The sequence below is a fragment of the Phalangium opilio genome, unplaced genomic scaffold (genome assembly GCF_054372755.1).
Source record: "Phalangium opilio isolate 3A_F unplaced genomic scaffold, DU_Popi_V2 ptg000061l_1, whole genome shotgun sequence".
Taxonomy (NCBI): domain Eukaryota; kingdom Metazoa; phylum Arthropoda; class Arachnida; order Opiliones; family Phalangiidae; genus Phalangium; species Phalangium opilio.
Window position 1 is genome coordinate 3,307,054 of NW_028324178.1, and position 144,179 is coordinate 3,451,232.

Sequence of the window (144,179 nt, forward strand, 5' to 3'; positions counted from 1 at the left end):
AGCGGTCTAAGGCGCCAGAGTCAAGGGGCTTAGCTTCCTTCGTTCACGATGTGAATCTGTGTATTCTGGTCTTCGTATGAGGGCGTGGGTTCGAATCCCACTTCAAACACGATATGTTTTATGAAAATAACTGGATGAGATGTAATTTTAAAACGTCCAAATTACACAAAACCACGTCAGGATGGCCGAGCGGTCTAATGCGCCAGAGTCAAGGGGATTAGCTTCCTTCGTTCACGATGTGATACTGTGTATTGTGGTCTTCGTATGAGGGCGTGGGTTCGAATCACACTTCTGACACGATATGTTTTATGAAAAAAACTGGATGAGATGTAATTTTAAAACGTCCAAATTACACAAAACCACGGCAGGATGGCCGAGCGGTCTAAGGCGCCAGACTCAAGGGGCTTAGCTTCCTTCGATCACGATGTGAATCTGTGTATTCTGGTCCTCGTACTAGGGCGTGGGTTCGAATCCCACTTCTGACACGATATGTTTTATGAAAATAAATAGATGAGATGTAATTTTAAAACGTCCAAATTACACAAAACCACGTCAGGATGGCCGAGCGGTCTAATGCGCCAGAGTCAAGGGGATTAGCTTCCTTCGTTCACGATGTGATACTGTGTATTGTGGTCTTCGTATGAGGGCGTGGGTTCGGATCCCACTTCAAACACGATATGTTTTATGAAAATAACTGGATGAGATGTAATTTTAAAACGTTCAAATTACACAAAACCACGTCAGGATGGCCGAGCGGTCTAATGCGCCAGAGTCAAGGGGATTAGCTTCCTTCGTTCACGATGTGATACTGTGTATTGTGGTCTTCGTATGAGGGCGTGGGTTCGGATCCCACTTCTGACACGATATGTTTTATGAAATTAACTGGATTAGATGTAAATTTAACCGTCAATATTACACAAAACCACGTCAGGATGGCCGAGCGAACTAAGGCTCCAGACTCAAGGGGCTTAGCTTCCTTCGTTCACGATTAGAATCTGTGTATTCTGGTCCTCGTATGAGGACGTGGGTTCGAATCCCACTTCGAACGCGATATGTTTTATGAAAATAACTGGATGAGATGTAATTTTAAAACGTTCAAACTACACAAAACCACGTCAGGACGGCCGTGCGGTCTAAGGTGCCAGACTAAAGGAGCTTAGCTTCCCTCGTTCACGATGTGAATCTGTGTATTTTGGTCCTCGTACTAGGGCGTGGGTTCGAATCCCACTTCTGACACGATATGTTTTGTGAAAATAAATAGATGAGATGTAATTTTAAAACGTCCAAGTTACACAAAACCACGGCAGGATGGCCGAGCGGTCTAAGGCGCCAGACTCAAGGGGCTTAGCTTCCTTCGATCACGATGTGAATCAGTGTATTCTGATCCACGTTTGAGGGAGTGGGTTCGAATCCTCTTTCGGACACGATATGTTTTATGAAAATAACTGGATGAGATGTAATTTTAAAACGTCCAAATTACACAAAACCACGTCAGGATGGCCGAGCGGTCTAAGGCTCCAGACTCAAGGGGCTTAGCTTCCTTCGTTCACGATTAGAATCTGTGTATTCTGGTCCTCGTATGAGGACGTGGGTTTGAATCCCACTTCGAACGCGATATGTTTTATGAAAATAACTGGATGAGATGAAATTTTAAAACGTTCAAATTACACAAAACCACGTCAGGATGGCCGTGCGGTCTAAGGTGCCAGACTAAAGGGGCTTAGCTTCCCTCGTTCACGATGTGAATCTGTGTATTCTGTTCCTCGTATGAGGGCGTGGGTTCGAATCACACTTCTGACACGATTTGTTTTATGAAAAAAACTGGATGAGATGTAATTTTAAAACGTCCAAATTACGCAAAACCACGGCAGGATGGCCGAGCGGTCTAAGGTGCCAGACTCAAGGGGCTTAGTTTCCTTCGATCACGATGTGAATCTGTGTAATCTGGTCCTCGTACTAGGGCGTGGGTTCGAATCCCACTTCTGGCACGATACGTTTTATGAAAATAACTAGATGAGATGTAATTTTAAAACGTCCAAATTACACAAAACAACTTCAGGATGGCCGTGCGGTCTAAGGCGCCAGACTCAAGGGGCTAAGCTTCCTTCGTTCACGATGTGAATCTGTGTATTCTGGTCCTCGTATGAGGGCGTGGGTTCGAATCCCACTTCTGACACGATATGTTTTATGAAAATAACTGGATGAGATGTAATTTGAAATCGTCCAAATTACACAAAACCACGTCAGGATGGCCGAGCGGTCTAAGGCACCAGACTCAAGGGTTCATAGTTTCATTGGTTCACGATGTGAATCTGTGTATTCTGGTGCACGTTTGAGGGAGTGGGTTCGAATCCTCTTTCGAGCACGATATGTTTTATGAAAATAACTGGATGAGATGTAATTTTAAAACGTCCAAATTACACAAAACCACGTCAGGATGGCCGAGCGGTCTAAGGCGGCAGACTCAAGGGTTCATAGTTTCATTGGTTCACGATTAGAATCTGTGTATTCTGGTCCTCGTATGAGGACGTGGGTTCGAATCCCACTTCGAACGCGATATGTTTTATGAAAAGAACTGGATGAGATGTAATTTTAAAACGTTCAAATTACACAAAACCACGTTAGGATGGCCGTGCGGTCTAAGGTGCTAGACTAAAGGGGCTTAGCTTCCCTCGTTCCCGATGTGAATCTGTGTATTCTGGTCCTCGTATGAGGGCGTGGGTTCGAATCACACTTCTGACACAATATGTTTTATGAAAATAACTGGATGAGATGTAATTTTAAAAGGTCCAAATTACACAAAACCACGTCAGGATGGCCGAGCGGTCTAAGGCGCCAGACTCAAGGGTTCATAGTTTCATTGGTTCACGATGTGAATCTTTGTATTCTGGTCCACGTTTGAGGGAGTTGGTTCGAATCCTCTTTCGAACGCGATATGTTTTATGAAAATAACTGGATGAGATGTTATTTTAAAACGTTCAAATTACACAAAACCACGTCAGGATGGCCGTGCGGTCTAAGGCGCCAGAGTCAAGGGGCTTAGCTTCCTTCGTTCAAGATGTGAATCTGTGTATTCTGGTCTTCGTATGAGGGCGTGGGTTCAAATCCCACTTCTGACACGATATGTTTTCTGAAAATAACTTGATGAGATGTAATTTTAAAACGTCCAAATTACACAAAACCACGTCAGGACGGCCGAGCGGTCTAAGGCGGCAGACTCAAGGGGCTTAGCTTCCTTCGTTCAAGATGTGAATCTGTGTATTCTGGTCTTCGTATGAGGGCGTGTGTTCGAATCCCACTTCGAACGCGATATGTTTTATGAAAATAACTGGATGAGATGTAATTTTAAAACGTTCAAATTACACAAAACCACGTTAGGATGGCCGTGTGGTCTAAGGTGCCAGACTAAAGGGGCTTAGCTTCCCTCGTTCCCGATGTGAATCTGTGTATTCTGGTCCTCGTATGAGGGCGTGGGTTCGAATCACACTTCTGACACGATATGTTTTATGAAAAAAACTGGATGAGATGTAATTTTAAAAGGTCCAAATTACACAAAACCACGGCAGGATGGCCGATCGGTCTAAGGCGCCAGACTCAAGGGGCTTAGCTTCCTTCGATCACGATGTGAATCTGTGTATTCTGGTCCTCGTACTAGGGCGTGGGTTCGATTCCCACTTCTGACACGATATGCTTTATGAAAATAACTGGATGAGATGTAATTTTAAAACGTCCAAATTACACAAAACCACGTCAGGATGGCCGAGCGGTCTAAGGCGCCAGACTCAAGGGTTCATAGTTTCATTGGTTCACGATGTGAATCTGTGTATTCTGGTCCACGTTTGAGGGAGTGGGTTCGAATCCTCTTTTGAACACGATATGATTTATGAAAATAACTGGATGAGATGTAATTTTAAAACGTCCAAATTACACAAAACCTCGTCAGGATGGCCGAGCGGTCTAAGGCGCCAGACTCAAGGGTTCATAGTTTCATTGGTTCATGATGTGAATCTGTGTATTCTGGTCTACGTTTGAGGGAGTGGGTTCGAATCCTCTTTTGAACACGATATTTTTTATGAAAATAACTGGATGAGATGTAATTTTAAAACGTCCAAATTACACAAAACCACGTCAGGATGGCCGAGCGGTCTAAGGCGACAGACTCAAGGGGCTTAGCTTCCTTCGTTCAAGATGTGAATCTGTGTATTCTGGTCTTCGTATAAGGGCGTGGGTTCGAATCCCACTTCGAACGCGATATATTTTATGAAAATAACTGGATGAGATGTAATTTTAAAACGTCCAAATTACACAAAACCACGTCAGGATGGCCGAGCGGTCTAAGGCGCCAGAGTCAAGGGGCTTAGCTTCCTTCGTTCACGATGTGAATCTGTGTATTCTGGTCTTCGTATGAGGGCGTGGGTTCGAATCCCACTTCAAACACGATATGTTTTATGAAAATAACTGGATGAGATGTAATTTTAAAACGTCCAAATTACACAAAACCACGTCAGGATGGCCGAGCGGTCTAATGCGCCAGAGTCAAGGGGATTAGCTTCCTTCGTTCACGATGTGATACTGTGTATTGTGGTCTTCGTATGAGGGCGTGGGTTCGAATCACACTTCTGACACGATATGTTTTATGAAAAAAACTGGATGAGATGTAATTTTAAAACGTCCAAATTACACAAAACCACGGCAGGATGGCCGAGCGGTCTAAGGCGCCAGACTCAAGGGGCTTAGCTTCCTTCGATCACGATGTGAATCTGTGTATTCTGGTCCTCGTACTAGGGCGTGGGTTCGAATCCCACTTCTGACACGATATGTTTTATGAAAATAAATAGATGAGATGTAATTTTAAAACGTCCAAATTACACAAAACCACGTCAGGATGGCCGAGCGGTCTAATGCGCCAGAGTCAAGGGGATTAGCTTCCTTCGTTCACGATGTGATACTGTGTATTGTGGTCTTCGTATGAGGGCGTGGGTTCGGATCCCACTTCAAACACGATATGTTTTATGAAAATAACTGGATGAGATGTAATTTTAAAACGTTCAAATTACACAAAACCACGTCAGGATGGCCGAGCGGTCTAATGCGCCAGAGTCAAGGGGATTAGCTTCCTTCGTTCACGATGTGATACTGTGTATTGTGGTCTTCGTATGAGGGCGTGGGTTCGGATCCCACTTCTGACACGATATGTTTTATGAAATTAACTGGATTAGATGTAAATTTAACCGTCAATATTACACAAAACCACGTCAGGATGGCCGAGCGAACTAAGGCTCCAGACTCAAGGGGCTTAGCTTCCTTCGTTCACGATTAGAATCTGTGTATTCTGGTCCTCGTATGAGGACGTGGGTTCGAATCCCACTTCGAACGCGATATGTTTTATGAAAATAACTGGATGAGATGTAATTTTAAAACGTTCAAACTACACAAAACCACGTCAGGACGGCCGTGCGGTCTAAGGTGCCAGACTAAAGGAGCTTAGCTTCCCTCGTTCACGATGTGAATCTGTGTATTCTGGTCCTCGTACTAGGGCGTGGGTTCGAATCCCACTTCTGACACGATATGTTTTGTGAAAATAAATAGATGAGATGTAATTTTAAAACGTCCAAGTTACACAAAACCACGGCAGGATGGCCGAGCGGTCTAAGGCGCCAGACTCAAGGGGCTTAGCTTCCTTCGATCACGATGTGAATCTGTGTATTCTGATCCACGTTTGAGGGAGTGGGTTCGAATCCTCTTTCGGACACGATATGTTTTATGAAAATAACTGGATGAGATGTAATTTTAAAACGTCCAAATTACACAAAACCACGTCAGGATGGCCGAGCGGTCTAAGGCTCCAGACTCAAGGGGCTTAGCTTCCTTCGTTCACGATTAGAATCTGTGTATTCTGGTCCTCGTATGAGGACGTGGGTTTGAATCCCACTTCGAACGCGATATGTTTTATGAAAATAACTGGATGAGATGAAATTTTAAAACGTTCAAATTACACAAAACCACGTCAGGATGGCCGTGCGGTCTAAGGTGCCAGACTAAAGGGGCTTAGCTTCCCTCGTTCACGATGTGAATCTGTGTATTCTGTTCCTCGTATGAGGGCGTGGGTTCGAATCACACTTCTGACACGATTTGTTTTATGAAAAAAACTGGATGAGATGTAATTTTAAAACGTCCAAATTACGCAAAACCACGGCAGGATGGCCGAGCGGTCTAAGGTGCCAGACTCAAGGGGCTTAGTTTCCTTCGATCACGATGTGAATCTGTGTATTCTGGTCCTCGTACTAGGGCGTGGGTTCGAATCCCACTTCTGGCACGATATGTTTTATGAAAATAACTAGATGAGATGTAATTTTAAAACGTCCAAATTACACAAAACAACTTCAGGATGGCCGTGCGGTCTAAGGCGCCAGACTCAAGGGGCTAAGCTTCCTTCGTTCACGATGTGAATCTGTGTATTCTGGTCCTCGTATGAGGGCGTGGGTTCGAATCCCACTTCTGACACGATATGTTTTATGAAAATAACTGGATGAGATGTAATTTGAAATCGTCCAAATTACACAAAACCACGTCAGGATGGCCGAGCGGTCTAAGGCACCAGACTCAAGGGTTCATAGTTTCATTGGTTCACGATGTGAATCTGTGTATTCTGGTGCACGTTTGAGGGAGTGGGTTCGAATCCTCTTTCGAGCACGATATGTTTTATGAAAATAACTGGATGAGATGTAATTTTAAAACGTCCAAATTACACAAAACCACGTCAGGATGGCCGAGCGGTCTAAGGCGGCAGATTCAAGGGGCTTAGCTTCCTTCGTTCAAGATGTGAATCTTTGTATTCTGGTCTTCGTATGAGGGCGTGGGTTCGAATCCCATTTCGAACGCGATATGTGTTATGAAAATAACTGGAGGAGATGTAAATTTAACCGACAATATTACACAAAACCACGTCAGGATGGCCGAGCGAGCTAAGGCTCCAGACTCAAGGGGCTTAGCTTCCTTCGTTCACGATTAGAATCTGTGTATTCTGGTCCTCGTATGAGGGCGTGGGTTCGAATCCCACTTCGAACACGATGTGTTTTATGAAAATTACTGGATGAGATGTAATTTTAAAACGTCTAAATTACACAAAACCGCGTCAGGATGGCCGAGCGGTCTAAGGCGCCAGGCTCAAGGGGCTTGGCTTCCTTCGTTCACGATGTGAATCTGTGTATTCTGGTCCTCGCATGAGGGCGTGGGTTCGAATCACACTTCTGACACGATATGTTTTATGAAAATAACTGGATGAGATGTAATTTTAAAACGTCCAAATTACACAAAACCACGTCAGGATGGCCGAGCGGTCTAAGGCGCCAGACTCAAGGGTTCATAGTTTCATTGGTTCACGATGTGAATCTGTGTATTCTGGTCCTCGTATGAGGGCGTGGGTTCGAATCCCACTTCTGACACGATATGTTTTATGAAAATAACTGGATGAGATGTAATTTTAAAACGTCCAAATTACACAAAACCACGTCAGGATGGCCGAGCGGTCTAAGGCGCCAGACTCAAGGGTTCATAGTTTCATTGGTTCACGATGTGAATCTGTGTATTCTGGTCCTCGTATGAGGGCGTGGGTTCGAATCACACTTCTGACACGATATGTTTTATGAAAAAAACTGGATGAGATGTAATTTTAAAACGTCCAAATTACACAAAACCACGGCAGGATGGCCGAGCGGTCTAAGGCGCCAGACTCAAGGGTTCATAGTTTCATTGGTTCACGATGTGAATCTTTGTATTCTGGTCCACGTTTGAGGGAGTTGGTTCGAATCCTCTTTCGAACGCGATATGTTTTATGAAAATAACTGGATGAGATGTTATTTTAAAACGTTCAAATTACACAAAACCACGTCAGGATGGCCGTGCGGTCTAAGGCGCCAGAGTCAAGGGGCTTAGCTTCCTTCGTTCAAGATGTGAATCTGTGTATTCTGGTCTTCGTATGAGGGCGTGGGTTCAAATCCCACTTCTGACACGATATGTTTTCTGAAAATAACTAGATGAGATGTAATTTTAAAACGTCCAAATTACACAAAACCACGTCAGGACGGCCGAGCGGTCTAAGGCGGCAGACTCAAGGGGCTTAGCTTCCTTCGTTCAAGATGTGAATCTGTGTATTCTGGTCTTCGTATGAGCGCGTGGGTTCGAATCCCACTTCGAACGCGATATGTTTTATGAAAATAACTGGATGAGATGTAATTTTAAAACGTTCAAATTACACAAAACCACGTTAGGATGGCCGTGCGGTCTAAGGTGCCAGACTAAAGGGGCTTAGCTTCCCTCGTTCCCGATGTGAATCTGTGTATTCTGGTCCTCGTATGAGGGCGTGGGTTCGAATCACACTTCTGACACGATATGTTTTATGAAAAAAACTGGATGAGATGTAATTTTAAAAGGTCCAAATTACACAAAACCACGGCAGGATGGCCGATCGGTCTAAGGCGCCAGACTCAAGGGGCTTAGCTTCCTTCGATCACGATGTGAATCTGTGTATTCTGGTCCTCGTACTAGGGCGTGGGTTCGATTCCCACTTCTGACACGATATGCTTTATGAAAATAACTGGATGAGATGTAATTTTAAAACGTCCAAATTACACAAAACCACGTCAGGATGGCCGAGCGGTCTAAGGCGCCAGACTCAAGGGTTCATAGTTTCATTGGTTCACGATGTGAATCTGTGTATTCTGGTCCACGTTTGAGGGAGTGGGTTCGAATCCTCTTTTGAACACGATATGATTTATGAAAATAACTGGATGAGATGTAATTTTAAAACGTCCAAATTACACAAAACCTCGTCAGGATGGCCGAGCGGTCTAAGGCGCCAGACTCAAGGGTTCATAGTTTCATTGGTTCACGATGTGAATCTGTGTATTCTGGTCTACGTTTGAGGGAGTGGGTTCGAATCCTCTTTTGAACACGATATTTTTTATGAAAATAACTGGATGAGATGTAATTTTAAAACGTCCAAATTACACAAAACCACGTCAGGATGGCCGAGCGGTCTAAGGCGACAGACTCAAGGGTTCATAGTTTCATTGGTTCACGATGTGAATCTGTGTATTCTGGTCCTCGTATGAGGGCGTGGGTTCGAATCCCACTTCTGACACGATATGTTTTATGAAAATAACTGGATGAGATGTAATTTTAAAACGTCCAAATTACACAAAACCACGTCAGGATGGCCGAGCGGTCTAAGGCGCCAGACTCAAGGGTTCATAGTTTCATTGGTTCACGATGTGAATCTGTGTATTCTGGTCCTCGTATGAGGGCGTGGGTTCGAATCACACTTCTGACACGATATGTTTTATGAAAAAAACTGGATGAGATGTAATTTTAAAACGTCCAAATTACACAAAACCACGGCAGGATGGCCGAGCGGTCTAAGGCGCCAGACTCAAGGGTTCATAGTTTCATTGGTTCACGATGTGAATCTTTGTATTCTGGTCCACGTTTGAGGGAGTTGGTTCGAATCCTCTTTCGAACGCGATATGTTTTATGAAAATAACTGGATGAGATGTTATTTTAAAACGTTCAAATTACACAAAACCACGTCAGGATGGCCGTGCGGTCTAAGGCGCCAGAGTCAAGGGGCTTAGCTTCCTTCGTTCAAGATGTGAATCTGTGTATTCTGGTCTTCGTATGAGGGCGTGGGTTCAAATCCCACTTCTGACACGATATGTTTTCTGAAAATAACTAGATGAGATGTAATTTTAAAACGTCCAAATTACACAAAACCACGTCAGGACGGCCGAGCGGTCTAAGGCGGCAGACTCAAGGGGCTTAGCTTCCTTCGTTCAAGATGTGAATCTGTGTATTCTGGTCTTCGTATGAGGGCGTGGGTTCGAATCCCACTTCGAACGCGATATGTTTTATGAAAATAACTGGATGAGATGTAATTTTAAAACGTTCAAATTACACAAAACCACGTTAGGATGGCCGTGCGGTCTAAGGTGCCAGACTAAAGGGGCTTAGCTTCCCTCGTTCCCGATGTGAATCTGTGTATTCTGGTCCTCGTATGAGGGCGTGGGTTCGAATCACACTTCTGACACGATATGTTTTATGAAAAAAACTGAATGAGATGTAATTTTAAAAGGTCCAAATTACACAAAACCACGGCAGGATGGCCGATCGGTCTAAGGCGCCAGACTCAAGGGGCTTAGCTTCCTTCGATCACGATGTGAATCTGTGTATTCTGGTCCTCGTACTAGGGCGTGGGTTCGATTCCCACTTCTGACACGATATGCTTTATGAAAATAACTGGATGAGATGTAATTTTAAAACGTCCAAATTACACAAAACCACGTCAGGATGGCCGAGCGGTCTAAGGCGCCAGACTCAAGGGTTCATAGTTTCATTGGTTCACGATGTGAATCTGTGTATTCTGGTCCACGTTTGAGGGAGTGGGTTCGAATCCTCTTTTGAACACGATATGATTTATGAAAATAACTGGATGAGATGTAATTTTAAAACGTCCAAATTACACAAAACCTCGTCAGGATGGCCGAGCGGTCTAAGGCGCCAGACTCAAGGGTTCATAGTTTCATTGGTTCACGATGTGAATCTGTGTATTCTGGTCTACGTTTGAGGGAGTGGGTTCGAATCCTCTTTTGAACACGATATTTTTTATGAAAATAACTGGATGAGATGTAATTTTAAAACGTCCAAATTACACAAAACCACGTCAGGATGGCCGAGCGGTCTAAGGCGACAGACTCAAGGGGCTTAGCTTCCTTCGTTCAAGATGTGAATCTGTGTATTCTGGTCTTCGTATAAGGGCGTGGGTTCGAATCCCACTTCGAACGCGATATATTTTATGAAAATAACTGGATGAGATGTAATTTTAAAACGTCCAAATTACACAAAACCACGTCAGGATGGCCGAGCGGTCTAAGGCGCCAGAGTCAAGGGGCTTAGCTTCCTTCGTTCACGATGTGAATCTGTGTATTCTGGTCTTCGTATGAGGGCGTGGGTTCGAATCCCACTTCAAACACGATATGTTTTATGAAAATAACTGGATGAGATGTAATTTTAAAACGTCCAAATTACACAAAACCACGTCAGGATGGCCGAGCGGTCTAATGCGCCAGAGTCAAGGGGATTAGCTTCCTTCGTTCACGATGTGATACTGTGTATTGTGGTCTTCGTATGAGGGCGTGGGTCGGATCCCACTTCTGACACGATATGTTTTATGAAATTAACTGGATTAGATGTAAATTTAACCGTCAATATTACACAAAACCACGTCAGGATGGCCGAGCGAACTAAGGCTCCAGACTCAAGGGGCTTAGCTTCCTTCGTTCACGATTAGAATCTGTGTATTCTGGTCCTCGTATGAGGACGTGGGTTCGAATCCCACTTCGAACGCGATATGTTTTATGAAAATAACTGGATGAGATGAAATTTTAAAACGTTCAAATTACACAAAACCACGTCAGGATGGCCGTGCGGTCTAAGGTGCCAGACTAAAGGGGCTTAGCTTCCCTCGTTCACGATGTGAATCTGTGTATTCTGTTCCTCGTATGAGGGCGTGGGTTCGAATCACTCTTCTGACACGAGTTGTTTTATGAAAAAAACTGGATGAGATGTAATTTTAAAACGTCCAAGTTACACAAAACCACGGCAGGATGGCCGAGCGGTCTAAGGCGCCGGACTCAAGGGGCTTAGCTTCCTTCGATCACGATGTGAATCTGTCTATTCTGGTCCTCGTACTAGGGCGTGGGTTCGAATCCCACTTCTGACACGATATGTTTTATGAAAATAAATAGATGAGATGTAATTTTAAAACGTCCAAATTACACAAAACTACGTCAGGATGGCCGAGCGGTCTAAGGCGCCAGACTCAAGGGTTCATAGTTTCATTGGTTCACGATGTGAATCTGTGTATTCTGGTCCACGTTTGAGGGAGTGGGTTCGAATCCTCTTTCGGACACGATATGTTTTATGAAAATAACTGGATGAGATGTAATTTTAAAACGTCCAAATTACACAAAACCACGTCAGGATGGCCGAGCGGTCTAAGGCTCCAGACTCAAGGGGCTTAGCTTCCTTCGTTCACGATTAGAATCTGTGTATTCTGGTCCTCGTATGAGGACGTGGGTTCGAATCCCACTTCGAACGCGATATGTTTTATGAAAATAACTGGATGAGATGAAATTTTAAAACGTTCAAATTACACAAAACCACGTCAGGATGGCCGTGCGGTCTAAGGTGCCAGACTAAAGGGGCTTAGCTTCCCTCGTTCACGATGTGAATCTGTGTATTCTGTTCCTCGTATGAGGGCGTGGGTTCGAATCACTCTTCTGACACGAGTTGTTTTATGAAAAAAACTGGATGAGATGTAATTTTAAAACGTCCAAGTTACACAAAACCACGGCAGGATGGCCGAGCGGTCTAAGGCGCCGGACTCAAGGGGCTTAGCTTCCTTCGAGCACGATGTGAATCTGTCTATTCTGGTCCTCGTACTAGGGCGTGGGTTCGAATCCCACTTCTGACACGATATGTTTTATGAAAATAAATAGATGAGATGTAATTTTAAAACGTCCAAATTACACAAAACTACGTCAGGATGGCCGAGCGGTCTAAGGCGCCAGACTCAAGGGTTCATAGTTTCATTGGTTCACGATGTGAATCTGTGTATTCTGGTCCACGTTTGAGGGAGTGGGTTCGAATCCTCTTTCGGACACGATATGTTTTATGAAAATAACTGGATGAGATGTAATTTTAAAACGTCCAAATTACACAAAACCACGTCAGGATGGCCGAGCGGTCTAAGGCTCCAGACTCAAGGGGCTTAGCTTCCTTCGTTCACAATTAGAATCTGTGTATTCTGGTCCTCGTATGAGGACGTGGGTTCGAATCCCACTTCGAACGCGATATGTTTTATGAAAATAACTGGATGAGATGAAATTTTAAAACGTTCAAATTACACAAAACCACGTCAGGATGGCCGTGCGGCAGGGTTGGCAAGTTTTAAACAAATTGTTTTAAACTTTGATTTAAAACTTGTTTTAAACAGCCATGAAAAAAAAAACATTAATTTGTTTAAAACGTTTAAAACAAACAGTTTAAAACGTGTTTTTTATGGAGAGGAATTTCGAATATTTTTAACTCGTTTTATTTGAAAATGAGCGAAAATATTAAATAATAGAATTAATAAGCTTCAGTCAAAACCTTGCAATAATTTGACTGTTTCATATGAGTGTTTAATTGTTTGGAAACCCTACCAGTTGATTTATCCGTTACCAATCTGTATTGAAGACTGATATTCAATAATTTGATTAAGAATAACTTATTTTGTCGTCAACCTAAGGTAAAGGAACAACGTTTTTCTACACTGTTGGTACATTTTACTGTTCTAAAGTGATTAAGCGTAATATTGAAGTCAGGCCCTTGACAGTGCTAAAATTAACACGCTTAATCCGTAAACGGAAAACATGAAGCGCCTACAAAGTAGAAAGGGGTGGTGAAGTTTCAAATGTATGAGTTCTGACCAAGAAACTCTGCAGTATGGAAGCGAAAATTCCTTAATAGTGGCCACAAAAGAAATCAAGCATTTGGACATTTGGGGTTAAATGAACAATTTTACCCATCACCCTCATTTTGCATGCGCTATTAAAAAATTACATTTTCGTTTTGAAAAGATCTCTTGCTCTTTTTAAACAGTCAGTAGAACCTTTCAAATATTCAAATTTGATCCCTCAACACGTTCTCCCTTTTAAATAATTAATTTCATGATAAAATGTTGTCGGAAAATCTAATTTTAAATCGTGTTTTAAACAATAAAAACACAACTTTTTTTTACTACATTTATGCCAACTCTGGTAAGGACCCTTTCTTACACCTTCAAATTCTAAATTTAAGGAGCTCTTGATTTCGTATTTTCGTGTTTTTCTTCTCAATACGTTTTCGTGGTCCGTTGGTCAAGCTGTATGATACTCGCTTTGGGTTCAAGTGGTCCCTGGTTCTAATTCCACACGGACAATTTCTTACACCTTGAAATTCTAAATTTAAGGAGCTCTTGCTCTTTTTAAACAGTCAGTAGAATATTTCACATATTCTGTATTGATCGCTTAACACGCACTCCCTTCAAAATAATTAATATCATAAAATAATTTCGGAAAATCTAATTTGTTCTTGAAAAAGCTCAAATATGTTATTTTTCAATTAATTTGGAGGGAATAAATCGATTAACAATTAAATAAATTGATTGAATTAAATTGTGATTAAGGAATAAATTAATATAAATAAAGAAAAATTGAAATATCGGATCTTCAGTCAATTGATAAACGTCACTCTCATCGTTTGTTTTCTCTGTCTTGGTCCAAACCAAGACCATTTTGTTTAATCAAGCAGGCTGTGAAAATAAGCGGGAGTAGTGGCTTAAATGGAGAGCCGCGATGTATAATATATAGGCTATTAGTTCTGCAAGATTGATTTTAAACATGTTTAAAACTAGGTTTTTTTGTGTTTTTAACTGTTTTTTTCTACTTGTTTAAAAAACAGTTTAAAACAACAAATCGTGTTTTAAACAATAAAAAACACAACTTTTGTTTTTTTTTTAAAAAAAAACTCAATTTTTGCCAACCCTGCCGTGCGGTCTAAGGTGCCAGACTAAAGGGGCTTAGCTTCCCTCGTTCACGATGTGAATCTGTGTATTCTGTTCCTCGTATGAGGGCGTGGGTTCGAATCACACTTCTGACACGATTTGTTTTATGAAAAAAACTGGATGAGATGTAATTTTAAAACGTCCAAGTTACACAAAACCACGGCAGGATGGCCGAGCGGTCTAAGGCGCCGGACTCAAGGGGCTTAGCTTCCTTCGATCACGATGTGAATCTGTCTATTCTGGTCCTCGTACTAGGGCGTGGGTTCGAATCCCACTTCTGACACGATATGTTTTATGAAAATAAATAGATGAGATGTAATTTTAAAACGTCCAAATTACACAAAACCACGTCAGGATGGCCGAGCGGTCTAAGGCGCCAGACTCAAGGGTTCATAGTTTCATTGGTTCACGATGTGAATCTGTGTATTCTGGTCCACGTTTGAGGGAGTGGGTTCGAATCCTCTTTCGGACACGATATGTTTTATGAAAATAACTGGATGAGATGTAATTTTAAAACGTCCAAATTACACAAAACCACGTCAGGATGGCCGCGCGGTCTAAGGCTCCAGACTCAAGGGGCTTAGCTTCCTTCGTTCACGATTAGAATCTGTGTATTCTGGTCCTCGTATGAGGGCGTGGGTTCGAATCACACTTCTGACACGATATGTTTTATGAAAAAAACTGGATGAGATGTAATTTTAAAACGTCCAAATTACACAAAACCACGGCAGGATGGCCGAGCGGTCTAAGGCGCCAGACTCAAGGGGCTTAGCTTCCTTCGATCACGATGTGAATCTGTGTATTCTGGTCCTCGTACTAGGGCGTGGGTTCGAATCCCACTTCTGACACGATATGTTTTATGAAAATAAATAGATGAGATGTAATTTTAAAACGTCCAAATTACACAAAACCACGTCAGGATGGCCGAGCGGTCTAATGCGCCAGAGTCAAGGGGATTAGCTTCCTTCGTTCACGATGTGATACTGTGTATTGTGGTCTTCGTATGAGGGCGTGGGTTCGGATCCCACTTCAAACACGATATGTTTTATGAAAATAACTGGATGAGATGTAATTTTAAAACGTCCAAATTACACAAAACCACGTCAGGATGGCCGAGCGGTCTAATGCGCCAGAGTCAAGGGGATTAGCTTCCTTCGTTCACGATGTGATACTGTGTATTGTGGTCTTCGTATGAGGGCGTGGGTTCGGATCCCACTTCTGACACGATATGTTTTATGAAATTAACTGGATTAGATGTAAATTTAACCGTCAATATTACACAAAACCACGTCAGGATGGCCGAGCGAACTAAGGCTCCAGACTCAAGGGGCTTAGCTTCCTTCGTTCACGATTAGAATCTGTGTATTCTGGTCCTCGTATGAGGACGTGGGTTCGAATCCCACTTCGAACGCGATATGTTTTATGAAAATAACTGGATGAGATGTAATTTTAAAACGTTCAAACTACACAAAACCACGTCAGGACGGCCGTGCGGTCTAAGGTGCCAGACTAAAGGAGCTTAGCTTCCCTCGTTCACGATGTGAATCTGTGTATCCTGGTCCTCGTACTAGGGCGTGGGTTCGAATCCCACTTCTGACACGATATGTTTTGTGAAAATAAATAGATGAGATGTAATTTTAAAACGTCCAAGTTACACAAAACCACGGCAGGATGGCCGAGCGGTCTAAGGCGCCAGACTCAAGGGGCTTAGCTTCCTTCGATCACGATGTGAATCTGTGTATTCTGATCCACGTTTGAGGGAGTGGGTTCGAATCCTCTTTCGGACACGATATGTTTTATGAAAATAACTGGATGAGATGTAATTTTAAAACGTCCAAATTACACAAAACCACGTCAGGATGGCCGAGCGGTCTAAGGCTCCAGACTCAAGGGGCTTAGCTTCCTTCGTTCACGATTAGAATCTGTGTATTCTGATCCTCGTATGAGGACGTGGGTTCGAATGCCACTTCGTACGCGATATGTTTTATGAAAATAACTGGATGAGATGAAATTTTAAAACGTTCAAATTACACAAAACCACGTCAGGATGGCCGTGCGGTCTAAGGTGCCAGACTAAAGGGGCTTAGCTTCCCTCGTTCACGATGTGAATCTGTGTATTCTGTTCCTCGTATGAGGGCGTGGGTTCGAATCACACTTCTGACACGATTTGTTTTATGAAAAAAACTGGATGAGATGTAATTTTAAAACGTCCAAGTTACACAAAACCACGGCAGGATGGCCGAGCGGTCTAAGGCGCCGGACTCAAGGGGCTTAGCTTCCTTCGATCACGATGTGAATCTGTCTATTCTGGTCCTCGTACTAGGGCGTGGGTTCGAATCCCACTTCTGACACGATATGTTTTATGAAAATAAATAGATGAGATGTAATTTTAAAACGTCCAAATTACACAAAACCACGTCAGGATGGCCGAGCGGTCTAAGGCGCCAGACTCAAGGGTTCATAGTTTCATTGGTTCACGATGTGAATCTGTGTATTCTGGTCCACGTTTGAGGGAGTGGGTTCGAATCCTCTTTCGGACACGATATGTTTTATGAAAATAACTGGATGAGATGTAATTTTAAAACGTCCAAATTACACAAAACCACGTCAGGATGGCCGCGCGGTCTAAGGCTCCAGACTCAAGGGGCTTAGCTTCCTTCGTTCACGATTAGAATCTGTGTATTCTGGTCCTCGTATGAGGACGTGGGTTCGAATCCCACTTCGAACGCGATATGTTTTATGAAAATAACTGGATGAGATGAAATTTTAAAACGTTCAAATTACACAAAACCACGTCAGGATGGCCGTGCGGTCTAAGGTGCCAGACTAAAGGGGCTTAGCTTCCCTCGTTCACGATGTGAATCTGTGTATTCTGGTCCTCGTATGAGGGCGTGGGTTCGAATCACACTTCTGACACGATATGTTTTATGAAAAAAACTGGATGAGATGTAATTTTAAAACGTCCAAATTACACAAAACCACGGCAGGATGGCCGAGCGGTCTAAGGCGCCAGACTCAAGGGGCTTAGCTTCCTTCGATCACGATGTGAATCTGTGTATTCTGGTCCTCGTACTAGGGCGTGGGTTCGAATCCCACTTCTGACACGATATGTTTTATGAAAATAAATAGATGAGATGTAATTTTAAAACGTCCAAATTACACAAAACCACGTCAGGATGGCCGAGCGGTCTAATGCGCCAGAGTCAAGGGGATTAGCTTCCTTCGTTCACGATGTGATACTGTGTATTGTGGTCTTCGTATGAGGGCGTGGGTTCGGATCCCACTTCAAACACGATATGTTTTATGAAAATAACTGGATGAGATGTAATTTTAAAACGTCCAAATTACACAAAACCACGTCAGGATGGCCGAGCGGTCTAATGCGCCAGAGTCAAGGGGATTAGCTTCCTTCGTTCACGATGTGATACTGTGTATTGTGGTCTTCGTATGAGGGCGTGGGTTCGGATCCCACTTCTGACACGATATGTTTTATGAAATTAACTGGATTAGATGTAAATTTAACCGTCAATATTACACAAAACCACGTCAGGATGGCCGAGCGAACTAAGGCTCCAGACTCAAGGGGCTTAGCTTCCTTCGTTCACGATTAGAATCTGTGTATTCTGGTCCTCGTATGAGGACGTGGGTTCGAATCCCACTTCGAACGCGATATGTTTTATGAAAATAACTGGATGAGATGTAATTTTAAAACGTTCAAACTACACAAAACCACGTCAGGACGGCCGTGCGGTCTAAGGTGCCAGACTAAAGGAGCTTAGCTTCCCTCGTTCACGATGTGAATCTGTGTATCCTGGTCCTCGTACTAGGGCGTGGGTTCGAATCCCACTTCTGACACGATATGTTTTGTGAAAATAAATAGATGAGATGTAATTTTAAAACGTCCAAGTTACACAAAACCACGGCAGGATGGCCGAGCGGTCTAAGGCGCCAGACTCAAGGGGCTTAGCTTCCTTCGATCACGATGTGAATCTGTGTATTCTGATCCACGTTTGAGGGAGTGGGTTCGAATCCTCTTTCGGACACGATATGTTTTATGAAAATAACTGGATGAGATGTAATTTTAAAACGTCCAAATTACACAAAACCACGTCAGGATGGCCGAGCGGTCTAAGGCTCCAGACTCAAGGGGCTTAGCTTCCTTCGTTCACGATTAGAATCTGTGTATTCTGATCCTCGTATGAGGACGTGGGTTCGAATGCCACTTCGTACGCGATATGTTTTATGAAAATAACTGGATGAGATGAAATTTTAAAACGTTCAAATTACACAAAACCACGTCAGGATGGCCGTGCGGTCTAAGGTGCCAGACTAAAGGGGCTTAGCTTCCCTCGTTCACGATGTGAATCTGTGTATTCTGTTCCTCGTATGAGGGCGTGGGTTCGAATCACACTTCTGACACGATATGTTTTATGAAAAAAACTGGATGAGATGTAATTTTAAAACGTCCAAATTACACAAAACCACGGCAGGATGGCCGAGCGGTCTAAGGCGCCAGACTCAAGGGGCTTAGCTTCCTTCGATCACGATGTGAGTCTGTGTATTCTGGTCCTCGTACTAGGGCGTGGGTTCGAATCCCACTTCTGACACGATATGTTTTATGAAAATAAATAGATGAGATGTAATTTTAAAACGTCCAAATTACACAAAACCACGTCAGGATGGCCGAGCGGTCTAATGCGCCAGAGTCAAGGGGATTAGCTTCCTTCGTTCACGATGTGATACTGTGTATTGTGGTCTTCGTATGAGGGCGTGGGTTCGGATCCCACTTCAAACACGATATGTTTTATGAAAATAACTGGATGAGATGTAATTTTAAAACGTCCAAATTACACAAAACCACGTCAGGATGGCCGAGCGGTCTAATGCGCCAGAGTCAAGGGGATTAGCTTCCTTCGTTCACGATGTGATACTGTGTATTGTGGTCTTCGTATGAGGGCATGGGTTCGGATCCCACTTCTGACACGATATGTTTTATGAAATTAACTGGATTAGATGTAAATTTAACCGTCAATATTACACAAAACCACGTCAGGATGGCCGAGCGAACTATGGCTGCAGACTCAAGGGGCTTAGCTTCCTTCGTTCACGATTAGAATCTGTGTATTCTGGTCCTCGTATGAGGACGTGGGTTCGAATCCCACTTCGAACGCGATATGTTTTATGAAAATAACTGGATGAGATGTAATTTTAAAACGTTCAAACTACACAAAACCACGTCAGGACGGCCGTGCGGTCTAAGGTGCCAGACTAAAGGAGCTTAGCTTCCCTCGTTCACGATGTGAATCTGTGTATCCTGGTCCTCGTACTAGGGCGTGGGTTCGAATCCCACTTCTGACACGATATGTTTTGTGAAAATAAATAGATGAGATGTAATTTTAAAACGTCCAAGTTACACAAAACCACGGCAGGATGGCCGAGCGGTCTAAGGCGCCAGACTCAAGGGGCTTAGCTTCCTTCGATCACGATGTGAATCTGTGTATTCTGATCCACGTTTGAGGGAGTGGGTTCGAATCCTCTTTCGGACACGATATGTTTTATGAAAATAACTGGATGAGATGTAATTTTAAAACGTCCAAATTACACAAAACCACGTCAGGATGGCCGAGCGGTCTAAGGCTCCAGACTCAAGGGGCTTAGCTTCCTTCGTTCACGATTAGAATCTGTGTATTCTGGTCCTCGTATGAGGACGTGGGTTCGAATCCCACTTCGAACGCGATATGTTTTATGAAAATAACTGGATGAGATGAAATTTTAATACGTTCAAATTACACAAAACCACGTCAGGATGGCCGTGCGGTCTAAGGTGCCAGACTAAAGGGGCTTAGCTTCCCTCGTTCACGATGTGAATCTGTGTATTCTGTTCCTCGTATGAGGGCGTGGGTTCGAATCACACTTCTGACACGATTTGTTTTATGAAAAAAACTGGATGAGATTTAATTTTAAAACGTCCAAATTACGCAAAACCACGGCAGGATGGCCGAGCGGTCTAAGGTGCCAGACTCAAGGGGCTTAGCTTCCTTCGATCACGATGTGAATCTGTGTATTCTGGTCCTCGTACGAGGGCGTGGGTTCGAATCCCACTTCTGGCACGATATGTTTTATGAAAATAACTAGATGAGATGTAATTTTAAAACGTCCAAATTACACAAAACAACTTCAGGATGGCCGTGCGGTCTAAGGCGCCAGACTCAAGGGGCTTAGCTTCCTTCGTTCACGATGTGAATCTGTGTATTCTGGTCCTCGTATGAGGGCGTGGGTTCGAATCCCACTTCTGACACGATATGTTTTATGAAAATAACTGGATGAGATGTAATTTTAAATCGTCCAAATTACACAAAACCACGTCAGGATGGCCGAGCGGTCTAAGGCACCAGACTCAAGGGTTCATAGTTTCATTGGTTCACGATGTGAATCTGTGTATTTTGGTGCACGTTTGAGGGAGTGGGTTCGAATCCTCTTTCGAGCACGATATGGTTTATGAAAATAACTGGATGAGATGTAATTTTAAAACGTTCAAACTACACAAAACCACGTCAGGACGGCCGTGCGGTCTAAGGTGCCAGACTAAAGGAGCTTAGCTTCCCTCGTTCACGATGTGAATCTGTGTATCCTGGTCCTCGTACTAGGGCGTGGGTTCGAATCCCACTTCTGACACGATATGTTTTGTGAAAATAAATAGATGAGATGTAATTTTAAAACGTCCAAGTTACACAAAACCACGGCAGGATGGCCGAGCGGTCTAAGGCGCCAGACTCAAGGGGCTTAGCTTCCTTCGATCACGATGTGAATCTGTGTATTCTGATCCACGTTTGAGGGAGTGGGTTCGAATCCTCTTTCGGACACGATATGTTTTATGAAAATAACTGGATGAGATGTAATTTTAAAACGTCCAAATTACACAAAACCACGTAAGGATGGCCGAGCGGTCTAAGGCGCCAGGCTCAAGGGGCTTGGCTTCCTTCGTTCACGATGTGAATCTGTGTATTCTGGTCCTCGTATGAGGGCGTGGGTTCGATTCCCACTTCGAACACGATATGTTTTATGAAAATAACTAGATGAGATGTAATTTTAAAACGTCCAAATTACACAAAACAACTTCAGGATGGCCGTTGCGGTCTAGTGCGCCAGAATCAAGGGCTCATAGATTCATAGGTTCACGATGTGAATCTGTGTATTCTGGTCCTCGTATGAGGGCGTGGGTTCGAATCACACTTCTGACACGATATGTTTTATGAAAAAAACTGGATGAGATGTAATTTTAAAACGTCCAAATTACACAAAACCACGTCAGGATGGCCGAGCGGTCTAAGGCGCCAGACTCAAGGGTTCATAATTTCATTGGTTCACGATGTGAATCTGTGTATTCTGGTCCACGTTTGAGGGAGTGGGTTCGAATCCCACTTCGAACGCGATATGTTTTATGAAAATAACTGGATGAGATGTAATTTTAAAACGTTCAAACTACACAAAACCACGTCAGGACGGCCGTGCGGTCTAAGGTGCCAGACTAAAGGAGCTTAGCTTCCCTCGTTCACGATGTGAATCTGTGTATCCTGGTCCTCGTACTAGGGCGTGGGTTCGAATCCCACTTCTGACACGATATGTTTTGTGAAAATAAATAGATGAGATGTAATTTTAAAACGTCCAAGTTACACAAAACCACGGCAGGATGGCCGAGCGGTCTAAGGCGCCAGACTCAAGGGGCTTAGCTTCCTTCGATCACGATGTGAATCTGTGTATTCTGATCCACGTTTGAGGGAGTGGGTTCGAATCCTCTTTCGGACACGATATGTTTTATGAAAATAACTGGATGAGATGTAATTTTAAAACGTCCAAATTACACAAAACCACGTCAGGATGGCCGAGCGGTCTAAGGCTCCAGACTCAAGGGGCTTAGCTTCCTTCGTTCACGATTAGAATCTGTGTATTCTGGTCCTCGTATGAGGACGTGGGTTCGAATCCCACTTCGAACGCGATATGTTTTATGAAAATAACTGGATGAGATGAAATTTTAAAACGTTCAAATTACACAAAACCACGTCAGGATGGCCGTGCGGTCTAAGGCTCCAGAATCAAGGGGCTTAGCTTCCTTCGTTCACGATTAGAATCTGTGTATTCTGGTCCTCGTATGAGGACGTGGGTTCGAATCCCACTTCGAACGCGATATGTTTTATGAAAATAACTGGATGAGATGTAATTTTAAAACGTCCAAATTACGCAAAACCACGGCAGGATGGCCGAGCGGTCTAAGGTGCCAGACTCAAGGGGCTTAGCTTCCTTCGATCACGATGTGAATCTGTGTATTCTGGTCCTCGTACTAGGGCGTGGGTTCGAATCCCACTTCTGGCACGATATGTTTTATGAAAATAACTAGATGAGATGTAATTTTAAAACGTCCAAATTACACAAAACAACTTCAGGATGGCCGTGCGGTCTAAGGCGCCAGACTCAAGGGGCTTAGCTTCCTTCGTTCACGATGTGAATCTGTGTATTCTGGTCCTCGTATGAGGGCGTGGGTTCGAATCCCACTTCTGACACGATATGTTTTATGAAAATAACTGGATGAGATGTAATTTTAAATCGTCCAAATTACACAAAACCACGTCAGGATGGCCGAGCGGTCTAAGGCACCAGACTCAAGGGTTCATAGTTTCATTGGTTCACGATGTGAATCTGTGTATTTTGGTGCACGTTTGAGGGAGTGGGTTCGAATCCTCTTTCGAGCACGATATGTTTTATGAAAATAACTGGATGAGATGTAATTTTAAAACGTCCAAATTACACAAAACCACGTCAGGATGGCCGAGCGGTCTAAGGCGGCAGATTCAAGGGGCTTAGCTTCCTTCGTTCAAGATGTGAATCTTTGTATTCTGGTCTTCGTATGAGGGCGTGGGTTCGAATCCCATTTCGAACGCGATATGTGTTATGAAAATAACTGGAGGAGATGTAAATTTAACCGACAATATTACACAAAACCACGTCAGGATGGCCGAGCGAGCTAAGGCTCCAGACTCAAGGGGCTTAGCTTCCTTCGTTCTTGATTAAAATCTGTGTATTCTGGTCCTCGTATAAGGGCGTGGGTTCGAATCCCACTTCGAACACGATGTGTTTTATGAAAATTACTGGATGAGATGTAATTTTAAAACGTCCAAATTACACAAAACCGCGTCAGGATGGCCGAGCGGTCTAAGGCGCCAGGCTCAAGGGGCTTGGCTTCCTTCGTTCACGATGTGAATCTGTGTATTCTGGTCCTCGTATGAGGGCGTGGGTTCGATTCCCACTTCGAACACGATATGTTTTATGAAAATAACTAGATGAGATGTAATTTTAAAACGTCCAAATTACACAAAACAACTTCAGGATGGCCGTTGCGGTCTAGTGCGCCAGAATCAAGGGCTCATAGATTCATAGGTTCACGATGTGAATCTGTGTATTCTGGTCCTCGTATGAGGGCGTGGGTTCGAATCACACTTCTGACACGATATGTTTTATGAAAAAAACTGGATGAGATGTAATTTTAAAACGTCCAAATTACACAAAACCACGTCAGGATGGCCGAGCGGTCTAAGGCGCCAGACTCAAGGGTTCATAATTTCATTGGTTCACGATGTGAATCTGTGTATTCTGGTCCACGTTTGAGGGAGTGGGTTCGAATCCTCTTTTGAACACGATATGTTTTATGAAAATAACTGGATGAGATGAAATTTTAAAACGTCCAAATTACACAAAACCACGTCAGGATGGCCGAGCGGTCAAGGCGCCAGACTCAAGGGTTCATAGTTTCATTGGTTCACGATGTGAATCTGTGTATTCTGGTCTACGTTTGAGGGAGTGGGTTCGAATCCTCTTTTGAACACGATATGATTTATGAAAATAACTGGATGAGATGTAATTTTAAAACGTCCAAATTACACAAAACCACGTCAGGATGGCCGAGCGGTCTAAGGCGACAGACTCAAGGGGCTTAGCTTCCTTCGTTCAAGATGTGAATCTGTGTATTCTGGTCTTCGTATGAGGGCGTGGGTTCGAATCCCACTTCGAACGCGATATGTTTTATGAAAATAACTAGATGAGATGTAATTTTAAAACGTCCAAATTACACAAAACAACTCCAGGATGGCCGAGCGGTCTAAGGCGCCAGACTCAAGGGGCTTAGCTTCCTTCGTTCACGATGTGAATCTGTGTATTCTGGTCCTCGTATGAGGGCGTGGGTTCGAATCCCACTTCTGACACGATATGTTTTATGAAAATAACTGGATGAGATGTAATTTTAAAACGTCCAAATTACACAAAACCACGTCAGGATGGCCGAGCGGTCTAAGGCCCTAGACTCAAGGGTTCATAGTTTCATTGGTTCACGATGTGAATCTGTGTATTCTGGTCCACGTTTGAGGGAGTGGGTTCGAATCCTCTTTTGAACACGATATGTTTTATGAAAATAACTGGATGAGATGTAATTTTAAAACGTCCAAATTACACAAAACCACGTCAGGATGGCCGAGCGGTCTAAGGCGCCAGACTCAAGGGTTCATAGTTTCATTGGTTCACGATGTGAATCTATGTATTCTGGTCTACGTTTGAGGGAGTGGGTTCGAATCCTCTTTTGAACACGATATGATTTATGAAAATAACTGGATGAGATGTAATTTTAAAACGTCCAAATTACACAAAACCACGGCAGGATGGCCGAGCGGTCTAAGGCGCCAGACTCAAGGGGCTTAGCTTCCCTCGTTCACGATGTGAATCTGTGTATTCTGTTCCTCGTATGAGGGCGTGGGTTCGAATCACACTTCTGACACGATTTGTTTTATGAAAAAAACTGGATGAGATGTAATTTTAAAACGTCCAAATTACGCAAAACCACGGCAGGATGGCCGAGCGGTCTAAGGTGCCAGACTCAAGGGGCTTAGCTTCCTTCGATCACGATGTGAATCTGTGTATTCTGGTCCTCGTACTAGGGCGTGGGTTCGAATCCCACTTCTGGCACGATATGTTTTATGAAAATAACTAGATGAGATGTAATTTTAAAACGTCCAAATTACACAAAACAACTTCAGGATGGCCGTGCGGTCTAAGGCGCCAGACTCAAGGGGCTTAGCTTCCTTCGTTCACGATGTGAATCTGTGTATTCTGGTCCTCGTATGAGGGCGTGGATTCGAATCCCACTTCTGACACGATATGTTTTATGAAAATAACTGGATGAGATGTAATTTTAAAACGTTCAAATTACACAAAACCACGTCAGGATGGCCGAGCGGTCTAAGGCGCCAGACTCAAGGGGCTTAGCTTCCTTCGTTAACGATGTGAATCTGTGTATTCTGGTCTTCGTATGAGGGCGTGGATTCGAATCCCACTTCTGACACGATATGTTTTATGAAAATAACTGGATGAGATGTAATTTTAAAACGTCCAAATTACACAAAACCACGTCAGGATGGCCGAGCGGTCTAAGGCGCCAGACTCAAGGGTTCATAGTTTCATTGGTTCACGAAGTGAAACTGTGTATTCTGGTCCACGTTTGAGGGAGTGGGTTCGAATCCTCTTTCAAACACGATATGTTTTATGAAGATAACTGGATGAGATGTAATTTTGAAACGTCCAAATTACACAAAACCACGTCAGGATGGCCGAGCGGTCTAAGGCGGCAGACTCAAGGGGCTTAGCTTCCTTCGTTCAAGATGTGAATCTGTGTATTCTGGTCTTCGTATGAGGGCGTGGGTTCGAATCCCACTTCGAACGCGTTATGTGTTATGAAAATAACTGGAAGAGATGTAAATTTAACCGACAATATTACACAAAACCACGTCAGGATGGCCGAGCGAGCTAAGGCTCCAGACTCAAGGGGCTTAGCTTCCTTCGTTCACGATTAGAATCTATGTATTCTGGTCCTCGTATGAGGGCGTGGGTTCGATTCCCACTTCGGACACGATATGTTTTATGAAAATAACTAGATGAGATGTAATTTTAAAACGTCCAAATTACACAAAACAACTTCAGGATGGCCGTTGCGGTCTAGGGCGCCAGAATCAAGGGCTCATAGATTCATAGGTTCACGATGTGAATCTGTGTATTCTGGTCCTCGTATGAGGGCGTGGGTTCGAATCACACTTCGAACACGATGTGTTTTATGAAAATTACTGGATGAGATGTAATTTTAAAACGTCCAAATTACACAAAACCGCGTCAGGATGGCCGAGCGGTCTAAGGCGCCAGGCTCAAGGGGCTTGGCTTCCTTCGTTCACGATGTGAATCTGTGTATTCTGGTCCTCGTATGAGGGCGTGGGTTCGAATCCCACTTCGAACACGATATGTTTTATGAAAATTACTGGATGAGATGTAATTTTAAAACGTCCAAATTACACAAAACAACGTCAGGATGGCCGAGCGGTCTAAAACGCCTGGCTCAAGGGGCTTGGCTTCCTTCGTTCACGATGTGAATCTGTGTATTCTGGTCTTCGTATGAGAGCGTGGGTTCGAATCACACTTCGAACGCGATATGTGTTATGAAAATAACTGGAGGAGATGTAAATTTAACCGTCAATATTGCACAAACCACGTCAGGATGGCCGAGCGGTCTAAGACGCCAGACTCAAGGGGCTTAGCTTCCTTCGCTCACGATGTGAATCTGTGTATTCTGGTCCTCGTATGAGGGCGTGGATTCGAATCCCACTTCTGACACGATATGTTTTATGAAAATAACTGGATGAGATGTAATTTTAAAACGTTCAAATTACACAAAACCACGTCAGGATGGCCGAGCGGTCTAAGGCGCCAGACTCAAGGGGCTTAGCTTCCTTCGTTAACGATGTGAATCTGTGTATTCTGGTCCTCGTATGAGGGCGTGGATTCGAATCCCACTTCTGACACGATATGTTTATGAAAATAACTGGATGAGATGTAATTTTAAAACGTCCAAATTACACAAAACCACGTCAGGATGGCCGAGCGGTCTAAGGCGCCAGACTCAAGGGTTCATAGTTTCATTGGTTCACGAAGTGAAACTGTGTATTCTGGTCCACGTTTGAGGGAGTGGGTTCGAATCCTCTTTCAAACACGAAATGTTTTATGAAGATAACTGGATGAGATGTAATTTTAAAACGTCCAAATTACACAAAACCACGTCAGGATGGCCGAGCGGTCTAAGGCGGCAGACTCAAGGGGCTTAGCTTCCTTCGTTCAAGATGTGAATCTGTGTATTCTGGTCTTCGTATGAGGGCGTGGGTTCGAATCCCACTTCGAACGCGTTATGTGTTATGAAAATAACTGGAAGAGATGTAAATTTAACCGACAATATTACACAAAACCACGTCAGGATGGCCGAGCGAGCTAAGGCTCCAGACTCAAGGGGCTTAGCTTCCTTCGTTCACGATTAGAATCTATGTATTCTGGTCCTCGTATGAGGGCGTGGGTTCGATTCCCACTTCGGACACGATATGTTTTATGAAAATAACTAGATGAGATGTAATTTTAAAACGTCCAAATTACACAAAACAACTTCAGGATGGCCGTTGCGGTCTAGGGCGCCAGAATCAAGGGCTCATAGATTCATAGGTTCACGATGTGAATCTGTGTATTCTGGTCCTCGTATGAGGGCGTGGGTTCGAATCACACTTCTGACACGATATGTTTTATGAAAAAAACTGGATGAGATGTAATTTTAAAACGTCCAAATTACACAAAACAACTTCAGGATGGCCGAGCGGTCTAAGGCGCCAGACTCAAGGGGCTTAGCTTCCTTCGTTCACGATGTGAATCTGTGTATTCTGGTCCTCGTATGAGGGCGTGGGTTCGAATCCCACTTCTGACACGATATGTTTTATGAAAATAACTGGATGAGATGTAATTTTAAAACGTCCAAATTACACAAAACCACGTCAGGATGGCCGAGCGGTCTAAGGCGCCAGACTCAAAGGTTCGTAGTTTCATTGGTTCACGATGTGAATCTGTGTATTCTGGTCCACGTTTGAGGGAGTGGGTTCGAATCCTCTTTTGAACACGATATGTTTTATGAAAATAACTGGATGAGATGTAATTTTAAAACGTCCAAATTACACAAAACCACGTCAGGATGGCCGAGCGGTCTAAGGCGCCAGACTCAAGGGTTCATAGTTTCATTGGTTCACAATGTGAATCTGTGTATTCTGGTCTACGTTTGAGGGAGTGGGTTCGAATCCTCTTTTGAACACGATATGATTTATGAAAATAACTGGATGAGATGTAATTTTAAAACGTCCAAATTACACAAAACCACGTCAGGATGGCCGAGCGGTCTAAGGCGACAGACTCAAGGGGCTTAGCTTCCTTCTTTCAAGATGTGAATCTGTGTATTCTGGTCTTCGTATGAGGGCGTGGGTTCGAATCACACTTCTGACACGATATGTTTTATGAAAAAAACTGGATGAGATGTAATTTTAAAACGTCCAAATTACGCAAAACCACGTCAGGATGGCCGAGCGGTCTAAGGCGCCAGACTCAAGGGGCTTAGCTTCCTTCGTTCACGATGTGAATCTGTGTATTCTGGTCCACGTTTGAGGGAGTGGGTTCGAATCCTCTTTTGAACACGATATGTTTTATGAAAATAACTGGATGAGATGTAATTTTAAAACGTCCAAATTACACAAAACCACGGCAGGATGGCCGAGCGGTCTAAGGCGCCAGACTCAAGGGTTCATAGTTTCATTGGTTCACGATGTGAATCTGTGTATTCTGGTCCACGTTTGAGGGAGTGAGTTCGAATCCCCTTTTGAACACGATATGTTTTATGAAAATAACTGGATGAGATGTAATTTTAAAACGTCCAAATTACACAAAACCACGTCAGGATGGCCGAGCGGTCTAAGGCGCCAGACTCAAGGGTTCATAGTTTCATTGGTTCACGATGTGAATCTGTGTATTCTGGTCTACGTTTGAGGGAGTGGGTTCGAATCCTCTTTTGAACACGATATGATTTATGAAAATAACTGGATGAGATGTAATTTTAAAACGTCCAAATTACACAAAACCACGTCAGGATGGCCGAGCGGTCTAAGGCGACAGACTCAAGGGGCTTAGCTTCCTTCGTTCAAGATGTGAATCTGTGTATTCTGGTCTTCGTATGAGGGCGTGGGTTCGAATCCCACTTCGAACGCGATATGTTTTATGAAAATAACTAGATGAGATGTAATTTTAAAACGTCCAAATTACACAAAACAACTTCAGGATGGCCGTTGCGGTCTAGGGAGCCAGAATCAAGGGCTCATAGATTCATAGGTTCACGATGTGAATCTGTGTATTCTGGTCCTCGTATGAGGGCGTGGGTTCGAATCACACTTCTGACACGATATGTTTTATGAAAAAAAGTGGATGAGATGTAATTTTAAAACGTCCAAATTACACAAAACAACTTCAGGATGGCCGTTACGGTCTAGGGAGCCAGAATCAAGGGCTCATAGATTCATAGGTTCACGATGTGAATCTGTGTATTCTGGTCCTCGTATGAGGGCGTGGGTTCGAATCACACTTTTGACACGATATGTTTTATGAAAAAAACTGGATGAGATGTAATTTTAAAACGTCCAAATTACACAAAACCACGTCAGGATGGCCGAGCGGTCTAAGGCGCCAGACTCAAGGGGCTTAGCTTCCTTCGTTCACGATGTGATTCTGTGTATTCTGGTCCTCGTATGAGGGCGTGGGTTCGAATCCCACTTCTGACACGATATGTTTTATGAAAATAACTGGATGAGATGTAATTTTAAAACGTCCAAATTACACAAAACCACGTCAGGATGGCCGAGCGGTCTAAGGCGCCAGACTCAAAGGTTCATAGTTTCATTGGTTCACGATGTGAATCTGTGTATTCTGGTCCACGTTTGAGGGAGTGGGTTCGAATCCTCTTTTGAACACGATATGTTTTATGAAAATAACTGGATGAGATGTAATTTTAAAACGTCCAAATTACACAAAACCACGTCAGGATGGCCGAGCGGTCTATGGCGCCAGACTCAAGGGTTCATAGTTTCATTGGTTCACGATGTGAATCTGTGTATTCTGGTCTACGTTTGAGGGAGTGGGTTCGAATCCTCTTTTGAACACGATATGATTTATGAAAATAACTGGATGAGATGTAATTTTAAAACGTCCAAATTACACAAAACCACGTCAGGATGGCCGAGCGGTCTAAGGCGACAGACTCAAGGGGCTTAGCTTCCTTCGTTCAAGATGTGAATCTGTGTATTCTGGTCTTCGTATGAGGGCGTGGGTTCGAATCCCACTTCGAACGCGATATGTTTTATGAAAATAACTAGATGAGATGTAATTTTAAAACGTCCAAATTACACAAAACCGCGTCAGGATGACCGAGCGGTCTAAGGCGCCAGGCTCAAGGGGCTTGGCTTCCTTCGTTCACGATGTGAATCTGTGTATTCTGGTCCTCGTATGAGGGCGTGGGTTCGAATCCCACTTCGAACACGATATGTTTTATGAAAATTACTGGATGAGATGTAATTTTAAAACGTCCAAATTACACAAAACAACGTCAGGATGGCCGAGCGGTCTAAAACGCCAGGCTCAAGGGGTTTGGCTTCCTTCGTTCACGATGTGAATCTGTGTATTCTGGTCTTCGTATGAGAGCGTGGGTTCGAATCACACTTCGAACGCGATATGTGTTATGAAAATAACTGGAGGAGATGTAAATTTAACCGTCAATATTGCACAAAACCACGTCAGGATGGCCGAGCGGTCTAAGACGCCAGACTCAAGGGGCTTAGCTTCCTTCGCTCACGATGTGAATCTGTGTATTCTGGTCCTCGTATGAGGGCGTGGATTCGAATCCCACTTCTGACACGATATGTTTTATGAAAATAACTGGATGAGATGTAATTTTAAAACGTTCAAATTACACAAAACCACGTCAGGATGGCCGAGCGGTCTAAGGCGCCAGACTCAAGGGTTCATAGTTTCATTGGTTCACGAAGTGAAACTGTGTATTCTGGTCCACGTTTGAGGGAGTGGGTTCGAATCCTCTTTCGAACACGATATGTTTTATGAAGATAACTGGATGAGATGTAATTTTAAAACGTCCAAATTACACAAAACCACGTCAGGATGGCCGAGCGGTCTAAGGCGGCAGACTCAAGGGGCTTAGCTTCCTTCGTTCAAGATGTGAATCTGTGTATTCTGGTCTTCGTATGAGGGCGTGGGTTCGAATCCCACTTCGAACGCGTAATGTGTTATGAAAATAACTGGAGGAGATGTAAATTTAACCGACAATATTACACAAAACCACGTCAGGATGGCCGAGCGAGCTAAGGCTCCAGACTCAAGGGGCTTAGCTTCCTTCGTTCACGATTAGAATCTGTGTATTCTGGTCCTCGTATGAGGGCGTGGATTCGATTCCCACTTCGAACACGATATGTTTTATGAAAATAACTAGATGAGATGTAATTTTAAAACGTCCAAATTACACAAAACAACTTCAGGATGGCCGTTGCGGTCTAGGGCGCCAGAATCAAGGGCTCATAGATTCATAGGTTCACGATGTGAATCTGTGTATTCTGGTCCTCGTATGAGGGCGTGGGTTCGAATCACACTTCTGACACGATATGTTTTATGAAAAAAACTGGATGAGATGTAATTTTAAAACGTCCAAATTACACAAAACCACGTCAGGATGGCCGAGCGGTCTAAGGCGCCAGACTCAAGGGGCTTAGCTTCCTTCGTTCACGATGTGAATCTGTGTATTCTGGTCCTCGTATGAGGGCGTGGGTTCGAATCCCACTTCTGACACGATATGTTTTATGAAAATAACTGGATGAGATGTAATTTTAAAACGTCCAAATTACACAAAACCACGTCAGGATGGCCGAGCGGTCTAAGGCGCCAGACTCAAAGGTTCATAGTTTCATTGGTTCACGATGTGAATCTGTGTATTCTGGTCCACGATTGAGGGAGTGGGTTCGGATCCTCTTTTGAACACGATATGTATTATGAAAATAACTGGATGAGATGTAATTTTAAAACGTCCAAATTACACAAAACCACGTCAGGATGGCCGAGCGGTCTAAGGCGCCAGACTCAAGGGTTCATAGTTTCATTGGTTCACGATGTGAATCTGTGTATTCTGGTCTACGTTTGAGGGAGTGGGTTCGAATCCTCTTTTGAACACGATATTTTTTATGCAAATAACTGGATGAGATGTAATTTTAAAACGTCCAAATTACACAAAACCACGTCAGGATGGCCGAGCGGTCTAAGGCGACAGACTCAAGGGTTCATAGTTTCATTGGTTCACGATGTGAATCTGTGTATTCTGGTCCTCGTATGAGGGCGTGGGTTCGAATCCCACTTCTGACACGATATGTTTTATGAAAATAACTGGATGAGATGTAATTTTAAAACGTCCAAATTACACAAAACCACGTCAGGATGGCCGAGCGGTCTAAGGCGCCAGACTCAAGGGTTCATAGTTTCATTGGTTCACGATGTGAATCTGTGTATTCTGGTCCTCGTATGAGGGCGTGGGTTCGAATCACACTTCTGACACGATATGTTTTATGAAAAAAACTGGATGAGATGTAATTTTAAAACGTCCAAATTACACAAAACCACGGCAGGATGGCCGAGCGGTCTAAGGCGCCAGACTCAAGGGTTCATAGTTTCATTGGTTCACGATGTGAATCTTTGTATTCTGGTCCACGTTTGAGGGAGTTGGTTCGAATCCTCTTTCGAACGCGATATGTTTTATGAAAATAACTGGATGAGATGTTATTTTAAAACGTTCAAATTACACAAAACCACGTCAGGATGGCCGTGCGGTCTAAGGCGCCAGAGTCAAGGGGCTTAGCTTCCTTCGTTCAAGATGTGAATCTGTGTATTCTGGTCTTCGTATGAGGGCGTGGGTTCAAATCCCACTTCTGACACGATATGTTTTCTGAAAATAACTAGATGAGATGTAATTTTAAAACGTCCAAATTACACAAAACCACGTCAGGACGGCCGAGCGGTCTAAGGCGGCAGACTCAAGGGGCTTAGCTTCCTTCGTTCAAGATGTGAATCTGTGTATTCTGGTCTTCGTATGAGGGCGTGGGTTCGAATCCCACTTCGAACGCGATATGTTTTATGAAAATAACTGGATGAGATGTAATTTTAAAACGTTCAAATTACACAAAACCACGTTAGGATGGCCGTGCGGTCTAAGGTGCCAGACTAAAGGGGCTTAGCTTCCCTCGTTCCCGATGTGAATCTGTGTATTCTGGTCCTCGTATGAGGGCGTGGGTTCGAATCACACTTCTGACACGATATGTTTTATGAAAAAAACTGGATGAGATGTAATTTTAAAAGGTCCAAATTACACAAAACCACGGCAGGATGGCCGATCGGTCTAAGGCGCCAGACTCAAGGGGCTTAGCTTCCTTCGATCACGATGTGAATCTGTGTATTCTGGTCCTCGTACTAGGGCGTGGGTTCGATTCCCACTTCTGACACGATATGCTTTATGAAAATAACTGGATGAGATGTAATTTTAAAACGTCCAAATTACACAAAACAACTTCAGGATGGCCGTTGCGGTCTAGGGCGCCAGAATCAAGGGCTCATAGATTCATAGGTTCACGATGTGAATCTGTGTATTCTGGTCCTCGTATGAGGGCGTGGGTTCGAATCACACTTCTGACACGATATGTTTTATGAAAAAAACTGGATGAGATGTAATTTTAAAACGTCCAAATTACACAAAACAACTTCAGGATGGCCGAGCGGTCTAAGGCGCCAGACTCAAGGGGCTTAGCTTCCTTCGTTCACGATGTGAATCTGTGTATTCTGGTCCTCGTATGAGGGCGTGGGTTCGAATCCCACTTCTGACACGATATGTTTTATGAAAATAACTGGATGAGATGTAATTTTAAAACGTCCAAATTACACAAAACCACGTCAGGATGGCCGAGCGGTCTAAGGCGCCAGACTCAAAGGTTCGTAGTTTCATTGGTTCACGATGTGAATCTGTGTATTCTGGTCCACGTTTGAGGGAGTGGGTTCGAATCCTCTTTTGAACACGATATGTTTTATGAAAATAACTGGATGAGATGTAATTTTAAAACGTCCAAATTACACAAAACCACGTCAGGATGGCCGAGCGGTCTAAGGCGCCAGACTCAAGGGTTCATAGTTTCATTGGTTCACAATGTGAATCTGTGTATTCTGGTCTACGTTTGAGGGAGTGGGTTCGAATCCTCTTTTGAACACGATATGATTTATGAAAATAACTGGATGAGATGTAATTTTAAAACGTCCAAATTACACAAAACCACGTCAGGATGGCCGAGCGGTCTAAGGCGCCAGACTCAAGGGTTCATAGTTTCATTGGTTCACAATGTGAATCTGTGTATTCTGGTCTACGTTTGAGGGAGTGGGTTCGAATCCTCTTTTGAACACGATATGATTTATGAAAATAACTGGATGAGATGTAATTTTAAAACGTCCAAATTACACAAAACCACGTCAGGATGGCCGAGCGGTCTAAGGCGACAGACTCAAGGGGCTTAGCTTCCTTCTTTCAAGATGTGAATCTGTGTATTCTGGTCTTCGTATGAGGGCGTGGGTTCGAATCACACTTCTGACACGATATGTTTTATGAAAAAAACTGGATGAGATGTAATTTTAAAACGTCCAAATTACGCAAAACCACGTCAGGATGGCCGAGCGGTCTAAGGCGCCAGACTCAAGGGGCTTAGCTTCCTTCGTTCACGATGTGAATCTGTGTATTCTGGTCCACGTTTGAGGGAGTGGGTTCGAATCCTCTTTTGAACACGATATGTTTTATGAAAATAACTGGATGAGATGTAATTTTAAAACGTCCAAATTACACAAAACCACGGCAGGATGGCCGAGCGGTCTAAGGCGACAGACTCAAGGGGCTTAGCTTCCTTCGTTCAAGATGTGAATCTGTGTATTCTGGTCTTCGTATGAGGGCGTGGGTTCGAATCCCACTTCGAACGCGATATGTTTTATGAAAATAACTAGATGAGATGTAATTTTAAAACGTCCAAATTACACAAAACAACTTCAGGATGGCCGTTGCGGTCTAGGGAGCCAGAATCAAGGGCTCATAGATTCATAGGTTCACGATGTGAATCTGTGTATTCTGGTCCTCGTATGAGGGCGTGGGTTCGAATCACACTTCTGACACGATATGTTTTATGAAAAAAAGTGGATGAGATGTAATTTTAAAACGTCCAAATTACACAAAACAACTTCAGGATGGCCGTTACGGTCTAGGGAGCCAGAATCAAGGGCTCATAGATTCATAGGTTCACGATGTGAATCTGTGTATTCTGGTCCTCGTATGAGGGCGTGGGTTCGAATCACACTTTTGACACGATATGTTTTATGAAAAAAACTGGATGAGATGTAATTTTAAAACGTCCAAATTACACAAAACCACGTCAGGATGGCCGAGCGGTCTAAGGCGCCAGACTCAAGGGGCTTAGCTTCCTTCGTTCACGATGTGATTCTGTGTATTCTGGTCCTCGTATGAGGGCGTGGGTTCGAATCCCACTTCTGACACGATATGTTTTATGAAAATAACTGGATGAGATGTAATTTTAAAACGTCCAAATTACACAAAACCACGTCAGGATGGCCGAGCGGTCTAAGGCGCCAGACTCAAAGGTTCATAGTTTCATTGGTTCACGATGTGAATCTGTGTATTCTGGTCCACGTTTGAGGGAGTGGGTTCGAATCCTCTTTTGAACACGATATGTTTTATGAAAATAACTGGATGAGATGTAATTTTAAAACGTCCAAATTACACAAAACCACGTCAGGATGGCCGAGCGGTCTATGGCGCCAGACTCAAGGGTTCATAGTTTCATTGGTTCACGATGTGAATCTGTGTATTCTGGTCTACGTTTGAGGGAGTGGGTTCGAATCCTCTTTTGAACACGATATGATTTATGAAAATAACTGGATGAGATGTAATTTTAAAACGTCCAAATTACACAAAACCACGTCAGGATGGCCGAGCGGTCTAAGGCGACAGACTCAAGGGGCTTAGCTTCCTTCGTTCAAGATGTGAATCTGTGTATTCTGGTCTTCGTATGAGGGCGTGGGTTCGAATCCCACTTCGAACGCGATATGTTTTATGAAAATAACTAGATGAGATGTAATTTTAAAACGTCCAAATTACACAAAACCGCGTCAGGATGACCGAGCGGTCTAAGGCGCCAGGCTCAAGGGGCTTGGCTTCCTTCGTTCACGATGTGAATCTGTGTATTCTGGTCCTCGTATGAGGGCGTGGGTTCGAATCCCACTTCGAACACGATATGTTTTATGAAAATTACTGGATGAGATGTAATTTTAAAACGTCCAAATTACACAAAACAACGTCAGGATGGCCGAGCGGTCTAAAACGCCAGGCTCAAGGGGTTTGGCTTCCTTCGTTCACGATGTGAATCTGTGTATTCTGGTCTTCGTATGAGAGCGTGGGTTCGAATCACACTTCGAACGCGATATGTGTTATGAAAATAACTGGAGGAGATGTAAATTTAACCGTCAATATTGCACAAAACCACGTCAGGATGGCCGAGCGGTCTAAGACGCCAGACTCAAGGGGCTTAGCTTCCTTCGCTCACGATGTGAATCTGTGTATTCTGGTCCTCGTATGAGGGCGTGGATTCGAATCCCACTTCTGACACGATATGTTTTATGAAAATAACTGGATGAGATGTAATTTTAAAACGTTCAAATTACACAAAACCACGTCAGGATGGCCGAGCGGTCTAAGGCGCCAGACTCAAGGGTTCATAGTTTCATTGGTTCACGAAGTGAAACTGTGTATTCTGGTCCACGTTTGAGGGAGTGGGTTCGAATCCTCTTTCGAACACGATATGTTTTATGAAGATAACTGGATGAGATGTAATTTTAAAACGTCCAAATTACACAAAACCACGTCAGGATGGCCGAGCGGTCTAAGGCGGCAGACTCAAGGGGCTTAGCTTCCTTCGTTCAAGATGTGAATCTGTGTATTCTGGTCTTCGTATGAGGGCGTGGGTTCGAATCCCACTTCGAACGCGTAATGTGTTATGAAAATAACTGGAGGAGATGTAAATTTAACCGACAATATTACACAAAACCACGTCAGGATGGCCGAGCGAGCTAAGGCTCCAGACTCAAGGGGCTTAGCTTCCTTCGTTCACGATTAGAATCTGTGTATTCTGGTCCTCGTATGAGGGCGTGGATTCGATTCCCACTTCGAACACGATATGTTTTATGAAAATAACTAGATGAGATGTAATTTTAAAACGTCCAAATTACACAAAACAACTTCAGGATGGCCGTTGCGGTCTAGGGCGCCAGAATCAAGGGCTCATAGATTCATAGGTTCACGATGTGAATCTGTGTATTCTGGTCCTCGTATGAGGGCGTGGGTTCGAATCACACTTCTGACACGATATGTTTTATGAAAAAAACTGGATGAGATGTAATTTTAAAACGTCCAAATTACACAAAACCACGTCAGGATGGCCGAGCGGTCTAAGGCGCCAGACTCAAGGGGCTTAGCTTCCTTCGTTCACGATGTGAATCTGTGTATTCTGGTCCTCGTATGAGGGCGTGGGTTCGAATCCCACTTCTGACACGATATGTTTTATGAAAATAACTGGATGAGATGTAATTTTAAAACGTCCAAATTACACAAAACCACGTCAGGATGGCCGAGCGGTCTAAGGCGCCAGACTCAAAGGTTCATAGTTTCATTGGTTCACGATGTGAATCTGTGTATTCTGGTCCACGATTGAGGGAGTGGGTTCGAATCCTCTTTTGAACACGATATGTTTTATGAAAATAACTGGATGAGATGTAATTTTAAAACGTCCAAATTACACAAAACCACGTCAGGATGGCCGAGCGGTCTAAGGCGCCAGACTCAAGGGTTCATAGTTTCATTGGTTCACGATGTGAATCTGTGTATTCTGGTCTACGTTTGAGGGAGTGGGTTCGAATCCTCTTTTGAACACGATATTTTTTATGAAAATAACTGGATGAGATGTAATTTTAAAACGTCCAAATTACACAAAACCACGTCAGGATGGCCGAGCGGTCTAAGGCGACAGACTCAAGGGTTCATAGTTTCATTGGTTCACGATGTGAATCTGTGTATTCTGGTCCTCGTATGAGGGCGTGGGTTCGAATCCCACTTCTGACACGATATGTTTTATGAAAATAACTGGATGAGATGTAATTTTAAAACGTCCAAATTACACAAAACCACGTCAGGATGGCCGAGCGGTCTAAGGCGCCAGACTCAAGGGTTCATAGTTTCATTGGTTCACGATGTGAATCTGTGTATTCTGGTCCTCGTATGAGGGCGTGGGTTCGAATCACACTTCTGACACGATATGTTTTATGAAAAAAACTGGATGAGATGTAATTTTAAAACGTCCAAATTACACAAAACCACGGCAGGATGGCCGAGCGGTCTAAGGCGCCAGACTCAAGGGTTCATAGTTTCATTGGTTCACGATGTGAATCTTTGTATTCTGGTCCACGTTTGAGGGAGTTGGTTCGAATCCTCTTTCGAACGCGATATGTTTTATGAAAATAACTGGATGAGATGTTATTTTAAAACGTTCAAATTACACAAAACCACGTCAGGATGGCCGTGCGGTCTAAGGCGCCAGAGTCAAGGGGCTTAGCTTCCTTCGTTCAAGATGTGAATCTGTGTATTCTGGTCTTCGTATGAGGGCGTGGGTTCAAATCCCACTTCTGACACGATATGTTTTCTGAAAATAACTAGATGAGATGTAATTTTAAAACGTCCAAATTACACAAAACCACGTCAGGACGGCCGAGCGGTCTAAGGCGGCAGACTCAAGGGGCTTAGCTTCCTTCGTTCAAGATGTGAATCTGTGTATTCTGGTCTTCGTATGAGGGCGTGGGTTCGAATCCCACTTCGAACGCGATATGTTTTATGAAAATAACTGGATGAGATGTAATTTTAAAACGTTCAAATTACACAAAACCACGTTAGGATGGCCGTGCGGTCTAAGGTGCGAGACTAAAGGGGCTTAGCTTCCCTCGTTCCCGATGTGAATCTGTGTATTCTGGTCCTCGTATGAGGGCGTGGGTTCGAATCACACTTCTGACACGATATGTTTTATGAAAAAAACTGGATGAGATGTAATTTTAAAAGGTCCAAATTACACAAAACCACGGCAGGATGGCCGATCGGTCTAAGGCGCCAGACTCAAGGGGCTTAGCTTCCTTCGATCACGATGTGAATCTGTGTATTCTGGTCCTCGTACTAGGGCGTGGGTTCGATTCCCACTTCTGACACGATATGCTTTATGAAAATAACTGGATGAGATGTAATTTTAAAACGTCCAAATTACACAAAACCACGTCAGGATGGCCGAGCGGTCTAAGGCGCCAGACTCAAGGGTTCATAGTTTCATTGGTTCACGATGTGAATCTGTGTATTCTGGTCCACGTTTGAGGGAGTGGGTTCGAATCCTCTTTTGAACACGATATGATTTATGAAAATAACTGGATGATTTGTAATTTTAAAACGTCCAAATTACACAAAACCTCGTCAGGATGGCCGAGCGGTCTAAGGCGCCAGACTCAAGGGTTCATAGTTTCATTGGTTCACGATGTGAATCTGTGTATTCTGGTCTACGTTTGAGGGAGTGGGTTCGAATCCTCTTTTGAACACGATATTTTTTATGAAAATAACTGGATGAGATGTAATTTTAAAACGTCCAAATTACACAAAACCACGTCAGGATGGCCGAGCGGTCTAAGGCGACAGACTCAAGGGGCTTAGCTTCCTTCGTTCAAGATGTGAATCTGTGTATTCTGGTCTTCGTATAAGGGCGTGGGTTCGAATCCCACTTCGAACGCGATATATTTTATGAAAATAACTGGATGAGATGTAATTTTAAAACGTCCAAATTACACAAAACCACGTCAGGATGGCCGAGCGGTCTAAGGCGCCAGAGTCAAGGGGCTTAGCTTCCTTCGTTCACGATGTGAATCTGTGTATTCTGGTCTTCGTATGAGGGCGTGGGTTCGAATCCCACTTCAAACACGATATGTTTTATGAAAATAACTGGATGAGATGTAATTTTAAAACGTCCAAATTACACAAAACCACGTCAGGATGGCCGAGCGGTCTAATGCGCCAGAGTCAAGGGGATTAGCTTCCTTCGTTCACGATGTGATACTGTGTATTGTGGTCTTCGTATGAGGGCGTGGGTCGGATCCCACTTCTGACACGATATGTTTTATGAAATTAACTGGATTAGATGTAAATTTAACCGTCAATATTACACAAAACCACGTCAGGATGGCCGAGCGAACTAAGGCTCCAGACTCAAGGGGCTTAGCTTCCTTCGTTCACGATTAGAATCTGTGTATTCTGGTCCTCGTATGAGGACGTGGGTTCGAATCCCACTTCGAACGCGATATGTTTTATGAAAATAACTGGATGAGATGTAATTTTAAAACGTTCAAACTACACAAAACCACGTCAGGATGGCCGTGCGGTCTAAGGTGCCAGACTAAAGGAGCTTAGCTTCCCTCGTTCACGATGTGAATCTGTGTATTCTGGTCCTCGTACTAGGGCGTGGGTTCGAATCCCACTTCTGACACGATATGTTTTGTGAAAATAAATAGATGAGATGTAATTTTAAAAGGTCCAAGTTACACAAAACCACGGCAGGATGGCCGAGCGGTCTAAGGCGCCAGACTCAAGGGGCTTAGCTTCCTTCGATCACGATGTGAATCTGTGTATTCTGATCCACGTTTGAGGGAGTGGGTTCGAATCCTCTTTCGGACACGATATGTTTTATGAAAATAACTGGATGAGATGTAATTTTAAAACGTCCAAATTACACAAAACCACGTCAGGATGGCCGAGCGGTCTAAGGCGCCAGAGTCAAGGGGCTTAGCTTCCTTCGTTCACGATGTGAATCTGTGTATTCTGGTCTTCGTATGAGGGCGTGGGTTCGAATCCCACTTCAAACACGATATGTTTTATGAAAATAACTGGATGAGATGTAATTTTAAAACGTCCAAATTACACAAAACCACGTCAGGATGGCCGAGCGGTCTAATGCGCCAGAGTCAAGGGGATTAGCTTCCTTCGTTCACGATGTGATACTGTGTATTGTGGTCTTCGTATGAGGGCGTGGGTCGGATCCCACTTCTGACACGATATGTTTTATGAAATTAACTGGATTAGATGTAAATTTAACCGTCAATATTACACAAAACCACGTCAGGATGGCCGAGCGAACTAAGGCTCCAGACTCAAGGGGCTTAGCTTCCTTCGTTCACGATTAGAATCTGTGTATTCTGGTCCTCGTATGAGGACGTGGGTTCGAATCCCACTTCGAACGCGATATGTTTTATGAAAATAACTGGATGAGATGTAATTTTAAAACGTTCAAACTACACAAAACCACGTCAGGATGGCCGTGCGGTCTAAGGTGCCAGACTAAAGGAGCTTAGCTTCCCTCGTTCACGATGTGAATCTGTGTATTCTGGTCCTCGTACTAGGGCGTGGGTTCGAATCCCACTTCTGACACGATATGTTTTGTGAAAATAAATAGATGAGATGTAATTTTAAAAGGTCCAAGTTACACAAAACCACGGCAGGATGGCCGAGCGGTCTAAGGCGCCAGACTCAAGGGGCTTAGCTTCCTTCGATCACGATGTGAATCTGTGTATTCTGATCCACGTTTGAGGGAGTGGGTTCGAATCCTCTTTCGGACACGATATGTTTTATGAAAATAACTGGATGAGATGTAATTTTAAAACGTCCAAATTACACAAAACCACGTCAGGATGGCCGAGCGGTCTAAGGCTCCAGACTCAAGGGGCTTAGCTTCCTTCGTTCACGATTAGAATCTGTGTATTCTGGTCCTCGTATGAGGACGTGGGTTCGAATCCCACTTCGAACGCGATATGTTTTATGAAAATAACTGGATGAGATGAAATTTTAAAACGTTCAAATTACACAAAACCACGTCAGGATGGCCGTGCGGTCTAAGGTGCCAGACTAAAGGGGCTTAGCTTCCCTCGTTCACGATGTGAATCTGTGTATTCTGTTCCTCGTATGAGGGCGTGGGTTCGAATCACTCTTCTGACACGAGTTGTTTTATGAAAAAAACTGGATGAGATGTAATTTTAAAACGTCCAAGTTACACAAAACCACGGCAGGATGGCCGAGCGGTCTAAGGCGCCGGACTCAAGGGGCTTAGCTTCCTTCGAGCACGATGTGAATCTGTCTATTCTGGTCCTCGTACTAGGGCGTGGGTTCGAATCCCACTTCTGACACGATATGTTTTATGAAAATAAATAGATGAGATGTAATTTTAAAACGTCCAAATTACACAAAACTACGTCAGGATGGCCGAGCGGTCTAAGGCGCCAGACTCAAGGGTTCATAGTTTCATTGGTTCACGATGTGAATCTGTGTATTCTGGTCCACGTTTGAGGGAGTGGGTTCGAATCCTCTTTCGGACACGATATGTTTTATGAAAATAACTGGATGAGATGTAATTTTAAAACGTCCAAATTACACAAAACCACGTCAGGATGGCCGAGCGGTCTAAGGCTCCAGACTCAAGGGGCTTAGCTTCCTTCGTTCACAATTAGAATCTGTGTATTCTGGTCCTCGTATGAGGACGTGGGTTCGAATCCCACTTCGAACGCGATATGTTTTATGAAAATAACTGGATGAGATGAAATTTTAAAACGTTCAAATTACACAAAACCACGTCAGGATGGCCGTGCGGTCTAAGGTGCCAGACTAAAGGGGCTTAGCTTCCCTCGTTCACGATGTGAATCTGTGTATTCTGGTCCTCGTATGAGGGCGTGGGTTCGAATCACACTTCTGACACGATATGTTTTATGAAAAAAACTGGATGAGATGTAATTTTAAAACGTCCAAATTACACAAAACCACGGCAGGATGGCCGAGCGGTCTAAGGCGCCAGACTCAAGGGGCTTAGCTTCCTTCGATCACGATGTGAATCTGTGTATTCTGGTCCTCGTACTAGGGCGTGGGTTCGAATCCCACTTCTGACACGATATGTTTTATGAAAATAAATAGATGAGATGTAATTTTAAAACGTCCAAATTACACAAAACCACGTCAGGATGGCCGAGCGGTCTAATGCGCCAGAGTCAAGGGGATTAGTTTCCTTCGTTCACGATGTGATACTGTGTATTGTGGTCTTCGTATGAGGGCGTGGGTTCGGATCCCACTTCAAACACGATATGTTTTATGAAAATAACTGGATGAGATGTAATTTTAAAACGTCCAAATTACACAAAACCACGTCAGGATGGCCGAGCGGTCTAATGCGCCAGAGTCAAGGGGATTAGCTTCCTTCGTTCACGATGTGATACTGTGTATTGTGGTCTTCGTATGAGGGCGTGGGTTCGGATCCCACTTCAAACACGATATGTTTTATGAAAATAACTGGATGAGATGTAATTTTAAAACGTCCAAATTACACAAAACCACGTCAGGATGGCCGAGCGGTCTAATGCGCCAGAGTCAAGGGGATTAGCTTCCTTCGTTCACGATGTGATACTGTGTATTGTGGTCTTCGTATGAGGGCGTGGGTTCGGATCCCACTTCAAACACGATATGTTTTATGAAAATAACTGGATGAGATGTAATTTTAAAACGTCCAAATTACACAAAACCACGTCAGGATGGCCGAGCGGTCTAATGCGCCAGAGTCAAGGGGATTAGCTTCCTTCGTTCACGATGTGATACTGTGTATTGTGGTCTTCGTATGAGGGCGTGGGTTCGGATCCCACTTCAAACACGATATGTTTTATGAAAATAACTGGATGAGATGTAATTTTAAAACGTCCAAATTACACAAAACCACGTCAGGATGGCCGAGCGGTCTAATGCGCCAGAGTCAAGGGGATTAGTTTCCTTCGTTCACGATGTGATACTGTGTATTGTGGTCTTCGTATGAGGGCGTGGGTTCGGATCCCACTTCGAACGCGATATGTTTTATGAAAATAACTGGATGAGATGTAATTTTAAAACGTTCAAACTACACAAAACCACGTCAGGATGGCCGTGCGGTCTAAGGTGCCAGACTAAAGGAGCTTAGCTTCCCTCGTTCACGATGTGAATCTGTGTATTCTGGTCCTCGTACTAGGGCGTGGGTTCGAATCCCACTTCTGACACGATATGTTTTGTGAAAATAAATAGATGAGATGTAATTTTAAAACGTCCAAGTTACACAAAACCACGGCAGGATGGCCGAGCGGTCTAAGGCGCCAGACTCAAGGGGCTTACCTTCCTTCGATCACGATGTGAATCTGTGTATTCTGATCCACGTTTGAGGGAGTGGGTTCGAATCCTCTTTCGGACACGATATGTTTTATGAAAATAACTGGATGAGATGTAATTTTAAAACGTCCAAATTACACAAAACCACGTCAGGATGGCCGAGCGGTCTAAGGCTCCAGACTCAAGGGGCTTAGCTTCCTTCGTTCACGATTAGAATCTGTGTATTCTGGTCCTCGTATGAGGACGTGGGTTCGAATCCCACTTCGAACGCGATATGTTTTATGAAAATAACTGGATGAGATGAAATTTTAAAACGTTCAAATTACACAAAACCACGTCAGGATGGCCGTGCGGCAGGGTTGGCAAGTTTTAAACAAATTGTTTTAAACTTTGATTTAAAACTTGTTTTAAACAGCCATGAAAAAAAAAACATTAATTTGTTTAAAACGTTTAAAACAAACAGTTTAAAACGTGTTTTTTATGGAGAGGAATTTCGAATATTTTTAACTCGTTTTATTTGAAAATGAGCGAAAATATTAAATAATAGAATTAATAAGCTTCAGTCAAAACCTTGCAATAATTTGACTGTTTCATATGAGTGTTTAATTGTTTGGAAACCCTACCAGTTGATTTATCCGTTACCAATCTGTATTGAAGACTGATATTCAATAATTTGATTAAGAATAACTTATTTTGTCGTCAACCTAAGGTAAAGGAACAACGTTTTTCTACACTGTTGGTACATTTTACTGTTCTAAAGTGATTAAGCGTAATATTGAAGTCAGGCCCTTGACAGTGCTAAAATTAACACGCTTAATCCGTAAACGGAAAACATGAAGCGCCTACAAAGTAGAAAGGGGTGGTGAAGTTTCAAATGTATGAGTTCTGACCAAGAAACTCTGCAGTATGGAAGCGAAAATTCCTTAATAGTGGCCACAAAAGAAATCAAGCATTTGGACATTTGGGGTTAAATGAACAATTTTACCCATCACCCTCATTTTGCATGCGCTATTAAAAAATTACATTTTCGTTTTGAAAAGATCTCTTGCTCTTTTTAAACAGTCAGTAGAACCTTTCAAATATTCAAATTTGATCCCTCAACACGTTCTCCCTTTTAAATAATTAATTTCATGATAAAATGTTGTCGGAAAATCTAATTTTAAATCGTGTTTTAAACAATAAAAACACAACTTTTTTTTACTACATTTATGCCAACTCTGGTAAGGACCCTTTCTTACACCTTCAAATTCTAAATTTTAGGAGCTCTTGATTTCGTATTTTCGTGTTTTTCTTCTCAATACGTTTTCGTGGTCCGTTGGTCAAGCTGTATGATACTCGCTTTGGGTTCAAGTGGTCCCTGGTTCTAATTCCACACGGACAATTTCTTACACCTTGAAATTCTAAATTTAAGGAGCTCTTGCTCTTTTTAAACAGTCAGTAGAATATTTCACATATTCTGTATTGATCGCTTAACACGCACTCCCTTCAAAATAATTAATATCATAAAATAATTTCGGAAAATCTAATTTGTTCTTGAAAAAGCTCAAATATGTTATTTTTCAATTAATTTGGAGGGAATAAATCGATTAACAATTAAATAAATTGATTGAATTAAATTGTGATTAAGGAATAAATTAATATAAATAAAGAAAAATTGAAATATCGGATCTTCAGTCAATTGATAAACGTCACTCTCATCGTTTGTTTTCTCTGTCTTGGTCCAAACCAAGACCATTTTGTTTAATCAAGCAGGCTGTGAAAATAACCGGGAGTAGTGGCTTAAATGGAGAGCCGCGATGTATAATATATAGGCTATTAGTTCTGCAAGATTGATTTTAAACATGTTTAAAACTAGGTTTTTTTGTGTTTTTAACTGTTTTTTTCTACTTGTTTAAAAAACAGTTTAAAACAACAAATCGTGTTTTAAACAATAAAAAACACAACTTTTGTTTTTTTTTAAAAAAAACTCAATTTTTGCCAACCCTGGTTCGAATCCTCTTTTGAACACGATATGATTTATGAAAATAACTGGATGAGATGTAATTTTAAAACGTCCAAATTACACAAAACCACGTCAGGATGGCCGAGCGGTCTAAGGCGACAGACTCAAGGGGCTTAGCTTCCTTCGTTCAAGATGTGAATCTGTGTATTCTGGTCTTCGTATGAGGGCGTGGGTTCGAATCCCACTTCGAACGCGATATATCTTATGAAAATAACTGGATGAGATGTAATTTTAAAACGTCCAAATTACACAAAACCACGTCAGGATGGCCGAGCGGTCTAAGGCGCCAGAGTCAAGGGGCTTAGTTTCCTTCTTTCACGATGTGAATCTGTGTATTCTGGTCTTCGTATGAGGGCGTGGGCTCGAATCCCACTTCGAACACGATATGTTTTATGAAAATAACTGGATGAGATGTAATTTTAAAACGTCCAAATTACACAAAACCGCGTCAGGATGGCCGAGCGGTCTAAGGCGACAGACTCAAGGGGCTTAGCTTCCTTCGTTCAAGATGTGAATCTGTGTATTCTGGTCTTCGTATGAGGGCGTGGGTTCGAATCCCACTTCGAACGCGATATGTTTTATAAAATTAACTGGATGAGATGTAATTTTAAAACGTCCAAATTACACAAAACCACGTCAGGATGGCCGAGCGGTCTAATGCGCCAGAGTCAAGGGGATTAGCTTCCTTCGTTCACGATTAGAATATGTGTATTCTGGTCCTCGTATGAGGGCGTGGGTTTGAATCCCACTTCGAACACGATATGTTTTATGAAAATTACTGGATGAGATGTAATTTTAAATCGTCCAAATTACACAAAACCACGTCAGGATGGCCGAGCGGTCTAAGGCACCAGACTCAAGGGTTCATAGTTTCATTGGTTCACGATGTGAATCTGTGTATTCTGGTGCACGTTTGAGGGAGTGGGTTCGAATCCTCTTTCGAGCACGATATGTTTTATGAAAATAACTGGATGAGATGTAATTTTAAAACGTCCAAATTACACAAAACCACGTCAGGATGGCCGAGCGGTCTAAGGCAGCAGACTCAAGGGGCTTAGCTTCCTTCGTTCAAGATGTGAATCTTTGTATTCTGGTCTTCGTATGAGGGCGTGGGTTCGAATCCCACTTCGAACACGATATGTTTTATGAAAATTACTGGATGAGATGTAATTTTAAATCGTCCAAATTACACAAAACCACGTCAGGATGGCCGAGCGGTCTAATGCGCCAGAGTCAAGGGGATTAGCTTCCTTCGTTCACGATTAGAATATGTGTATTCTGGTCCTCGTATGAGGGCGTGGGTTCGAATCCCACTTCGAACACGATATGTTTTATGAAAATTACTGGATGAGATGTAATTTTAAAACGTCCAAATTACACAGAACCACATCAGGATGGCCGAGCGGTCTAAGGCTCAAGGGGCTTGGCTTCCTTCGTTCACGATGTGAATCTGTGTATTCTGGTCCTCGTATGAGGGCGTGGGTTCGAATCCCACTTCGAACACGATATGTTTTATGAAAATTACTGGATGAGATGTAATTTTAAAACGTCCAAATTACACAAAACCACGTCAGGATGGCCATGCGGTCTAAGGCGCCAGAGTCGAGGGGCTTGTCTTCCTTCGTTCACGATGTGAATCTTTGTATTCTGGTCTTCGTATGAGGGCGTGGGTTCGAATCCCACGTCGAACGCGATATGTGTTATGAAAATAACTGGAGGAGATGTAAATTTAACCGACAATATTACACAAAACCACGTCAGGATGGCCGAGCGAGCTAAGGCTCCAGACTCAAGGGGCTTAGCTTCCTTCGTTCACGATTAGAATCTGTGTATTCTGGTCCTCGTATGAGGGCTTGGGTTCGAATCCCACTTCGAACACGATATGTTTTATGAAAATTACTGGATGAGATGTAATTTTAAAACGTCCAAATTACACAAAACAACGTCAGGGTGGCCGAGCGGTCTAAAACGCCAGGCTCAAGGGGCTTGGCTTCCTTCGTTCACGATGTGAATCTGTGTATTCTGGTATTCGTATGAGGGCGTGGGTTCGAATCCCACTTCGAACGCGATATGTGTTAAGAAAATAACTGGAGGAGATGTAAATTTAACCGTCAATATTACACAAAACCACGTCAGGATGGCCGAGCGGTCTAAGGCGCCAGACTCAAGGGGCTTAGCTTCCTTCGTTCACGATGTGAATGTGTATTCTGGTCCTCGTACTAAGGCGTGGGTTCGAATCCCACTTCTGACACGATATGTTTTATGTAAATAACTAGATGAGATGTAATTTTAAAACGTCAAAATTACACAAAACCACGTCAGGATGGCCGAGCGGTCTAAGGCGCCAGAATCAAGGGCTCATAGTTTCATAGGTTCACGATGTGAATCTGTTTATTCTGGTCTACGTTTGAGGGAGTGGGTTCGAATCCCACTTCGAACGCGATATGTGTTATGAAAATAACTGGAGGATATGTAAATTTAACCGTCAATATTACACAACACCAAGTCAGGATGGCCGAGCGAACTAAGGCTCCAGACTCAAGGGGCTTAGCTTCCTTCGTTCACGATTAGAATCAGTGTATTCTGGTCCTCGTGTGAGGACGTGGGTTCGAATCCCACTTCGAACACGATTTGTTTTATGAAAATTACTTTATGAGATGTAATTTTAAAACGTCCAAATTACACAAAACCACGTCAGGATAGCCGAGCGGTCTAAGACGCCAGACTCAAGGGGCTTAGCTTCCTTCGTTCACGATGTGAATGTGTGTATTCTGGTCCTCGTATGAGGACGTGGGTTCGAATCCCGCTTCGAACTCGATATGTTTTATTAAAATAACTGGATGAGATGTAATTTTAAAAGGTCCAAATTGCACAAAATCACGTCAGGATGGCCGAGCGGTCTAAGGCGCCAGACTCAAGGGGCTTAGCTTCCTTCGTTCACGATGTGAATGTGTGTATTCTGGTCCTCGTGCTAGGGCGTGGGTTCGAATCCCACTTCTGACACGATATGTTTTATGAAAATAACTGGATGGGATGTAATTTTAAAACGTTCAAATTACACAAAACAACGTCAGGATGGCCGAGCGGTCTAAGGCGCCAGACTCAAGGGGCTTAGCTTCCTTCGTTCACGATGTGAATCTGTGTATTCTGGACCTCGTACTAGGGTGTGTGTTCGAATCCCACTTTGAACACGATATGTTTTATGAAAATTACTGGAAGAGATGTAATTTTAAAACGTCCAAATTACACAAAACCACGTCAGGATGGCCAAGCGGTCTAAGACGCCAGACTCAAGGGGCTTGGCTTCCTTCGTTCACGATGTGAATCTGTGTATTCTGGTCCTCGTATGAGGGCGTGGGTTCGAATCCCACTTCGAACACGATATGTTTTATGAAAATTACTGGATGAGATGTAATTTTAAAACGTCCAAATTACACAAAACCACGTCAGGATGGCCATGCGGTCTAAGGCGCCAGAGTCGAGGGGCTTGTCTTCCTTCGTTCACGATGTGAATCTTTGTATTCTGGTCTTCGTATGAGGGCGTGGGTTCGAATCCCACGTCGAACGCGATATGTGTTATGAAAATAACTGGAGGAGATGTAAATTTAACCGACAATATTACACAAAACCACGTCAGGATGGCCGAGCGAGCTAAGGCTCCAGACTCAAGGGGCTTAGCTTCCTTCGTTCACGATTAGAATCTGTGTATTCTGGTCCTCGTATGAGGGCGTGGGTTCGAATCCCACTTCGAACACGATATGTTTTATGAAAATTACTGGATGAGATGTAATTTTAAAACGTCCAAATTACACAAAACAACGTCAGGGTGGCCGAGCGGTCTAAAACGCCAGGCTCAAGGGGCTTGGCTTCCTTCGTTCACGATGTGAATCTGTGTATTCTGGTCTTCGTATGAGGGCGTGGGTTCGAATCCCACTTCGAACGCGATATGTGTTAAGAAAATAACTGGAGGAGATGTAAATTTAACCGTCAATATTACACAAAACCACGTCAGGATGGCCGAGCGGTCAAAGACGCCAGACTCAAGGGGCTTAGCTTCCTTCGTTCACGATGTGAATCTGTGTATTCTGGTCCTCGTACTAGGGCGTGGGTTCGAATCCCACTTCTGACACGATATGTTTTATGAAAATAACTGGATGAGATGTAATTTAAAACGTCCAAATTACACAAAACCACGTCAGGATGGCCAAGCGGTCTAAGACGCCAGACTCAAGGGGCTTGGCTTCCTTCGTTCACGATGTGAATCTGTGTATTCTGGTCCTCGTATGAGGGCGTGGGTTCGAATCCCACTTCGAACACGATATGTTTTATGAAAATTACTGGATGAGATGTAATTTTAAAACGTCCAAATTACACAAAACCACGTCAGGATGGCCATGCGGTCTAAGGCGCCAGAGTCGAGGGGCTTGTCTTCCTTCGTTCACGATGTGAATCTTTGTATTCTGGTCTTCGTATGAGGGCGTGGGTTCGAATCCCACGTCGAACGCGATATGTGTTATGAAAATAACTGGAGGAGATGTAAATTTAACCGACAATATTACACAAAACCACGTCAGGATGGCCGAGCGAGCTAAGGCTCCAGACTCAAGGGGCTTAGCTTCCTTCGTTCACGATTAGAATCTGTGTATTCTGGTCCTCGTATGAGGGCGTGGGTTCGAATCCCACTTCGAACACGATATGTTTTATGAAAATTACTGGATGAGATGTAATTTTAAAACGTCCAAATTACACAAAACAACGTCAGGGTGGCCGAGCGGTCTAAAACGCCAGGCTCAAGGGGCTTGGCTTCCTTCGTTCACGATGTGAATCTGTGTATTCTGGTCTTCGTATGAGGGCGTGGGTTCGAATCCCACTTCGAACGCGATATGTGTTAAGAAAATAACTGGAGGAGATGTAAATTTAACCGTCAATATTACACAAAACCACGTCAGGATGGCCGAGCGGTCAAAGACGCCAGACTCAAGGGGCTTAGCTTCCTTCGTTCACGATGTGAATCTGTGTATTCTGGTCCTCGTACTAGGGCGTGGGTTCGAATCCCACTTCTGACACGATATGTTTTATGAAAATAACTGGATGAGATGTAATTTAAAACGTTCAAATTACACAAAACCACGTCAGGATGGCCGAGCGGTCTAAGGCGCCAGACTCAAGGGGCTTAGCTTCCTTCGTTCACGATGTGAATGTGTATTCTGGTCCTCGTACTAAGGCGTGGGTTCGAATCCCACTTCTGAAACGATATGTTTATGAAAATAACTAGATGAGATGTAATTTTAAAACGTCAAAATTACACAAAACCACGTCAGGATGGCCGAGCGGTCTAAGGCGCCAGAATCAAGGGCTCATAGTTTCATAGGTTCACGATGTGAATCTGTTTATTCTGGTCTACGTTTGAGGGAGTGGGTTCGAATCCTCCTTCGAACACGATATGTTTTATGAAAATTACTGGATGAGATGTAATTTTAAAACGTCCAAATTACACAAAACCACGTCAGGATGGCCGAGCGGTCTAATGCGCCAGAGTCAAGGGGATTAGCTTCCTTCGTTCACGATGTGAATCTGAGGATTCTGGTCTTCGTATGAGGGCGTGGGTTCGAATCCCACTTCGAACGCGATATGTGTTATGAAAATAACTGGAGGATATGTAAATTTAACCGTCAATATTACACAAAACCACGTCAGGATTGCCGAGCGGTCTAAGACGCCAGACTCAAGGGGCTTAGCTTCCTTCGTTCACGATGTGAATGTGTGTATTCTGGTCCTCGTATGAGGACGTGGGTTCGAATCCCACTTCGAACACGATATGTTTTATTAAAATAACTGGATGAGATGAAATTTTAAAACGTCCAAATTACACAAAACCACGTCAGGATGGCCGAGCGGTCTAAGGCGCCAGAATCAAGGGCTCATAGATTCATAGGTTCACGATGTGAATCTGTTTATTCTGGTCCTCGTATGAGGACGTGGGTTCGAATCCCACTTCGAACTCGATATGTTTTATGAAAATAACTGGATGAGATGTAATTTTAAAACGTCCAAATTACACAAAATCACGTCAGGATGGCCGAGCGGTCTAAGGCGCCAGACTCAAGGGACTTAGCTTCCTTCGTTCACGATGTGAATCTGTGTATTCTGGTCTTCGTATGAGGGCGTGGGTTCGAATCCCACTTCGAACGCGTTATGTGTTATGAAAATAACTGGAGGAGATGTAAATTTAACCGACAATATTACACAAAACCACGTCAGGATGGCCGAGCGAGCTAAGGCGCCAGGCTCAAAGGGGTTGGCTTCCTTCGTTCACGATGTGAATCTGTGTATTCTGGTCCTCGTATGAGGGCGTGGGTTCGAATCCCACTTCGAACACGATATGTTTTATGAAAATTACTGGATGAGATGTAATTTTAAAACGTCCAAATTACACAAAACCACGTCAGGATGGCCATTCGGTCTAAGGCGCCAGAGTCGAGGGGCTTGTCTTCCTTCGTTCACGATGTGAATCTTTGTATTCTGGTCTTCGTATGAGGGCGTGGGTTCGAATCCCACGTCGAACGCGATGTGTTATGAAAATAACTGGAGGAGATGTAAATTTAACCGACAATATTACACAAAACCACGTCAGGATGGCCGAGCGAGCTAAGGCTCCAGACTCAAGGGGCTTAGCTTCCTTCGTTCACGATTAGAATCTATGTATTCTGGTCCTCGTATGAGGGCGTGGGTTCGAATCCCACTTCGAACACGATATGTTTTATGAAAATTACTGGATGAGATGTAATTTTAAAACGTCTAAATTACACAAAACAACGTCAGGGTGGCCGAGCGGTCTAAAACGCCAGGCTCAAGGGGCTTGGCTTCCTTCGTTCACGATGTGAATCTGTGTATTCTGGTCTTCGTATGAGGGCGTGGGTTCGAATCCCACTTCGAACGCGATATGTGTTAAGAAAATAACTGGAGGAGATGTAAATTTAACCGTCAATATTACACAAAACCACGTCAGGATGGCCGAGCGGTCAAAGACGCCAGACTCAAGGGACTTAGCTTCCTTCGTTCACGATGTGAATCTGTGTATTCTGGTCCTAGTATTAGGGCGTGGGTTCGAATCCCACTTCTGACACGATATGTTTTATGAAAATAACTGGATGAGATGTAATTTAAAACGTTCAAATTACACAAAACCACGTCAGGATGGCCGAGCGGTCTAAGGCGCCAGACTCAAGGGGCTTAGCTTCCTTCGTTCACGATGTGAATGTGTATTCTGGTCCTCGTACTAAGGCGTGGGTTCGAATCCCACTTCTGAAACGATATGTTTTATGAAAATAACTAGATGAGATGTAATTTTAAAACGTCAAAATTACACAAAACCACGTCAGGATGGCCGAGCGGTCTAAGGCGCCAGAATCAAGGGCTCATAGTTTCATAGGTTCACGATGTGAATCTGTTTATTCTAGTCTACGTTTGAGGGAGTGGGTTCGAATCCTCCTTCGAACACGATATGTTTTATGAAAATAACTGGATGAGATGTAATTTTAAAACGTTCAAATTACACAAAACAACGTCAGGGTGGCCGAGCGGTCTAAAACGCCAGGCTCAAGGGGCTTGGCTTCCTTCGTTCACGATGTGAATCTGTGTATTCTGGTCTTCGTATGAGGGCGTGGGTTCGAATCCCACTTCGAACGCGATATGTGTTAAGAAAATAACTGGAGGAGATGTAAATTTAACCGTCAATATTACACAAAACCACGTCAGGATGGCCGAGCGGTCAAAGACGCCAGACTCAAGGCGCTTAGCTTCCTTCGTTCACGATGTGAATCTGTGTATTCTGGTCCTCGTACTAGGGCGTGGGTTCGAATCCCACTTCTGACACAATATGTTTTATGAAAATAACTGGATGAGATGTAATTTAAAACGTTCAAATTACACAAAACCACGTCAGGATGGCCGAGCGGTCTAAGGCGCCAGACTCAAGGGGCTTAGCTTCCTTCGTTCACGATGTGAATCTGTGTATTCTGGTCCTCGTACTAGGGCGTGGGTTCGAATCCCACTTCTGACACGATATGTTTTATGAAAATAACTGGATGAGATGTAATTTAAAACGTTCAAATTACACAAAACCACGTCAGGATGGCCGAGCGGTCTAAGGCGCCAGACTCAAGGGGCTTAGCTTCCTTCGTTCACGATGTGAATCTGTGTATTCTGGTCTTCGTATGAGGGCGTGGGTTCGAATCCCACTTCGAACGCCATATGTTTTATGAAAATAACTGGATGAGATGTAATTTTAAAACGTTAAAATTACACAAAACCACCTCAGGATGGCCGTGCGGTCTAAGGCGCCAGGCTCAAGGGGCTTAGCTTCCTTCGTTCACGATGTGAATCTGTGTATTCTGGTCTTCGTATGAGGGCGTGGGTTCGAATCCTACTTCTGACACGATATGTTTTATGAAAATAACTAGATGAGATGTAATTTTAAAACGTCCAAATTACACAAAACAACGTCAGGATGGCCGAGCGGTCTAAAACGCCAGGCTCAAGGGGCTTAGCTTCCTTCGTTCACGATGTGAATCTGTGGATTCTCGTCTTCGTATGAGGGCGTGGGTTCGAATCCCACTTCGAACGCGATATGTGTTATGAAAATAACTGGAGGATATGTAAATTTAACCGTCAATATTACACAAAACCAAGTCAGGATGGCCGAGCGAACTAAGGCTCCAGACTCAAGGGGCTTAGCTTCCTTCGTTCACGATTAGAATCTGTGTATTCTGGTCCTCGTGTGAGGACGTGTGTTTGAATCCCACTTCGAACACGATTTGTTTTATGAAAATTACTGGATTAGATGTAATTTTAAAACGTCCAAATTACACAAAACCACGTCAGGATGGCCGAGCGGTCTAAGACGCCAGACTCAAGGGGCTTAGCTTCCTTCGTTCACGATGTGAATGTGTGTATTCTGGTCCTCGTATGAGGACGTGGGTTCGAATCCCACTTCGAACTCGATATGTTTTATTAAAATAACTGGATGAGATGTAATTTTAAAACGTCCAAATTACACAAAACCACGTCAGGATGGCCGAGCGGTCTAAGGCGCCAGAATCAAGGGCTCATAGATTCATAGGTTCACGATGTGAATCTGTTTATTCTGGTCCTCGTATGAGGACGTGGGTTCGAATCCCACTTCGAACTCGATATGTTTTATGAAAATAACTGGATGAGATGTAATTTTAAAACGTCCAAATTACACAAAACCACGTCAGGATGGCCGAGCGGTCTTAGGCGCCAGAATCAAGGGCTCATAGTTTCATAGGTTCACTATGTGAATCTGTTTATTCTAGTCTACGTTTGAGGGAGTGGGTTCGAATCCTCCTTCGAACACGATATGTTTTATGAAAATAACTGGATGAGATGTAATTTTAAAACGTTCAAATTACACAAAACCACGTCAGGATGGCCGAGCGGTCTAAGACGCCAGACTCAAGGGTCTTAGCTTCCTTCGTTCACGATGTGAATCTGTGTATTCTGGTCTTCGTATGAGGGCGTGGGTTCGAATCCTACTTCTGACACGATATGTTTTATGAAAATAACTAGATGAGATGTAATTTTGAAACGTCCAAATTACACAAATCAACGTCAGGATGGCCGAGCGGTCTAAAACACCAGGCTCAAGGGGCTTGGCTTCCTTCGTTCACGATGTGAATCTGTGGATTCTGATCTTCGTACTGGGGCGTGTGTTCGAATCCCACTTTGAACACGATATGTTTTATGAAAATTACTGGATGAGATGTAATTTTAAAACGTCCAAATTACACAAAACCACGTCAGGATGGCCGAGCGGTCTAAGACGCCAGACTCAAGGGGCTTAGCTTCCTTCGTTCACGATGTGAATGTGTGTATTCTGGTCCTCGTATAAGGACGTGGGTTCGAATCCCACTTCGAACTCAATATGTTTTATTAAAATAACTGGATGAGATGTAATTTTAAAAGTTCCAAATTACACAAAATCACGTCAGGATGGCCGAGCGGTCTAAGGCGCCAGACTCAAGGGGCTTAGCTTCCTTCGTTCACGATGTGAATCTGTGTATTCTGGTCCTCGTACTGGGTCGTGTGTTCGAATCCCACTTTGAACACGATATGTTTTATGAAAATTACTGGATGAGATGTAATTTTAAAACGTCCAAATTACACAAAACCACGTCAGGATGGCCGAGCGGTCTAAGACGCCAGACTCAAGGGGCTTAGCTTCCTTCGTTCACGATGTGAATGTGTGTATTCTGGTCCTCGTATGAGGACGTGGGTTCGAATCCCACTTCGAACTCGATATGTTTTATTAAAATAACTGGATGAGATGTAATTTTAAAACGTCCAAATTATACAAAACCACGTCAGGATGGCCGAGCGGTCTAAGGCGCCAGAATCAAGGGCTCATAGTTTCATAGGTTCACGATGTGAATCTGTTTATTCTAGTCTACGTTTGAGGGAGTGGGTTCGAATCCTCCTTCGAACACGATATGTTTTATGAAAATAACTGGATGAGATGTAATTTTAAAACGTTCAAATTACACAAAACCACGTCAGGATGGCCGAGCGGTCTAAGACGCCAGACTCAAGGGGCTTAGCTTCCTTCGTTCAAGATGTGAATCTGTGTGTTCTGGTCTTCATATGAGGGCGTGGGTTCGAATCCCACTTCGAACGCCATATGTTTTATGAAAATAACTGGATGAGATGTAAGTTTAAAACGTTAAAATTACACAAAACCACCTCAGGATGGCCGTGCGGTTTAAGGCGCCGGGCACAAGGGGCTTAGCTTCCTTCGTTCACGATGTGAATCTGTGTATTCTGGTCTTCGTATGAGGGCGTGGGTTCGAATCCTACTTCTGACACGATATGTTTTATGAAAATAACTAGATGAGATGTAATTTTAAAACGTCCAAATTACACAAATCAACGTCAGGATGGCCGAGCCGTCTAAAACACCAGGCTCAAGGGGCTTGGCTTCCTTCGTTCACGATGTGAATCTGTGTATTCTGGTCTTCGTATGAGGGCGTGGGTTCGAATCCCACTTCGAACTCGATGTTTTATTAAAATAACTGGATGAGATGTAATTTTAAAACGTCAAAATTACACAAAACCACGTCAGGATGGCCGAGCGGTCTAAGGCGCCAGAATCAAGGGCTCATAGTTTCATAGGTTCACGATGTGAATCTGTTTATTCTAGTCTACGTTTGAGGGAGTGGGTTCGAATCCTCCTTCGAACACGATATGTTTTATGAAAATAACTGGATGAGATGTAATTTTAAAACGTTCAAATTACACAAAACAACGTCAGGGTGGCCGAGCGGTCTAAAACGCCAGGCTCAAGGGGCTTGGCTTCCTTCGTTCACGATGTGAATCTGTGTATTCTGGTCTTCGTATGAGGGCGTGGGTTCGAATCCCACTTCGAACGCGATATGTGTTAAGAAAATAACTGGAGGAGATGTAAATTTAACCGTCAATATTACACAAAACCACGTCAGGATGGCCGAGCGGTCAAAGACGCCAGACTCAAGGCGCTTAGCTTCCTTCGTTCACGATGTGAATCTGTGTATTCTGGTCCTCGTACTAGGGCGTGGGTTCGAATCCCACTTCTGACACGATATATTTTATGAAAATAACTGGATGAGATGTAATTTAAAACGTTCAAATTACACAAAACCACGTCAGGATGGCCGAGCGGTCTAAGGCGCCAGACTCAAGGGGCTTAGCTTCCTTCGTTCACGATGTGAATCTGTGTATTCTGGTCTTCGTATGAGGGCGTGGGTTCGAATCCCACTTCGAACGCCATATGTTTTATGAAAATAACTGGATGAGATGTAATTTTAAAACGTTAAAATTACACAAAACCACCTCAGGATGGCCGTGCGATCTAAGGCGCCAGGCTCAAGGGGCTTAGCTTCCTTCGTTCACGATGTGAATCTGTGTATTCTGGTCTTCGTATGAGGGCGTGGGTTCGAATCCTACTTCTGACACGATATGTTTTATGAAAATAACTAGATGAGATGTAATTTTAAAACGTCCAAATTACACAAAACAACGTCAGGATGGCCGAGCGGTCTAAAACGCCAGGCTCAAGGGGCTTAGCTTCCTTCGTTCACGATGTGAATCTGTGGATTCTCGTCTTCGTATGAGGGCGTGGGTTCGAATCCCACTTCGAACGCGATATGTGTTATGAAAATAACTGGAGGATATGTAAATTTAACCGTCAATATTACACAAAACCAAGTCAGGATGGCCGAGCGAACTAAGGCTCCAGACTCAAGGGGCTTAGCTTCCTTCGTTCACGATTAGAATCTGTGTATTCTGGTCCTCGTGTGAGGACGTGTGTTTGAATCCCACTTCGAACACGATTTGTTTTATGAAAATTACTGGATTAGATGTAATTTTAAAACGTCCAAATTACACAAAACCACGTCAGGATGGCCGAGCGGTCTAAGACGCCAGACTCAAGGGGCTTAGCTTCCTTCGTTCACGATGTGAATGTGTGTATTCTGGTCCTCGTATGAGGACGTGGGTTCGAATCCCACTTCGAACTCGATATGTTTTATTAAAATAACTGGATGAGATGTAATTTTAAAACGTCCAAATTACACAAAACCACGTCAGGATGGCCGAGCGGTCTAAGGCGCCAGAATCAAGGGCTCATAGATTCATAGGTTCACGATGTGAATCTGTTTATTCTGGTCCTCGTATGAGGACGTGGGTTCGAATCCCACTTCGAACTCGATATGTTTTATGAAAATAACTGGATGAGATGTAATTTTAAAACGTCCAAATTACACAAAACCACGTCAGGATGGCCGAGCGGTCTTAGGCGCCAGAATCAAGGGCTCATAGTTTCATAGGTTCACTATGTGAATCTGTTTATTCTAGTCTACGTTTGAGGGAGTGGGTTCGAATCCTCCTTCGAACACGATATGTTTTATGAAAATAACTGGATGAGATGTAATTTTAAAACGTTCAAATTACACAAAACCACGTCAGGATGGCCGAGCGGTCTAAGACGCCAGACTCAAGGGTCTTAGCTTCCTTCGTTCACGATGTGAATCTGTGTATTCTGGTCTTCGTATGAGGGCGTGGGTTCGAATCCTACTTCTGACACGATATGTTTTATGAAAATAACTAGATGAGATGTAATTTTAAAACGTCCAAATTACACAAATCAACGTCAGGATGGCCGAGCGGTCTAAAACACCAGGCTCAAGGGGCTTGGCTTCCTTCGTTCACGATGTGAATCTGTGGATTCTGATCTTCGTACTGGGGCGTGTGTTCGAATCCCACTTTGAACACGATATGTTTTATGAAAATTACTGGATGAGATGTAATTTTAAAACGTCCAAATTACACAAAACCACGTCAGGATGGCCGAGCGGTCTAAGACGCCAGACTCAAGGGGCTTAGCTTCCTTCGTTCACGATGTGAATGTGTGTATTCTGGTCCTCGTATAAGGACGTGGGTTCGAATCCCACTTCGAACTCAATATGTTTTATTAAAATAACTGGATGAGATGTAATTTTAAAAGTTCCAAATTACACAAAATCACGTCAGGATGGCCGAGCGGTCTAAGGCGCCAGACTCAAGGGGCTTAGCTTCCTTCGTTCACGATGTGAATCTGTGTATTCTGGTCCTCGTACTGGGTCGTGTGTTCGAATCCCACTTTGAACACGATATGTTTTATGAAAATTACTGGATGAGATGTAATTTTAAAACGTCCAAATTACACAAAACCACGTCAGGATGGCCGAGCGGTCTAAGACGCCAGACTCAAGGGGCTTAGCTTCCTTCGTTCACGATGTGAATGTGTGTATTCTGGTCCTCGTATGAGGACGTGGGTTCGAATCCCACTTCGAACTCGATATGTTTTATTAAAATAACTGGATGAGATGTAATTTTAAAACGTCCAAATTATACAAAACCACGTCAGGATGGCCGAGCGGTCTAAGGCGCCAGAATCAAGGGCTCATAGTTTCATAGGTTCACGATGTGAATCTGTTTATTCTAGTCTACGTTTGAGGGAGTGGGTTCGAATCCTCCTTCGAACACGATATGTTTTATGAAAATAACTGGATGAGATGTAATTTTAAAACGTTCAAATTACACAAAACCACGTCAGGATGGCCGAGCGGTCTAAGACGCCAGACTCAAGGGGCTTAGCTTCCTTCGTTCAAGATGTGAATCTGTGTGTTCTGGTCTTCATATGAGGGCGTGGGTTCGAATCCCACTTCGAACGCCATATGTTTTATGAAAATAACTGGATGAGATGTAAGTTTAAAACGTTAAAATTACACAAAACCACCTCAGGATGGCCGTGCGGTTTAAGGCGCCGGGCACAAGGGGCTTAGCTTCCTTCGTTCACGATGTGAATCTGTGTATCCTGGTCTTCGTATGAGGGCGTGGGTTCGAATCCTACTTCTGACACGATATGTTTTATGAAAATAACTAGATGAGATGTAATTTTAAAACGTCCAAATTACACAAATCAACGTCAGGATGGCCGAGCCGTCTAAAACACCAGGCTCAAGGGGCTTGGCTTCCTTCGTTCACGATGTGAATCTGTGTATTCTGGTCTTCGTATGAGGGCGTGGGTTCGAATCCCACTTCGAACTCGATGTTTTATTAAAATAACTGGATGAGATGTAATTTTAAAACGTCAAAATTACACAAAACCACGTCAGGATGGCCGAGCGGTCTAAGGCGCCAGAATCAAGGGCTCATAGTTTCATAGGTTCACGATGTGAATCTGTTTATTCTAGTCTACGTTTGAGGGAGTGGGTTCGAATCCTCCTTCGAACACGATATGTTTTATGAAAATAACTGGATGAGATGTAATTTTAAAACGTTCAAATTACACAAAACAACGTCAGGGTGGCCGAGCGGTCTAAAACGCCAGGCTCAAGGGGCTTGGCTTCCTTCGTTCACGATGTGAATCTGTGTATTCTGGTCTTCGTATGAGGGCGTGGGTTCGAATCCCACTTCGAACGCGATATGTGTTAAGAAAATAACTGGAGGAGATGTAAATTTAACCGTCAATATTACACAAAACCACGTCAGGATGGCCGAGCGGTCAAAGACGCCAGACTCAAGGCGCTTAGCTTCCTTCGTTCACGATGTGAATCTGTGTATTCTGGTCCTCGTACTAGGGCGTGGGTTCGAATCCCACTTCTGACACAATATGTTTTATGAAAATAACTGGATGAGATGTAATTTAAAACGTTCAAATTACACAAAACCACGTCAGGATGGCCGAGCGGTCTAAGGCGCCAGACTCAAGGGGCTTAGCTTCCTTCGTTCACGATGTGAATCTGTGTATTCTGGTCCTCGTACTAGGGCGTGGGTTCGAATCCCACTTCTGACACGATATATTTTATGAAAATAACTGGATGAGATGTAATTTAAAACGTTCAAATTACACAAAACCACGTCAGGATGGCCGAGCGGTCTAAGGCGCCAGACTCAAGGGGCTTAGCTTCCTTCGTTCACGATGTGAATCTGTGTATTCTGGTCTTCGTATGAGGGCGTGGGTTCGAATCCCACTTCGAACGCCATATGTTTTATGAAAATAACTGGATGAGATGTAATTTTAAAACGTTAAAATTACACAAAACCACCTCAGGATGGCCGTGCGGTCTAAGGCGCCAGGCTCAAGGGGCTTAGCTTCCTTCGTTCACGATGTGAATCTGTGTATTCTGGTCTTCGTATGAGGGCGTGGGTTCGAATCCTACTTCTGACACGATATGTTTTATGAAAATAACTAGATGAGATGTAATTTTAAAACGTCCAAATTACACAAAACAACGTCAGGATGGCCGAGCGGTCTAAAACGCCAGGCTCAAGGGGCTTAGCTTCCTTCGTTCACGATGTGAATCTGTGGATTCTCGTCTTCGTATGAGGGCGTGGGTTCGAATCCCACTTCGAACGCGATATGTGTTATGAAAATAACTGGAGGATATGTAAATTTAACCGTCAATATTACACAAAACCAAGTCAGGATGGCCGAGCGAACTAAGGCTCCAGACTCAAGGGGCTTAGCTTCCTTCGTTCACGATTAGAATCTGTGTATTCTGGTCCTCGTGTGAGGACGTGTGTTTGAATCCCACTTCGAACACGATTTGTTTTATGAAAATTACTGGATTAGATGTAATTTTAAAACGTCCAAATTACACAAAACCACGTCAGGATGGCCGAGCGGTCTAAGACGCCAGACTCAAGGGGCTTAGCTTCCTTCGTTCACGATGTGAATGTGTGTATTCTGGTCCTCGTATGAGGACGTGGGTTCGAATCCCACTTCGAACTCGATATGTTTTATTAAAATAACTGGATGAGATGTAATTTTAAAACGTCCAAATTACACAAAACCACGTCAGGATGGCCGAGCGGTCTAAGGCGCCAGAATCAAGGGCTCATAGATTCATAGGTTCACGATGTGAATCTGTTTATTCTGGTCCTCGTATGAGGACGTGGGTTCGAATCCCACTTCGAACTCGATATGTTTTATGAAAATAACTGGATGAGATGTAATTTTAAAACGTCCAAATTACACAAAACCACGTCAGGATGGCCGAGCGGTCTTAGGCGCCAGAATCAAGGGCTCATAGTTTCATAGGTTCACTATGTGAATCTGTTTATTCTAGTCTACGTTTGAGGGAGTGGGTTCGAATCCTCCTTCGAACACGATATGTTTTATGAAAATAACTGGATGAGATGTAATTTTAAAACGTTCAAATTACACAAAACCACGTCAGGATGGCCGAGCGGTCTAAGACGCCAGACTCAAGGGTCTTAGCTTCCTTCGTTCACGATGTGAATCTGTGTATTCTGGTCTTCGTATGAGGGCGTGGGTTCGAATCCTACTTCTGACACGATATGTTTTATGAAAATAACTAGATGAGATGTAATTTTAAAACGTCCAAATTACACAAATCAACGTCAGGATGGCCGAGCGGTCTAAAACACCAGGCTCAAGGGGCTTAGTTTCCTTCGATCACGATGTGAATCTGTGTATTCTGGTCCTCGTATAAGGACGTGGGTTCGAATCCCACTTCGAACTCAATATGTTTTATTAAAATAACTGGATGAGATGTAATTTTAAAAGTTCCAAATTACACAAAATCACGTCAGGATGGCCGAGCGGTCTAAGGCGCCAGACTCAAGGGGCTTAGCTTCCTTCGTTCACGATGTGAATCTGTGTATTCTGGTCCTCGTACTGGGGCGTGTGTTCGAATCCCACTTTGAACACGATATGTTTTATGAAAATTACTGGATGAGATGTAATTTTAAAACGTCCAAATTACACAAAACCACGTCAGGATGGCCGAGCGGTCTAAGACGCCAGACTCAAGGGGCTTAGCTTCCTTCGTTCACGATGTGAATGTGTGTATTCTGGTCCTCGTATGAGGACGTGGGTTCGAATCCCACTTCGAACTCGATATGTTTTATTAAATTAACTGGATGAGATGTAATTTTAAAACGTCCAAATTATACAAAACCACGTCAGGATGGCCGAGCGGTCTAAGGCGCCAGAATCAAGGGCTCATAGTTTCATAGGTTCACGATGTGAATCTGTTTATTCTAGTCTACGTTTGAGGGAGTGGGTTCGAATCCTCCTTCGAACACGATATGTTTTATGAAAATAACTGGATGAGATGTAATTTTAAAACGTTCAAATTACACAAAACCACGTCAGGATGGCCGAGCGGTCTAAGACGCCAGACTCAAGGGGCTTAGCTTCCTTCGTTCAAGATGTGAATCTGTGTGTTCTGGTCTTCATATGAGGGCGTGGGTTCGAATCCCACTTCGAACGCCATATGTTTTATGAAAATAACTGGATGAGATGTAAGTTTAAAACGTTAAAATTACACAAAACCACCTCAGGATGGCCGTGCGGTTTAAGGCGCCGGGCACAAGGGGCTTAGCTTCCTTCGTTCACGATGTGAATCTGTGTATTCTGGTCTTCGTATGAGGGCGTGGGTTCGAATCCTACTTCTGACACGATATGTTTTATGAAAATAACTAGATGAGATGTAATTTTAAAACGTCCAAATTACACAAATCAACGTCAGGATGGCCGAGCGGTCTAAAACACCAGGCTCAAGGGGCTTGGCTTCCTTCGTTCACGATGTGAATCTGTGTATTCTGGTCTTCGTATGAGGGCGTGGGTTCGAATCCCACTTCGAACTCGATGTTTTATTAAAATAACTGGATGAGATGTAATTTTAAAAGTTCCAAATTACACAAAATCACGTCAGGATGGCCGAGCGGTCTAAGGCGCCAGACTCAAGGGGCTTAGCTTCCTTCGTTCACGATGTGAATCTGTGTATTCTGGTCCTCGTACTGGGGCGTGTGTTCGAATCCCACTTTGAACACGATATGTTTTATGAAAATTACTGGATGAGATGTAATTTTAAAACGTCCAAATTACACAAAACCACGTCAGGATGGCCGAGCGGTCTAAGACGCCAGACTCAAGGGGCTTAGCTTCCTTCGTTCACGATGTGAATGTGTGTATTCTGGTCCTCGTATGAGGACGTGGGTTCGAATCCCACTTCGAACTCGATATGTTTTATTAAAATAACTGGATGAGATGTAATTTTAAAATGTCCAAATTACACAAAACCACGTCAGGATGGCCGAGCGGTCTAAGGCGCCAGAATCAAGGGCTCATAGTTCCATAGGTTCACGATGTGAATCTGTTTATTCTAGTCTACGTTTGAGGGAGTGGGTTCGAATCCTCCTTCGAACACGATATGTTTTATGAAAATAACTGGATGAGATGTAATTTTAAAACGTTCAAATTACACAAAACCACGTCAGGATGGCCGAGCGGTCTAAGACGCCAGACTCAAGGGGCTTAGCTTCCTTCGTTCAAGATGTGAATCTGTGTGTTCTGGTCTTCATATGAGGGCGTGGGTTCGAATCCCACTTCGAACGCCATATGTTTTATGAAAATAACTGGATGAGATGTAATTTTAAAACGTTAAAATTACACAAAACCACCTCAGGATGGCCGTGCGGTTTAAGGCGCCAGGCACAAGGGGCTTAGCTTCCTTCGTTCACGATGTGAATCTGTGTATTCTGGTCTTCGTATGAGGGCGTGGGTTCGAATCCTACTTCTGACACGATATGTTTTATGAAAATAACTAGATGAGATGTAATTTTAAAACGTCCAAATTACACAAATCAACGTCAGGATGGCCGAGCGGTCTAAGACGCCAGACTCAAGGGGCTTAGCTTCCTTCGTTCACGATGTGAATGTGTGTATTCTGGTCCTCGTATGAGGACGTGGGTTCGAATCCCACTTCGAACTCAATATGTGTTATTAAAATAACTGGATGAGATGTAATTTTAAAAGTTCCAAATTACACAAAATCACGTCAGGATGGCCGAGCGGTCTAAGGCGCCAGACTCAAGGGGCTTAGCTTCCTTCGTTCACGATGTGAATCTGTGTATTCTGGTCCTCGTACTGGGGCGTGTGTTCGAATCCCACTTTGAACACGATATGTTTTATGAAAATTACTGGATGAGATGTAATTTTAAAACGTCCAAATTACACAAAACCACGTCAGGATGGCCGAGCGGTCTAAGACGCCAGACTCAAGGGGCTTAGCTTCCTTCGTTCACGATGTGAATGTGTGTATTCTGGTCCTCGTATGAGGACGTGGGTTCGAATCCCACTTCGAACTCGATATGTTTTATTAAAATAACTGGATGAGATGTAATTTTAAAACGTCCAAATTATACAAAACCACGTCAGGATGGCCGAGCGGTCTAAGGCGCCAGAATCAAGGGCTCATAGTTTCATAGGTTCACGATGTGAATCTGTTTATTCTAGTCTACGTTTGAGGGAGTGGGTTCGAATCCTCCTTCGAACACGATATGTTTTATGAAAAAAACTGGATGAGATGTAATTTTAAAACGTTCAAATTACACAAAACCACGTCAGGATGGCCGAGCGGTCTAAGACGCCAGACTCAAGGGGCTTAGCTTCCTTCGTTCAAGATGTGAATCTGTGTGTTCTGGTCTTCATATGAGGGCGTGGGTTCGAATCCCACTTCGAACGCCATATGTTTTATGAAAATAACTGGATGAGATGTAATTTTAAAACGTTAAAATTACACAAAACCACCTCAGGATGGCCGTGCGGTTTAAGGCGCCGGGCACAAGGGGCTTAGCTTCCTTCGTTCACGATGTGAATCTGTGTATTCTGGTCTTCGTATGAGGGCGTGGGTTCGAATCCTACTTCTGACACGATATGTTTTATGAAAATAACTAGATGAGATGTAATTTTAAAACGTCCAAATTACACAAATCAACGTCAGGATGGCCGAGCGGTCTAAAACACCAGGCTCAAGGGGCTTGGCTTCCTTCGTTCACGATGTGAATCTGTGTATTCTGGTCTTCGTATGAGGGAGTGGGTTCGAATCCCACTTCGAACTCGATGTTTTATTAAAATAACTGGATGAGATGTAATTTTAAAAGTTCCAAGTTACACAAAATCACGTCAGGATGGCCGAGCGGTCTAAGGCGCCAGACTCAAGGGGCTTAGCTTCCTTCGTTCACGATGTGAATCTGTGTATTCTGGTCCTCGTACTGGGGCGTGTGTTCGAATCCCACTTTGAACACGATATGTTTTATGAAAATTACTGGATGAGATGTAATTTTAAAACGTCCAAATTACACAAAACCACGTCAGGATGGCCGAGCGGTCTAAGACGCCAGACTCAAGGGGCTTAGCTTCCTTCGTTCACGATGTGAATGTGTGTATTCTGGTCCTCGTATGAGGACGTGGGTTCGAATCCCACTTCGAACTCGATATGTTTTATTAAAATAACTGGATGAGATGTAATTTTAAAATGTCCAAATTACACAAAACCACGTCAGGATGGCCGAGCGGTCTAAGGCGCCAGAATCAAGGGCTCATAGTTCCATAGGTTCACGATGTGAATCTGTTTATTCTAGTCTACGTTTGAGGGAGTGGGTTCGAATCCTCCTTCGAACACGATATGTTTTATGAAAATAACTGGATGAGATGTAATTTTAAAACGTTCAAATTACACAAACCCACGTCAGGATGGCCGAGCGGTCTAAGACGCCAGACTCAAGGGGCTTAGCTTCCTTCGTTCAAGATGTGAATCTGTGTGTTCTGGTCTTCATATGAGGGCGTGGGTTCGAATCCCACTTCGAACGCCATATGTTTTATGAAAATAACTGGATGAGATGTAATTTTAAAACGTTAAAATTACACAAAACCACCTCAGGATGGCCGTGCGGTTTAAGGCGCCAGGCACAAGGGGCTTAGCTTCCTTCGTTCACGATGTGAATCTGTGTATTCTGGTCTTCGTATGAGGGCGTGGGTTCGAATCCTACTTCTGACACGATATGTTTTATGAAAATAACTAGATGAGATGTAATTTTAAAACGTCCAAATTACACAAATCAACGTTAGGATGGCCGAGCGGTCTAAAACACCAGGCTCAAGGGGCTTGGCTTCCTTCGTTCACGATGTGAATCTGTGTATTCTGGTCTTCGTATGAGGGCGTGGGTTCGAATCCCACTTCGAACTCGATGTTTTATTAAAATAACTGGATGAGATGTAATTTTAAAACGTCCAAATTACACAAAACCACGTCAGGATGGCCGAGCGGTCTAAGGCGCCAGAATCAAGGGCTCATAGATTCATAGGTTCACGATGTGAATCTGTGTATTCTGGTCTTCGTATGAGGGCGTGGGTTCGAATCCCACTTCTGACACGATATGTTTTATGAAAATAACTAGATGAGATGTAATTTTAAAACGTCCAGATTCCACAAAACAACGTCAGGATGGCCGAGCGGTCTAAAACGCCAAGCTCAAGGGGCTTGGCTTCCTTCGTTCACGATGTGAATCTGTGTATTCTGGTCTTCGTATGAGGGCGTGGGTTTGAATCCCACTTCGAACGCGATATGTGTTATGAAAATAACTGGAGGAGATGTAAATTTAACCGTCAATATTACACAAAACCACGTCAGGATGGCCGAGCGAACTAAGGCTCCAGACTCAAGGGGCTTAGCTTCCTTCGTTCACGATTAGAATCTGTGTATTCTGGTCCTCGTATGAGTGCGTGGTTTCGAATCCCACTTCGAACACGATATGTTTTATGAAAATTACTGGATGAGATGTAATTTTAAAACGTCCAAATTACACATAACCACGTCAGGATGGCCGAGCGGTGTAAGACGCCAGACTCAAGGGACTTGTCTTCCTTCGTTCACGATGTGAATGTGTGTATTCTGGTCCTCGTATGAGGACGTGGGTTCGAATCCCACTTCGTACTCGATGTTTTATTAAAATAACTGGATGAGATGTAATTTTAAAACGTCCAAATTACACAAAACCACGTTAGGATGGCCGTGCGGTCTAAGGTGCCAGACTAAAGGGGCTTAGCTTCCCTCGTTCACGATGTGAATCTGTGTATTCTGGTCCTCGTATGAGGGCGTGGGTTCGAATCACACTTCTGACACGATATGTTTTATGAAAAAAACTGGATGAGATGTAATTTTAAAACGTCCAAATTACACAAAACCACGGCAGGATGGCCGAGCGGTCTAAGGCGCCAGACTCAAGGGGCTTAGCTTCCTTCGATCACGATGTGAATCTGTGTATTCTGGTCTTCGTATGAGGGCGTGGGTTCGAATCCCACTTCGAACGCGATATGTTTTATGAAAATAACTGGATGAGATGTAATTTTAAAACGTTCAAATTACACAAAACCACGTCAGGATGGCCGTGCGGTCTAAGGTGCCAGACTAAAGGGGCTTAGCTTCCCTCGTTCACGATGTGAATCTGTGTATTCTGGTCCTCGTATGAGGGCGTGGGTTCGAATCACACTTCTGACACGATATGTTTTATGAAAAAAACTGGATGAGATGTAATTTTAAAACGTCCAAATTACACAAAACCACGGCAGGATGGCCGAGCGGTCTAAGGCGCCAGACTCAAGGGGCTTAGCTTCCTTCGTTCACGATGTGAATGTGTGTATTCTGGTCCTCGTATGAGGACGTGGGTTCGAATCCCACTTCGAACTCGATGTTTTATTAAAATAACTGGATGAGATATAATTTTAAAACGTCCAAATTACACAAAACCACGTCAGGATGGCCGAGTGGTCTAAGGCGCCAGAATCAAGGGCTCATAGATTCATAGGTTCACGATGTGAATCTGTGTATTCTGGTCTTCGTATGAGGGCGTGGGTTCGAATCCCACTTCTGACACGATATGTTTTATGAAAATAACTAGATGAGATGTAATTTTAAAACGTCCAGATTCCACAAAACAACGTCAGGATGGCCGAGCGGTCTAAAACGCCAGGCTCAAGGGGCTTGGCTTCCTTCGTTCACGATGTGAATCTGTGTATTCTGGTCTTCGTATGAGGGCGTGGGTTCGAATCCCACTTCGAACTCGATGTTTTATTAAAATAACTGGATGAGATGTAATTTTAATACGTCCAAATTACACAAAACCACGTCAGGATGGCCGAGCGGTCTAAGGCGCCAGAATCAAGGGCTCATAGATTCATAGGTTCACGATGTGAATCAGTTTATTCTGGTCCTCGTATGAGGACGTGGGTTCGAATCCCACTTCGAACTCGATATGTTTTATGAAAATAACTGGATGAGATGTAATTTTAAAACGTCCAAATTACACAAAATCACGTTAGGATGGCCGTGCGGTCTAAGGTGCCAGACTAAAGGGGCTTAGCTTCCCTCGTTCACGATGTGAATCTGTGTATTCTGGTCCTCGTATGAGGGCGTGGGTTCGAATCACACTTCTGACACGATATGTTTTATGAAAAAAACTGGATGAGATGTAATTTTAAAACGTCCAAATTACACAAAACCACGGCAGGATGGCCGAGCGGTCTAAGGCGCCAGACTCAAGGGGCTTAGCTTCCTTCGATCACGATGTGAATCTGTGTATTCTGGTCTTCGTATGAGGGCGTGGGTTCGAATCCCACTTCGAACGCGATATGTTTTATGAAAATAACTGGATGAGATGTAATTTTAAAACGTTCAAATTACACAAAACCACGTCAGGATGGCCGTGCGGTCTAAGGTGCCAGACTAAAGGGGCTTAGCTTCCCTCGTTCACGATGTGAATCTGTGTATTCTGGTCCTCGTATGAGGGCGTGGGTTCGAATCACACTTCTGACACGATATGTTTTATGAAAAAAACTGGATGAGATGTAATTTTAAAACGTCCAAATTACACAAAACCACGGCAGGATGGCCGAGCGGTCTAAGGCGCCAGACTCAAGGGGCTTAGCTTCCTTCGTTCACGATGTGAATGTGTGTATTCTGGTCCTCGTATGAGGACGTGGGTTCGAATCCCACTTCGAACTCGATGTTTTATTAAAATAACTGGATGAGATATAATTTTAAAACGTCCAAATTACACAAAACCACGTCAGGATGGCCGAGTGGTCTAAGGCGCCAGAATCAAGGGCTCATAGATTCATAGGTTCACGATGTGAATCTGTGTATTCTGGTCTTCGTATGAGGGCGTGGGTTCGAATCCCACTTCTGACACGATATGTTTTATGAAAATAACTAGATGAGATGTAATTTTAAAACGTCCAGATTCCACAAAACAACGTCAGGATGGCCGAGCGGTCTAAAACGCCAGGCTCAAGGGGCTTGGCTTCCTTCGTTCACGATGTGAATCTGTGTATTCTGGTCTTCGTATGAGGGCGTGGGTTCGAATCCCACTTCGAACTCGATGTTTTATTAAAATAACTGGATGAGATGTAATTTTAATACGTCCAAATTACACAAAACCACGTCAGGATGGCCGAGCGGTCTAAGGCGCCAGAATCAAGGGCTCATAGATTCATTATAAAAAAACGTCTTGGTTTGGACCAAGGCCGAAAAAACAAACGAAATGTCTGAGGTTTATCAATTGACTGAAGTTTCAGATATTGCAATTTCTTTTTAAATTATTTTTATTCCTTTAATCCTTAATCAATATTTGATTCAATCAACTGATTTTTACTGTTAATCGATCTTTTCCCTCTAAATTAATTTAAAAAAATACATATGTACGCTTTTTCAAGAATAATTCCATTTTCCGAAAACATTTTATCATGAAATTAATTATTTTGAAGGGAGTACGTGTTGGGGAATGAATATTGAATATTTGAAATATTATACGAAGTGTCTAAAAAGAGCAAGCGATCTTTGATATAACTCGAAAGGAAAATGTAAATATTTAATAGTGGATGCATATATTGGGGGCGCGAATTTATACATTTAATTTCGAATATCGAAATGTTACATTTTTTGTCGCGACTATGAAAGAAAGGTTGCACTGCAGTTTCCCTCTCCGAACATCAAAGCTTCTTGGCCATAACTCAATCTAGATTTGGAACCCCTTACTACATTGTTGGCGCAACTTGTACACCGGTTACGTATTACGCGTAATCATTTTATCAGGCGTAGAGACCATTTCGGAAAATACACAGGGGCGAGGCGACCATTGGGGTTTTCTTCCTTGCACCAAGGGCCATCGCCAGACGGTGCCAAAGTTCACTACAGGCGGGAGGCAAGTCAACTCGCACTGCCTATAGCGGTGCTTCTAGGCGAGAGGGAGAAGACCCCAATGGCGGCATCGCCCCTGTGTTTTAGTTTCTCCTTATGTAATTTCTGTGTGATCGGTCCTTGGCAGAACTGGTAAGGTATGATGTGTTCAACCATTTTATTTCCTCGGGAAATAAGAAGTCATTGGAACTGAGAAGTATTTACCTTTTCCTTTGGTTATATTTATACCGATGTCATATTTTTCCAGTGCATAAAAGGAGAGCTACCTATTAAAAGAAACCACACATGACCGAGGTTGTTGCTTTGTCTTAAGTAGACGACATAAGTTTATAAATTAGTTTGAGCAAAATAAATTCTTTATCATAATTTCTCAGCAACTTACAACAGATTTAAACTATTTTGGTGCAAACTTGAAAATTTGTCAAGGCAGCAAGAATTAAAACTGTGTCCGTCAAGGTGCTTAGAAGTTAAAGAGCATCGACACGAAATCCCTTCAAAATAATTAATTTCATGATAAAATGTTTTTGGAAAATGGAATTATTCTTGAAAAAGCGTAGATATGTATTTTTTTAAATTAATTTAGAGGGAATAGATCGATTAACAGTAAAAATCAGTTGATTGAATCAAATATTGATTAAGGATTAAAGGAATAAAAATAATTTAAAAAGAAATTGCAATATCTGAAACTTCAGTCAATTGATAAACCTCAGACATATCGTTTGTTTTTTCGGCCTTGGTCCAAACCAAGACGTTTTTTTATAATATCTGTCCCTTCAGTCTTAATGTAATTAAAATTTGAATAATTTCATGTTTTTTGTACTGACATACATTTGGGGTTGATCTATTTCTAATAGCTTAAAGAAGTACTTAAGTATCGTTAATTATATGAACTCATATCCAATAACATAGTTTTCGATAAGTATGTGTATTTTATATATAAAGTTAGTTTAAAAATGACAGTATTTGAAATGTAGAATAAAATTTTTTATTTGTTGTGTACACTCTATACATATATTAATGAGAATTTTTGAGGAATGCATCATGAGTAGAAGAGCTTGAAGACGATGTCTATAATACTTTTAACGGTGCTAAATCAGCCTCAAGAGAGAGGAAAAGGAGATTGAAGCGGTCAGAGGGAAAGAGCCTAAAGAGGATTGTCTAGGCGCGTGCTTGGAAGATTATGGCCGCAGTATCTTTTTAACGGAAGTAAGTATGGCCTTAGACAAGTGTGATCCACGTTGCATCGTTGGCAAAGGAAAAATACCCGCCCCCCCCCATTCACCCGTATACTAGAGGATATTTCAGTAAGAGAAAATTGATTGAATCAGGGATGGCGAGAGATCACAAGTGATATGGCTTAATTATGAGCTAGATCCCCTTGTTTTGTTTGGCAGCATTATATAATTTAATGTTCCTAGATTTAATTGGCGCTGGTGATTTTGCGAACTATGTTAATGATATATTGAAATTAAAACGGAAAAGTTACATTTTGGAATATTCCTAAGCGTTCTTCGTTTGCGGGGAATATTTAGCAATAGCAATAGTCGCCAGGGAATTAGTTTCTTGGGGGTTTCAGAAGTGAGATGAAACAAGAAGTACTGAGCTAACCAAATTCTTCACTCGGCGAAAGTGAATATTCTTGATAACACAAGAGCGGTTGGCCCTCTGGTAGCGGTTTCTGAATTTTCCCTCCAAAACGTGAGACGCTCGCGGTGGTAGACGGCCGAACTAGATTCAAGGAGCCGGGTCCGTGTTCCGCCGCTTTAGGTTGAGGGGAAGGGGGTAGGAAATGTTTTTGGAACGCGACCAATTTTTTTCTCTCTAGTTTTAGCGCTTGGGAAGCGGCGTAAAATCCTCAAATTTGTTCACTAGTGCCAGGATCTACTATCAATGCTAGAGCCCTTCACTTCTAGTCTCATCTCACTTCTGGGGGTTTGTATATAACTTCTATAACTATAAGTATTTCCTGTATCTTGGATGAATTTCAAAATTGCTGGCATTTAACTCGCAATAGTGAAGTTATAACATTTGATTTTGATTAGTTTTGTTGAACTCAGAAACCATGAAATTATAATAAAGTTCCTACTTAATATTTGAATGGTGTATTTGCTAGATAATTTATATTTTCCTTTATATCTCCGTTATTTTACAACAATTGCTTTCTAGTTTTTTCCCTACAATTTCTTCCTAGTTTTTTCCCCACAATTTCTCCCAAGTTTTTCCCCTGCAATTTCATTATTTTCTCGGTAACATTTTACGCCAATATCTGCGTATATTTCAAGGGCAAATTTCCTATGTTTCCTTAATTCACCACTTTTTATTGATCACTCTGAACAACGCCAGTTTTGCTGGGTTCTCTTTAAAAAAGAGAGACTTTCTCTAGAAGGATGATTGAGACGTCAGTCAAGTTACTGACGAATCTGTCTCGCTTGGTGATTGTTGTGTCACTAACCTCGTACCAGCTGTTATCTTTTCGAATAAAGTTTAGATAGTGACCTTGGTTTAAAGAAGAACCTTTATGGATGATCACGCCCCTAGTTTTGTAAACGCTGTGGTTTAAAACCACTTTCTGATTTTCGAATCCAGATATTTTGGTTAAAATCTTAATTGGGTGACCATTTACTACAGTATCTCTTGGAAACCACAGAAATACGTACTTACCGGCTGAAATCAATACATCACGTTCATCAATCTCTCTGCGTTTACAAGTTTCGCATGGCATCATTGTTGGTCTCATCCTTTCGACTAATAGTTTCCAATCAATTTTACAGAGGTTTGGCAAAGGAAGAGTGAAGATGCAGCTTTGGATAATGTTTCCAGAACTTTTTTCCAGGTGACAGCTGGGGCATTTGGTAACGTTTTGCGACTTTGTCCATAATAGTTCCCGTAGAGCGTTAGAGTCAGGAGTTTCCATTTCTTCGCAAAGTCTTGGCAAGAGAACCCATAAGAATTCACTAGCATCTTGCTGTTCGTTGTGGGTAAAAGGCAACCCAACAGCCGTTCGCAAATTGAAACCATCGTCGCTGAAACTCTCATTGGAATTTTCAACATGCTCAATAGTGTTACGAAGGCAAGTCAAAATGGGCTTATCGCTCAATGATCCTTTGTGCTCTTTAATAATGTTCCTTAATTCCGGAATCAGTAACAACAATTGCAAAACGCTATTTGCGTAGCACGTTACTCCATCTCCATTTTCAAATCCCTTCAAGGGAAAAATGTCTATACTCTGAAGACCTAGTCTGATCTTTTTATTTGGTCTTTCTTTTGCCGTTTCATCAGATCTCTCTCCTTCAACTTCTAAAGTACACCTCGACGTCGGCCTTTTTGTACCTCTCTTTCCTTCCGACCCGACGATTTCTATAAGTGGAAGATCAGGTCTGTGTTTTTGACGCAGCCTGTTATACTCCGCAATGGCTCGTCCATCTGCCGTAATTTTATTCGGGTCTAATTGCAAGAGATGGAGACCGGCCAAGGAAGTCACTCGCGATAAAGCGACGTATGCCATGCCAGTTCCAAATAAATTTGATCCCAAATCCATAATTGCGCATTTTAAACCCATTCCCTGGCTTTTGTGTTTAGTAATGCCGTATGCCAAGATTATGGGGAATTGCCTTCGTTTCACGTATAAATTGGTCATTAGCAAGAACCTGACGCTAATTTTCTCGACTAAAAAGTCGGGCTTATTTTTCTCGTCGCTTGGTTCCCCGATCTACTCTTAAGCTAGATTCCCACTCGACCGAAAAAACCCGGCGGAAATCATGCAGCCGACGGTAGAAATTTTAACTTACGCCGGCGTCCAGCGGTAGACCGTTCACACTACGACTGAATTTTTAGTTTTGCGGTAGATATTTTTGGGTAACGTGACAGATTTGAGTGGTTTCCACAACATCTCTTTCGCACTCTGAATTGGTATCTTTGTCCCCTTGTCGCTTCGATCGTACAAGAAGGGATATTTTCTAGCCTCCTCACTAAATTCTTTCCTATTAACATCAAATCTCTTTTTTCTTCCATTAGTCTAATTTTTTTATTCTTGGTGGCATTTTTCCGATAAGCCTTGGTCAACCACATAAAAATGGCGGCTATATCAATTTATCTCGCGTATGGGTGCGCTCTTGAAATTTATGACGTAGTCAGTATGATAATTTCATTGGCTGAAACACCGGCATAACGCCGAACACGACCAAAAAAATAGAACGCAACTTACGCCCGGCCGAAAGGTAATTCCGTGGGGCTCGGCGTAAAGATTTTTCGGTCGAGCCCCTTTCTGCCAGATTTCCGTCGTGTTTTCCGTCAAGTGGAAGTCTGGCTTAACATCAAGCTCCAAAAATTAGTGGAGACTTTTATTTTAACATTTTGATATTTCTTAATATGGTTTTCTGGCTCTATTATCCGCCCTTCAAATTCTGTTATTACATGGAAAACGTAATGTGTAACTCTTTTAAAGTAATGCGCTTTAGTACTTTATTTTTTTAGAAGTACCTGAAATATTGTTGAAAATATTTTCAAAATTGAAAATACTTCAAAATAAAAAATATTTTTCAACTTAAGAAAAAGTTGAAACATATTCAAAATTCAAACAAATAAATAAATAATTTAACGTACTGTAAAAGTGAAATTTATTTAAATAACTAAAATATAGCTTAGGATAAATTTGGACATTTTTGTTACGTTTAAAAGTCTTCACTGGTATTTCCCAACTCATGGTATTCTACCAAAATGGAAAAAATTGGATTTTAATCTTTTTTATATTTACTGGGTAGAAATTTTAAATCCTCATAAAGACTCAACAAAAGGAGCTTGTAAGAATCTCCTAAATCATCTTCTGAAGCGTTAATTTGTTATTTTCTTTCAGTATCTCGATAAGTTGTTGAGTTACAGAGTCCGAGTTTCTCTTTCTTTTAAGCGATGCTTTAATAAATACATGAGGTTCCGTAGATTGTCCAGCTTGCACATTGGAGATTGAGCTCTTTTTAGGCTCAGATAACACTGATTGCTTCTCCACTCTTCCACTGTGCTCTTCATTGTTCCTTTTTAACCCTTCCAATAAATCATCTTCATAGATTTCTTTGTCAAAATCTTTGTCATCTACGTTTGAAGGTGGGTTGTGAATCATGGGCTCTTCTTTATCCGTTGATAAATTCATAGGCATATTGCTCGTCGTCCTTAGAAATTTTATATTTTAAAAATATAGAATTGGTTAACTTATGTTTGAGCTTACAGCCTATCGTCTATATTATCATTTATAAACTTCATTTCATCCATATACTCCCAAGGAGTCTTCGATGAAACACCTGCACCACTTCTATTTAGATTAGCCATGTATTTTTTTCTCGTACATATTTCTCATTCAGACTCTTCTATTTTGTTATTACAATATCAACTATAGAGCAGACAAGGCGACCAATTTTACAGTGGAAAAAAGGTTTTATTGCAGATATGTATCAAAATCATGTAGGTTACCTGATACATTCAGCAATTTGCCAATTTCCCTCTAGGCTTGTTCTCGTCGTTTTGGATTTTTATACACTTTCCATATCTCCTCATAAATTTGTACTAAATTTATCAGGTTTTCCTCATTAATCTCACGTTTGTTTTCAGAATCATTCATTTTAAAGCCTATAACAAGTTAACAACCCACGATCCCAACTATCTGAAAATTTTTAACAGTAGCACACTACACAACAAAGAGTGACGTCATTTTCGGAAGCCCCCTATTGGCTGTGCCGAGCAAAGAGAGAAAAAAAGTTGAATTTTTTCCACTTTTTTCTCGCTTTCCCCAGATCAACAGTCAGAAAATTTTGGCCATATGAACAGAGCATTTTCTAGAGGCTGGTGAAGCCAGAAAATCTGATGAGCTCAGCACAGCGAGCGTAAAAGAGTGTCGTCAGAACGGTCCTTAAGCCTGCAGAATACGGCGGCTGCAGGCTTAGCCATCTGCGCCTACTTGGACTATCGTCACTCATTGGTCCGTAGAGGGTTAAACTTTACTTTAGCTCGCGCATTTTAAATACTGTTTTTATCAATAAATATCATTTCTTGAAGGTTAATTATATGATGATCAATTAGATTTAAGTCTTGGAAACTAACTTAAATCAATATTTTCTATGTTTTTAATAATTTATTCTCTCTTATCAGCAGAGGCAATTCTTCGTTGGAATTTTTTATGGAACTAAATAAAATGCATATTTTTATACTTTACCCTGGGGCCGTATTCTGCAGAAAAAGTATGCTCCTCCTCCAGACTTAAGCTCGCTGATTGGTCGGTCAGGATCGAACTTAGGGCTTTTCATTGGCGGTGGAGGTTTTGGGGCAAAACTCATTTAAGACTTGTGAGAGGTTGAAATTTTCGAGCAGACGACATTGACACGTGTCAAAATATACACCAAATTCAAAGTAGTAATTTTAGAACTCGGCAAACCGTTCAGCATCATGAATCGGTTAATTGACCGGTTTTTTTGCTTTCTTTTTTCACCGGAACTTAGCAGACTACACTTCGTCGTTGCTAATGGTGGTAATGGCAGGTAATGGATTATATTGTTCTTGGTGTTGTTGCCTTTATAAAGAAAGACAACTAAATTATTGTTTTAAATACTGTTAGTTTACAAAATATAAGGGTTTGCGTTGTTGCCTTTGTTTTGTGGGGAAATGAAGTCGAACTCTGCCCGAAGTAGAAAAGGATTTACACCGAGGCTTATGCCGAAGAAAGTCCTCTGTAGACTGTAGTAAGTAGTAAAAAAAGATATATATATATATATATATATATATATATATATATATATATATATATATATATATATATATATATATAGCAATGGATAAGTGCAGCGCACTTGCGGGAATATTTTGTAAAGGTCCTATAATATTTCGTGACTTGACATTTCCCGTAACCATTGACGATCGAGTAGTTACCCTTGCCCAAGAAGTGTAGGTGCTGGAGTGCTAGCGAGTGCTAAATATTTCTGCAAACTAGATGGAGACCAGTTCCAACTGATTTTGTTTCGTGCCTATTTTTGTTTTCATTATATGAGCAAATAATATACACTAATACTTTCAATTGGTTATATTTCACACTTCGAAAACTTTGAAAGATATAGATTTCTGTTGAATATTTATAAATTCCTAAAACGTTGTCCATTATAATTTTTTTTAAAAAACAATTGAAAACGGCATTAAACTTCGAGCGGATGTTCTCGTAGATATCTATTAACAACGACCGATTTTGCAGTGGTATGCTTTACGTTCAATTATCAAGAAGTAAGCAAACCCACACAACAATCCGCAAAAGTAAAGAATAAGTATTCCTATCAATTTCCTCAAATTAATTTGGATAATTTTCTCGTCATCCCATTTTTGGAGACAACGGTCGAAGTTTACCGAGTTCCTATCAATATCGTGTGCCAAGAGACCATTTTCAACTAAATTGATTGATCTACATACAAAAGAGATTAAAGTATTGCATTTTAATATTTAGTTAGTTTCAAAGTATTAAAGGTTGCACTTTTTTAAATATAGTCTTTTCATATATGTTAAAACTGTATTACTGCATATACTCACAAATATGTTAAGTTTTCTTTCAAATTTGAAGGCAGATATTTATTGATAACGAAAGAGTAGAACGTTCCAAAATCACGTAGAGACGTAATGTGAAATCCACAAGGTAGTTGGTAATTATACCGATCATGCAAAACCTTAATTCCACTGGAATATTCCATAATCACGAAGAAATCGCTTCGTCTTAAGACCTTCGATATGGTGTCATTCGATACTAAAACATCATTCGGTAAGACGGATTCATCTGGGTTGCTCCGAACTTTGTTCAAAATTCCAATAATTCCTGGTATTTTGATCATCTGTAAAGATAGGAATTTTATGTAAATATGATTAAAACAAATGGTAAAAGTTCACAAATATATCCTCGTTTCGTTCCTTCTTCTCATATTTCGCATGCCTAATGTCTGCTTAAACCATATGAATTAATAAAATATTCTCTACCTCTAGAAAGTCAGTCAAACCCGAGCCTTTTTCCACTAGGGGAATAGATTCCGGAAATCTTTCAAAATCTTGAAATGATTTAATGTAGTCTCCTGGTTTATTGACAATTAAAAAGGAAAAAAATACAGCCAACAATGCCAAACATACGAAACGTGAACCCATTTTCCAAAAGCTTATTAAAACTCGTTGACTCCGTCTTTTTTCTTCCCTCTCAAACTCCAGACAGCCTAAAAATGTATGTTGTAATTTATATTTAACATGAAAATACGTAAATAAACCACTCACTTGTATTAAAAAGAGGCGCCATAAACACCATAATTGCCTTACTCAATGAATTTTCAATCTTTTTTATCTGATTTGTTTTATGCGCAATAAACGTGTAGAATAAGATGCACGTTAGCAATAGCAATAATAGAACGAGCCAGACCTGAAAATAAAAATAAATCTGACTTTCATGTTAAAGGGATGTACATTGCCTTATGTAGGGGCGTGTCTAGAACTATATTCCCTGCACTATAGTGTTACTATTCCCTACACTAGTGCTACTATTCCCTGCACTAAAGTTACTATTCCCTGCACTAAGGTTACTATTCCCTGCACTAAGGTTACTATTCGCTGAAGTATACACTCTAAGAAAATGGGGTGTGCCTTAACACCTTTAAAAGTAGTTTATATGGGTCCATATTTGACACCGTTACAGGTGTACATTTACACCCCTGAATGGGTTTAATAACACTTATTTGACCAATTGGTGTCAAAGAAAAGAATAAAATGGTGCAACAGAGATGTAGTTTAACACCTATTTAACTCTTATTTAGAACTAAAAGTTAATTTTTAACTCTCATATGAGTGTTGTGCAATTCCTTAAAAGGTGTAGCATAGCACCTTTCCGAGTTCAAATAACGCTTTTAAGAGTGTAGCATAACACGTTTCTGAGTATCGTATAACACCTTTCAGAGTGTCGCATGACACCTTTCAGAGTGTCGCATGACACCTTTCAGAGAGTCACATGAAACCTTTCAGAGAGTCACATGACACCTTTCCTAGAGTCACATGACACCTTTCTGAGTGTCGTTACTCGTATGACACCTTTAAGAGTGTTTGATTAATTAGCAAATAGCGCTATATTCATAGCAAGGTTCCACCTACAGAGAACTTAAGAGGACAGTTCTAACATGCAGAGCTATACCCGTTAAGCAAGGGTAGTTCTCGCATCAATGTGAAACTACATGAAAAGTTCGCCACTTGATCGACTTAAAATCCAGCGTGAAACTGCACGGTAAACACGTCATTTTCACCGACTTAATAACTACTGAAAAATAGTATAAATGCATCGGGAATTAAATTGGTTTTGGAGGCCATAATATCCCAGAAGTAGATACAGACGTACTCGTTAAATTTAACAATCTCTTTTCACGAAGAGTTTTTCGAGCACCAGCTGTAGCGCTATTTTCTACTACTAGCGGTCTAGCGAAACCTAGCGTTGACATTAGTACCTACTACTACGAAGAGCAAATGTTTAGAGGGTGTAAGTTAATCAGGAGACGTTAAATCCGTATCAAGAGTCAATATTTATTCAATAAACAGAACACAGTTCTACTATTCATGCTGTTCCACAAAATTACTATTATTATTAATCAACTGATTATTAAACTATTGGCCATTACCCTAAACTACTACATTAATACTACTAATACTACTAACTACTAAGATATCTACTACTACAATAAAGTTATATACATTTTACAATTTACCCCCAAAATGAAACATGCAGCATGCACTCTCGACCAATGTCATAAATACTAAGCGCGATATCTATCTCGTCTATTTACAACTATACACACTCGCGGTATTGTCAAAAGTACTCATCACTGTGTTGACGGGCGGTGGCTTCGGTCGTTGCGATATCGAGAGGAATCGTCGAACTCAGGGAGTGCCAATATAGGGATTGGATGGCGTTGTAAAAAAGAGTGAAGAGAGAGAGTGTCTGGCGAGGAACGGGGTCCATCCTACCGTCGGCACCTTCTTAGCTCGCGGCCAGCGCAGGGTCATTCTGGTTGCCTCGGAGAGTCAGGAACTTAGCTTCTCGGGATCATCCAAGTCTCGGAGCTGATCAGGATCTCGAAAACTGGTGATCTTCTTTGGTGTTCGGCTCTCATGCTCAGATACCTCTTTTTAGCGATGTACCATGGAATTTGCACCACCAATGCTAGTGACCTATCACTGGTAGGCATTCTGGTCCCATGGTCACTGACGTGAGGGGTTTCACCCCTTCCACGATTCGGGTACCCAATCACTTATGATTTTCAATGATGACGTCCTAAATCATACTCACTGATTGGCGCGTACGGGTTACACGTATACACGCACCTCTGCTACTACTAAAGTTTGTTGAGCGTTGGGATGCTTTCCAGAGAACTCGCTATCTATTATTTTCATCAACATCTATAGCGAGCGCCACGCACAAGATAAATTACCTTGACATTGGTCGCTACTGACTATGGTCGAGTTTTTGCTAAAAGCATGCACATACATTGACAATTATTTTATACACTTGGGTTTGACTCTGGGTACGGTAGCTTTTTCTAAAGAAAGGAAGTTGCAAATAACAAAGAGGGATAGGTATGGGGCCGACTCTATGGCGTCGACGTCTAAGTTTGACGAGAGAAGGGTTAACCTCAAAGGCTAGGCGTTTTGCCGCTAGACCACTGTCTCAATTGTTTAAGTTATGGTAGGTAGAATAGGTAGATACTATCATCTGCCCCCTTTTAAGACCAAACGACCGCCAGTGTGTCGCCATTTAATTGGACCATTTCCAATAACTCTCTACATGGCGTCCTAACTCAAAGCCCAGAAGCCTATAACCCAAAAGTAAACTGGTAACGACAGTATTTCGTTACACAGTAACGCGTTAGACCTAATCTACTCTACAATGTTAAAAAAAACCATTTTCTACTCTAATTTTTCTCAAAGTAAAGATAAGACATGTCACAAAAGCATGTGCCCCACATGTTGGCCTCTCTAGGTGGCGTCTATAATCCATAACGGTGGAACGAATTATACGCTACACCGCGGCCACATGTTTCTTCAAGGCCTGAATATGAGGGTGCACAATATGCCTCTGGCATCGGTGCAAGGACGTGAGCCCCCTCTCTCCAATAATTATAATAATAATAATAGTAATAGTCGCCCTACTGTGAGTACCTAACTTAGTCTCGTTTTATTAGTGTCACACAATACTTTTAAGAGTATCACATAACACTTTCAAGAGTGCAATAGCGTTGCTAGGGTTTGAAATTTGGGGGGCTTAATCTTATTATTCGTATATTAAAGATATACAAACTTTTATTGATAAAGAGTACGGGACACAGTTATTGACCATGAGACAATTGTGGATGAAAGAATTTCACTCGTCTTTTATAAGTTTTCGTTTGCTTTTAGTCCCCACTACTGTTTGATATTGAAATTCACCTCTACAAAGATGAAACTTAACGAACTTTTCATAATAATTTTTATACACAATATTGCTACAGAATTTAGAGGTCTACGAGCAAATTTTTTGGTATAGTTTACGGATTATTTTGAGGGGCTAACTTTGAAATTTGGGGGCGCTATAGCCCCCTAAAAAGGCCTAGCGACGCCACTACAAGAGTGTCGCATAACGCTTTTAAGAGTGTCACCTAACACGTTTAGCAGTGTTTTATGAAAGTATTACCGCTTGATTACCAATATCCTTGTTACCTTTATTTTAAGGATAAAAATACATTCTTTCATGAATATCATCTTTAAAAAAATGTTTAAAAATTAAGTGTTTCAATATTTTTTTACTGTTCGGATTTACTTTAATATTAAAACATTAATGAAAATGAAAGACCGTTTTTAGAAACCCGCAGTTCTAGAAGATGCAAGTTAATAATAACGTTGAAAGAACGAGCCAAACCTGAAAAATACTTTGAGTTTCTTACTAAGAATAAGTTGGTATTTTCTTTTTCTTCAAAATTGTAGACAGAATTAAAAAGATATTCTTCTGTTACGGTTACTTGCTTGTTTACTAAACAGTTTGAAACTGACTTACATTAAAAGGTGTGTTCTTTGGGTAAAACTGTGTGGTTATGTCAAAAAGCCTGAGGTCTGCAGCATTTGGTTTCGGAGATATGGGTTCCCAAAACAATGATTCGCGTTATACCCATTTAATTGTAAACTTCTGATAGATAAAGGTTCAGGAACCTCCTTAGATTGAAGACTATATTTAAGGCAGTCTTACTCCATAAATGTGTCTATTTCCTTGTTTTAGGGGCCAATGCGTGGGAGTACATATCTCGTTAACTATAGTTTATTGTGTTCTTTGACGCTTCCAAGTGACTCTAATTATCACAACGAATTTCAATTGGAAATAATTTCTATTCAAATTTCAAACGAAATGCGCCAAAGTAACTAGCGCTGCAATGACGGATTTCAAATAAATGGGATTTTCTAACAATCCCGCAAATTGGTTGGTTAAGTTTGCTTTAGCTTTGGTTCGTCTCACTGTCAGATTGCTGTCTTTGAGCCCAAATTTATGTTAATAAAAAAATATATTAGTTAGTTTCTGCCTCAAAAACTTGGAGCTATTTCTAAAATATTGTTGCTTAAAAACAGTTACCCCTAACAATTTGACAAATGGAAGTTTTACTTACAATTTGCTTCTTTTTCGGCCTTCTAATTGATTGAAATTTAATGAAATATTTAATAAAATAGAAAAGCGACAACTCGCAAAAGCTACGTCTTTCTGCGGCACGAAAAATCTAAGCTCCGAATTCGCAAAAACAGCGAAGTGGTTAACAACAGACAGACACACACAAACGGTCACTTTCAAATATGTCCGCGCTTGAAATTGCCACTTACCTGTACGTTAAATACAGCTAAAAATGGAAAAAGATGGTTCTTGGGATTTTGTTTCCCCACGAGTATTGATAATGGATCCATGTATATAGAAGCCGTGAAATCTACGACAGTACTTCTTTTATAATTCACAGCGAACGGACCGACAGCAACATGAACTTCCTGCAATGAGAATTTATCTTTTCTAACTTTAAATTGTTCTGAGATTAAACGACTCTTGTCCGTGACAGACGTTTACACACAATTAACTGTTAAACAAGTTGGCTTCGGTCAGATAAACGTTTTGCGTGACCTCATCCCAGCCCGATGCGGAAAATATTGGTTCAAAAGCCTTCCTTAATAACTGACGCGAAACGACGTTGACGAATAAATCGCCAAATCACGTGAAAAGTCACGGTTTAAAAAAACTGTAATGCTGCCTGTGTCTTTCCATTTTAAATAAAATTAGTCCAGAAACCCAAAGTACAGCACCAACAAATTTTACACCCTCATATCATAATCCGCCTTTGATTTAATATTCACATGCAAGTGTTGTGGTTCTTTCTTATAATTAATTCATGTTTAAAAATGTAATATTACGTGTATGATTCGGTAAGTTGGTTAACTCTTCAATTATATAACAAGTTGGGAAACCAAAATAAACCTCTCCGATCCGAGACGAATTTACTTTCTAAACACAGGTCCACCAGCCAATGAGAAAAACCGGAAATACATAGTTCAAATTGGCGAAATATTGCGAAGGTCTTTAGCAATGGCTTAAGCGTTTAACAATTTCCTTTGTATCCTCAATAATTCTAATGAAGACCTAAAATGTATCACTGAAGGGTGTATTTAACTTTCGGTTCACTCTGAACCGTTAACACCTCCTATAAGAGGGCGAAACATGGTCATTTCTAGTTTATATCTAGAGTATCTTTTTCACTGACCCAATCGTTTCAACACTTGTGGATAGATGAAGAATTAACATCCATAGTAACTAATGAATATAAAAAATGCGATTACACTATATATAAATGTAGTATAGCTCAATTAAAAAGTAAACACCAAATTTGAAATGTTAGTATCAAAAGATGTTTTTGGAATATTAAAATGAAACAGAGCTTTATAGCTACACAATTACTAAAATAATCGTAATGCCGAAAAATATTTAAAATATTTCCATTTAATATTCTGCAAAATGGAAATGTTATCGTTTTGTAAAAGATCTTATCATCCTACTCGCTTTATATTAACTTTGATATGCGTGTAGTGTTTCGATTCGGATAAAATCTTCATTACTCGTTCTATATAAACTCTCACTTGTGTCATTACATAGAAATAAGTTTATCTTAACTAATTAATTAAATATAAATGATATTAAATATTTTAATCGCCGGTAAATAACTTTATAAATAGTTAAATCGTTTAAAATAAAGTTGTTCCTATTATCTTTCGAAACTTTGCTAATATTGACGTTTAAAGTGAAGGGTGCCCCTCTTGCCCGCTTTTGTCAAATTTTGGGATATATATACGATTCGTTTCCATTATTATAATAGATAAAAAACGCATTCGCGTGAACCGATGGTGGAAACCCTGCCATTGGGAGGCTAGACGTTTCTCGTAACCCTAGCCGATCGCCGCGTATATCTTGAAACCAAATGATAACGAAGGAAAAGAAGCCAGAATGTACTGACTGGCGTCCATGTGGAATGGAAAAAGATCTGAAGATGGTGGTGCGTAGAAGCTGGTGTAAAGGTGAAATTGAAGAAGAACAGAAGATGGTGGGGCTTGGAAGCCAGCAAGTACAGACTAGTGTCAATGTGGAGTGGACGAAAACCAAAACTGGTGGTGTGGGAAATCAAGTAGAATAGCCAGCCGAGACAAACACAATTTTCCAAATTTCCGTGAACTGTCAATGCAGTCCGGAAATTGGGAACACGTTTGCTCCGATACGCAAACTGCGAACGCGGTCACGTGGGGTGTGACAGACAGACACCCAGACAGACACACACACCCACATGTCCAGTGCAATACCTCTCCGTGACGTCATCGTCACTCGGAGAGGTAAAAAGATGGTTTAAAAATGAATATATAAGGAATATATATTTTTAATTTGATGCTAAAATTCGAACTGGTTTTTATGAAAAAGTATGTCTCAGACACTTTAAAACTAGACTCTTACATTTCTGTGTACCATTCCAATCATACCATTAAACGAGCCATTTGGAAGATGTTCACCCCACATATCGTCAGAAGCCTCAACGTAATCAACTCTATCATATAAAATTAAGAGATCATTACAGAGTACTCGGGTACTATTCACTACTGTCATCAAGGTTTGGCATTCCCTTAAATCCGTCGTCTAGTTTCTAGGATAAATGTATTGTTGGCTGTATTATACTCACAAATTGTTTTGTAAACTCCTCGACTGGTTCGTCAAAAATAGCTTTAACCATGCTTTAACGTATTTATATTAAGGCTTTAAATGTAAATATGGTTCCTATAAGGGTCTTCGCCAAGGATCTGATTAGTCAGGTCTCATGACGTGAATATTTGGAGAAAGGAATGAGGTTTATGGTGTAGGTGACGGAAGGGGGTGAAGGGGTCAAGTCAGCTCCGAGTGAAAAGGGACAATCGGCACCTATACCGAAATGTGCCGTATCCCTAGAAGCTTAATTGGCATACTTGATCACACCGCACACTCCCGACTGCTTAAGGGTTCTCATTAAATAGTTTACTAAATATTGCCTAAGGGTGATGATTACTTGATTTTTAATGTTTCCTTAAAGTGATTCAAAAGGTTGACCATCGAGCCTTGTAAAGCCGAAATTTCTCCCTTTTCATTCTTCTCGTATGAAATCCACGGAGGCCACTGTTTAAAAAACATGCATGTTATTTCTGAAACAATTTATTGCTGTAATTTCCCAAGGGTCATTAAACTGTCGCAAAAGTTGCTTGACGTGGTTGAAATACCCCATCAATGTCAACCATTTCGCAGCGCTGTTGGATTTTCCGGAAATAAAAGGCCAAAGGTGCTCAAGACACATTTGCAACCCTTAAAGGTCTACCTAGCATTTTACTGCCAAGATATGTAGTAAAGATTATACCCCACAAAGTTTAGAAGATATGAATTAAAAAGAGCTAGCAACTTATGTCTTCAGCGTAATTTATGATTGCATTAAGGTTCAACGCTATTACAAAAAGATTTACGCGCTGGGACCATGGAACAACCGAGCCGATTTTAATAGTTATTTAAATAAGAGCTTACCTTGCACATTACAGCAAGAAGGGTGCGATTGAGGATTGATACGGCAGACAAATCCATTTAGTCAAACAGCTCAGAAACACTTTTTTATCAAAATTAAAACAATGAAGACTTGTTTAACTTGAATAAAATCTCGAGAGAACCTCTAAAGAACATTTTCCGCAGCGTTTATTTACATGTTTTACAGTATAAACGTTAGGCGAAAAAACTGTGAATTTCCTCCGGCACACCTACAAGAATCTCGCGGTTACGTTTAACGTTGTATTTATCGCTGTGCTGTTTCGTTCATTTCTTACTTAATTCGAGTAACTAAGTGAAAAATATATAGGTCAGGGCGAAAAGTATTTTCAGAGCTTTTTTCCATTCGAATGTTGTGTTCAATTGTTGGTGTGACTGATTTATTATTCGTGAAATTAGGCAGGTGGTTTTGGGCTCGGTCCATACTATAATCACTAAGCTCACATAAAAATATGAAATTTTACCATGTTTGCCGGGAAAGTTTCTCTGCATAACATTGAAATCGAGAATAATACAGAGTGGAACAGATAAGCCGAGCGTCTTTTTTAGTACTGTGTCGCTGTACTGCTCGTGAAATCAGTTGCCTCATTCTTATATATATAGCTTTAATCGGAGTGTCAGAAATGTTTTTATACAAACCTCTTAATTTTTCGTCTGTAGTACGGCAAAATTTTACTCAAATTAAATGATAATCTTATCTATTCCAAGCTGCATACGTCATATTTATTGAGTAGAAATGTTTTATCTCTTGCCTTGAATGGTTTTCATATTGCATGTAGAACCAAAGAGAATTTATAATAGGGAGTGGAAACTGAGGAATATTATGTAGCTCAAAAATCACGTGATCAACAAAACTGGCCAGGTCTATTTCCGGTATAATTTTTTGTGGCCCCTCCCTCTAGGGTGGTTCTAGAATGTTGCGGGAGGGTCTCTAGAGAAGATGGACACTACCTTTTTAGGGAAAGGGAAACGTCTGACTTAAAATAACTCCAAATGGCGCCAGTCGAACTCGAAATCGCGAACCCTTATTGGGTAATTGTACAACCAATAGTGATTGAGGGCAAACTTTAAAATTAAGGAGTTTCACGTGACCGGAAATTTACCTGGCCAGTTTTAGCGTCGCAGCCTACTTGTTTGAGCTACATTGTATTTAGCACAGTCAAGGGCAAGAGCTTCCACTCACTATTATAAATTCTCTCTGGTAGAACTGACTTTTCCGAACCCAATAAAAAATATAACTGTGCCTTTCTTGGGGCTGAAGTTTAATTGCTATATCTATTGTCTTAAGAAATACTTTTGCATCTGTATCCCACTTTACTAACCTGATTTATTTTTTGAATAAATTTCATAAACCAGGCCTCAAAATTAACAGTTCCTTCGTTTATTAGTTGTATTAGTCCAATCTCGAAAGAATCAACATATTGTGTTTTTTGGACACGTATTCCACGTTTAACTTGCGTATTGTTCCTTGTACTTAAAATAATATATAAGTTCACGAGGCCAAATATCAGTGAAAACGTTTTAAGAGCTTGAGCATATTTTTTGCGCATATTATTGTTTTAATTAAATGGACTATAATAATACTCTGGTTCACTAAACCGGCTACATTTCAATCCAAAACTATTTTTCATAGAATACATTTTTAGTTCAAAGTCGTTAAATATGTAGTTCATTGCCTGGCATATAATGAACAGTAAACACGATACAGTATAATACTTGATTTAATTTTATAATGCAATAGAGCCAAATTTCATTTCAAAAGTACTGTTGTTGATAAATCTGGGGTAAAATAAAGTCTTTTGTTTGATCACCATGTTTGATAAAGACGAAACCTTCAATATGTGAATCTAAAAACGTTAGATGGTGCTTCGAAGTTACCAGTTTACAATAGTCCTTTACCGGAAGCTATGGCATAAGAATAGAAGGTGCTTAAACACCATTCTCTATTTAAACCCCGACTTTCGAAAACGGTCTAGTGTTGTAATTAGATTAGGAATTGTTAAATCTCAAGGAAATGAAAAGACCGTTACACTAGAGTATATTTCGTTGGGCATTTCAAAATTAAAGCATATTTTTACAAAATATTTCTCAATTGTCAATATATAAAGATTTCTTTTCGGTTTCAGTATCATTGATTTTCGTCAATTCAGTTTCTAAAGAAGTTATTTTTAATTTCTACCAAGAATTATTTGACGCACTGTTGTCCTACCAGGAGTTTTATCTTAAATAACGAAAAGGTAATACGAACGAGTGTTTTAGCTTCGGTGTATTTTACTTTCTATTATCAGGATGTAAATAACAGCACACAACACTCCACTGAAGTAAACAATAAAGACTCCACGCAATTTACTCAAATTGATTTGGAAAACGTTCTCTTCGTTCCATTTTTGGAGACAACGGTCGAAGTCTTCCGAGTTCCTATCAACATCATGTGAGATGAGGCCATTTTCAACTAGATTGATTGATCTGCATACATTAAAAATATAACAATTTAAAATTAAATTAGCTTCAACGTGTTATAACACTCGAATATAAAGAATATTGTCTATTTCAATCAATCACTTATAAACTTCCGTTTCAATTTAGTCTTATCCATATTTATTAAAAATTAAATGTTTTACTCACAAATATGTTAAACTTTCTTTCAAATCTGAAGGCAAGTATTTATTGACAACGAATGCGTATAACATCCAGAAATCGCTAAGAGGTGCAATGTGAAATCAAGAAGTTATATCAGTATCTCAGAGAGAAGATATAAGATGCCTTTGTATTCGCGCGCCATAGTCCCAGTCCCCCTTTCAAAATACAAGGGGGGACGTAAAAGGAGGCGCCGGGCTATTTCACTCTCGTCAGTCGGAAATTTTCCTCACTCGCGTCGTCGCGCTGACGTGAGTTTTCAAGAACCAATGAGATGCTGGTTGTAAATTAGAGACGGGGATTGACTGCGGACCTACGTTAGGACTGGAGATAAAGCTGGAAATCTGGCGAATTTATATCTTCTCTCTGAGATACTGATATAACTTCTTGGTGAAATCCACAAGGTAGTTGGTAATTAGAACGATCATGCAAAACCTTAATTCCAGTCGAGTATTCCACAATCACAAAGTATTCATTTCGTGTTAAGACTTTTGATATCGTGTCATTCGACAAGAAAAATTCATACGGCAAGACTGATTCCAGTGGATTGCGTTGCATTTTGCGCAAAATTCCACTGACCCCTCGTATCTTGCTCACCTGCAAAGACAGACATTTCGTATTATTATTCATTTGCATACTAAAATATCTCTTAGAATAATGTTTAACAAAGAGCTAATAGGTGTGGCACAAGTCCATAACCTTTCTCGAAGTACCCAGGTATAACTGTTTATACCCTGGCCGTTTTCAGCAATAAAACTTTATTCCAAACTCCCCCCCCGTTTCCCCACTATGCTTGGGGGAAGAAACCCGTAAAGATTTTTGAGAGAGTTGCTTTTTTGACGAAGGGGGTGACGTATGTAGTATTGTCCAATCATAGAGTTTCAACTTCCTTCTTTCCCTCCAGGGTTGGAAATAAGGATTTTTTTAAACTGGACATTAGGCCAGCGACCCCCTGGCCTAGAATAAATAAATTGGTCCATGACCATTGACACAGTGCGCACTGTTAGAAAAAAAGGTGTTTCATGGGTGTTCGGAAATACCTTGAGGTGTTTATACACTCTTTTTGGAGTGTTTTTTAAATGAAATGGTGTTTTCTTCGTAAAAAGGTGCTAGTTGACTCTTTTAAGGTATTTTTTAAGGAAATTGTGATTCACTGGTACGTAGACACACCTTAAGGTGTTAATTGACCCTTATTTAAATTGTTTTTTAAACGGAAATAGTGTTTTTAATATAAATCTGTTCGAATGGTGCGAATAAACACCTTTGGGCTTTACTTTACACATTTTAAGCTGATATGGTGCCTTTTTAAGTGAATGGTTATTGATATGAGCTTAGAGGGAAATAATCTACTAATTCTACCTGCACAGTGAAGCATCCTAAAAATAACCAAAAGATTTTAAAAATCTAAATTATTTAACATTTCTTAGGACTAGCTTATTCTAATATTTGAAGGAATTTATACTTATTTTGATTTTTCAATCATTGGAAAATAATTCTCGAAGAGTTCTATGCTGGAATGTTTTGGAATTAGAGTAATTCATAAAATTATCACTTGAATTTCCCCTTGACACAGGTTTTTATCTCTCCGAGTGACGATGACGTCACGGAGAGGTATTACATTGGACGTATCTGTGTGTCTAAGATGAAACAAAGCTTTATAGCTACACAACTACTAAAAGAATCGTAATGCCAAAAAATATTTAAAATATTTCCATTTAATATTCTGCAAAAAGAAAATGTTATCGTTTTGTGAGAGATCTTATCATCCTACTCGCTTTATATTAACTTTGATATGCGTGTTGTGTCTCGATTCAGATGCAATCTTCATTACTCGTTCTATATAAACTCTCTTTTTTTGTCATTCCAAAGAAAGAAGTTTATCTTAAATAATTAAATAAATATAAGTGCTATGAATTATTTTAATTGTCAGTATTTTACGTTAATTATAATTAGGTAGGTTTAAGAAATTTAATTCCTAAATTAATTTTAAACATAGCTATCTATAAAGTTATACTTCTAGGAAACACCTGTATCAGAACTTTTGTAAATTTTGGGTATAAAAGGTGATTGATTCACACTAAGAGATAAGAAATGCGCAATTGCGTGAACCTTTGGTGGAAGTTATGCCATTAGGAGGCTAGACGTTTCTCGTGGCGTATGTGGTGTACACGAAAGACTAGTGCATGGTGTTGTTGTTAGAAACCATTAAATACCGGTTAGCATTGGGTGAAACAATTGGTTGTTAGACAGCAGATGAAGGTGTAACGAATAGTTAATGATTGACGTTAAATAAGATGGATAAAGCAACGAAGTAACATTTTCCGAATTTCTGTATACTAAGAACGCGCTCCGGAAATTACGAACACGTTTGCTTCGATTTGCCAACTGCGAACGCGGTGACAGACAGACACGTCCAGTCACTCGGAGAGAGGTAAAAATTCAACTTCATAACTCTATCGCCACACTTGTTTTTCTAATGGTATATACCACATACACGCTAATCTGTACTTATTGTCTTCTGACAACACCATCATATAGTCTTCTGTGTATACCACATACACGCCAAACTGAAACATTGGCTTCTACTCCATTATCATCGTTGGGATTAAGATGTACGCGCGATCGGCTTAAGTTAAGAGAAACGACCAGCCTCCCAATGGCAGGGCTTCGACCAAAGGTTGACGCAATAGCGCTTATTCCTACCATTTGTGAATCAATCGCCTTATATACCCTAAATTTCCAAAAATTGTGTAAACGGTTTACGCTAGAAGTCAAACTTCAACAATAGCTATGTTCAAAATCATTTTAAGAATAACGTTCTTTAAAACAACTTAACTAGAATTAAGGTAAAATACTGACGATTAAAAAAATTAATATCATTTATATTTATTTAAATATTTAAGATAATTTTCTTTCTTCGGAACGACACAAGTGAAAGTTGATATAGAACGAGTAATGAAGATTGCATCTGAATCGAAACACTACACGCATATCAAAGTTAATATAAAGCGAGTAGGATAATATTATCTCTTACAAAACCATAACATTTTCTTATTGTAGAATGTTAAATGAAAATATATTAAGTATGTTTCGGCATTACGATTCTTTAAGTAGTTTTGAAGCTTTAAAGCTCTGTTTCATTTCAATATTCCAAGAAGATCTTTTATATTAATATATCAAATTTTTTGTTTACTTTTTAATTCAGCTTTACTACATTTATATACAGTGTAAACTTGAAATTTAACTTTCCTAGATTCACTAAATGTTACTTCGAAATGTTTTGGTAAGCGTTGTTCGGATTGGTTCCTTGAATTCGTGTGTCTTTGAGGAGGTCTTGACGGTTCACAGTGAGCCGAAAATTAAATACACATTTAAATGATGTAAATCAGGTCCTTAAATAGAACTATTGAGGATATACAGTAAAGGTTAAAGTAACCATTTCACACGCATATCAATTCTTACACGGTTGAATAAGGCTTACAGCAGAAAAACGTCTACCCTTAATCCACTAGATTTGAGCAGCAGATTTTGAGCAGCTATTTTGATAGACTAATCTATGGTAACTCATGTGTTTTGAAAACAATAATTTCAAAAAACACCTTTTACCGAGTCTATAGACACCTTTCTGGTATAATTATAATCCTCTATTAAGAATGATGGTTTAAACCTAACAAGAATTAAAAAGCACCAACGTCAATGGAATTTAAAAACACCAAATTAGTCTCAAAAAGACATTTTTTTAAAGGGTTTATTAACACTTTTTCTGGTATTAATATACACCTCTATTCAAAGTGATTAAAACACCTCACAGGATATAAAAAGCACCTTCAAATAAGGTATTATTTCGCACCGTTTTGAAAGGTGCGTATTGACATCCTCTCGAATGGTGCTTTTAAACACCAATAGAGGTGCTGCTGGGGATGCATTAGGAAACACCTCTAAAGGTGTCAAACAGTTCCATTTTTTTTAACAGTGCGCGTCGTCTGCTAAACGAAAGAAGTGCATAATTGAAGTATTTGAGATAATGTCTGGGCTCTGGTTACCCTTGAATTTTCTTAGTGGTCTGGTTGACCACTGACCCCCCTCCGATTTAACTTTTAAACTGGACCAGGCAATTTTTAAACTGGTCATTTGCTCTGTGCCACCGCCTTATTTCCCACGCTGGTTTCCTCTTGTCACTATAAAACCGAGACACCTAAGGATGTTGATACTCGTCCCATTTTCCCTCTTTATGTCTTGTGGATGTACTAATTATGTAAGCGTACTTTTCACAGCGATATCCAAAAGAGTTAATTATCTTCAGAGATATATTTGACCACTCATACTGATGCAAGGCCAAAAATGACCAAAATTATGGTCAAAACTGAAATTATTTTTACCTTTAGGGAGTCAATGATATTCGTTCCCACTTCTACTAGAGGAACAGATTCGGGAAATTTTTCAAAATCTTGAAGCGATTTTATGAAGTCCCCTGGTTTATTGACAATCATAGCCGAAAGCAAGACAGCCGAGAACGCCAAGCATACGAACCGAGAACCCAATTTCCAAAACGTTATTAAAATTCGTTGGCTACGTCTTTTGTCTCCCCTCTCAAACTCCAGGCAACCTTAATATTTTTGTTAAAATTTAGATTTAAAAATTTACAAGAATAGACCTAAGTGAAATACTCACATGTATTAATCAGAGGCGACATAAACACTATAAACGCCTTACTAAATATATTATCAGCTTTTGATCTTGGCTTTGCCATATGCCCAATAAACACGTATAATACGATGCAAGTTTATAATAGTGTTGAAAGAATGAGCCACACCTGAAAAAAGTGCTTGACTTAATATTAAGAATATGTTGTTCCATTATTTTCCCTCAAAATTGCAGACAAAAATAAAAATATGTTCTTCTGTTATGTCCTCATACTAACTAAACGGTTTGAACTTATCATAAATTATGAAAAAAACCGTTTTTACAAACGGAAAAAAACCTGATATATACTACATCGTTGATTTTGGGTCGCCACTCACTGTTCTTGTCACGGCTTCTAAAGGACAGATATTATTTATTCTAACCGTTTCATATAACACCACCATTTATTAAAGCGGTAACATTACGTCAAGACAATTAATTTCACTTGTCATGACAGCATCAACTATTAAAGCGCTAATATTACGTCATGACAATTAATTTCACATGTCACAGCTAAAAACTGTCGATTCTTATCAGGGGCGTCAACTTCATTATCTACACATTTTCTTTACTTTTTATTTCGGCTGACATTTTTTGAAGCTAAAAATAAATAATTTTTGCCATAACAACGAAGTTATGGTAAAAATGTCAGCCGAAATAAAAAGTAAAGAAAATGTGTTAAGATAATGAAGTTGACGCCCCTGATAAGAATCGACAGTTTTTAGCTGTGACATGTGAAATTAATTGTCATGACGTAATATTAGCGCTTTAATAGTTGATGCTGTCATGACATGTGATATTAATTGTCTTGACGTAATGTTACCGCTTTAATAAATGGTGGTGTTATATGAAACGGTTAGAATAAATAATATCTGTCCCTTAGAAGCCGTGACAAGAACAGTGAGTGGCGACCCAAAATCAACGATGTAGTATATATCAGGTTTTTTCCGTTTGTAAAAATGGTTTTTTTATAATGTGTCCCTTCCTTGAAAGGCTTGGTCTTACTAATTATGAAATATGAAATGATTAATTTCAAACGGAATGGATGTTTATGTGTCCCTTCCATGAAAGGCTTGGTCTTACTGATAATGAAACGAATCGGAGAACGACAGAGATACGTGCGTAGTAACTCAAAGAGAGTCCAAGTCTCAACAAAACGAATCGGAGATACGTGCATTTCAACCTCAATGCCTTGGAGTTACGAGAATTTTGAACTCGAGCATGTCGATAAAAGAGATACGTGCATTTTAACCTCAGTGCCTTGGAGTTACGAGAATTTTGAACTCGAGTACGTCGTTAAAAGATCCCCCACCATGATAAGAGCTAGATAGAGACCACCCTCGAGAATGACCTATGCGACTTACGCTTTTAGCAGCACAAGGGTTAAAAACGAATTGTCGTTTATTCGCGTGAAGCCTTAGCGTTGTCATTTCTGCACCTCAAAAAACTTACGCGGAGGGGTCCTGTTTGCAGCACAACGGTTAACAAGTTGGGAAACCAAAATAAACCTCTCCGAGCCGAGACGAATTTACTTTCTAAACACAGGTCCACCAGCCGATGAGAAAAACCGGAAATAAATAGTTCCAATTGGCGAAATATTGCCAAGGTCTTTAGCAAAGGCATAAGCGTTTAACAATTTCCTTTGTATCCTCAATAACTCTAATGAGGACCTAAAATGTATCACTGAAGGGTGTATTTAACTTTCGGCTCACTCTGAACCGTTAACAACTCCTATAAGAGGAGGCGAAACAAGGTCATTTCTAGTTTAAATCTAGGGTATCTTATTTCACAGACCCAATCGTTTCAACACTTGTAGATAGATGAAGAATTAACATCCATATTATCTAATGAATATAAAAAATGCGATTACACTATATATAAATGTAGTAAAGCTGAATTAAAAAGAAAACACCAAATTTGAAATGTTGATATCAAAAGATGTTCTTGGAATATTAAGATGAAACAGAGCTTTATAGCTACACAACTACTTAAAGAATCGTAATGCCGAAAAATATTTAAAATATTTCCATTTAATATTCTGCAAAAAGGAAATGTTATCGTTTTGTAAGAGATCTTATCATCCTACTCGCTTTATATTAACTTTGATATGCGTGTAGTGTTTCGATTCGGATGCAATCTTCATTACTCGTTCTATATAAACTCTCACTTGTGTCATTACATAGAAATAAGTTTATCTTAAATAATTAATTAAATATAAATGATATTAATTATTTTAATCGCCAGTAAATAACTTTAAAAATAGTTAAATCGATCGTACGGGAATATTTATCCTTCTTAAGATTGGATTCTATTACAAGTAGGCTAGGAATATAAATATTTTAAAGACCAATAAGGTGGTCGATTATTCAAATTAAGAGTTGGCTCAACTTAAGGCAATAACTCTCTATATGGAGTTAGTTTTCTATGTAGGTCAGATTATATTTAAAGCTTCTCGGTTTAACCACTCTTAAACTTCAATATCAGAAACAAAAATTTACTTCCCTCGTGTGGAATGAAGTATATTTTTAAATTCTATATTTAGTTTCGAATGTACTTTGTGTTCAGGGATCTTTCTACATATTCATTCATGTTTTAATAACACGCCCAATCGATAACATACCGATTGGGTTAAGGATGTATAAAAGGGGAGACTCGTTCTGGAAAAGGGGCAGATATTTTAATTGATTTAACCATTGATAGATGGCTAATGATCTACATTAATGAATTTATCATAATCTCACGAGATCCACACAATTGGATTATAATTTGCGATTTATTAACGTTGTTATTCTAGGTTCTCATTGCCTCATATTTAACCCTACAAAAACTTGCGCTAAGTTTCATTCAAAATTCGACCTATATTAACTGTTGTTTAGCGTGTTCTTTAATACCCATTTTAAAAGAATATTATGAAGCAATTTAAGAATAAATAATTTTTTATCAAAAAAAAATAAATAAATAAAAAAGGAAAAAAAGCACTTGTTTCTATCTTAAGAAAAGAAATCGAAAAAGAGAAAATTTCCTTTGTATTGAATGTGTTCCCAATACAAAGACAATTTCCCAAAGTTTCCATCCCTTCAATTTGAAAGCGCGCCAAATAAAATTGTCCAATAAAGAAAAAGTGGGCGTCAAAAAGTACCACGTGGCTTAAGAGGAAGTGACGTCCATTTGGATTGAGAGAAAATTTTCGAAGTATCCGAATGACGATAAGGATTGGGGTTAGAGAATGCGGTTTGTTCGGTTAACTCCGAATGAGCCCGATCCGAATCATAAGGATTCGGAGTGATCCGAATGATTTTCGACTTTTAGAGAATAGCCTCCCTGGAATGTTAGACCATTATGTTCAAAGGCCAGATGATTTAGAGGCAGTAACGTTAGCTCAATTTGCGGCTTGGTATGAGTTTTCCAAAAATCGTAGAGTTTCGAAAACTCAAAGTCATATTGATGACGGTGAGAACGATGAAGTTCAATGTGGTAAATGGTTAAAACTGAAAAATGATTCAGGGTTTATTAGAAAACGTGGTCATTCTAAAGTTATAAGGTATCGTAGATTCAATTTAGTGAAAGAACCCGAACAGTATTATCGTGAGCAAATCATGTTATTCTCGCCATGGCGTGATGAGAGTAGAGATATTTTGACAAAGGATGTAAAATCTGAGTATGAGCTTAGACTTGAGATTATAACGGAATCTAGAAAAGAATTTCATAATGAAATTGACGAAGTAGCTATTGAACAGGCTGTGAGAGATTTTAAAAGTGAAGCTATTGAAGCTGATCTTACTAATTAACCTGAATTGGAACATCAAAATGAAATAGATAGGTCTTTAATTGTTGAAGATTCTGAATTTATAATTAATACAGTGGAAGAGGCAATAGGAAATATTAACAGAGATATTCTTGATGGTAATGCGGAAAAAACTGTTGCTCCATCAGTCACGTTAGTTAATGATTCAGAATACAATGCCCTTGTTAGAAAGCTAAATTTGAAACAGAAAGAAATATTTTATGAAGTTCTGCACCATTTAAAGTGCAAAGAAACGCCTTTACGGCTATTTGTTACAGGAGGCGCTGGTGTTGGAAAAAGCGTTTTGATAAGTGCCGTATTTGAATCTGTTACTAGATTTTACAATAAGCAACCAGGGTCTAATCCCTCGGAGGTTAAAGTTCTGCGATGCGCACCTACGGGCAAGGCTGCCTTTAATATAGGTGGGGCGACTTTGCATAGTACCTTTTGTCTACCCGTTAGTCAATTTGCCGGAAACATTTCCAGATTAGAAAGTGAAACTCTTCACAATTGTAGGTTGATGTATGGTCAAGTGAAATTGGTAATTATTGACGAAATATCAATGGTTGGTGCGAAGGTTTTTAACCGAGTAAACTCTAGAATGCAAGAGATAATGGGTTGCCCAGATTATTTCGGTGGTGTGTCTGTACTTTTAGTTGGAGATTTTAACCAACTTAGACCCGTCCGGGATCATTTCGCTTTTCAAAGTCAAAGTGATAGTGACAATCCATATGCGTCTTTAATTGGAAACCCAATATGGGAGGAATTCCAATTTAGTGAGCTTGAAGAAATTATGAGGCAAAAAGATGATAAGAGGTTTGCGGAAGCTTTGAATAGAATGTCTGTGGGAACTATGAATCAGGATGATATTGACTTATTCGAAAGTTTAGAAGTAAACAGAGAGCGTGTACCGCCAAAAGAAGCGATACATCTTTTCCCTACTTACGTTGAAGTCAACCAATTTAACCAAGAGACTCTATTAAAGATGAGTATGGAAAAGTGTATTTCATTTTCAGTAGATGTTGTAAATGGTGATCTTAGTAGCGAAGTTAAAAGTAACATTCTTTCCCAAATTCAAACGTTAGCAACGTCTGATACGTATGGTCTCCCTAATGAACTAACACTCGCTTGTGGTGCGAGATATATGATGACTAACAACGTCGATACGTCTGATGGACTTACGAATGGTGCGACAGGTTGGTTAAGGAAGATAGAGTACGGCACTAATAGGCTCGGGGAACAAATTCCGTTCAGGGTTTGGATTGAGTTTGCTGATGGTAATGTTGGGAAGTTGTTGAGGCAAAAGTGTCTTGGATTGTACGAGCAGAATAACTATAACAGGAATTGGACTCCTGTCGAGAAGGTTATTAAGGCATTTAGTAGAAAATGGAGGCAAAATAATGTTTCAGTCTCTAGGAGACAGTTTCCTTTGGTAATTTCTATTACGATACACAACAGTCAAGGCGATACATACTCGTCCGTAGTAGTGCATTGTAATCCCAGAAAAAAATTAGAGAGAACTCATTTATATGTTGCTTGCACTAGGGCGAGAAACGCCTCCGGTTTGTATTTTGAGGGTAAATTTCAAGTTCCAAATGCGCCTAAAAACAATCAAGTAGAATTGGAACTTCGAAGATTACGAGATACAAAGAGTATTGCATTACCGTTTTTGAACGAAAAGGTGTACATTTATGTTCATAATGTGCAATCCTTAAACGCACATTTGGAAGATATTTTAGCAGACACGGTAATAATCAATGCCTAGTTATTATGCTTTGTTGAAACGTGGAAGAAAGATACCGATTATTTTAGTGTGCCATCCTTTAAGGAAGTGGGAGGTACACTCTTAAAAAAATCCGTGCAATGTGCGTTCAAATCTGAATGCTAGCGTTCAAATTTAATAGAAGCACCGTTCAATACGGTTTCTTTCTCAAAAAGCATGCAAAGACATCCAAAGCGTTCAAATAAATTTACCAATCGAGCTAACATCCCATCTCAGCCTTGCACCAGGGGATGAGAGTTTCCCTCCCCTAGACTAACCACCTTTTAGTCGTTTCAATACTTTCTCGGTTATATTGGCCAAACTATGGCTTTTAAGGGTGTTCGTAGCGTCAATTTAACTTAAACGTAAACTGTACGAATCTTTTGTTAAAATGAGGATTTTCCAAGAAAAAGAGAAACATCTGAATAGCCTGTAAAAGCAGCGAGGCTTGCCTTGCAGTCGTTTTTTTTTTGTTGGACTTTTTGGTCTCTCAGCCGCGCATTCACAACTTGACTCGGATCATCGGATGCTATACTAAAAGACGTTATAGATAATTTAAACGAATATTAAACGGTTTCTAAGGTAAGTAAAATTTTCATTACTATATCGTTAATTAGTATTTTTAAGTGAAATTGAAAAGAATATAAATGTGAAAATAATTTATAACAGTGGAAAGGTTAGTCGTTGGTAGTGAATTATTCACAGGATTCAAAATTTAGTGCCACATATTTTAGTAATATAATGTTTCAAACGTAACTTTATTTATCATAAGTATATAATGTTGTTTAGCACTAAATATCGTTACCGTAGCTTAACTCTGTCGCCAAACTGATCAACATTCCTTTCTTTCCCGCCAAAAACTTGAGTCATAATTTTAAAGGAGTGGAAAAACACGTCCTTGCAAGGCTATAGGCTTATATCTCTTACCTCGGTAGCATCCCCCTCACGGAAAAATTTCAGTATCTCGCCTACGAAGCTCTACCAAAAAGTTTACTGTTTGAACAAGTAAGGGGGATCACGCTGAGCTAAGAGATAGAAGGGCATAGAATTGTGACACGTGGTACCGAATTTACTCTATAGCACGAAAAGAGGGGTCCGACCAGAGAGGAGAGAAAGAGGGAGAGAGAATCAGTATAGGCAGCCGTGATCCATGCGTGGTGAAAACGGGGGTAAATCTAGGGAACACCGCGGTGCCTATGCGCTGCTTTCTCGCGCACAGTTGACGTAGGGATGACAGAGATACCGCGAGGAGGTCAATGCCCATTGCGCAAAGGACAAACTAAACGACGAAACGTACCGAAAATTGTTTTTACTACCCCCTATTTTCCCATTTTTCGGCGGATTTTATAAAGCGCGTTTTGGTCCGACAGTTGTAAGATAGTTTATGGAATCTTTTTTGATCGAAGAGAAGGGATGAGGTTAGAGAGTTAGATTTTAATCTGAAACATAACCAATTCCATCCCTGTTTTATGCCTACACTTTAGTTAATTGGGGGAGAATCTATAGGGTTTTTATAGGGGAGTAATCGATTGAGTTTAGACCGACCCATAAACTCCAAACGCGAAGGCGCACGCCATCAATTTTAGAATTATGGTTCGGTCTATAGACCCGAGTTTATAGTAGGAGTAATTTTAAGAAAACGACTCCCATAGAGATATTTGCTCGTGAATGGACTTTTCTTCATAGACAGCTAACAGATGAAACCTTGCATGCAACGTCATACCCTTCTATTTATTACTTCGTTGCCATTCATTCACTGGGTGGAGAAGAGCTTTCCACCCAGCGTGGGGGCTACATGATGTCAGACTATCATCCCCCTTTGCCCAAGTGTTGGCTCCCTTAAATACGAGTGACATTTGATGAGGGTGTTGTACCGGTTTGCTGTAAATTCTGGGAAATTATTTCCAGGTTTCACAATGCCGGCTCACTTCTTATGCTCAATATGCGGACTTAAACGGCCTACAGCTTTAGCGTGGCTACAACATAGTAGAATTTTGCACCAGCACGAACCAAACAGAGTTTTCCAATGCAGCTTTGACGATTGCTCAGTCTATTTTAAAAACTACAATTCCCTTAAGAGTCATGTTTACCGGACTCACTTAAAGAAATCTGTTAAATTACTGCCAACCGTAGCAGAAATACAAAATAATGAAGTTAATGACACTCAAATGCTTGATGTAAGCGATGCGGCGATTTTAGAAATTAATGAAACGAACTATCGTGCAAAAAAAGTTGAATACGAGAATACTTTAGACAATTTACAGAAAGAAGCGGCTTTAATGATTCTAAAATTACGGGAGAAACACAAACTGCCACATAACGTTTCTTCAAGTATATCACACAGTTTTGCTGGGCTGCTAGAAAATTGTATAGAGGCTTGTATTAAATTTAGTGATGTAAAAGCCAATGAGGATTTGGGCGAATTATGCGCCTCCAAAGTATCACATTCCGTTTTAGGTGTTATAACGAGCAACTACCAATTAGAAAATTATTGTAGGGAGAAACTAAGTTTAATCGAACCCATTGAATATATCCTTGGAGTTAATAGAACGCGTGGAAAGGTTTTTAAGGACAGCTTTAGCTACGTACCCATAAGTCAAGTATTAAAAAATTTGCTATCGCACAACGATGTCTGGAGTGAAATGACCAAAAAGAAAAAAGAGTCAAGTTCCCAATTTTTATACGATTTTGACGATGGAGATATTTATAAAAACCACCCCATATTTTCCACTGACCCTCACTGCCTTAGACTTCATTTTTATGTAGACGAAGTCGAACTGAATAATCCTCTAGGAGCGAAAAGAGGAAAACATAAAGTCACTCTAGTATACTACATGCTGGGAAATTTAAATCCCGTTTATCGGAGCAAATTAAGCTGCATAAAATTAGCACTGGTTGTTAAACACTTATTCGTTAAAAAATACGGATACAATAAAATTTTAAAGCCACTTTTGGAAGATCTCGAAAAACTTCAATCGACTGGATTAGAAATTAATTCTATCAAAGTTAAAGCTTGTTTAGCCACAATTTCTGGAGATAATCTGTCCAGTCACGGCATCGGCGGTTTTAATCAGTCTTTTTCCGCGGGTCGTATATGCCGCTTTTGCATGACTAAGAAAGAAAATATTTCCCAGTGTTTTGAAGAGAAATATATGATTTTAAGAAATGAAAAAATACATGAATATCATCTGGAGGCAGTTATTCAAAACTCTGAAAACTCATTAGCATATGAAGTTAAAGGGCCATGCCCATTTTCTATTCTACCCCATTTCAAGGTTACCGAATCATTGCCTCCAGATGTTATGCATGATTTCTACGAAGGTGTAGTTCCAAAAGTTCTAAAATTAATATTAAGTCATATTGTTAAATCCGGTATTTTAACTTTAGAAGATGTTAACCATAAAATACAAATTTTTCCATATGGCGAATTACATATTAAAAATAAAAGTGTTCTTTTATCCGATCATATATTAAAGGGAAAAGGAACACTGTGTGGTTCAGCAGCTCAGAAAAAAAATCTCCTTTATTTTTTTCCATTGATTTTTGGAGCAGTAGTTCCGGTCAATAATAAGTATTGGGCCATACTTTTAGTTTTATTACAAATTTCTCAAATAATAACAGCGCCAGTAATAGATGTAAACTGGCTTCCTTTCCTGTACGATAGGATAGTTGATTTTTGTGAAATGCTTAAAGATTTTCCCGAAGCAAATTTTACACCTAAAATTCATTATTTAATCCATTACCCTAGACTGATAAAAATGTATGGCCCATTAATACGTCTATGGTGCATGAGATTTGAAGCTAAGCACCAATACTTTAAACGTATTGCTTGCAATTCGTACAATTTTAGAAATATTAGCGCTACCCTATCAAAAAGGCATCAGTTTCTGCAGTGCTTTGAACAAAGTGGCGAAAGCGGCTTAGAAACAGGTGATTTTATTAGAGAGATGAAGGTGGAATTCGGTCAGCTTCCCGATAAACTAAAATTGAAATTGAGAGAAATCGGTGTAAATAAAACTAACATAACAAAAATAGCTTCAGAAATATGCTATAATTCCATAACCTACAAAATTGGTTATATATACAACTTAGACTCATCAGACGATTTAAAGTTTTTAAAGATTTACTACCTTGTTCAGTGTGATCAAAACTGGCACGTTTGTGGCAGAGTTGTTTATTGCTCTGAGTACTTAGAACATTATAATTCTTATATAGTCAAAGAATCAAATGAGTGGTATATTTTGAATCCCGGGGATGAAAACGATAATTGGCCATTACAAATTTACAATCTGAATAATATTGGAAATGTTTTAACATTGTATCATAAATTAATAACTGAATAATGTGCTTAGAATGGCTGAATTTATCTACCATGTCGCCTGCGAAAAAAATAAAAAGATTTTTAAGTGCAAGGATTCAGTCAGTAAAGAAGATTTTTTGGAGGGATTGAAAAATCTGTTTCAAACATCTTCCATCAAAACAGTCCAAATATTTGAAAGCGAAATCTTTAACGAATGGGTAGACTATGATTTCGATCAAGGCCTACCGCCAACAAAATCCAAGTTAAATTTAATTTCTGAGGTCAACAAAGAGGACACACCAGAGATGTAAGTTTATAATCTATATGGGAAGCAGGACGGGTATTTTAAGCATTAATAGCGTTTTCTCTATTTCAAAATGTAGCAATACAGAGGATTCATCAATTACAACTATTAATGGTGACTTGTTTATGGACAAGCAAAGCTTAAGTGATCCCGATGGGTCATTTTCAACTTACGAAAACTTGGGAAAACTACCCCTAGTTTATTTTCCTCCAAAGTTTCCAAGGGTAATTATGGAGATGATAGCAAACAAAGACCCCAGAATATTTCACAGAACATACGCACCTCAAATCGTTAAAACACTATTCGAGGATATCAACAAGTATACATGGTAGACTAAATAATTTGTTTTATGCCTTATTGAGGTGCCCTATACTCCTTGTACTTTGTGTAATCTCTAAATGAAGCATTAAGTAGAAGAATCGATAAAAAATTCATTTGGTTTTCCTCCTCAACCTCCTTATAATATCATTCTACAGAGAACTTCAAAATAGTTCACAATTATCAAACTTTTTAGGTATCTTAGCCGTGAAGAGTTTCACCGAGTTGGAGCAGCTCTAATAGAAAAATACCCTTTTCTAAGAGACAGACATTCGCAGAGCGTTTATGTAATTAAATAGCAGTTAATTTAACAAACTTTGTCTTTTAGTAAGTTTAAGTATGTTTAAAGGGAAGTTGGATGGAAGCTTTGAAAATAAAATTTAGGCATGAAAGGTTAAAGAACCCGGATGTTCCAGAAATTAAAAAAATGAAAGGCCGTTTCGCTAGTAAGCGACCTTTAGAAGAAAGTAATGGTTCTGAACCCAAAATTCCAAAAGTACCTGAAAAGTTGGCAACAAACCGACCTACCCCTCTTGTAATATATTTTTTAAACAAAATTGTGTAGTTGTTAACCCAAAATTAATTTGTCACAACCTGCCCACGTTTCAGTTAATGTCTAGCATGGCTGAGGATGCAGACTCAATATAATTTCATCTAAAGTCTTTGGGCAAAGAAATAGAGAAAGCTCCAGCCTCCAGAAATGAAAACTTGATTGAAGAAAAAATGTTCAGAACCGGCATGTTCCGCCAAAAATTTGCGCTTACCCACCAAACTAGTGAAGTAATCGGAAAATTCGCAATTTTGAAGGAAAAAAATCAGGTAATGTACATGGACATCCACTTTTGAATCGAACTATGACACCTATAATTTAAATCCTACTTAGTTGGTGAAGGAACTTAACAGAATTCAAAATATTCGACCATCTGCGGAAAAAGTTTTGCTCCACCATATAAAACCAATTACAAAAAGAATAATTGAGCTGACTAGAAAGAGCAAAAACCCATTAACAAAAAAAATTCACTCCTTGCTGAAACAGTGTGAAGAAACTTTATCTGCCGATGCATTTCAAGGTACAGTACATGCAATTACAAGACAAACTAGATGAGACTACTCAAAATATCACCTATACGCAGTTTCACATCTAATTTTATCTTTTAAAATATTTTGTTTTTGATGAAACTATTATAACATTTAATAAGTATTTATACGTATTCCCTTTTAGAAAGAGAGCTTGATGCGTGTTTGCTTTTAATACCATCTATTTTCAACGAGAAACTAGAACTCTTGTGCTGTTTTGACGTAAGTTGATTATAAATGAAAGGGAGCAGGAAGTCCTTATGCTGTAAATTAAAATAATGTTGGTTTTTAGGAGCCCCAAGATAGCACCCCAACGTTAATTTTCTATAATGAAGACATATTCTCGTCGACATACGATTTAATAATTGAAGGTGAATCCTTTGAGGTGGATTCAATTAAAATGGCTATCGTGTCATGGTTTTCAGGGTTTTATACCTTTCAATTACAATACCCCAAGGGCTTAAAGAAAACATTGGAGTATTTTCAAAAAATAATTTTCAAAATTGACGATGGCACGAAGCTGTCTAATCCCGTTATTAGCGCTGTAAATAAATTAATGGCATAATTGATATTTATTTTATGATTAAATACCAAATTAAAAAATGGTTCAAACATCAATACATGCCTAATTATTTTTGCATAGAGGTGTATCCTATATAATTTTTATCCCGGGAAATTTTGAATAGTATAAATATTTAAGGTTTATACAGAGAAAAACACGATGTTTTATTTCTAAATAAAGCATTTTATTTAATCAGCTATAACTTGCTTTTCACCATAATAACGTTAAATATTCAAATTAATCATATCTCATAGTCAGAGATAATGTTGTGCGATGTAGAGAGTAATATAAATACATGTTCTCAATCTCATTTGTTAAGGCTAACGTATTCCTCAGGTGGTCTCGGAGTGAGTGGACAAAATGCTAAATGTCGTTTATTTTAATGCCCGAAGCGTAGCATTGCTGATTTGAACAAAAGAACGATCATATTTGAACGCACAAAGCTAGATAATTTGAACGCTAAAACGCCATTTTTGAACGCCTAAAACTAGCTGATTTGAACGCCAAAACGGTCCTTTTTGAACGCACAAAGCTAACTAAATTGAACGCCAAAACTACCATTTTTAAACGTTTAAAACAAGCTGAAGGAACGCCAAAACGGCCCTTTTTGAACGCACAAAGCTAACTAAGTTGAACGCCAAAACGACCATTTTTAAACGTTTAAAACAAGCTGATTGGAACGCCAAAACGGCCCTTTTTGAACGCACAAAGCTAACTAAATTGAACGCCAAAACGACCATTTGTAAACGCTTAAAACAAGCTGAATTGAACGCCAAAACGGCCCTTTTTGAACGCACAAGGCTAACTAAATTGAACGCCAAAACGGCCATTTTTGAACGCCTAAAACTACCTAATTTGAACGCCAAAGCGACCCTTATTGAACGCACAAAGCTAACTAAAACGAACGTCGAAGCGACTAGTTTTGCACGAACAAAGCGTGCTAATTTGAACGATATCCTTGCGCGCTAATTTGAACGCAGCAAGCGTTCTAGAGTAAACGCTATTATTGCGTTCTAATTTGAACGCTTCCCAAACGTTCAATTTTGAACGAAATGGCGTGCTGCCACAGTGGCAAGGCATTGAACGCCTAAACGTTCAAAATTGAACGCCAATTTTTAAGAGTGTATTTATCTGCCAAGAACGGCACGTAGAATTGCGTTTGGTTCTTCCATTTATTTAAAAGGCACACCCGAAAATGTAGTTAACGATTTGGATAATAGGGTTTTGAGAACCGATAGACCTTTCAGAAATTCGCATGTGGAACGTGGCTGGTTGGATGTTTCCATTGAAAATGAACCGATGACTGTTGTTTTGTTGTACAAACCGCCCGGAGCGAGTTTGAGATCAGTTTTTGAGGATTTTAATCCTTTATTCGATATTAGATACGATGCCTCTGTTCCGACAGTTGTAGTTGGAGATTTTAACATACAATTTTTAAAAAGTAAAACGGCCCTGAAAATGTTCTTTGATTCTTTTAACATGTCTCTACTGCCGGGTCTTGAAGAGAAAATTTCAACTGACTATCATTGCCAGTGAGATTTAGCGTTCGGAAACAAACTTTTTCAAGACAGATTCGAGGCCTCTTACAGAGAATCGTACTATTCTTATCATAAAGGAATATGTTTCGTTAAAAAGAAATAGCTGTAGAAGTTTAATATACCGTTATGGTTGGTGAACCTCCTAGCTGTAGAAGCTTTGTATTATAACCCTGTGAAAGTCCTAGCTGTAGAAGCTTTGTATTATAACCCTGTGAAAGTCCTAGCTCTCGAAGCTTTGTATTATAAATCCGTGAAAGTGCTAGCTCTCGAAGCTTTGTGTTATAAATCCGTGAAAGTCCTAGCTCTCGAAGCTTTGTATTTAAATCCGTGAAAGTTCTAGCTCTCGAAGCTTTGTGTTATAAATCCGTGAAAGTTCTAGCTCTCGAAGCTTTGTATTATAAATCCGTGAAAGTCCTAGCTCTCGAAGCTTTGTATTATAAATCCGTGAAAGTCCTAGCTCTCGAAGCTTTGTTTTATAAATCCGTGAAAGTCCTAGCTCTCGAAGCTTTGAATTATAACCCTGTGAAAGTCCTAGCTCTCGAAGCTTTGTATTATAACCCTGTGAAAGTCCTAGCTCTCGAAGCTTTGTATTATAGCCCTGTGAAAGCGCTAGCTCTCGAAGCTTTGTATTATAAATCCGTGAAAGTCCTAGCTCTCGAAGCTTTGTATTATAAATCCGTGAAAGTCCTAGCTCTCGAAGCTTTGTTTTATAAATCCGTGAATGTCCTAGCTCTCGAAGCTTTGAATTATAACCCTGTGAAAGTCCTAGCTCTCGAAGCTTTGTATTATAACCCTGTGAAAGTCCTAGCTCTCGAAGCTTTGTATTATAGCCCTGTGAAAGCGCTAGCTCTCGAAGCTTTGTATTATAGCCCTGTGAAAGCGCTAGCTCTCGAAGCTTTGTATTATAGCCCTGTGAAAGCGCTAGCTCTCGAAGCTTTGTATTATAACCCTGTGAAAGCCCTAGCTCTCGAAGCTTTGTATTATAACCCTGTGAAAGCCCTAGCTCTCGAAGCTTTGTATTATAACCCTGTGAAAGCCCTAGCTCTCGAAGCTTTGTATTATAACCCTGTGAAAGCCCTAGCTCTCGAAGCTTTGTATTATAACCCTGTGAAAGCATTAGCACTCGAAGCTTTGTAAAGCCAGCCGTAATCAATGGTTGATGGAAATCCTAGCTCTCGAAGCTTTGTATTATAACCCGAAAGGGTTAGTGATAGTCCTAGCTCTCGAAGCTTTGTATTATAACCCGAAAGGGTTAGTGATAGTCCTAGCTTTCGAAGCTTTGTATTATAACCCGAAAGGGTTAGTGAAGTCCTAGCTCTCGAAGCTTTGTAAAGTCAGCCGTAATCAATGGTTGATGGAAATCCTAGCTCTCGAAGCTTTGTATTATAACCCGCAAGGGTTAGTGATAGTCCTAGCTCTCGAAGCTTTGTAAAGTCAGTCGTAATCAATGGTTGATGGAAATCCTAGCTGTATAGGAGCTTTGTATGATGAAAGAGGTATCTTTGAAAGTAATGCATAATTAGTGGCGTAGCGTGAGGGGGTGAAAGGATCTCTATTCTAGGGGATTAGACTGTACTGTTTAGTCGAAACTTGAAAGCGCTTACCTAACATTGTAATGCTGATAATATTCATCAAAGCTGCTATAAGTATGCGAGTTGAGAGAAAATTCTCGGAATTGAAATGGATCAAATGTATTAGTCTTCAATGTCTAAGTCGAGATTAACAAATCTCCTTATCTTGACAATCGAACAATAGGTATAAATCAACTTTTATCACCATACTAAAGACTTGGACGAACTACCATTGGCTGATCGTGCGCAACTCTGGTTTCAGCACGATGGGGCACCGCCGCACTTTGGCCGTCAAGTGCGGGCATATCTAGACGAGACGTTTGGCCCAAGATGGATTGATCGAGCGGGACCCACGCCTTGGCCTGCCAGATCGCCAGACCTTACACCACTCGACTACTTCCTTTGGGGCCGCGTGAAGGATTTAGTTTACGCAACGGAAGTCCCTGACGAAGAAACCCTTCGCGCGAGGATCTTTGGTGCGTTTGACATCATCAGGCAAAATGGCGAGACAAGGAGGGCATGCTTTTCCATACGGCTATGCGTAGACCATGAAGGGGGACATTTCCAGCAATTCCTATAAGAATCCGCGAGAGGAATGCTCGACCACTTCGCCCTCGCCTGGGAAATGCTTTGGTTCATTCCTAGCTTCCTGCATTACTTCTGATTGCCGCGGTTACATTACTGGAGACTGAGTTTTGAGAATCGAATGTGAGAACATCTAGTCAGACTCTCATTCCTTCCAAATTCCAACTGACTTTACAGTTAGTTGCAATCCGGCCACGAAAGCAAACAAAAGCCAGCGATTCATCAAGTTTTGAGAATCGAATGCGAGAACATCTAGTCAGACTCTCATTCCATGAAGCAAAACACGCTACACCGCCAAAAACTGACATTTAGCTGATTTCTTAATTTGGCTTCTGACTTTACAATTTTAACGTTACATTGCCCATGTGTTCCGTAACTTCTTACTCCATTGACGATCAAATTGTTAAAATTAGGTTTTGATCCACTTTAAACAAAAATACGTGTAATTTTGCTTGAAAAGCTTCACTTCTTTTTGCGATTCTCAGAAGAGAGTGGAAATAAAACATTAATCCTTTGTTGATTGTTTGTTAGGTTTTTCTCAATCCGGCAAGAATCTTCCCATTTGGTCATTTTTAATTAAATTTTCAATGCATTTTCCCCATTGGGTTAGGTTTTTCTCAATTCGGCATGAATCTTCCCATTTGAACCCATTTTCAAGCTTACATTGGTGGAGGACTTCGTTATGAAGTTCACGGGGAAGTAAATCGCGCGCGCGATAACTAAACACGCGAGTCCCCTTAAAAAATGTATTCAACCCGCTGGGCTTTTGATTAATTTAATTAATTTTAAGGGGTCATCCGTAAATGATTCTTATCATAACTTTTAAACGGTGGCCTGGATGACATAATGCCATAGAACATTTTCGACTTAAAATCGCTCATACAACCCGCAGTAGTTCGGTTATACCACCATTTTAGAATCACCCTGTATTTATATACTCCTGTTATATACTTTCGCAATACACTTGATATATACTCTTGCTATATACTCTTAATAACATTATCATAAATTGTTAGTCTCGCCACTAGTATACCCTGATCTATTCCACTAGTGCGCGCCACCTATAGCGAATAACGAGGTTTCCTCATAAAGGAGCTAGCTACTTTGTAGTCAGTTTATATTGGACACTTGATGAGCACAGTGAATAAATATTTTATTATAATTAATTCTGTCGAGTTACAAAACATAAGTGGGTTTTCCCAGAACCTTGTTTTAGACGTACGAGTGGTTTTTTTTTGGTTCGAATTAGCCATTAGTAGTTTTGCATAAATTGGTAGTAATGAAAATTAGAGATACGTTTAGGACATTTCATGTTTTTTTAATTGGGGAGACTAGAGATTAAATAAAGATTTATGATTTGAAAGTGAACTTTAAAATTACCGAGATAAACGCTAAGGTAAAAGAAACCCTTTCAGTTCTATAAGCTTGAAAAACTGATAAGGAAAGTTGAGTTTTTCGTTAGAAAGGAAACAAGATCTTCTCGTAAAGGTATGTTCTAATGGAAATCGTGTCTTACAGATTTTATTCTGAACTAAACGTTATATAAGGCAAAGCTAGTGGTATGCATCAGAGAATAAAATTTAACATAGAACTTATATATTCTTTGTAAGTAATGATTTGAAACCTAGGATTAGTGGATGATTACATATTTTGACAATGTAGAGACAACTATTCAATGACTTAAGCCTCGTTAGACAAAACAAAGCGAAAAAATGTTTGTCTAGTATTTCGATATTGAGTCGTCTTTTCCCCGACTCGGAGAGGTAATATTTTGGTTTTCCCAACTTGTTGTCTGTGTGTGTCCGTCCATTGTTACACTAGTGCGTCGCGTTAGCAGTTAGCCTTGTGTTGATGTGTTAAGAAATCATACAGAACCTTAATATTCCCTTTTTCCATAATATAAAGTGAATATGTGGAAGTATTTTTCGTAATTAAGATGCATTTAGTACTTTTGTAGCTTTAAAGCTCTGTTTCATTTTGATATTCCAAAGATTTTTTTAATATTGTTATTTGAAATGATTGTTTATATATTGCTTAAGCTATACTACATCTGTATATAGAATAATCCTTGGTTTAATGACTTCATGAAGAAGACTAAGACCTAGACTCCGGCGGGTATAACAAGTATTATCCGCAATTGGCTTAGTGAAACAAATTGTAAATAATTGAGGCCTGAGGTGAAGTAAACTTTTGGCTTTGATTTTCGTGTCTGAAATGAAGAGACATTAACGGTTCAGAGTGAGCCGAAAGTTAAATACACTCTTAAATAATCAGGTGAAGATTTTATAATAGAAGAAAAGATCATGGTGGCAATTAGATTAGTAAAAGGGCTAATGGTAAACGGGTAGTAGCTACAGACTTATTATTCTCTTTATGGTGCGCATTGACTATTAGTGCGCCTAGCTACAATTTAGCTTTGGTGTTATTTAACGTTAACATTCATGTTGGCAAACTAAGAATATTGTTGAGGTGAGACGAGACGATAGTGTTTACACTGAAAACCAGTTGTGAATGTAGCTATCAGAATATAGGGTAAACAGTTGAAGCGTAGACTTCATTTCCTGTTCTTTTCCCCATTGACTGATTTCCATGTGTCCAAGATTTATCCTTATTGGATGTAAAATGTCGTCTGCTTTACTGTACATTCGCTATGTTTGGAATACTGCTTCAATATTTCGTAAATTTTTACTTCAAAAAAGTGAAATAATTCCATATCTAGGTAAATAAGTTTGTAGTAGTAGACCTCTTGACTCGGAGAGGTAATATTTTGGTTTTCCCAACTTGTTAAAATTTTAAATTAAACATACTTAAAATTAATTCTTCTTAATAACAAAAAATGATCCTAGATTATAGTGTAAAGTTTTATTTAAGACCGTTCCCAAAACTAACCAACGTATAGTTTTTCTAAATCACGAGTAGCCGATTTGTTTTTTCCGAAAAATTTCACATGTTATTTCTATGGGAAAAATTCCTGTTTTTCGTAAAAAAGGTGTGATTAATTTTATGGAAATGAAAATCACCCTTAGCAACTTTATTTTTTATAAAATAAACTAATTAATGGATCTCTTTGGAATTTTAACCACATATTAAGGGCCCGAATTGTAGTTCTGTGTAAGTTTTTCAAAACAGTTAATGCAATACAAAAAAACTACATCCAAACAAAAAACCCTCATTATACATTAAGAGCAGTATGAAGTCTAATCTAAGAGAGCTACCGCTCTCTCAGAATTAAAAATCGGCTTATTCAGGGAAATAAAATAACTATTCATTTGACTAACAATGAGATATCCCGGACGGACCCCCAATTTTGTAAGGGAAGAAAATGTTTTTCTAGTTGGTAGGTTGTTTTTCAAATATATCCACGCAATGACTGATGGTCTCCTTACAAAGGTTACTTCAAAATGTCCGGTTCACCGCTAAGTTTTCACTATTGGGATTTGCGGAGTTGAGATAGAATAGGTCGTTGTCTACGGGATTATCGTTGCTTGATAAAATTAGAAAAGATAAACAGCTTGGTTTAAGGGTTGCCAAAGAACATAATATTTTAATTCTAAAAGAATTATCACACCTTAATAATTATCAAATGTAAACGTACGTACGCTACCTTACAAGTATACATACTAAGGAATCTTAAAGATTCTGTTTTACAAAGAAATAATAAAAATTATAAAATAACCCGATTAAACGGGGGGTACTTAAGTTCAGCATCGGTCCGATTCATCAAGGTTCAGTATCCAAGAATATGGTGGTTCTTTTGATTTTCCGCGCACCAAGAGCGATTCCGAGCCGTGCACAAAAGAGATTTTCCTTAGTATCATATTTTTCGCGCGCAAAATAACAATCCGTGATACGGGCGCGTTTGGGTTCTTAAAACGGGTCGTTCCTGAGGTTTCGGTCACTTGACCGGCGAAACAAACATTGATGGGTGCGGGCCCATTTTTCTAAGTACGGGAACCTTTGACTACAAGTGAGTCCGATCCTTCTCCGTGGACGTCCAAAAATAGAATGTCTTGTTCATTTCATTTCGACCTGGTCCTCCCGATGTCTTTATTTTTCGGACCTATTCTTCTTGACCTCGTGACGTCTTCATCTACGTCAAGGGTTTTCTCCGTAGGTCAGAGGTGTTTACCAAAAATCTTTCACTTGGCAATATACAGGTGTTTTACTAAATTTATATAATGGAGTAGGTTTGGCAACCCTGTTTTCTAGATATTTTCAAAAGGGACATTCAGTGTTTAAAAGGGGTGAAATCGAATGAAAGGGGCTACTATTGCAGTATCCCAAAAGATAATCTCAGCGGAACGAATGGACAAAGGCGAAGCAACCTCTGCAGCAGGTCAACCGCGCCCGTTGAGCATTGAAATCGTTATTCAAAATAAATTGTTATTCAGCTGTTGAATTTGAACGACCAGCATTCAGGGATCCCGTGGCCAAAGAACATTTATAGATTTCATGGGATTAAATTTGAACTTTTAAGAAATGTGTTTTGAAATACTTTAGAAGCGTGAATTTAAAATTTCGAAGAATTTAGGCTAAACCAACATGAATATTGAGAAATTTTGAAATTATAATAAATTGGGCGTTACAAAGTGTGAGGGAGAAGGAAAGTGGAAAGGAGGAATTCGGGAAAAACTGAGGTATTTTTAAGAGAGTATGAGATCTCGTATTTAACTTATAGAAAAATGCATGCGCAACGTATTGGTAATTGAAAGTAATCTGGGTTTCTAAGTGTCCATTCAACATTCGCCACGTACACGATGTGACTTGTAACCGGTGAAAGAGAGAAAGAAGACGCGAGATATTTCAACACATTGAAAAACCTACTCCAGCCCTTTTTCCAAGACAAGATTTTTCTTTTGTTTGGGAGTTACTAATGAAAGAATAGTCGCTGATGGGCGTAATTGAAACCATACTTCACGCCCTCTGCAGGTCTTACTAGCTTTCATGAATAAATCTCGAGGGGCTACTCACTTCCCCAAAAAATGTACACCAGATTTCTTATTTCCAAATATTTCCGATTTATTTCTATTACTTTATTTCCCGATATTTCTCCTAAAATTTCCTATATTTTCACAATATTTCCCTTAAATTTCGATTATTCCTTTGTATTTCTAATATTTCTCAGTATTTCTATTATTTTTGTATTTTTTTATTTCCCGATATTTCTCCTAAAATTTCCAACATTTTCACTATATTTTCTTTAAATTTCCAATATTTCGATTATTCCTTCGTATTTCCAATATTTCCGATATTTCTCATTATTTCTTAATATTTCCGATATTTCTAATTATTTCCTAATATTTCCGATATTTCTCATTATGTCCCAATATTTCCGATATTTCTCATTATTTCAGATATTTCCCTATAATTCCGATATTTCTCAATATTACGATATTTCTCGAAATATTGAAATATATTTCTTAAGGCTTGTACACCATATTTCGTAAGTGGCTAGCCCCTCGATAAATCTGTATTAATTCTGCAGAATATTCCTTCAAACAGTAATAAAAGTGGCATATTAATTGAATATCTGATGAAATATATTAAAACTCGAAAGTGCCTTTGTATAATACCTTGACAAAAGTTATTTTACTTATCCCTTACTATCACTATTTGTTCGCACTACCCGTTTTAAATAAAGCTAGAATTTATTCATTTTTGTTAATTTCCTGATTGTCCCAAAATCATCAAAATATTCACTGTTTAGTTGTAAAATATTGCTGCTCAGTTTATGATGAATACAGATTAGAAGCGATATTTCGAAAATATTTTACAAGAACCTTTACAGGTTACAAGAAAGTCTAAATTTGAATATCGTAAAATATTTTAGGATAAGATTTTCGGCGATTTGTGCGTTTAAGAGATTTAAATATTGGGATGATCTTTTTAATATGTCTTTGAAACAATGCAATCCATTTGGTCCAGGATATAACCACAAGGATAAAAATTATGACAAAATGCACATTGCTTTTCGGTAAGTAAATAAAAATGCTTAATTAATTCTGGGCACATTTAGTTAAATCTTTATTTTTTCCAAAGGAAATACCGTAACGCGAGACTGTATCAAAAAAAAGAATTTTTTATTGCATGTAGCTAAATAGTTCCCAGTTCCCATTTTAAAAACACCAAGAGTTAATCTTCTTATAACAAACATAATTTTCGATTCTTATAATTCAATAAATATTTTACTTTAAAATAATATTTATTTATAAATGTTTTTGGAAAAAATATTAACCAACAGATGAATTTAGTTGTTCAGAGGAATTTATCGACTTTATGTTAAATTTTTAAAAGCGTGATATACTGCACTTGTGGTTTCCAGTATCAGTTTGATGCCCAAAGTACACTTGCTAATAACAGACCCTTAAAAATATGCGCCTACTTGTTGTTTTTACCTCAAATCATCCATTTCCAGTAGCTCTGGTCCTTCATGATTGGTCAGAATCTTTGCCCACTTAGTCAATAGTTTTATTTTACTAACGCTATGAGCAGTTGACAAAAAAACTTGTTGCCAGACGTTTTTGAAGGCATTCTGTCCAAGCAGGTAAAAAACTGTCATTTTAGATTTTTTCCGGACAAAACAGACAAGTTCAGGCATCGGATCTTTTTTTCGTCTCGGAGTCTAGATTTAACAGTATAATCTGGCATGTCCAACGCTCAGCCTCCGCCAAGTTGTTTCGTTGCCTATTATTAACATTGATAGAAAACAAAAGAGGTTACCTTATACGATATTTAAAACAAAAAATTCTTCGCGTATTGAAAAACAGAAGTGAAGACGAGATTAATGTGAACTGACCGAAACTAACATACTAGTTTCAAAAACCAGTGCTTCCAAGAAAAAACAATCTCAGAGGCGAAAATTTTTATCGGCCTATTAGTCAATAATCCATTAAAAACCACGATTTTTTTAAACTTTCTTAATTCAAGATTGATGCGAAATCTGAGAGAAATAGGCGCTATAACTGTGAATCCAATTTTTGTGCTCACTGATAGGGGTGAGGGAGTCTTCGACTGCCCGTTTTCCCAGTGAAACGCGCTTACTGGTTATCGGCCGTGGTTCCCCCACCCCCCGTTTTCACTCGTTCTGGGAGATTCTTAGCCGCGCACATCGTCATTTGTTTTAATTTTTGTTAAAGGCTTAATGCGTCGCGCTGCATTATTTTAGTGCTTTAACGGAACATTTATCATTATTTTATTTTTTATTAACAGTAAATTATGGTTCTTAGATAAAACTGAAGTAAAGGTAACGGTGTTTTACTCTTTCCCTACACCACTTGATCCGTGTTTAAGATAGATAAAAGCCTGTGGGAGGGTCGAAATAACGCCCGATTAAATTAAAAAATATCTCTTCATGTGCATTGAACACGTAATATAGGCGGCGTTGCATGAAAGGCCAAAGCTAGCATGAAAAACCCGGTATATTTTGAATTGGATTTGCGTGGTCACGTGATGCGCGTGCACGAATCTCTTATCGGAGAAGCCGAAACCTGAGCTCTAAGAACGGGTGGTCGAAGACTCCTTCACCGCCAAATCCTCCTAGCGTTAGCTGTGTAACGGCTCAGGTTGGGTAGGACGGCAACAACGGGGGAGGAATAGTCCGACGCATTGGTGATTGTTCAAGAAGGGCTGCAGATGAGCCAATTACAATTGAGTCCTTCTATTCCTCCCCATCATCCTTGGTTTTATTTACTCCTAAGACTAAGAGCTAGTTTCATTACTGACGTTAAACAGGCAAGAAAGAGAAATTTCTATTGAACGTTTTTAATGTTTGAAAAGGGTATTTTTAGTATAAAAAAACCCAAGTAGAAATTAGGTTAGGAACAAATTGCTCTTCTTAACAACAACAAAATGTGGTAATACCCTGTAACAAGTATACGAGAAAGAACTCCTTAAAATGAAGGTTCTAAATGTGTTTGATTGCGATCAAAATCCTAACCGGGTGGAGTTAAGCGAACAGGAAAGGGAATATTCTACTTATTATCAGGCAGTTGCCAACATGAATAAAACCAAAATAAACCTCTCCGAGCCGAGACGAATTTACTTTCTAAACACAAGTCCACCAGCCAATGAGAAAAACCGGAAATACATAGTTTAAATTGGCGAAATATTGACAAGGTCTTTAGCAAAGGCTTAAGCGTTTAACAATTTCCTTTGTATCCTCAATAATTCTAATGAGGACCTAAAATGTATCACTGAAGGGTGTATTTAACTTTCGGCTCACTCTGAACCGTTAACACCTCCTATAAGAGGAGGCGAAACAAGGTCATTTCTAGTTTAAATCTAGGGTATCTTATTTCACAGACCCAATCGTTTCAACACTTGGTGGAGAGATGAAGAATTAACACCCATATTATCTAATGAATATAAAAATTGCAATAACACTATATATATAAATGTAGTAAAGCTGGATTAAAAAGTAAACACCAAATTTCAAATGTTAATATCAAAAGATGTTTTTGGAATATTAAGATGAAACAGAGCTTTATAGCTACACAACTACTTAAAGAATCGTAATACCGAAAAATATTTAAAATATTTCCATTTAATATTCTGCAAAAAGGAAATGTTATCGTTTTGTAAGAGATCTTATCATCCTACTCGCTTTATATAAACTTTGATGTGCGTGTAGTGTTTCGATTCGGATGCAATCTTCATTACTCGTTCTATATAAACTCTCACTTGTGTCATTACATAGAAATAAGTTTATCTTAAATAATTAATTAAATATAAATGATATTAATTATTTTAATCGCCAGTAAATAACTTTAAAAGTAGTTAAATCGTTTAAAATAAAGTTGTTCCTTTTAAATTTCGAAACTTTGCTAATATTGACGTTTAAAGTGAAGGGTACCCCTCTTGCCCGCTTTCTTCAAATTTTGGGGTACAAATACGATTCGTTTCCATTATAATAATAGATAAAAACGCATTCGCGTGAACCGATGGTGGAAGCCCTGCCATTGGGAGGCTAGACGTTTCTCGTAACCGAAGCCGATCGCCGCGTATATCTTGAAACCAAACGATGACGATGGAGAAGAAACCGGAATGGACAAAGACCTGAAGATGGTGGTGCATAGAAGCTGGTGTCAATGTGAGATTGACGAAGAACAGAAGATGGTGGTGCATAGAAGCTGGTGTCAATGTGGGTTTGACGAAGAACAGAAGATGGTGGTGCTTACGAGCCAGAAAGTACAGGCTAGTGTCCATGTGGGATGGACAAAGACTAGCAGATTGTGGTCCTTAGAAGCCAGTTAGTAAAGACCGGTGTTGGCAAATGAATGGCCAAATTTCCGTGAACCGCGAACGCGTTCCGGAAATTGGGTATTTGTTTGCTCCGATTTGTAAACTGCGAACGCGGTCACGTGGGGACTGACAGACAGACACACACACACACCCCGACACCCACACACACACACACCCATGCCTGTCGATTTTAGAACCTCTCCGTGACATACGTCACTCGGAGAGGTAAAAAAGACTTTAGTCAGTACACACTAAACGGGCGGACGCGGGAGTTTTACCAAGTGGTTTTACGAGGTTCATGGCACTAAAATACTACATAAAAGGATTTGCTTCTTTCCTCCCCTGTTTTTAAAGTTTGTAGGGTTTGGTTTCGTCTGCTCCGCGTTCTGTTGTAAAAACGTGTTTTTAGAGGAAAAGTACTTTAGAACTACTTATAAGCGTATTAAAACATTATCTTAGAACTTATAATTTTAAGGTAATTTCGATTGTTTGAATATTAATTTTTAAATAGGTACCTCATTCGCGAAGACTCATAGAAATTCCTCTTTGGCTGTCAGGGCTGATTACCTAATTAATTGGACCCCTCCTATTCGCAATCTTATGGTAAGCTGGATAGATTACTCAAATTAGAATGATGTACGATTTCCTCATTTTTACATGATTAGCCAACACACCTTATTCAACTTACGTGAATATTAAGTGTTTTCGTGAGATGTTTATGTTATTTCAGCTTTAATGACAATCTCGCTCAATATCTACTGTTCAACAATGATGTAAAATTTGCAACCCGATTAAGATTTCGATCAAAAACGCGTTTGGATGTTCATGTGAAAACCGGTATGCCCATAAAATCAAGTATCTTTCCTTTCAAGTATTTACATTGAGCTCTTAAGCGTTGCTATTGAATCACTTTTTGGTTCATTAGGGAAATATGAAGTTCAAGTGTTGTTCAGGCCTACTCTAAAGCCCCGTTTTCATCAAAGCTAGAAGCGAGAAAAATTTTCGCTAGAGCGAGAAGAGTTTGCTAGAACTTTGTCTGGCTTCTAGCAAAGGTGTTTTCATTGCCGCGGGAACCCCTCGCTATACGCGAGAAAACGCAAAACTAGAGCGAGAAAATGACGCTAGCTCCGATCTGTCAGAGACAGATATTTTCTAGCGTCCCGCTTTGCGAGAAGCGAGATGTAGCGGTCACGTGATATGGAACCACGAATCAGAAAGCAGTGGGGTTAAATTCCTTTTGAGAGAAAGGCGGCAGTTTCAACGCGTCAACATTTCGGTTTTTAAAAATGGATGGCAAAACCTCGAAGAAAGAACTTAAAGAAAAGTTAAAACAGGAAAGGGAAAGAAATAAAAAGAATGAATTTGCTAAAAGGGAGCAAATTATTAACAGTATTAGAATTAGGGATGGGTTGTGGAACCGCAAATTAAAAGAATATAGAAAAAGCCTAGGAAATTAATGAAACATTATGGGAAGAAGTAGCCACAGAAAACAACATGACAATTTCAATATTAATAACATGACAAGTAAGTTGAACAGTTTCTATTGTTTGAAAATTGACAGTGAAGGCATGGTGAAGGTTTTAAAAGTATCCTTCTAGCTTCCTGCGTTGCCATATGGGATGAACCCACCACCGTTTCTGCGAATATCGAGTTGATTTAATAGCCGAGTTTTTTAAATAGAGTCCCTTTAAAATGAATTTTTTTTCCTTAAAAACAGCTTTCTTCTACTGACCGCCATTTTAATGCAATAATAATTTGGACATTCGCGGAATCGCGCCAGATGACGCCACTTTCTCGCTTCGATGAAAACACCCCAGGGGGATACCACGCGCGAGAAAGCTTCAAGCATTTCTGGCGCGGGATTTGAAACTCGCGGAAACAACCCGCTCCAAGCTTCTCGCTTAGCGAGAAGTGATTTTCTAGCTTTGATAAAAACAGGGCTTAACCTACACGGTTAAAAAAAGGGTTCTCCGAGGGTTTTCAATAGAACTCTTACGTTCTTGTTGGAACGCTAAGGGTTCCCAGACGTGGATGAAGGTTCACAGTAGAACAGGAAGGTTTTAGCAGATCTTATCTAATTAAAAGGGTTCTTGTAATAACGTGGGGGTTTTAATAGATCTTTGAAGGTTCTTGAAAGAACATTCGGGTTCTTGCGAGAGCCTTCGCGGTTCGTGAACGAACATTCAGATTCTCGATAGATCCATGAGGGTTCGTGAAAGAACATTCAGTTTCTCGATAGAGCCATGAGGATTCGTGAAAGAACATTTCGGTTCTTGATAGATCCTTGAAGGTTCGTGAAAGAACACTGTTAGAAAAAAAAGTGTTTCATGGGTGTTTGGAATAACCTTGAAGTGCTTATATACTCTTTTTAGAGTGTTTTTTAACTGAGATGGTGTTTTCTCGGTAAAAAGGTGCTAGTTGACTCTTTTTAGGTATTTTTTTAAAGGAAATGGCGATTCACAGGTACGTAGAAACAGTAAAACACCTTTAGGTTTTATTAACTCTTTCAGGTGTGCTTTAATCTGAAGGGTGTTTCTGTTTCAGTTGGAAGGTCTTCTATCAATCGGTGCTTAGGAAAACGGCACGGTGTTAATTGACCCTTATTGAAATGTTTTTAATATAAAACTGTTTGAATGGTGCGAATGGGCTTTACTTAACACTTTTTACCTCATATGGTGTGTTTTTAAGTTCAAGGTTTTTCGATATGAGCTTAGAGCGTGAAGGGTGAAGACAAAAATCATCTACTAATTCTACCTGCATAGTGAAACATCCTTAAAAAATCCCAAAGATTTTAAAAATCAAAATTAATTTGTAATTCTTTGGACTATACCTTATACTAAATATTTGAAGGGATTCGTACTTATTTTGATTTTTCAATCATTGAGAAATAATTCTCGGAGAGTTCAATATGCTGGAATGTCTTGGAATTAGAGGAATTCATAAAATGACTTGAATTATCCCTTAACACAGGTTTTTTCCTCTCCGAGTGACGATGACGTCACGAAGAGGTATAACACTGGACTTGTCTGTGTGTGTGTCTGTCTATCACCACGTTCGCAGTTAGCAAATTGGAGCAACCGTGTTCGCAATTTTTGGACCGCGTTCGCAGTTAACAGAAATTAGGAAAATTCTACTTCATTACGCTATCTCCACACTTGTCTTTCGTATATCACATACACGCAAATCTGTACTTATTAAGTTCTGACAAGACCATCATATATTGGTCTTCTGTGTATACCACATACACGCCAATCTGCAGCATTGTTATCATCGTTGGGGTTAAGATGTGCGCGCGATCGGCAACGGTTACGAGAATCGTTTAGCCTCCCAATGGCAAGGCTTCCACAAAATGCTCACGCAATATCGCTTATTCTCATTATTTGTGAATGAATCGCCTTATATACCCTAAATTTCCAAAAATTGTGAAAACGGTGTACGCTATTTGTCAAACGTCAACAATAGCTATGTTTAAATTCATTTTAAGAATAACGTTTCTTAAAACGGCTTAACTAGAATTAAGGTAAAATACTGACGATTAAAAAAATTAATGTCAGTTATATTTATTTAATTATATCTACATTTCTTCGGTACGACACAAGTGAAAGTTTATATAGAACGAGTAATAAAGATTGCATATGAATAGAAACACAAGGTTAATATAAAGCGAGTAGGATGAAATGATCTCTTACAAAATCATAACATTTTCTTATTGCTGAATATTAAATGAAAATATGTTAAATATGTTTCGACATACGATTCTTTATGTTGTTTTGTAGCTTTAAAGCTCTGTTTCATTTCAATATTCCAAGAAATCATTTTTATATTAATATTTCAAATTTATTGTTTTCTCTTTAATTCAGCTTTACTACATTTATATATAGTGTAAACTTATACTTCAGGGTGAAGCGTTTTTGAGAGAAAAGTTGAATATCATTGTTATGGTTGCAACCTAACACTGTTAAAATAAGAACCTTTATAAAGTGGTCACGTGGTATAATATAATTCCAACGGATTTGAAACAGACGAGGGTTCTGAGTCAAAATAAATCAGGTTGAGATTTGAACTAAACCGGGTTCAGAGTCGAGCTACACGGGTTCTGGGTTGACTACAAAACGGTTCTGAGTCAAACTACATGGAGTTCTGGGTCTAACTCAATACGGTTCTTAGCCGTACGAAACAGGGTTCTTAGGCTAACTCGACAGGGTTTAGAGTAAAACTCGACAGGGTTAAGAGTCGAACTACAGCGTTCGTATTATAACTAAATAGGACTCTGGGTTGAAATAAACCGGGTTCTGGGTCCAACTAAACAGGGTTCTGAGTCGAATAAACCGGGTTCTGGGTTAACCCAATACGGTTCATAGCCGTACGAAGAGGGGTTCAGAGTCGAACTAAACCAGGTTCAAAGTCGAACTCAACACGGTTCTCAGTCAAACTACACATGGTTCCGATTACAACTGAACAAGGTTTTGAAGCACACGCCACATGATTCAGGTAGGAACCTAATACGGTTCCAAAAGAAACTAACTTGGTTCAAAGAAAAACCCCAGCTCGGATCGTAGATGAACTCCTTAGGGCTTTATAGAGAACTCATATCAAAGGGTTCTATGTAGATCAAAAAGGGTTTAAAATAGGGGACAAGCGTTAAGAACCCTTTTCTCGGCAAAGTAGAACCTTTTTTTTCATAGAGTGTATGGTTTGAACCATTCTCTCAGCAAACCCATTTGATTGAGGATAGCGTGGTGATGAAGTTATGTGAATGGTTCCCCATTGCTCCAAAAAGTGTTTAAATTGAGCCGAATTATAAGGTGGACCGTTATCGGACACAAGCCGTTGGGGTGCACCATCTCGTGCGAATACTTGATTTAGAAAGTTTATAACGTGGTTGTATGTGCCTTGAGTTAATTCCTTGACTTCCACAAATTTAGAATAATAATCGGCGAGAAGGATGTATGTACTGGAATTGACATGAAATAAGTCTGTTGCAACCATTTCCCAGGGTAGTGACGGAATTGGGTACGGTGTCATAGGCATGGCGCGATTGGCTGCACTCGGCCTTTTGGCTAAGATCATAGTATATCTGTTCGGGGCAGTATTAATTCGGTTCGAGAGTTTTCACGGGTCATTTATCGGTGCTACGCGTTCGATATTAGTCGGTTTCTTTTTTCGGTGCTGCTGTTCCAGTGGTTCTTCGGTGTCACGTCGTTAGTTTTTCGCGGCGTGTTCGCCATGGCGATCTCCGCTCGCGCAGAGAAAGCCATTTCGGCCCGGATTCGTGTTCCGGACGGTATTTCCCACGTGGAAATAGGACGAAGTATCTACAATACGATAGCTCCAAATTGTATCGACACGGTTCAACCTGTTGGTAAGAACTTTTTCAAGTTACCTTTAAGGACGACGCTAGCTTTCTAAAAGCTACAGAAATGGACACGATCTCAGTACAAGATCACGATTGTGAGATTTCGGCGGTAGACTTCCCTACGCGCTGGATTCTAGTCAAAGACGCGCCAAAATGGATTGATAGAGCGGGTATCGCGTCCGCTTTATTAAAATACGGTGAAGTTCTCGACCATGCACTCTAAGAAAAAAAGGTTCTACTTTGCCGAGAAAAGGGTTCCTAACGCTTGTCCCCTTTTTTAAACCATTTTTTGATCTACATAGAACCCATTGATATGAGTTCTCTATAAAGCCCTAAGGAGTTCATCTACGATCCGAGCTGGGGTTTTTCTTTGAACCAAGTTAGTTTCTTTTGGAACCGTATTAGGTTCCTACCTGAATCATGTGGCGTTTGCTTCAAAACCTTGTTCAGTTGTAATCGGAACCATGTGTAGTTTGACTGAGAACCGTGTTGAGTTCGACTCTGAACCTGGTTTAGTTCGACTCTGAACTCCACTTCGTACGGTTAAGAACCGTATTGCGTTAAACTCAGAACCCTGTTTAGTTCGACCCAGAACCCTGTTTAGTTATAATCCGAACGCTGTGTAGTTTGACTCTGAATCATGTCGAGTTCGACTCTGAACCCTGTCGAGTTTGGCTCAGAACCCTGTCGAGTTAGCCTAAGAACCCTGTTTCGTACGGCTAAGAACCGTATTGAGTTAGACCCAGAACTCCATGTAGTTTGACACTGAACCGTGTTGAGATCGCCTAAGAACCGCGTTGCAATCAACCCAGAACCAGTGTAGCTCGACTCTGAACCCGGTCTAGTTCAAATCTGAAACTGATTTGTTTTGACTCAGAGCCCTCGTTTGTTTCAACTCCGTTGGAATTATATTATATCATATGACCTACCTTATAGATGTTCTTATTTCAACAGTGTTAGGTTGCAATAATAACAATGATTTTCAATTTTTCTCTCTTGGTGACTTTTTTAAAACTCTTCACCGTGAAATATAAGTTTACACTATATATAAATGTAGTAAAGCTCAATTAAAGAGTAAACACCAAATTTGAAATATTAATATAAAAATAATTTCTTGGAATATTGAAATGAAACAGAGCTTTGTAGCTACAAAACTACAAAAGGAATCGTAATGCCGAAACTTATTTAACATATTTTTATTTAATATTCAGCAATAAAAAATGTTATGATTTTGTAAGAGATCATTTCATCCTACTCGCTTTATATTAACCTTGTGTTTCTATTCATATGCAATCTTAATTACTCGTTCTATATAAACTTGCACTTGTGTCGTTCCGTAGAAAAGAAGATTATCTTAAATAATTAAATAAATATAACTGATATTAATTTTTTTAATCGTCAGTATTTTACCTTAATTCTAGTTAAGCCCTTTTAAGAAACGTTATTCTTAAAATTAATTTAAACATAGCTATTGTTGACGTTTGACATATAGCGTACACCGTTTTCACAATTTTTGGAAATTTAGGGTATATAAGGCGATTCATTCACAAATAATGAGAATAAGCGATATTGCGTGAGCATTTGGTGGAAGCCCTGCCATTGGGAGGCTAAACGATTCTCGTAACCGTAGCCGATCGCGCGTACATCTTAACCCCATCGATGATAATGTAGTAGAAGCCAATGTTGCAGATTGGCGTGTATGTGGTATACACAGAAGACCAATAAGTATATGATTTGTGTTGTCAGAAACCAATAAGTACAGATTTGCGTGTATGTGGTATATACCATACGAAAGACAAGTGTGGAGATAGCGTAATGTTGTAGAATTTTCCTAATTTCTGTTAACTGCGATCGCGGTTCGGAAATTGCGAACACGGTTGCTCTGATTTGCCAACTGCGAACGGGGTGATAGACAGACACACACACACAGACAAGTCCAGTTTTATACCTCTTCGTGACGTCATCGTCACTCGGAGAGGTATAAACCTGTGTTAAGGGAAAATTCAAGTCATTTTATGAATTCCTCTAATTCCAAGACATTTCAGCATTTTGAACTCTCCGAGAATTATTTGCCAATGATTGAAAAATCAAAATAAGTATGAATTCCTTCAAATATTTAGTATAAGGTAGTCCGAAGAATTATAAATTAATTTTGACTTTTAAAATCTTTGGCATTTTTTAGGATGTTTCACTATGCAGGTATAATTAGTAGATGATTTCTCTCTTCACCCTTCACGCTCTAAGCTCATATCGAAAAATCTTTAACTTAAAACACACCATATGAGGTAAAAAGAGTGTTATGTAAAGGCCTAAGGTTTTTATCCGCACCATTCAAACAGTTTTATATTAAACAACAATGCTATTCGGAATTGGTTCGGTTATAAACGGTTGTGTATACACGTGGTTTCAAATCGTTTTCAATGCGTTGGCAACGGTTCGTGTAAGCTCGTGTAAACGCGGCTTGTATTTCCGTTTAAAAACATTTCAATAAGGGTCAATTAACACCGTGCCGTTTTCCTAAGAACCCATTGATAGAACACCTTCCAACTGAAACAAAAACACCCTTCAGATTAAAGCACACCTGGAAGAGTTAATAAAACCTAAAGGTGTTTCTACGTATACAGTGAATCGCCAGTTCCTTTAAAAAATACCTAAAAAGAGTCAATTATCACCTTTTTACGGAGAAAACACCATCTCAGTTACAAAACACCCTTTTCTAACAGTGTTCTTTCACGAACCTTTAAGGATCTTTCAAGAACCCGTATTTTTTCATGAACCCTCAAGGATCTATCGAGAACCTGAATGTTCTTTCACGGACCGTGAAGGCTCTCGCAAGAACCAGTAAATTACTGATCCGACTTTTCTCTTGATGTTAAACTAGTCATTACTGATCAACAAGAGGGACGACCCTTGACGGGTTTCCCGGTACTGGTATTCCATTTCTAAAATGAAAGCACTTAATTTAGTTACCTGCATATCCCTCGGGTCAGTCGTATTAGAATGTTGGTTATTAAATCCAGCGATGTATAATTGTCATTTAGCAGGCTTTGGTAGCAATTTTGTAATGTGGCTAATTCTTAGGGATGGAGAGAGGTCTTTTTTAGTGATGCCACGAATATTCGGTTACTATTCGGTATTCGGCCTATTCGGCCATTTTTTTCGTATTCGGTATTCGGCCGAATATTTGGTAATATTCGGCCGAATACCGAATCTCCAATCATGAAGGAAAAAACACGGAAAAATTACTCAAAAATTATTTATTTCAATAACAATTTTTACTTTAATATTTATAATCTACCAGTGGTGAGTTGTGATGAATAAAAGAAAGCATATAGTGACACGATCTACTCGCAAATGAACCAAAAACCTAAAGACGCTATAGACGGGTCCTATAGTGTTAAAGAGAGCGCGTTGAAAAATCGTAACTTCCCCCTTTTCATTCCCTCCTTCCCGAGTTTATCACCAACGTTGAAAGCTTCCGCGCAGGCGCGCTGTAACAGAGGCGGTAGAGAGCGGATCTAAACCATGGAAGAACCATTGAGTTGAGAAAATTACCACTAGAGTGGCCTTTCACACGCAAGGATATAGACCAAATGAACTTTATCACGCGCTTGTAGCGCCATCCCGTTGCGAAAAAGGGAACTAAAAGAAAAGGCGGGAAATTTGACGAATTTTAAGAATACATGTAAATAGCCGAAATTCAAGTTCGTTTTCCAGATGGCGACACCATCGTTTGATAAACTTCGTGGCTGTCCGTCCGTCCCATTGTTTTAAAAGTGTGCCGCGTTCCCCCAAAAGGCAGGTTAACGCAAAGGCCACTCTAGTGGTAATTTTCTCAACTCAATGGGAAGAACTACGCGAGTTCTTCCATGTCTAAACAGTGTATCCCTCTCTCTGCTTGCGCGCCAATATTGCGCAGAGCTGTAATCGCGTTACAGCTAGTGCCGAGAGGAGAGGAGAGTTTTCCCACGTGACCCTACATTTCGCGAAGCCGTCTGCCTATTCACCTCACCATTCCATACCCTTCTTCTTCCATGATGAAACCTGTCCCATTGCGGTCCGTGCGGGGGATGTACGTATTTCGCGGAACGGGTTACAGCTCATAACCGGTTTCGCGCGAGTTGCACATATCTCACGCCCGAATATTCGGTGGCCGAATATTCGGTGCTTCGGCCGAGAGCATGGCCGAATATTCGGTATTCGGTATTCGGCAAAATCAATATTCGCGGCATCACTAGACTCTTTTTGTTTTATTCCCTGGCAGACTTATGTCACTGACGTGGTTAGGGGCAAAGAGAACCTCATGTATCTGTGTGTCATAAAACAACGAAAAATGAAACTAACTGCTCAACTACTGAATAAAACTTAAACTCGGAACTGAACTGATTATATAAGGTACGATTTTTGAATTTCCCGCCGACAGTTCCTTATCATGCTGATAAGGATGTAAACAAATAAAGCTCTTGGAATTCGGAAATCAGTCAATTCCTTGTAAGAGTTGTGACTTATCAATCATTGATGGTACGATAATTAATTGTTTAGGAGAATAAGTGCATTTTTGGTAAACTGTATGTGAAGTGATGTAATCTATCCCTTAGTGAAACTTTGAACAGAAATAGTGAAACTTTGAACGCAACTTGTGAAACTTTGAACGGAAACTGTGAAACTTTGAACGAAAACTGTGAAACTTTGAACGGAAGGGGAGGCCGGGCCCTCTCTCCTCCTCGTACATGAAAAATGGAAAAGAGTAGGAAAAATTTGGAGAAGAATACTTTAACATAATTTTATTTTCAACAACATTCAAAAATTTATATAAAAAAGAAAAAAAATAGCAAGTTAATACATATTTACATATACAAATTTACACGAAAGATAAAATTTTGTAGTGAAGGAAGAAAATTTCAACTTTTTAATTTTACATAAATTTTAAATTAATTTGATATTTTGTAGTGGCCGTGAGTCAAAGTGGTAATCCCGTCAATTATGTACCGCTTGTCATCGCATGGATTGAGGCAGAGTTTGCTCTGTCTCACGGTAAAAAGTTCATGCTTGCTGCTGATGACTCTCTTCATTTCTTCAACCGTCAGCTTTCGCTTCAGTAGACATTCTCGGTATTGGGCGTGGCGTACTTTTTTCTTCACAACTCTGCGGCAAATGCCCTTTGCCGTTTTCTTTTCCCCCTTCGCGGACAATATGCTGTACATTTTCGGTCTAAGACCGACGAATTCCTGTAAGTCACGGGTTTAGAAGGTACACCGTCTGGACCGACTATTACGTGACTAAAGCTGCAAGAGATATGGTGCGAGAGTTTAGTTGTAGACGTGAGATTCGAGTGGGAAATACATGTCAGCACTTTGGGAAGGATAGTTTCGAAATCGGCGTAGATAACGTATTTCACTTTTTGGTACCACCCATATTTCTTGAATTCGCACACTGGTTCCTCCACGGGAATAGCTACTTTTTTTGGGCCGTGTAGGCTGCAGTCTCTGATATGCTTATCGCGATTTGCGTCAGAGTTAGGCCCCACGAAACGATGCAGGCATAATCGACAATGGTAGGTGGCATGATCATATTTTGAAAAGTTGTTCAGAAGGCGGCTTGAACTACGTATCAGACCGTAGTGTCGTTTTTCCCCTCGTGTTAGTAGCATAAGATCTACTTGTGGCGCCTTATCCACCTTGTTTGAGCTAATGTAGCGCGGAAAGATACCTTTCTCATAGCAGAAAATGTTAATTGAAAGGTTATTTTCAGCTTCAAAATCCTGTAAACGTTTGACATTCAGTTGAAAGAGGAAAGATATGCCAGTTAAATTTAGTTCATCTTGGTATTGGAGATATTTCTGAACGCGTTCCGGATGATGATTACAAGATAGCGGATGCAAATGAGCGAGAATGGACCATAGAAATCACCGGTTGTCTGTGTTCTTAATATTTAAAATGACTTTCTTGGTAGCCAGTTCTTTGGGAAGTTCCAAGTATGATCCGCCTACAAGTGGTAGATACGTTATAATATTCACTTGTAGGAATAGGATTTTATCTAAAGCCCATCCGCTTGCACGTTTCTGGAAATCTTCCATTTATCGCTTTATGGTTTCAACACACAAATCTACTTGACGTGGGATATTCCGCTGTTAGGTTCGGTGTGTAAGACTCCGGTGGTAGGCCAAGCACTCAACGTCCTGGTCAATATTTGCTAGTTCGCAATTAGCTTAATTAGTTTTTCACGTAAGTACTTTTTGACCACAGTTCTAGGGCGAATAATGTACACTTCCGGGTCAGTTTCTGTCAACGTTGGGTAATTCGAGCGCAAAAAATGGCGTGATTTAATGCCGCCATTTCCTCGAGTGTGTCGGTGGCTTCTGATTCAGGTGGTCTGATTTCGGGTAGAACTGCGTCTTCAACCTCTTCCGCTCGGTCCGTTAAGTTATGTATGTCCTGAAATCCCTGGTTGGACATCGTATACATGGGGTTTTCCAGATCAAAAACCGAATCCTCTAATTTATTCTGTATATAAGGGGTCATCTCATTCCAGGTCGCTAAATTCGTCGGATCACATACTGGCGAAAGACGTGGAACTTTTTGCGGGGTGGACGTTGACGGTAGTTCTTGGGGTGCAGGACGTTTGCTTGGAGATTTTCGTGAGTCGTGACTCTTAGTATGGCGCTTAGTATGGTGTCACGTCTGGAGAAAACTTTGTTTGCAAACCGAACATGGGACACCAACTTTCGCGTGTTTTGCCTGCTTATGCCTATTGACGTCACGATTCCTGGAGAACTTCGCATTACAAATATCACAAATAAACATTTTAACTAGTTATAAAAATCAATCTTTACTCTTTAAGAGGAGTATAGACAATGATACTCGAACTATCTTCTCCCAAATTTATATGATCTCTTATCTTATCTTACTTGGTGCCCGTTATAGTTTCAGTTACAGTTTTAGGTATGGTTCTTTTATAGGTTCAAACATGCACTTTATATGTAACACAACAACACTGATTGGATCTTAGCCGACAATCTATATTAGCCTTTGCTCCATCATGTTTATTTAAGTGACGTTCAAGAAATATTTACACCCTGAATTAAGTAGCTTGTAAGATACGAGTCGAATTAATTTTTTAGCTAATCAGTGATCAAACGATGTCGTAGGTATTTGTACCACAATATCTTTGCGCCTAAATATAATTACTTCAATTTCTTCCTCTTAACTATTTGATAAATAATACACAAGTGTAATATTTTAGATACATTTAAGAAAAATAAGCATATAAGGTCAAATTTAGTGTTAACAATCAACATTTTGTGCTGATAAGATAAGGGTACGGAATTGTCTCCTGCGATAAGAGGCCTTCTACTTTAAACGCAGAAGATATGAGTGATAGCTGAGTAGCTTATAAAGACCTGTTGATGAGAAGGTGCAAACTCCAACAATCGTGGCGCTGACGAATTTTGCATCAAATGACAGACAAGAGAAGAGGGGAGTCATCATGAAATCGCACGCCAACTGGAGCCATATGGCGCCACTGGGGCAGGAACCGCGCCGCTGGGGTAAACCGGTGAAATACTACTACTACCCGACCCTTAAAGATACAAGTTCAGAAGTATCCGACCCCAAAGATACAAGTTCAGAAGTATCCGACCCCAAAGATACAAGTTCAGAAGTATCCGACCCCAAAGATACAAGTTCAGAAGTATCCGACCCCAAAGATACAAGTTCAGAAGTATCCGACCCCAAAGATACAAGTTCAGAAGTATCCGACTCCAAAGATACAAGTTCAGAAGTATCCGACTCCAAAGATACAAGTTCAGAAGTATCCGACCCCAAAAATACAAGTTCAGAAGTATCCGACCCCAAAGATACAGGTTCAGAAAATTTTAATTAATATTAAATCTAACCGAGCCCAGTTACCCCTATGGGTGGTTTGTAGTAATATGGAGTTTCTTTTAAGCTAAAAAATAACGATAACGAAAGCGAAAACTCCGGCCACAAGTACTACTACTACTACGGCTCGGGTCAAACTAAGAGCCTCATCGTATATTACGATGTGGCTAAAAAGGCACCACCATATTTTATGACAATTTTTATAATGTTTTATTTACAATTTGTATTATATTTCTTTATACAGAAAGAATAAAAACAATACAAAAAACAAAAAAATAAATAAAACAAATTATAATTTTAATTGATACAACAAAATAAAAAAATAAATTAACTTGGCTTGACGCTCGTCTTGGGGGGAGACGAGCTTACGAGAAGCTCGTGCTTCTCGATAGCGTCCCAATCCGCGTAAAATGGGGACTGCCAGATTAACGAAAACATTAATGAAATTAATAAAGAAGTAAATTCTCTGAAAATTCCACGTGAAATGTACCTTGGGATCCGACGTGGGGAATTTTACCCGTATACCTCAACTCCTTTCCGCCTTTTTTCAACTAATCATAAGAGAGACGAAAACATTTTAACCGATGTAATTGGCACAATGCCAACGCTTCCGAGGGACCCCCGTTAAGCTAACTTACTTTGGCTTTTTAAATATTAGGGAAAATCAGTTGAAACACGTGCACGTTGGCCTACTACTATAAACTCAAAATCATCTTAAAGTGGATTATTTTTACTTACCACCGTATCTTCCATGAATGGAAGAAGTTTGTTTTCTACCGCGGTTTCTTCATAAGACGAAGGCGTGAGAATTTCTTCCTCGAAACTAGACATTGTGGCTCGAGGCGACAATCGCGGAGTATCTGAAATAAGATTCGAAAGCGGGAGCTTTTATATACTTGGCAAAAGTTTTTTACCTAGCCATTCCATTTAGTATCGTTCCTCCCTCCCCCGAAAAGATTCCTTCGGCCAATAAGCGGCCTTTACACGCTCAAGTGGGGGACATTTATAAAACTCATCATCTTATAAATTTATCTTAAAATTTTATTGGACAAATATATTGATCATATTGCGCGCGACTATCACGATAAAAAAGTTGATGTTGAGTCCATGGACAGTGCACAATTTTACTGACCAAACGTAACGTATAAATCTTAAATACACAGGCTTTAGTTTTAATCGAATGCGAAATATTGTTCAATTGTTTGAATAACATTTTGAGCAATAAAAACTCACCCAATATATAATTACGTTCAGTTTTTTACGCGAATATTGTCCAAAATTGATCGCGAATGATTTTCCATTTCCTAAAACGTTTTGTAGCGTTATATTTGAAATTTCCACACAAATATTAGCCCGGATAACGTTTTATTTATACTTTGTAACTTAAGTAACGGGCCCCACGTTTTTTGCCGCAAATCATTGAGCGTGTAGGGTGCCCTCTACCGACGAGATCTCGTTGCTAGTGCTTCGGCTATTCCATTCACTATCGTTCCTCCCTTCGTCAAAAAAAAAATAATAAAGAATTCCTTCAGCCATTCAATTCACCAAAAATAAAATAATAATAATAATACGTCATATCAAGGTCCGAGTACGCTCTTCTGGCTGGGAGCGGGGCGTTTAAGGAACGCGACACGTTGCTTTTTGCTCTTTTCTTTTCGAGGATGGCGCTCGTAGATATCTCATTTTAAGGGATCTTCCATTTATTTGAAAATGAAAGGGAGCGTGTATAAATGTGATAGGCGAAATTATTTAATGAAAAATTATTATTTTCCAGCGTTTCAATGCTATTAATAATGCGTAATTATACTAATATTTATAATATATTTTTATTATTATTAGAAAGATTTATAATAATGATAATTGAGACTATGCCTATTGGTTTATGATACGAAACATATATAGATAGTTTTCACGCATGGAGAATTCATAGCATTTACGCTGCAGGAGGCCGGGCAACCTGGAGGACAAAAGCAGACGGGTTTTTGTCCTCCAGGTAGCCCGCCCTCTTGTTGTAAATAGTATGAATTCTCCATGTGTGAAAACTATCTATAAGCGTGTTGCAAGTGTAGTCTACAATTCTCGCTTCCGTCGTTCTGCTAGAACTAGCTCGAGCTGTAAGTCTCTCAGTAGCATTACGAAGTATAGGAAGTGTCATACTTATGGAAGGAACGTATCACTTGTGAACTTATGATAGAACCCACTGTTCTTCAACCCTTTTTTAAACACTCGGTATAAAGCTATACTGCTTGCTTTGTTGCGCTATCTTTTTCAATGCTTAAATGATTTACCGTCCATAAAATCAGAGTTAATAGCCCCTCGATCCCCTACTCTAAACAGTGATAAAATTACAACCGTATAAATTTACTTATGCTGTAATTCTAATATTCCGGCGAATCGAAGAACCGATAGTTTTAGTGATAATCCCCTGGATGAGTTTACAACATAGACTTATGCCGCTGCACACTTATCGCATCTTATAAATTTCTAACAAGGACCTATGCCCAGAAACGTTTGAAAGAGAAAGTTTAGTTATAATGATAATCCCCTCGAATTACCTTTAGCAAGGCTAAAATGATCAAACGCACAACGCTCATTTAACACTAAGGTAGCTCTATCTAAACCCACATTTGAATTGACCGCCAAAATGTTCCAGTCAAACATAACATAGATGGCGATAGCTACGGAACGAGAACGAAACACATGAGGAGCGCGTTAGTAAACGGGGAAAATCGTTATCTATTTAATTAGCACATTAATAAAAAGGAAATAAATATAGAAACCCCAAACATTTAAATTCATAAGTATCCGACCACACAGATAAAATTCAAAGGTTTCCGACCCCACCCCACAGCACCCCGACATTTTAGAGATAAAAATAAATAATAAAAAACTCGGAGTTTCTATCAAGTCTATGGCTCAGTGGTAGAATGTCTGTCTACTGCGTGAGCGATCCGGGTTCGATTCCCGGCTGCGACCTCAAAACAATTTAATTAAAATTAAATCTCTAATCGAGCCCAGTTACCCCTATTGGTGGGTTGTGGAAATATAAAGTTCCTTTTAAGCTAAAGTCTAACGATAACGAAGCGACAACCCCGGCCACTACTACTACTACGACGGCTCGGGTCAAACTAAGAGCCTCATCGTATACTACTATGTGGCTAAAAAGAAAAGAAATATAAAAACCCCAAAGATACAATTTCATAGCTATCCGACGCCACAGATAAAAATCCAAAAGTATCCGACCCCACAGATTAAGAGGTACCCACCCCACATCACCCTGACATTTTAGAGATAAAATTTAATTATAAAAACTCGGGGATTTTATCAAGCCTCTATGGCTCAGAGGTAGAATGTCTGTCTACTGCGTGAGCGACCCAGGTTCGATTCCCGGCTGCGATCTGAAAAAATTTTAATTAAAAATTAAATCTCTAACCGAGCCCAGTTACCCCTATGGGTGGGTTGTGGTAATATAAAGTTCCTTTTAAGCTAAAATCTGACGATAACGAAAGCGAAAACTCCGGCCAAAACTACTATTACTACTAATACTACTACTACTAATATTACTACTACTACGGCACGGGTCAAACTAAGAGCCTCATCGTATACTACGATGTGGCTAAAAACCATAAAAATCGTATAAATTCAATTATGGGAGAGTTGAAGAGAAAAAATTCGTGAACGAGCGAATCGAGCTCCGCGATTTTTTGATCTGACCAAATGAGAAAGCACTAATTCTGCGTTTAAAACGTCATGCAGCTGGGATTATAAATAATTAATATATAGGACTTTATTGGACGATTTGTGAAATTATAGGACATTTTATAAAATATGGGACAATCAGTCTATAAGCAAATTTTCAAAGGACCCCCAAAAGCCATCGGCCCGCCCAGTTGCGGACTCTGCTCCCATGTAGTTACGCCACTGATTAGATCACGAGAGCAAAAAGTTCTTTCCGGAAAATAAATGATTTTACCCTTCTGAGCAAGTAATTTGCTTCGATTATTTACACTTCGTTTTCCAAACATCTTGGCTAAGAAGGAGTCCTCAATTACAAGAAACCCTTCAACTGAGGTCGATACGGTTTTAATATTAAACTGATTATGGTGCCTGACGACTCCTGTTATTACAGCCTGGAACCGGTTTTCGAAACTCAAGCATTGAGTTATGTGGAATTTGAGAAGCATCAGTTAATTGAACAAGTCAAGTTGAACAGAACGTTAAAACGCACATATGAATTGGAGCTAATTTTTCTTGCTTTCTACTTGCTCTTCATGGTATTGTCAGGAACAGTGGCCGCCGTCATCACCGAAATATTCATAAACCGATTTGCTTAAAAATTCTCGAAATACGAAATCGCATTTTGCGAAAATAAGTCAAGTGGAAGTGACTGTTGAAGAGCACCGCATACTTGGACCTGAATAGCGTCAGCGTTTCTTCCATCTTTCTTTATATTCTACGGTCAGGAACAGTAGCCGTTGTTATAACCCAAATATTCTTCAAGCAACTCGCTTAAACACACATCTGAGCATCAAATTGTAACACACGTGTTACATAACTTATAATCCACCCTAATTTATAGAGGGTTGTAATGCACTTATAGCAAACATTTGCACTAATTTGTGAACTTAATTTGCATACGAAATAATTGAATTGCTTGAATTAAAATTGTCAAAGATATAGTTATGGTTTTCATTTCACCAACAAACTTGATTGAATAGTTTTTAGAGATAGGCAGATAACGATGCCATGCTATGTGTCGGTATCGGTTTAAACTGGTATTGGGCCATGTCTAATAGTTACTCGTAATGCCAAATTGCCGTTGAAGTTACCGATTGAAACTTGGAAAATGATACTAACTGAAATTGAATTTCTTGGTTACGATAGATACAAACCAAATTTGCAATTTCAAATCTAAGTTGTTATTAAATTATTCAAGTTCTAGGAGAATAAATACGAAAGTCTAAATTGTAAAAATAAAAACCGGCCTCTATTTTGCCAAATCAATATAACGTCTAGAAGTACACATGCCATACATGTCAGAAATTCCCACGTTCTACCTTTACGATAATTGCAGAAAAGCGACCAAGCTTTATGTTGTTTCCAACCTTAGGAAAGATAAAATTTGTTTAGAAATCCGTTCGTATCTATATTCATCTCTACTCCTTCTAGCGTTGTAATAGCCTTTAGTTACTATACTAAAAGTTATAAATAAACCTTTTTGATCATATTTTCTGGTTGCAAGTAAACATGTGACATGAATTTACTTCTACATTGAGTGTAGCCACATTTCTCCAAAGAGCATACCTTGATACATAATCCAGCAGACGCTTTTTAATGTTAGAAAAGAGAATGGTTAAGGATAAACGCAGTTAGCAGGATGTTAATGACGGATTACCCAAATTTGGAATATTATTTATGAAGAAATACACGATTCCTGCCTTCAAAAGCAAGTACAATTCTTACAGTTCTCTTCGATTATTATAGCTTAACTTCCAGGCTTGTTTATTTTTCTCTTTTCCTAATGGATTAAAATTCCCTTATTTTGCATAAGCTTAAATTTTCACACATGATGGGTTCATAACTATTTGTTACATAATAGACCTTTTCGATATAATATAAAACGAAGGCAACCCTTAGAATCGGTGCGCAATAGAGGGTTGATACATGGCCATCTGTCTATGCGCACTCTCATGATACCTTGCCGTCTATGCGCACTCATACAAAATGACTACAGCGAAGGCCCCAAAAAGCGAGATGAAAGGAAAAGTCTTACCCCTTTGTATTTCTCTCTTGGTTACATAGAACCATGACTTGATTTTGCACAATTCATCACTCACACAGAAGCTAGTCAAACCTAGGGTACTCAGTACTTTCCGGCAGACACACTTTGCGTGGCTGTTATTTGAGTTACATAACAAAAATAATGAGGATTTATTTTTATTGATATTAGAACTTAGACAGTCAGAGGCTTCTTGTTTCAATATAGCTAGAACGAACAACAACTTCCGTTTTGACAACCCTTTTACCATAAGTTCATAAGATATTTTCCATGAGTTTGTCACTGGTTATTTAGAGCTTGTTATGAAGTGACGTGGGTCATAGATTCTCGTAAAGCGACGCATGGTGAGACGCTATCAAGGCTTAGCACAGACTAAATAGGAAGATGAACTGCAAAACTAGGTGTAGTCAATTATCGCGTCGTTCTCGAACTAACTCTCAGTAAGTCTCTACCATTACGAAATATAGGAATCTAATAAACATATGCTTTCACTTATAAAAAACGAGAAATCTATCAGCGACTCTTTACAGCCCTTAAAGGTTTGGGTAAGTGGAAGCTAGGATTTCCTGGTAACTCCAATAATGGCACTGAACGAACTGGAATTTATGGGAAATAATCGATATTTTAAATACAGGTACAAATTACATTTTAAAATCTTTAATGTAATTGCCGATTTGAAATTTTATCTAAATTATAGGTACACCCAAGAGACTCTCGTAAACGTGACGACACTGGAGGTGAATTTTGAAATGTTCGGTGGTGTGTCACTGAGTGTTATTTTCTTTTTGGCAATTGATCTTTAAATATTTCTTATCAGGAGTCGTGGGTGATGGAGAACCAAGTATTACGATACAATGCCATAGCGGATTATTTGAAAAGATCCCTTAACATGAAGTATTTTTTGTATTCCTTGAAATAAGATTCGAGTAATTGGGTTGGGTCAAACGGAAGTGCTTGTGTTTTAACTTGCAGCTTCATGGTTGTGGGTCGAGTGTGGGAATATTCGAGAATTTTAATACTATTCGCCAGTTTCGACTCGTTTAATTTGAACGTTAAAAACCGGCGATTATTCGAAATTTCTAATCCTTAATCGATGAGTTTTGGTTTTCTTTTAAATACTCGATTAAGTAAATCCATTTTCGAATGGTGATCTTATATTTCCAGATAAAACCAAATTCATTCAATAATATCATGTTTATATCTTACTTTAATATAATTTTTGCAATCGTGTTTAGGGTAATTTACGAAGGGAATAAATTGAACTTTGACGACTTTTCCAAATTAATTACTGCGGCTGATGTTTTCATAGTGCGTGAAAGAGAAATGAGACCAAAATTTAACTCTAATGATAAAATAATTTCTCATAATCCTTAATATTTGTTAGAATGCTCCTTTTATTCTGTTTCCCATGCCACGTGCATTATTCGGTGGCCGACATGAATATTTCAGTCCGTCTCCGGTGTTCGATACTGCCAGGACGATTATCGTGACCGGCGCCCCGAAGAGAGTCTTGTCAACTTCCTTGTCTTTCTTAAATATGGAAACTCTAGTATTTTTCGCACCATAAACATTTCGCTCACCGCCCAATTCATTAATTTCAATTCTCGATTCAATTAGGTGTTGATTTTTATTGTGTTCACTTTGGTTCTTCTGTCACTTTTGCTCGTCGTTCACTCCATCGTAACCAACAAATACAAATCGATGCCCACCAAGAACGTTTTCAAGAAAATGGCCCGAGAAACCCTAGAAAATGCCTGGGAAAACGCGTCGCTCTTCTGCGCTGAACGTACGCGATTAAACGCTCGCTTAAATTTAAATAATCAGACATAATTATGTTCCCTACAGCGATTCCCCCTGTTTTGCCCCACATTACTTGTCGGTTGCTCTCTGCGTCCTGGCTGATCGGAGTGACTTTCATTCTGTTTTTCTTGGGTTGTTTCTTACGAACGGAGTTCACGACGGAAAGCTACAATCGCATCGACACCCTCTCGGACTTGATCAAATCGGAAATTCCAATTATAATTGTGAAAAATGGCGAAGCTTTCGACAATCTGAAATATTTGGTAAATAGGCGTTAAATGATAAGTTCTTCCATTTTTCTAACTTCACTGGTTTCGTATCTACAGGCTGCCCAGGACCGAGATGTTAAGAAATGGCTATACGCACTCGATCAGGAGAAAATGGTCACTAGTGTTTCGGATTACCTGACTCGTGATGGATACCTGCCTATTCTTTTTGGGAAGAATGCTATCATCCTAGAGGACATCTATCTGACTTGGATAGCGGGAGAACTCCTCAAATTAGATCCCGAGAGTTAAAAGTTCTTTTCGGACAATGAAGGATTCTACTTTTGATTTCGAAGCACGAAATTAGCTTCGAGTATTTACACTTCGTTTTCAACAACTCTTGGCTAAGAAGCAGTCCGCAATTGCAAGAAAACCTCCAATTGAGGTCGATACTGGTTTTATATTAAACTGATTTAGGGGCTAGACGAATGTTTTCATTACAGTGTTGAACCGATGTTTGAAACGCAAGCATTGAATTATCTGGATTTTGAAAGGCATCATTTAATTGAACAAGTCAAGTGGAAGAAACCGCCAAAAAGCACGGCTGATTTGAAACTGAGTAGCGTCGCGGTTCCTTTCTACTTTCTTTTCATGCTATTTGTCAGGAACAGTAGCCGCTGTCACCACCGAAATAATCTTCAACCTCTTTGCTTAAAGAAGCAAAATCTAGCAATGAATCATACGAAATCGAATTTTGCGAAATAGCAAAACATATATTTTGACCAACAAATTGTAATACACGTGTTACATTGTCATTAATTATAATCCACCCTAATTTATGGACTTATGATGTCAAACATTTTCACTCTATTATGAACTTAATTAGAATTCGAAATAAGACTAAATTAATTGGATTGCTTTAATTAAAATTTTCAATGATATTGTTAAGGTTATCTTTTAATCAAAAAACTTAATAAAAGTTTTTGACTCGTACGGCAAAATTACGTTGTAGTTACCGCTTGAAACTTGGAAAATGACACAAACTGGATTTTAATTTCTTGGTAACGATAGATACAAACAATACTTGCGTTTTCAAATGTAATATACTATTAAATTATTCAAGTTCTTGGAGAAGAAATTTTACTAAAGTCTAAATTGTAAAAATAGAAACCTGCCTCTATTATTTTGCCTAATCAATATAACGTCTAGGAGTACACATGCGATACTTAACACATGTCATGAATTCCCAAGTTCTACGTTTACGATAATTGCAAAAAAGAGACCAAGCTTTGGGTTTTTCCAACGATCGAAGGGATAAAATTTGTTCAGCTTTTTGGGCGTTCACGGGAGAGTTTCTTGGCGTACACACGGGATGTTTTTGGATGTATTATTTACAAAGGTTTAAACCAGATCTACCTGCTATTTAATCACGACGTTAACAGAATAGAAAAGGTTAAATCAAAATTATAATTTAACAAATTATTTTTTTATTTTATGTTGATGTTCAAAAGCACTATAATTTGCCAATTTTTTCTTTACTGTTATAATTCTTTAGTCGATTTTCTGTTTCCGAAATTAGGCTCGGACTTTGGATTTTTCCAGGAACAAAAGCATACGCAGACACAAGTTACGAAAAATTACTAGAAAATGGAGAATATAGCTAAACAAACTTACTTGCTTAACTAACTGATTAACTTTCTATCGCCGGCCGCGTTTAAAAATAAAATATTTCCTAATGATGTTTTTATAGGCACTATATTACCTTAGGAAATTATTTTTGGATACTCATTCTATGTTCAAACTTCCTTGCAGTGTTACATAATTCATATGACTTAAAAATAATAAAAAATAATAATCACTTTATAAAGGAAAATTTCTTCGAATTAAAAATATTTCTTTTATACAGTGTGGAAGAGATCAGAGCAATACCTACCTTTGTGGAAAACCCCCAAAACCCCTGACGGTCTACTTCACTGCAGTACATTTTCGAGCTCGTATACAGGGTGTGACATGTGTCATTGTATGCAAATGAGAACGTGCAACATGTATCATAGTGAATATCGTTTAATGATACGCACTTTGAAACGTTAAAG

The 144,179-nt window shown here is 40.0% G+C and overlaps 2 protein-coding genes, 1 long non-coding RNA gene and 15 other non-coding genes across 18 annotated transcripts; 17 read left to right on the forward strand and 1 right to left on the reverse strand.

Annotated features, from left to right (window-relative positions):
* Positions 1-7,322: 7,322 nt before the first annotated feature.
* TRNAL-CAA (transfer RNA leucine (anticodon CAA)) lies at positions 7,323-7,445 on the forward strand. The gene is made up of 2 exons: positions 7,323-7,360; positions 7,400-7,445. It is a non-coding gene; the product is annotated as a tRNA-Leu (tRNA).
* Positions 7,446-9,019: 1,574 nt separating this feature from the next.
* Positions 9,020-9,142, forward strand: TRNAL-CAA (transfer RNA leucine (anticodon CAA)). The gene is made up of 2 exons: positions 9,020-9,057; positions 9,097-9,142. It is a non-coding gene; the product is annotated as a tRNA-Leu (tRNA).
* An 11,487-nt stretch (positions 9,143-20,629) lies between these two features.
* Positions 20,630-20,751, forward strand: TRNAL-CAA (transfer RNA leucine (anticodon CAA)). Its single transcript has 2 exons — positions 20,630-20,667; positions 20,706-20,751. It is a non-coding gene; the product is annotated as a tRNA-Leu (tRNA).
* A 9,484-nt stretch (positions 20,752-30,235) lies between these two features.
* On the forward strand, positions 30,236-30,357 carry TRNAL-CAA (transfer RNA leucine (anticodon CAA)). Its single transcript has 2 exons — positions 30,236-30,273; positions 30,312-30,357. It is a non-coding gene; the product is annotated as a tRNA-Leu (tRNA).
* A 1,949-nt stretch (positions 30,358-32,306) lies between these two features.
* TRNAL-CAA (transfer RNA leucine (anticodon CAA)) lies at positions 32,307-32,428 on the forward strand. Its single transcript has 2 exons — positions 32,307-32,344; positions 32,383-32,428. It is a non-coding gene; the product is annotated as a tRNA-Leu (tRNA).
* A 444-nt stretch (positions 32,429-32,872) lies between these two features.
* TRNAL-CAA (transfer RNA leucine (anticodon CAA)) lies at positions 32,873-32,995 on the forward strand. The gene is made up of 2 exons: positions 32,873-32,910; positions 32,950-32,995. It is a non-coding gene; the product is annotated as a tRNA-Leu (tRNA).
* Positions 32,996-36,080: 3,085 nt separating this feature from the next.
* On the forward strand, positions 36,081-36,202 carry TRNAL-CAA (transfer RNA leucine (anticodon CAA)). The gene is made up of 2 exons: positions 36,081-36,118; positions 36,157-36,202. It is a non-coding gene; the product is annotated as a tRNA-Leu (tRNA).
* A 1,949-nt stretch (positions 36,203-38,151) lies between these two features.
* Positions 38,152-38,273, forward strand: TRNAL-CAA (transfer RNA leucine (anticodon CAA)). The gene is made up of 2 exons: positions 38,152-38,189; positions 38,228-38,273. It is a non-coding gene; the product is annotated as a tRNA-Leu (tRNA).
* Positions 38,274-38,717: 444 nt separating this feature from the next.
* Positions 38,718-38,840, forward strand: TRNAL-CAA (transfer RNA leucine (anticodon CAA)). Its single transcript has 2 exons — positions 38,718-38,755; positions 38,795-38,840. It is a non-coding gene; the product is annotated as a tRNA-Leu (tRNA).
* A 2,324-nt stretch (positions 38,841-41,164) lies between these two features.
* Positions 41,165-41,286, forward strand: TRNAF-AAA (transfer RNA phenylalanine (anticodon AAA)). Its single transcript has 2 exons — positions 41,165-41,202; positions 41,241-41,286. It is a non-coding gene; the product is annotated as a tRNA-Phe (tRNA).
* An 816-nt stretch (positions 41,287-42,102) lies between these two features.
* TRNAF-AAA (transfer RNA phenylalanine (anticodon AAA)) lies at positions 42,103-42,224 on the forward strand. The gene is made up of 2 exons: positions 42,103-42,140; positions 42,179-42,224. It is a non-coding gene; the product is annotated as a tRNA-Phe (tRNA).
* A 2,511-nt stretch (positions 42,225-44,735) lies between these two features.
* Positions 44,736-44,857, forward strand: TRNAF-AAA (transfer RNA phenylalanine (anticodon AAA)). The gene is made up of 2 exons: positions 44,736-44,773; positions 44,812-44,857. It is a non-coding gene; the product is annotated as a tRNA-Phe (tRNA).
* Positions 44,858-49,846: 4,989 nt separating this feature from the next.
* On the forward strand, positions 49,847-49,968 carry TRNAL-CAA (transfer RNA leucine (anticodon CAA)). Its single transcript has 2 exons — positions 49,847-49,884; positions 49,923-49,968. It is a non-coding gene; the product is annotated as a tRNA-Leu (tRNA).
* A 4,937-nt stretch (positions 49,969-54,905) lies between these two features.
* On the forward strand, positions 54,906-55,027 carry TRNAL-CAA (transfer RNA leucine (anticodon CAA)). The gene is made up of 2 exons: positions 54,906-54,943; positions 54,982-55,027. It is a non-coding gene; the product is annotated as a tRNA-Leu (tRNA).
* Positions 55,028-62,234: 7,207 nt separating this feature from the next.
* TRNAL-CAA (transfer RNA leucine (anticodon CAA)) lies at positions 62,235-62,356 on the forward strand. Its single transcript has 2 exons — positions 62,235-62,272; positions 62,311-62,356. It is a non-coding gene; the product is annotated as a tRNA-Leu (tRNA).
* Positions 62,357-101,660: 39,304 nt separating this feature from the next.
* On the forward strand, positions 101,661-107,512 carry LOC149663750 (uncharacterized). The gene is made up of 7 exons (XM_089841905.1): positions 101,661-102,152; positions 105,923-106,177; positions 106,254-106,502; positions 106,689-106,779; positions 106,842-107,027; positions 107,102-107,311; positions 107,376-107,512. Exons 2-6 carry the CDS (start codon positions 105,924-105,926, stop codon positions 107,138-107,140), a joined length of 819 nt encoding a protein of 272 aa, XP_089698031.1. The 5' UTR covers positions 101,661-102,152; position 105,923; the 3' UTR covers positions 107,141-107,311; positions 107,376-107,512.
* LOC149663751 (uncharacterized) lies at positions 103,487-105,494 on the forward strand. The gene is made up of 2 exons (XM_089841965.1): positions 103,487-104,942; positions 105,421-105,494. Exons 1-2 carry the CDS (start codon positions 103,487-103,489, stop codon positions 105,492-105,494), a joined length of 1,530 nt encoding a protein of 509 aa, XP_089698091.1.
* Positions 107,513-134,590: 27,078 nt separating the features above from the next.
* LOC149663752 (uncharacterized) lies at positions 134,591-135,149 on the reverse strand. The gene is made up of 3 exons (XR_016368407.1): positions 135,040-135,149; positions 134,792-134,852; positions 134,591-134,718 (listed from the first exon to the last, which is right to left on the reverse strand). It is a non-coding gene; the product is annotated as an uncharacterized LOC149663752 (long non-coding RNA).
* Positions 135,150-144,179: the final 9,030 nt, after the last annotated feature.

What these genes read in the sequence shown, in the direction of transcription:
- LOC149663751 (XM_089841965.1), top strand. Translation starts at nt 103,487, where the DNA reads ATGCCGGCTCACTTCTTATGCTCAATATGCGGACTTAAACGGCCTACA. An exon ending in AAGTCATATTGTTAAATCCG is followed by an intron (nt 104,943 to 105,420) that starts GTATTTTAACTT and finishes GTACAATTTTAG; the next exon opens with AAATATTAGCGCTACCCTAT.
- LOC149663750 (XM_089841905.1), top strand. Translation starts at nt 105,924, where the DNA reads ATGGCTGAATTTATCTACCATGTCGCCTGCGAAAAAAATAAAAAGATT. An exon ending in GATATCAACAAGTATACATG is followed by an intron (nt 106,503 to 106,688) that starts GTAGACTAAATA and finishes CAAACTTTTTAG; the next exon opens with GTATCTTAGCCGTGAAGAGT. An exon ending in CAAACCGACCTACCCCTCTT is followed by an intron (nt 107,028 to 107,101) that starts GTAATATATTTT and finishes CCCACGTTTCAG; the next exon opens with TTAATGTCTAGCATGGCTGA.